This window comes from Lates calcarifer, linkage group LG16_LG22 (assembly GCF_001640805.2).
Source record: "Lates calcarifer isolate ASB-BC8 linkage group LG16_LG22, TLL_Latcal_v3, whole genome shotgun sequence".
Classification (NCBI taxonomy): domain Eukaryota; kingdom Metazoa; phylum Chordata; class Actinopteri; family Centropomidae; genus Lates; species Lates calcarifer.
The window spans coordinates 10450238-10559989 of NC_066848.1; the positions used below are offsets into that span (position 1 = coordinate 10450238).

At 40.4% G+C, this 109752-nt stretch overlaps 2 protein-coding genes and 1 long non-coding RNA gene across 6 annotated transcripts; 1 reads left to right on the forward strand and 2 right to left on the reverse strand.

Annotated features, from left to right (window-relative positions):
* Positions 1-14538: 14538 nt before the first annotated feature.
* On the reverse strand, positions 14539-16852 carry LOC108897345 (dickkopf-related protein 1). 2 transcript variants are annotated; one of them, XM_018696927.2, is made up of 4 exons: positions 16030-16852; positions 15760-15901; positions 15419-15553; positions 14539-15308 (listed from the first exon to the last, which is right to left on the reverse strand). In XM_018696927.2, the coding sequence occupies exons 1-4, from the start codon at positions 16243-16245 to the stop codon at positions 15043-15045; spliced, it is 759 nt and encodes a 252-aa protein (XP_018552443.1). In that variant the 5' UTR covers positions 16246-16852; the 3' UTR covers positions 14539-15042. The 2 variants fall into 2 exon arrangements, with proteins under 2 accessions (XP_018552443.1, XP_018552442.1); XM_018696926.2 differs by having other exon boundaries at positions 15760-15904; positions 16030-16843.
* Positions 16853-18496: 1644 nt separating this feature from the next.
* LOC108897326 (cGMP-dependent protein kinase 1) lies at positions 18497-94797 on the reverse strand. Of its 3 annotated transcripts, none has more exons than XM_018696897.2 (18): positions 93983-94797; positions 84834-85000; positions 68305-68418; positions 48873-48978; positions 45021-45084; positions 40174-40251; positions 38492-38586; positions 31412-31477; positions 28668-28742; positions 24549-24645; positions 24291-24430; positions 23418-23507; positions 22727-22868; positions 22054-22217; positions 21675-21797; positions 21512-21574; positions 21330-21396; positions 18497-21189 (listed from the first exon to the last, which is right to left on the reverse strand). In XM_018696897.2, exons 1-18 carry the CDS (start codon positions 94237-94239, stop codon positions 21091-21093), a joined length of 2007 nt encoding a protein of 668 aa, XP_018552413.1. In that variant the 5' UTR covers positions 94240-94797; the 3' UTR covers positions 18497-21090. The 3 variants fall into 3 exon arrangements, with proteins under 3 accessions (XP_018552413.1, XP_018552412.1, XP_018552414.1); XM_018696896.2 differs by lacking the exon at positions 93983-94797 and adding an exon at positions 90089-91233; XM_018696898.2 differs by lacking the exons at positions 38492-38586; positions 40174-40251; positions 45021-45084; ... (2 more) ...; positions 84834-85000; positions 93983-94797 and adding an exon at positions 31736-32848.
* Positions 74831-89659, forward strand: LOC108897328 (uncharacterized). Its single transcript, XR_001963268.2, has 4 exons — positions 74831-74950; positions 84906-85011; positions 85653-85772; positions 89351-89659. It is a non-coding gene; the product is annotated as an uncharacterized LOC108897328 (long non-coding RNA).
* Positions 94798-109752: the final 14955 nt, after the last annotated feature.

The window sequence follows — 109752 nt, forward strand, 5'->3', positions numbered from 1 at the left end:
AAATGATTCCCTGGCTTCACAGCAGTTCTGTGGTGGCTCCACTAATGGAGCTGTAATTTTGCATCTCTTTGAAGTTCTCCCCGACCGTTGTGTTACCTGAAGTCTGTGCTTCTCTGAGGTTTTGGGATGGGGCAGGCTAGCTACCCTCTGCAGCCTAATTAAATGTAATTGCTCCATTTTGTAGTGGTGCCCATGTGGAGAGGGGAAGCCTTGTAATAAGGGAGATTGCGTGAAGGGTCCGAGGATCACAGACGCCAAAGAGGAGCCACGAGGAGACGATCGGAGACGCTTCCCCCTCTGTCGCCTCCTCTGTCCTGAGCAGACCTAGTCATTACCCCCTCCACTCTTCTCGCTCTGGCTCTGTCTTTCCTTTCCACTGTTGCTCTCTCTTGCCTCTCTTGCTCCTTCATCCTCTCCGTCATCATCACTCTTTCCTCCATTCAGTCATGTGCAGGAGTGCAAGAGTGTTTTGAACAACAAAGACACGCTTCATATGCAGTTCATTTGTTTTTCACCCTGATCTTAAATTGAGTCATCTGGACATGAAACAGAGGAATCATGTCGCTGCTTGAAGTTGAATTCTAAGTGTGTACAGGAAGTGTCTGGTATGATCTCTATGGCATTCCCTCAGGTGGCGTCACAATTGTGGGTGCAAAAGCTGGAATTCTTGGAATCCTTCAGGCACCTCTGGGACTCCGTAACTGAGTCAGACACCGAAATGGGATGTTTAGCCCCCTGACACTGACTGGTGGAGCGACAGGAGACACATTCTTTCCGGCAAAGAGGAGAGGGAAAAAAAGGAAATTACAGAGCAGGAGAGAGACGACATGACACACAGAGAGAGGGAGCGCCGGCTTGACCGTGACCCTGTAGGATGACAGGCTGACAAGGGATGTGTGATGATGTGTGTGCTATGGGTACAAAGGTGACTTAGATCGAGGGATAAGCGTCATTCTCCCTCTCCCCTGTCTCTCTTTTGTTGGGGAGGTGCCAGAAAACTTTCCAGTGGGGATGAAGGCATTCCTTCCTGCTTCCTTAGCTCCACATACTTTTTCCTGCATCAGGGTGTCCAGCGATTTGCCTCCCTCGTCTTCCTCCTAGTCCTCCTCCTCCTCCTCCTCCTCCTCCTCCCGTCTTCTCTGCTCTGTGGTGCCAGTGCGTCTGCCACACAGCCCGTTAAGGCTAATGCGACACAGGCTCCAGCTCACATTTCAGCCTTCACATGAGCACCCCACCACCACCACCACCACTACCACCACTTCATCTCCCCCCATCGTCGTCCTCCCCCACCACCCCATTTCCTCTCTTTCAAGCTGACCAGGCCTGGCCCAGGAAGTATACATTTGATCGGAGGGTGCAGATCAATAAAAGTGCAGGATCCCAAAGCCATCATTTGGTGTTTTATGATCCAGGAAAGTGTCCGCTAAATGATTTCTCTGCTTGTTAAAATAGTTTTGTGAAGCTGGAAATGGGTGGCAGTAGCCAAGCTTCTGCTCATATGCAGAAGGAGCAGGGGGGAGTGTGTGTGTGTGTGTGTGTGTGTGTGTGTGTGTCTGTCTGCTTCCCTGACAGCGAGAGTAGGGGTCTCTGGAGGAGCAATGATAAAAGTTGAGGAGGGAAACATCAAAAGTGCGGTGCGGCGCTGAACGAGTGCGGTGGGATCGCACACAGCGCCGGGCCTGCTGTCTCTCTCATGACCTCCCTGTCATGTGGCTTCCATGAGAACCAAACATCCAGCCACAGTTGTTTCCATACAAAACCAAGCCGCTTTGGTGATCTGAATGCTTTTTTTCTCTCCCTCTTCTCTCTCTTTTACTACCACAAAGCTAATCGTTTGGCTGTTTCTGCACGGCTGCTTTTTTCATCTTATCATGTGTGAAAGTCTCAGTATCACACACAGTGGCAGATTATATCACTCTCATTTGCTGTGAAAAGCTAAACGTCACAACTCTCTATGTCATCTCCTCAATGCCGGGCAAATTCTTGGTGCTGCGCAGTCGATCCCTCTCACTCACACTTCTCTCATACCTATTCTGGAAAACATAGTCGAGAGATACCATAAAAGGAAACACACTTCTTCAAAACATCAGTGTTGTGTACGTGTGCTCCTGCTCCATAAATCTGCCAACCTGATCACGCTCCCGTTCCAAACAGGGGGCATACCCAATTAACGAGGCCCACACAGTAATTAGCTGTCTGTGTGTTGAATAACTCCTCGCTCCCAGTTCCCATTAGTGGCTTATAGCTGCAGAGGATCATAATTATACCATGAATTGTATATGCGCTTGATTCGTAATTATACCATCTATATAATTATAGATTCATGCTTCCTCTGAAACCTGTTTTGACACATATTTCCTGAACTCTTATGATCAGAGGTATTGGTGTGTAAATGTTATTGAGTCAGAGATTGCAGTAGATCTTTTGGCAAATGTTTTTGTTGTCTCCCAACACTGAGTAAAAATTGTTTTGGTGTTAAAAAGTGGAAATGCTTCAATCCCTTCTCTCTGAGGAAGATACTACCCATCCCTGTGATAAAGCAAAATGGTTCACACTTATGCAGAAGCTAATTTCATTCAGTGATTTTCTATACTTAGCAAACGTGTCATGTTTTTTTTGTTTTTTTTTCCCTGAGCTGATACAACCAGAGCTATGAAGTATTCGCAACATGAAACTGCATATTTTCTAACCACGTGTCTACTCTATGATTAGTGCCTTTTCACTTCACAGTCAAAGCATCGTAGGTGCCCTGGAATTAATGTAATTGTTTGAAGTGTAAAGTGTAAAATCAGCATCAGATGGCATTCATTTATAGGCTTATCAAATCCAGATGGAGCCATATTTTACTCAGCATGATTCAAATATCCATCTCTTTGAGTCTGCTTGCAATTAAACCATTCAGTGAATGTTCAACAGCCTGAGAAAAATCTGGTCTTTTGGAATCAGTGGAACACAAAGCAGGGTGAGCTGTTAACACCAGCAAAGACCACCCCTGACTTTGACTGTAGATAATATTATATGTCCGTCAGGGCTCAAAGTCCTACATCAAAAGCAAAGGAGACAATACAAATGTGACTTTTTTTCCCCCTGTGTGAGAAAATCAGAAGTGTTTTGAGTGCTGCAGAGTTAATCTCCTCTTTGGATACACAACAGTGATGGCATTCCTCTGGAGGAAGAAAACACAGCCAATCAGGTGAAAATGGAGAGCGAGCCAGAGGACCAATAAAAAGTGCATTATGGGAAACTCCAGATGTTTGGTAAGAAAGAGAAAAACAAGAAGAGTCCCTGTCAGAAATTGTCCTTGGGCAACATGGGGTTGTAATTTCAACTCCATTAAGATACATTAGTGTTAATTTGTTTAAAGACAAGGAGCTGTTGTGTTGTGAGAAGAAGGCCTATTGTGTTGAGAATGGGGTGTGGACAGCACCAATTAGATTTATCTGCAAATGCTGGCAAATAAAAACGTCAATCCTTAATAGATGGAAAATATTTGTGTGTACTTGATTAAAAAGGAAAACTCTGAACTCTGAAAGGTGAAGAAATGTGTAAACATTATGATATAAAGTGTTGGTAAATGACAGAATAGGGACTGCTTTTGATACAAACCATGTTTTAACCACATAATGAGATGGTATAAACGTGTTTCTTTGAGATGACATGGCTAATCCTACAGACAGCAAATCTGTTGTGTATCTTTCTCATGAAGTTCAAAAGGTAAAGCTGCTGATCTTGTAACTGGTAGTTCAAGGGGTTGAAACCTGCATTAAAGTCTATCTTTTAGTTCCTTTCACTTTCAAATATTTACTGTTGTTGTAATGAGGAAATAATGTAAGATTAACCAGAAAGGGGAAAGGCATGGAAATTGGGTGGTGAACTTGCAATGCAGTGTAATTTTCCTGTTTTTTGTTCATTTGATCGAAGAGAAAAAAAAAGTTCCAAAAAAGATGAAAAGGGGATCATTTCAGAGCAGTAAGTTGTCCAAAGGTGGACCACTGAACACTGGATAAGCTTCACAGGGGGTCAAAAGGGCAACATCTAAATGAAAAAAAATAAAATACGCATTGGCCTCTCTCATTAGAGTGCAGTGCACCGTGGGGACTTCCTGGGTTAATAACTGGGATGGGGTGCATTACTTTGTGTCTCAGCAGCAGGAGAGGAACACAACCCTTTAATACAGCAGCTTCAATTACACCACATCAGGAAAACGATGTCCCCTTAGATCCCATTAACAAAAATAATACTCAGAAACTGTGGTGTGTGTGTATGTGTGTAGGAAGAACTTTAGTGAGTCAAGTTTGGTTCCTTAACTCTGAAATGTGGCTACTCTATTCAAAGTGCTGCTCCAGAATTCTGACATTTTGTCAGAATTGTCCTTTAGTCAGCTCTGGCAAGACTGATGTGTTTAAAAGCTCTAACAGTGCTCCAACATCTGTTAAATTGCTGCCATTGATAATCATCACAACTACCGGCAAATTGCTGCATCTTATCGTGGGCAATTAACAAAATACGGAACTTCTAAAACACCCTCTGGCTGTCTTTCCTCTTCCTGAAATTCTCTCTCTCTTTCTCTCTTTCTCTCTCAGCTACTTAGACATATGTGGCCTCATGTCAGGGGATGCCTCGTGTAGTGAATACCCATTGAAGGAAGCTATTTTGCCAAATGCCAAAGCCATTGGAGTTGCTTCATATCCTGTCAGATAAGCAGCCACAAAGAGCTCTCTTTTTTTTTCTCCCCCCCACTCCGAAAACGTCCCCTAACATCTCAACATCCTCCTCTCTTCCTTCCCCACTCCCCTCCTACTCCTCTTGTTAGTTGATAAAGAGCGTTGTAATGTCAGGAAGGACACACATTCCTCCCGATGTACTCACAGATCTCTGAGGAGCAGGGGGTTAGCTTCCTTGCAATGTGTGTGACAGATCAGAGAGAGGCAGAAGTGGAAGAGGGGAAGAAAAAGAGAGACAGAGATGAGAGGAACTGCGATACACAACATGTGAGGGGACAAGAGCGACTGAACTGAGAAATGCGTGTGGTAAAATGACGGGGGAGAAACTTGAAACACAAGGAAAACGTGAGAAATGTCATAATTTAACTGGATTTACAACAATAATAATAACTCTAAACTTTATAGCACCTGTCATATAACTGTAGCTTAGTGTGCTCTAAATGAAAAAGAAAACACATTCACCTTAGGTTTAGCATAAATCAGCCACTAATTAGCTTTTTACAAATGAATCAGCTCTTCTCCTCTGTGGAAAAAAACTGCAGCTCTGAGGGCCAAACCTGGCACCCTGCTGAATGTCTCACAGCTCCTGCACAACATCCAAAGTGCACCAAGTTAAAAAAAATGTAAGTTTATGTGATTGCACCACAGGACTCAACAGTAGCAAGTTTGATTGTAAATTACATGCACAGCACAACAAAAAAGCCTCTGTGTCTCCAGCGAGCCAATGTTTCAAAACCTCCCTTGTGGCAACGTTTGGACGTCTCGCAAGTAGAGCGCTCAATAAAAAGCAGGCTTGGTACTCAGCCCCAAACCATTAGTAGTGAGCCGAGGCACCCGACGTGATACACAGGCGTTAATTGCCTCGTTGCCTGTAACTTTTTTTGCAAGCCTTTTTAACGCTGTTGTTTTTGTAAACAAGGTTGTTTGGAAAGGATTGTAAACACCTGTGTGCTGGGAAATATTGTACACGATCAGGACACTTGGATGCTGAAGCGTCTGTCTCGAGCTGATAAGTGTAATGCTGCCGGTGTGCTTGTTCACAGACGGATGATTTGTGTTATCTCCCAGAACCTTGTGGTTTCTGTTGTCCATTCGAGAATCTTTTATCAGTTTATTCTCTTTAATCTTTAAGTCACGCTTTGGTTTCTTACTCATCTTATATGCCAGAGCTGGAAACTGTCTCCAGATGGTCCAGTTGCTGTCACTGACTCCATTTGTCTAAGCATGAAAACAAGGAAACTGCCCTATAACAGTGTCAGATGGCAACATTATTACATAAAGTCACACAGCATTAGCATCACCATTGTCGAGATCCTTGACATAACATGTTTTTAATAGATTTTCAGTCCATGTGGATTAAAAATCACTGAGCTTTTTTTAAATTTACTTTCCATTCCTGCACAAGTAAACCTCAGCTCTTGCTCATTAGATTTACAATCCGTAACATTTTACAGTCCATAACTGCCTTGAGTTTATTTTCATTTTATTTGCACATTTTCAATTTGTCAACATGTACTATTTCAATTTAGTTGCCTCGCTGACTCTGCAGAAAAGGCTGCTATATGTAGGACTACGAAAAACAGTGTTACATATGAAGCCTTCCCAGTTTGGCTCCTATCAAAATGGCTGAGATGCTTGTGGCTTTGTGATTAAGCTGCTGCAAACCACACAGCCCAGGGAGAATAAACCCAACATTTAAACCAAAACCCAGATACAGGCAGCCTGGGCAACAACAGTGGCATATTAGTAATTACCCCAAGACAAAATGTCCGTCATTTGTGTGTAACCCACATTCAGGCAGTTCAGCTTCTCAGCACATGGAATTAAGTCTGGGAGGCTTGAGGGGGTTTTTGGGTAGTATTATGCAGCCATTTGACAGCACTGGATTGTCTGGGGGAATTAAGATGACTTGCTGTAAAAGTGGCTTTCATGATTAATGTTGAGATTTTCAGCTTCATTCAATGGTGTTAATTTTTTCTTGCGCATTCTCCATTGCCCTCGCTCTCTCACTAGTGGTCAAATACAGATCACCTGGTAGTTGGACTTCAAAGCTGACAACAATTGGATATCAACAGCACCATCACTTACCAAGTCCCCGTGAATCCCTTTTCTGACCAGTGGGACTTTGTCTAGAGGGGAAAATAACCCATCTGTCCGGCAAATGCTTCCATATGGACACAAAGAGAGGGGCACATTCTTGTGGAAATGAAAGCAGGTCCTTTAATCTAAGAGACATAATCAATAAATGATAAGGCCTGTAGCCACAGGGCAAAGCGGTAGTTTGAAGATAACTTAAGACAAGATTAGTGATGGGACAAACTGAGGTGGTGGGGGGTGATGTTGAATTAAAACATTATGCATGGAGGACTGGAGTTAGTTGCTTGGTAATCATGGGTTCCTATCAGCTCTTTAGATCACTTCCTGCAAGCTTAGCTCAGTCGTATTCAAGTGATCATTGTTTTATCTGGAAGGAATGCTAATTAGGGTTGTAGAGAAGCCAACCCTTGCCGACATCACCAAAATACACTATGTGGTCAGTTTAAATGAGACAATAGATGCTTTCACAACAACTATTATGCAAAGGAGTCACTGGAGTACCAATTCGGAATGCAATCTCTGTCTAGCAAATATTTACCAGCAGCCAAAGACAAGGAAAAAAGACAGCTAGCATGGTTAATGACTGAGTATAGAGAAGAGCTGAAATATACATTTCAGTAACAGGGGGTTGAGGCTGAGGCTTCTGAGCGCGATTCAAGCCCCTCGGGAATGTGCTGCGTTGGGCATTTGATGCGCAAGATAACCAAAGTAGTGGGCATTTTCAATCAACGTGTCAACCCAAATTTCACTAGAGATTCAAAAATAACACCAAGGATGGAGGGAGGTTTTAGACTTGGCTTTGATTTCACTATAGGCTTAAAGACCAGAATTATATTTGAGCGCCAGGAGAATTTGTTCATCTCTGGAGCTGTTTCTAATGATATGGAATGACCCAGACGGGTACTACTGGTCTCAAAGTCCCTAAAAATAGAGATGCTTATTTGCAATCCCACATTTGGGCCATGCACATAGAGAATGGCAAACTGTGACACCAGGCAAGGAGTCTAATTTTCCCTCTTTTATGGTTATTGCTGAGAATTCGCTCTAACAAGCCTGGCTGCCTTTGAAATAATAAATATGGAAATATATCCTTTGACTTGTGTATTACTAGTGAAGAGCAGCGACACAAGGTTGAGAGCTTATGGCATTCATATTATGTTTAAATCTCGTGTCATTCAACGGTAAAGAAATTTTTGAATTCTTCATTTTATTTCCAGGAACCTTTCGCTTTCTTTCAATCCAACAAATACCCACCTATTCTTCTCTCTTATGTGAGGGCTGTGGCTTCAAAGTGTTACATGCAACAGTGGATCTCTCCAACAGATGCGTGTACTTGGTTTGTATTGTGAACGATCCTTCAATGTCCAATTTGATCAATCTGGGCTGTGGCTGACAGTGGTGCTGGGTGTGGCCGTGCTGGAGTGTGTGTCTGTGATTTATACCTTTCTCTTAATGTCAGCTGTGAGAGTGACAGTAATATGATGTTTCCCACCCACAAAGTAAGAACACACACACAGTCAGCGACCTCAACATAGCTGTTTGCTGCAGCTATAGGGTGTTCCCAATCATTTCCTTACCCACAACATAGACAATGAGCATGCTGCGCCATTAATGCTTGGTCCTCTGAGTGGAAGAACCAGGCAATACATGAGGAAATAAAGCAGATTCGAGTCCAGCGGTAATTTGTGGAAATCTCGCTATTTGGAATTAACTTCGGGACTTTTTAACTTGCCCACTTGGGACAGGCCTAATAGTAAACGTTAGCAGTGAGGAGGAGAAGAGCTGTGCGCACGTCTGAGGAGAGAAATGAACTTGACCGCTTCGCTCATTTACATTCACTGGGTGTTTCCTTTTGTCAGCTCATTTAGGGCTCCTCAGATGTTGGTGTGAACAAATCAACATTTAGATAGCGTACTAATGTGCCACTGAGAAGACCCTCTGAAGATAACAACCTTTGATATGACCCCCCTGCGACTCACACTGTCCTGAGCTTAGCCCCACCAGCAGGGGCAGGACAATCCAATCCATTTGCCCCCTGGGGAGATCAAAGCCCCTGCCTCCTCCTTTTCATTCTATTACCAAAGACTCCACCTTTGCAAAGTCCCCACACAAATGAGATTGCGCATCAGCCATTTTCTTTGGTGGGGTTAAAGACAGTGTTTTTGAAAGGAGGGAATACAAGCAGGGACATTTAAGAGTTTGGTGATGAAGGAGAAGAGAAGAACTGGGGGGGGGGGGGGGGGGGGGTAGCATGAAAAAAGAGGTTGTGAGTGGCAAAAAAAGCTCTGATTAATGTCTGATGACTGTTAATGAAACAATGGTTGAACTGCTAGGGCCATTACTGTGCCATTGTCTGATGGGATGATTCCCTGTTGACTAAAGGTATGCCATTACGTAACATTTGGGGCTTTTGATGCTCTTGCTTAAGCACAGAGATATTTCTCTGTGCCCCTAGACAGACTCATCTCCTGTTGAGGATGTTTTATGAAATGAACCGAGGGCTCAGAGAGACCTATTTCCTGCTCCTCATAAAAAGTAGTCTGTCTGCTGTGAGCACACTGGATTAGGCATGGTCACCACCAATGCTTACTGATGGCGCGCACTCATATTGGGGTTTGCCAGTCATTGGTTAAATTGTCTCTCCTCAGTACTATAAGTTATTTTTCAAAGTATAAGGTTTCTGCGGTCATCTCTATTCAATCAGCTGTGCTAATTGACTGTGACTCCATAAGCCTGCCATCTTTCAATGTTATATAACTGGATATAACTTTATTTTTTACTGAATAGCGACTCAGTCCATGTTAGTTTTCCACCAACTCTCTCACTCTGCAATATATTTTTTTGACTTCTTCGAAAACTTTGTGAATAATGAGTAAATTATATGTGTGAAGCAGCTTTGCGCAATGTGGTTGTGGCTGAGGCAGACTTTACATAGCAGCCAGGAGCTGAGCCAGCTCTGGCCCTGGCCCTTGTCCTAGCCCCAGACCCAGGCCGCCAGCAGCAAGCTTCTGGACCAACCATAATGAAGAGTAGGCATTTTTATCCCCAGCTGTAACTCTGCCCCCACTCCTGGTGCATCTGTTCACTCCCTGCTCGGCTGGCAGAGTAGGCAGACATTGCATATTGGGATATTATTTGTATAAACAATGGGCAGATTGTTTGTTTGCTCTGAATTGGTCGCAGCTGTGTAAGCGCTGGAATACGTTGCACATGGTGGCACTGGAGAGAGTGAAGCAATCCACCTGAAGAATACAGGTGGTGGAGGATGAGCTGAAGTGCCTACATGGACCATGAACACTGCCACCACTGGCTTTGCTGTAAAAAGCCAGCAGCAAAGGGTAAATAAACATGTAAATGACACCAGAAGGCAACAGAGCATAGCAAAACACATGGTATTGTGGTCAGGTATTTCTTTCATTCAGTGTTACTGTAACAGGCAGCTTATTCAATACAACCACTTGTTTCTGTTTTAGCCCAACACACTTACCAACCTTGGGCCTTTACAGTTGGAGTCAGAGCAGAGCAGAGTTTCCTTCATGTGGTAAATGGGGACCCAAACATGGTATGACATCATCAGAAGGGGACCTGAGACCACAGAGGAGGTGTCAGCTGCAGATGGAAGGAACACCAGGACGGATCAAACCAGTCATCCATGAGCCTCCCCCTGGTGAGCGAACCCAGTGTCACGACACTGTCCCTGGGATAGCAGTGGGAGAGACTAGCTGGGCCTCATGGTTGCCACATGGAAAGACCCACACAGAGATTAAATGGAAATGTTTCACGAGGATGATGCTGATATTTTAAAAGAACAGTCCAACATTTTAAGAACTCAGTCTCAGAAAGAAGTATGTTTCCCAAGTTATGCTTCTTCTTGAGATTTAGATGTGGGTACAGCCAGCAGCTTATTAGCTTAGCTTAGCATAGCATAAAAAGTGGAAACGGGGGAAACAGCTAGCCTCACTCTGTCCAAAAGTAACAAATCCTCTACAAGATATAGTTTGTTAACTAGTGAACTTTAGATGTGATGGAGAATGGATTTTTAACCTTAGACAGGCTAGCGAGGCTTAGCAGTTTCCCAGTTTATAGTCGTACAGTCCTGCCAAAGTAGGCTAACTGACCGCTGACTTGTTTCATGTAACAGACAGATAAAGAGCTGGGAGAAAAGCTAGGCTCTCTCTAAAGTGAAGATAATGTGCTCTACCAGTACCCCTAACACTAAACACATTTTCTCTTGTTTGTTCACCCCATACAGAAAAAGTGCATATGTAAAAATTATGATTTGTGGTTTTAGACCTTGTTGAACAACTGCCAGGCACAGAAACTGGGTGCAGCATCCCAAAGTCTTGTTGTCACACTCAGATTTGGCACAATTGTGCTCTACACAAAACCTTTATTTGCTAACTGTATCTGGTAAACTACACTGTTGCTGGAGACACTGTACAGAAGTGCTGCGTAAAATATTCTTTGTTATGGAATACCTCCAACAAATTACTGTCCCTAAAATTAAATGTGTCAGTGTGTGTGTGTGTGTGTGTTACGTGCCAATGCCACGTTTGCTGTTTTCCCTTTCGTCCAGCCGTTATGCTAAGCTGAAGATGTCCTGACTCCAGCGCCACATCACTCAGACAAGTGTGAATGATCCTCTTATCTCACCCTCGGAAAGAAAGCTTATGCCTTTAAATTGGACTCAAGTTTATGCAAAAACTGAAAGATGGACAGAGAGAGAGGCAAAGAGAAAGGAAATACAATATACACATACACAGGAGGCGAGAGAGAACAATTGTCACCAGTGAATTACCTGGAACGTAACATGAAACCCAATTAAAGTACATTATGTCATCGTATCACTCTGAAAACCCTTGTTTCTTCTGTTGTGTTGACATCACAGAGAAAGTTAAATGAGCAGAGCAAACCTGTTCTTCACCTGCATTCATACACTCAACGCATTGTGCTCAGTGAGTTGTCCTTTGTTTAATTATTATTTCCCAAGGACAGGGAGATTTCCCGTTATTGCTCAATCAAGCAGATTGTCATCCCACAAAGATGAATAGTGAGCATTGTGCTTCTTTTCTATGAAGTGATCAGTGCCAGCACCCAGAAGTTTGACACCTCCCTGTGAAATTTTGTTTACATAAGAGCTTGGTTTTGATCCGAACGCTCATTCCAGAAGTATGCCATGTCTTTGATCTGCCAAAATAACATGCATTGCCTCTGTGTACACTGCCTCGATTCTTTACCCTTTCATCTCTGATGGTTCACTCATGAGTTTGTTAACTCAGGGATGTCTGTCAAGGGTGTTTGGCAGCGCTGTTAGAATAACAATGGCAGATACACCAGGTACTCAAGCAAAGAAAAGCTTTATTGTAACTCTTAGATTGTGAAGGGAGATATACAGAGCACAGCGGTACAAGCAAATAAGTTGTGGTTTTATTGCTCATTAGGTGTTATCATAACACACTTCACTTTATAAATACCAGATCAGAGTCTGTTTTTGTTTTAAGTTTAGGTTGTGTAAGAGTAATTACAACTGTTTGTCACTGTTGTCATGAACCGTATCATACATACACGTCGTTACACAAAATAAATGTTTGCTGTAGTTACATGTTTCCCGTTTTTGAAAGTGTACAGTAGCATGAAAATGCTCCTCGGTGGAAATGCTGATTCACTGTTGTGGTATGACAACACCAAATGTTGTTGGTTAGCATGCCATTGTGTGGGCAAGTGTGGTGTTACTCCAAACCTTCCACACCCCAAGATTCGCCCATATAAGGGCGTGTGAGTGTGTGGACATGTGTGGACATGTGTTAATGTGTTTGTATGTGTAATAGCTGTTGCGTGGCATGTCGGGACGTGTGTGTGTGTGTGTGTGCACGTGTGCATGTCAGTAGTTGTGGACACTGTTGTTTCTCTGGAGTTCACTAAATGCACTGTAGCTGCGTGTATGACACACACATAAACACACAGACACACACACACACATACCCTAGCCTTCCTTGAGGAGTTTAGGGCACATGCCTGTGGCCTGTGTTAGTCTGTGGTTGGTGTAATGATGACAGGCTCACACACACACCCACGTAGACACACACTCAGATTCCAGGACCCCCGCAAACATGACTTGGCTGAGCCTGCATGGTATATTGTACTGCTGACAATGCTCCCATTACTCTTAATTACTCTGAAGAATGGACACTAAATTGTTTAAATGGAGTGTGTCTCTCTGTATGTCTGCCTTCCTCCTTGTCAATGCATCTATCCCCAACAGCAGTGGATCAGATCCATTACTTATGTAAAAGTAACAATACCACAGTGGTAAAACACTCCATTACATATAAACGGCCAAAATGTAAGTAACTTCAGTGATAGTTTTAAGTATAATCAGCAAAATTGCGAAGTATTATATTGCTATTATAAGTACTATACTCATTTTACAGGCAGAATGGCTCCTGGCAGTGTTACATCTTCATATATTATTCTGTTATTATAACTGATGCATTTTCATGAAAAACAGCTAATTTGTTTGGTACTTTTATTTTGTAAGATCACAATAGCTTTAAAATATCTTTACAAAGTAACTGTTAACAACAGCTGTCAAATAACTAATGTTTTCCTTATAGTTTGTACTGTAGCTACAGTATGAAGTAGTAAGTACAAGTGCCTCAGATTTATATTGAAGCATGACACTTGATTTAATGTCCTTAGTTCCTTTTCATCACTGATCCTTGATGACAGTTAAAGTAAACCTCACCTTGTCTTCCGTAGACAAACTTCAAATTAATGTCTATGGATGTAAACAGATAAAGAGGTTATCTGACTGGGCCAGATATCAAGAGAGTCTTGTGCTCCTTTTGATCTGACACGAGAATCTAGTGAAAAGTACAGTAATTTCCTTGCTATCTTCTAATCTAAACAGGTCTAATTACAGACACCAAGGTGTATTTGGGTAGATTCATAACCTACACATTAGAGCATATCCATTGCACAACAGCCAGGAAATGTGCAACTGGAAAGATTGAGAACCAAGCTCCTTTTTTGTTTCTTCTTGAGTTGCATCACAAAAACTCAAAGTCCTGCGGTGCACCTCATTTCATGAATTCTAGTGTAGATTGAGTAAGATGAAGTAATTAGAGGCTTTAGCTTGGATAGCTAGCTATCCGCTGTGCTGCACATGAAGGCAGGGAAGTTATAATTAGAAACTAGCCAGCAACACCAAAGGGTTAGGTGGCAAACACTCACCAGGACTCGCATACTTTGTCATTACCTCTTTGCAGTTATCATTTGATACAGTAGCATCCTGTCCTGTTTTTAATGTTTGTCTGATGACATCGCCCCTGATGGACCATCCTCTGCTTCCACAGCAGGATGTGCCCCGTTGTGGCTCCAGTAATGACTCATTAAAGTAGCGTGTTTGTTGTAAGTATGCTTTCCGTGAGTGTGTGTGTCCACATATTTCAGCAATTGTGTGTAATGAGTTTGAGAAGCATATCTGGGCCAAACATTTAAACCATCCACTCAGCCTCAACCACTGATTTGGGGCTCTGAGTTAAACACCACTGAGTGATTGTTCAAATAACTCTTGCTTTCCAGAAGCGGATGGTTGTTATTTTGCCAGAAATGTTTTCCACCCGTACCAACCTTTAAGTGAGTATTTGGACTAAATTGTTTAAACCTTAACTTCTGCAGGAGAAATTATATTCAACACATCCTCAGTGAGACACAGTAGAGCAGAAAAAAACTGTTTAATAAAACAAATATATTCAAATTTTCTATATATATATATATATATATAACATTTTCTTATAAAACAATATATATATTTACCATGCAGCACCATGTCTTTATAATACTGGTGTTGACATAATTCAATAGCCCATTTAAGTGCCACCTCATGGATAATATTTACAATGCAGTAATTTACTGCAATAACTGAGGCTTGAAGTTCCATAAAGAGAAACAAAACAGCTCTGCCATTACCGACAACATGAATCGATGTTCCAAACACTTCTAAAATGTCACTTCCTAACTTTCAACTCCCCATCTGTTGATGGGGAATCGGATCAGTCCATCTTGCACAGTTGCATCCCTCTGGGTGTATCACTTTTCCAGAAATCTTGTCTATCCTTCCGGGTGCTGTGTTCGAGTCAGCAACTTTGGCAGGAAAGAATGTCTTAGGTGTTGGGTGTCTTTGGGTGTGTGTGTGTGTGTGCGTGTCCACACGTTTGTGTCAGCGTCTCTGACAGGTGTGTAGGTTCCGGGCTGCAGTCCTGCTGACACTGTGGTCTCGCTCCCCTTTCTCTGGTCGGCAGGCCAGGCCGTCGCCGCAGTCGCAGCGCTGGAACAGCTCCAAACCGTGGGAGCCTTTCCTGCGGTGGCGCGTGCACACCTGGCCCTCTGTCAGCACGGGCTTGCAGATGCGAGACCAGAAGTGCCTGGCGCAGCAAAGACCCTCGGAGCAGTCTGCAGATCTCAGGCAGTTATCCCCCTCCTGGCCTGGAGATAAGAGAGGAGAGGTTGATGAACATGTGTTATGTAAAAACAGACCTGTCTTGCATTGTTAGTTGAACCTAATAAAGACAGATGACTCTTAACTGGACACTCACCCTTTGCAGCATGAGGCTGGTGGCCGTGGGCACTGGGAGGCCTCTTGGCTTGATGCTCCATGGTGTTGTTGTGTTTGTGCCAGCCAGTGATGATGGATGCATCTGTACCATCTATGTCATTTGCCTGGCAAACACCTAGAAAGATCAAAGGGCAGAAGAGAAAAAATGTAGGGTCTGTATTCACCACAGTGGAAATCAAATCATCAACTTGTGCCTATTAGAAATAATGGGAATCAGTAAACATGCAGGTATAACACCAAGTAAACTATCTATAGCTAAGTGAATATCAACAACAACTTATTAATGTTATTATTTATTTCAGGTGGGATGCCTATGCTCACCATTGCTGCAGCGGTTTCCTGCACAACACATGGAGTCCCGTGCGCAACGCTTCCGGCTCTTACGGCAGGGCAGGCAAGCGCCTCGGACGTCGTTGCAGAATTCATCACCTCCGCAATCTTCATCATCCGTGCAAACACCCGACTGCTATAGCATGATAAGAACAAAAAGCAGCGTGTCATTCAAGTACTGAGATATTACCTGTAAAACGTACACAAACGCAGCTTTTTTGTCGCGGTGCACAGACTTTTACGCACGGGAAAGTTCATTACCTGCAAGGTGTCTGTTGGTAATTTGTGTCCCACGCTACCGGAGGGTGAGGTGCGCGGACTCGGACTGACAGTGTTGGTGCCTTTGCCAACAGCAGCTCCGGGCAAGTTTTTGATGGCGTTGGAGTTCGTCAGGACCGTCCCCGCGTAAACGTCCCCAAAGTATCCAAACAGCGTGAGATACACAGCCAAGAAGCGGTGCGCAGACGGCAACTGCATGATTCTCCCCTTAAATGCTGCTGTGCTGCAAAAACACACGGAGGAAAAAAATCCCTTCTGTTTTGACGAAAAGGAAAATGACCGAGTGGCAAAGTCCAAAGCGGGCCTTGGAATCCTGAATCCCAAAGTTTCCCCCAAAGCGTTTCGATACGATGCAGGATGCTTGGAAGTCTCCTGCCTCTCAGTCCTGGGATGATCTCTTTATACATGTGGACCTGTTTGTCTTCCCGCCCCTCGCTGTGCACAACAAAGGCGGAGGGTGGTATTTCAAAGAGAGCCCCACTGTACGGAAATGGCCTTCTATTCTCACTGCACAGGACCGCGTTTCACAATGTTTGTGTAATGATAATGACCTGTAAAGTCTGTCTGAATGCCCATCACCTGGTGACGCGTACTCGAGATAAAGCACGTTCACAGTCAGGATTTACACAATCTGCCTAGAAATAACATTTTCAATCCAATTAGAATGAAAAAAAAAATCTGTATTCCCCTTTAGATGTATTTTATCAGGGTCTACCAGTTATATACCCTGTTCTGCTTCATTCCAACACTGACTTAAGAACATTTGTGGAAAACAGATGTGATAGTCTCGCCACTTTGATGGAACGAATTTAGCTGATGATACGATTTTAATTATCTTGTTTTCATACATAAAACTGATTATGAGACCAAACTTGTTTAAAATTCATTTTCTTGTTTCACAGCCCACACCACTCTACAACTATTATTATTCTTATCCAAAAATACTGATGCCAACAGTTCTTTTATTATATTTCATTTTAATAACTTTCGGACTATTATTCATGTAATTAGTCTGTGTATGCTTCAAAATATTGCAGCACATTTTATTTGTGAAATGACTTTATAGCTTTATAGTTGTAGTAAAAACCCACCAGCATTTCTTACAATGTGGGTTTTTGAGTGTTTCTTTCTTCATAAACTCCGTTGCCTCTCTCTATAAAAGCTGTTTGGTTATTCCAGCTTCTTTGACATTCAAGCAGCCCCTAACTGCCCTTTGGCTGTGTGAAGGCGGTGATTGAAGTTACTCGCGTCGATTAACTACCTCATTTGATCCTTCTGATTGCAAAGGGGGCAATTATCCTCCAAAGTGTGCTTGATTACACCAGTGGCGGACATCAATGTGTAGGATATGCAGACCATTAAGGGGTGTGAAAAGTTTACCGAATTAATGGACTTCCGTGGCGAGGCCTTTCAGGGTTGACTGGCACTTTGAGATTAAAGGCAACTGTGATCTGTCCTCTCCCCTGACCCCTTTTTTGGGATCATCCACTGCAAGAAATGGCCAGGAGATGTTCAAACTAAATCGGAAAAGAGTGTGTTTGACTTAAATCTGCCAAAGAAATCAGACCATTTCACCCTCCCCATTCCCAGTAAACAGAATTGTCTTACGTTCGTGAAATGCGATGTGATCGATCTCAGCAAGATGCTCCTGGAAATGAAGTGAAGTGAAACTGTGTTTTCGTGGGTCAGGAGGCATTTTTGAATGAAAAACTTTAAGGATATCGAGGCTTACTAACTTGTCATCATTTTTGCAGCGTGTGACAAAGTCTCTTTACAGTGTGCTGAGAAAGACTCGCAGGTGTTGATGTGCGTGATGGAAACGAGCCCTTTAGTTCCTCTGTTAAGGTATCTTTGCACTTGGACGTCATCTGCTGGTCATCTGCAGCCCCTGTTTAACTGTGAGGATGTCTGTGTGTGTGTGTGTGTGAGAGAGAGAGAGAGAGAGAGAGAGAGAGTATGAATATGAGGGATGCGCCGTAGACACCTGACAAACACACTGTGGCACTTTACGCGTTTGAATTGCTGTATATCTTTTGAAGTAGAGCTTTTATCTCCACTTTACTAAATGTTAGTGCTGGTAAGGTGAGTCCCTTTGATGCACTTTGATCCCCTTTGATCTCACAGAAGTGTCACCCTGTTGTTACGGCTGAGGCCATTTCCCTGTCCCCCACCAAAACAGATTTGTTGTGCGAATAACACTGAGAGCAGAGGAGCTGAATCATCTGCACTTATCCTTAAGTGGATGACATTAACTCTGGGACTGATTATTAGATCTCAGGCAACCTTAACCAGTTCACATCAGGCTGAGGCAGATGAGTTGAGAGGTCTCTGTTACCTGCAGCTCCCCCGTGTGGCCATTACAGCAAACTGTAAAATCTCCACAGCACAAGCTTCCAGTCAGTCACTCTGAGCTGTTTAAAATAACTAAGAGACAAACACCACTCAAAAGTATTGTTTTTACTCTATAATTTTAAAAATCTTACAGGTGGCACTCTGCAAAATTAATTTACAGCAGAATAAACAACATAACACAAGGCAAATATCAAGTAACATTGCAGAAGGCGGTCAATATAAGACTCAAAACCAGTGGTTTGTAAAGTGATGACATACATAAGGCTTCGTGATAAACATAACCTGCCCTTAATACAGTAAAATACTTATGATATGCCTACAGAATCAAGATTTCTCCTCATTTGTAACTCTCCATCAACATTATTCATTGACTGATGCAATTTAAATGTAAGCGTATCTGTTTGGCCTCATGGGATGAAATATGAGCTGTGCTATTTAGCTTCATTTAAACCAAACAACTGAAAATGAAAATCAGAATGATGATGATGATTGTACATTATGATCAATGCTATCAAAGATTGTCAACAGTGGTAAACAAGAATATTGTTTTCACATTACTGAAATGCTCAAAACTGCAAATCATTCCTGCCATCTCTAAATGCTTGGATTTCATGGACTTTCATCTGCTGAGACGGATGATGGATGGTCCCTCTGAGCTATGTCTTACTGTTCACTTTATATCAGACCAGCTGTGGTTGATTTCATAAGATCACATTAGATTTATAGAGAAAAGCATGTCATTGCAGCCTGTTAATAAATATTTCTGTGAGATAAATCAAAGGGGTAGAGCAGGAAATTATTTCATACACACTTTTGTCTGCCATTAAATGACTTGAAATTCTCTCTCCAAGGTGATTAATGTATTTATTAGATTTAACAAAGGATGAGAAGCAGCCATCTAAGAGGACACATACGTTTTTTGAGGTGTATATGTGTTCATGCAGCATCAAAAAGGTCTTGTTGATGTTAATTTTGTATGCCATTGATTTAAGGCACTTACATTTCTTCTGATTTTATGCTCTGATTTTTGGGCGTGAGAGGTGATGAGCTGGGTAAAAGATTATGGTGCTAGTGGTCAAAGCTGTGAGTTTCACAAAATATAATCTCCATTTTTTTCTTTTGCTGTCTGTCTCAAGGAGACATTTCAAAATTTCTATAAGATGGTGTTCAATCAAGGTAGTTTCAAGATAATGTGAATGTGGTACATTTTGCCTCCAAAGAAGAGGATGGTTAATTTATATGGATGAATTTAACATGGTTAAACCTGTTAAAAAAACCTTTGAGAACACCACTTAGCACAATCTAACATGGTGTCAAGTGATATTAAACAAATCTTCACTCAAGTTTACAAATTGACACAATTCTCCAATTTTCTAAAGAAGGAAGTCAAGTACGTTACAAAGAAATCAAGCACAAAAAAATCACTATACAAAAACAATAACCAGTACTGTCATCTCACCATCGCTTATTATAATTTATCAATAACAGCACCAAAGACATTGAAACCATGTTCACAGTTATATCAGAACTATACAGGAACAAACAGAGGATGTCCTGTTTGGTTGAATGGAAAGAGGCATTTGGGTGATTTAAAAAACAAAATTAAGAAGTATGTAGGTAGAGAAGCATTCATATGCGTGATTCAAAGCGTATTTAAGAACCAAAAAAAAAAAAAGAAAAAAGTGTGACTTCATCTACCGAAGCTTAAAATTAGCTATAACTGCTGATTTTCTCAGTTAATGGTCTTAAGTGCATAATGACAGATTGCTTCATGGAAATACTAAGCTGACATTGCATGTGTGTCGGTGTGTGATTCATTAAAATTTAAGCAGGGCACTTGAAGAGTCACATGTCTTTCCACTGAACGCACAGTGTTTGTGCTTTTCAAGGTAGGTTTATTTTATATAAAGTGTACTATGTATTTGATTTTAGCCTGGTTGTGTTCATTTGTGAGAATGTAACTTGTAAATTCAAATACCATGTACCGTACATACTGTATGTCATATGGATGTTGAGAAGAAAATCAGTGACATTCAGGTTAGTCTTGAGCACTTGATGTCAGGTTCACTTGCAAACTGTAGTGTGTAGATCTCTGAAAAGTACCCAAACTTGCAGCAAGCAGCTGCATGTCAAAAACCAGCAAACAACTGCAGTAACATGTTACAACCTCCCAAAGTCCACCACCTATTTCACCAAGTATTGCGGAGAAACAAACACAGAAAAAAAAATCAATCATAAACCTCCTCTTTTTCTGAACTGTCATCATCACACTTTTCACATTCATATTTATCCTAGAACCAAAACTTGGACAGGCTATTGAACGTTCATTCACCCACTAAACATCTTTCCCTGTTAGATGGGAAAACCTGGCTCCATTATCAGCCTCTGTTGTATTGTGTGTATGTGTGTGTATCCCTGCACTTTCTTTGCCTTTGCCTTTAGAGCTGAGCGTAAGACAACACTGAGTGCTACAGCAGTCCCATTATAAATGCTTGATCCAGAGCCACAGTGAAATAAAGGCATATCGGTGACCCAGAGGGTTTGCCATCCGTCTGTTTATCTTCTTTTCCATATTCTCTCTTTCATTTTTAATGCAGTTTATTTTTTTTTTACAACACAGCCATGTCCTCAAGATGGCCTCCAAGCCAACAAAAGACAAGTTTCTTTTGGTTTTAAGGGAAGAGAAGGACTTCAAAAATCAACATCCCAGCCGGAGTTGTCATCAGGAGGCGGGTCCTCGTTGTCCTCTGGGAAGCTGTCAAAGTTACTTGTGTCGACTGCTGATGTGACCTGGTAGGAAGACAGAAAAATCACTCACATAAAGACTAAACAAGTGGACAACAAATTGATTGTGAGTAAGAGATGCATTACAAAAGAGCAACTAGAAAGAGGATGTATAATGAGCGAGGCTATCAGCAGCGTGGACTTACATTAGGGATAATAGGAGGCGTCAGTGTCCCCTTCTTCAAGCCCTCCCAATTAAAGCCCTCAAACCATCTAGATGGAAAAACAGCATTAATACATAAGTTCATAATTATGTTTTACTGCACAGTTATACTATGAAAAGAAATGACTTCATGAGAGGTCTGTATTCATTTATAAGCGTGTTTACTTGTGCTTTTGGATGTCTTTGACACCATTTTTCAAGTTTCCCAGTCTTTCAGAAGGATTATCCCTGCAGTAGAAAAACAACAAACGATTATGATGAGGATTCAGCATATAGACCACTTAAATGAATTACTCTGAGTTCAACTGCTGGAGGCACCAGCACTCACCTGCATAGCTTTTTGATTAGGTTGGCAGCATTTTTGGTAATTTTCTTTGGAAATTCGATCATGTCAATGCCTCTCAGGATGATGTTGTAGGTTTTCATAGGATCAGGGCCAGAGAATGGAGGGCTACATAATATAGGTAAACATATTAGTTTCTGTCAAAAATGCTCTAGTATGGATAATTCTCTTCAAACAAGATTTAAGTGCACTAAACTGTTACAGTAGAATTTGCCGCTTGTTTGAGGGAAATTCTAAGGAAAGTTTCCAATACACATTTATTGTTGTTTGTTTTGCTGTGCATGGTAACATAGTACACTGTATGCCAATGACAGGAAATACTTTCTAAATTAGCTTTCATGGACATGCCCAGGCTGGTGTGTACCTGCCAGTTAAGAGTTCAAACATGAGGATTCCTAGGGACCAGTAGTCAGCTGAGATGTCGTGGCCCTTGTTCAGAATGATCTCTGGTGCTACATACTCCGGCGTCCCACAGAAGGTCCATGTCTTCTTTCCAAATCCAATCTTCTTGGCAAAGCCAAAGTCCACCTGCAGAAAAAAAAAAGATTTTGTCAGGTTGAATATGAATTCAAATTCATTTCATATCACTCAAGCCCTTTTTTCCCAGGTTAAATTAATTTTAATGTATTATAATAGTGAATTAGGACATAGTGTCATTGTTTCAATATTAAACTTTTTCACTTGATGCTTTGGCATGAGTGATAGAAGGAGTTGAGCAGCTGGTTGCTGCTCTGCCAAAATCTACAAACTGGCTTCTCCATGAGGATAGAAGGGAATGGCAGTACCCCAAAAAACACAGAACCTGACTTACCCTCAACTATAACCTTCTTCATACTATAATTATGCTTTTATTTACAGCCAACATGAGGCAAGTGTTAAAATTTCATCTCATCTTTCATTATAGCACCATAGAAACATGGGTTTCTCTTCATGTTTGCATTATATTAGACTTCTAACAAAATAAATAAATAAAATAAAAAATACAGACAGTGAGATTCAGAGGTTTTTTGGGTGGTGGTTCCATATTGATCTCTTACCAGTTTGGCATACCCCCTGTGGTCCAATATAAGGTTCTCTGGTTTGAGGTCCCTGTAGATGATTCCTTTGGAATGCAGGTAGGCAAAGGCCTCTACCACACAAGCTGTGTAAAACCTGGTGGTTGAGTCCTCAAAGGAACCCCTGGAAACACACCAGGACAACAGATTTGAACTGTGAATAAGTAAAGATGCACACAAGTACTAGTTGCATTCTGGCAGACAAATGCAATAGTCCAACTATTATGTCTTTTCTTAGACCAACCAGAAGGTTCAGTCTCCGTGTGGTTCACACAACAGATTTCCAAAGAAAATTTAGTGTTAGGTGTTAAAAAAACAACAACAAAAAAAGGTATTTTGGGAAAATAATCAAATCACCACATTTAAACATATTTAAACCGCACATGCCATAAATATTACTGGAAAGCTATGGGACTGCTCTATAAGTCCATGTTGTGATTCATGTTGAGTAAAATGTGGAATATCTGTTGGGATAAATTAAAAACTGTGAAGAGAAAAGTATTGACAATCTTGCGAATGAGCAGGACTTAAATACTTGAGGTTTTAGTATTATTGCTGTAATTTCAACACTCCATATGTTGTAGTACACACTGTTTGTATCAGTAGCAGAAACAGAAATGTAACAAAAAATGTAACAGTTCAATTATATATGACCTGGTAAAATAGAGCTTACCGGTCTCGAAGAATGGTCCACAGCTCTCCTCCTAAACATGCCTCCATTAACATGTAGAGGTACTTGCTGTCCTTGAAGGTTCTATAGAGTCTGAACACACAAAGGTGGATGTTATCTCAAACAGCTGTCAAATGCAAAAACATCTGATGAATATCTGTGTGGAGAGGTGCAATTAATCTACGATGGGAGTCCAAAATTAATATGCCAAAATTAAAGGCAGAGTGATACCTACTCTTGCAAAATGACTGCTGGCACCAGTATATGCACAGTACATGTAACTGTGTGTTTATGCATGCTTTGGAACGTAGTTATTTAATTAACACAAATCAAACCACTACATGTGTAGTGAGTTATTTTAAATAACATATACAAAATGACCAATTTATCTATTTTTTTAACACCATATATGGTCACAAATGGGGCCAAGTGTTATTAACTTGATTTTTGCTGATACTTATAATAGTCACACGATGATGATGAATGGCTTAAGACAACAACTAGAGTATTTGAAAGAGTGTGTGAATTCTTTGTGCTTTCTTATTCCAGAGTCACAAGAAGCTGGAGCATTCAGCAAATACAGGAAAGAAACAAGAACATCTCAGCAACATCACAAGTACACAAAAAGCAGTCCTGCTCACATCTATTCTGCATTTACAATACAAAGCAAATGGTTTACAATACACCTGACCTACATGTGGGAGGAAACCTTTATTAACATGACAGAGAACCTGCAAGCTCCACAGAGAAATCTCTGGAAATTAAGCTCAGGTCCTTCTGGCTCTGAGATAATAAAGTACTGATCCTTTTGTTATGTGTAGTATATACAGTAGATTATTTATATTGCCTTTCAGTGAAGTTGTTCAGGGGGTGTACCTAACAATGAAGTCAGAGTGGGCCTCCTGCATGATGAGTTTCTCTGAACGAATGTGCTCCTGCTGTCTTGTGTCGACTATGTGCCGCTTCTTCAAGATCTTCATGGCAAAGGTTTTGTTCTCGTCACTCTTGAGCTGAACCTACAGTGTGAAGGAAAGGAAGAAATTCAATCACAAAGGTCAGCCCGAACAGCCTGTTTGGCAATTATAGAGATGTAAGAACTCATTTGCATTGCTGTCACAGTGCAGTGCCTCCTACCAGCTCAACACGTCCAAAGCCACCAACCCCCAGAGTGTCGATGATGTTGAAGTCAGCTAGGTTCAGATTGAAGAAAAACGCATTCTCTGCTTCATACCTGTGGTGCCGGGAAAAACAGGGAAAAGACAGAATGGGAACAGGATTAGAGACAAGATGAAGGATGAAAGAAGAGATAATCCACTTTCAAGAACCTGAGACAAAATATCCGTCCCTCTTTGAGCTCATATGTTTGCAAATCTTAGAGGATTTAACTCATGGTAATCTATCAAGGATGTTATTGAGGATGTGGAGTGTATAAATCTGTGAGCAGGATGTGTTTGAGTTCAGTCCTCTGTTTGAACAGACTAACTGTCCCCAGCCTGTCCCCATTCTCGATAGGAAAGAACAAAGACGCGCTGTCCGGCACATGAACTGCTCACTACTCAGCTGGCTCTGAAAACATGCCTTGCCTCTGCCACTGAACACCTCAACGTGCCATTGCTGACCTGCGCACGCTGGCAGTGCAGATTGTTTCCACGTGTCCATCCCTTATCCCCAGATGCTCCATGTCTTCTCTGGTTATTGTTTGATCCAGACAGAGTTTCATCAGCTCAGCCTCTGGATCAGTGGGCTTAGGACAGATCTGAGCCTGGACAGGCCTTTCTGGGTCACTCGAAACAGACTATCATCTCAATGTCAGGCCTTTTCTCCCACAAAAACAGTGGAGCTGTATGCCAATAACAGACATTTATCAAAAGTACCTTGGCAAGTTTAGATAAGACAGCATTCTTCCGTTGTGGAACAGCAGAGATTAAGTTTGTTTAAATGAAAGTAAATCTAACAATGACTCACTTTATACGCACTAATTCTAAGCTTACATGGTCATTTGAGATGTGGAAAGGGACTTTCACTCCATAAGATCCACAAGATACATTAGTTACGCTGCAAGCCAGAACAGTAAAACATTTTCCATACGCTGCATGCCAGTGGGCATTGTGGTGGCACGTGTTGGCGGGTTACAGAGCACGGTGTTTCTCAGAAACACATGAGGTTACCAGGACAGTCACTGTTTATTTGTGTGCCTATATAGGCACTATTACTATCTTGAGAAATTCTCAGGTGATCCCCTCATCTCTCTCTCCCCTCCCAGCATCTGGCAGATGGCCCAGAGAACACTCCGGATCACAAAATGCTTTCTGCTTAAGAAAAAGAGAGGTAACCGAAAGTACATGAATTACAGTGTGTGGGACAGGATTATTATTAAGGTCAAGGTGACCAACATGTGCACATAAATGGATTTATGAGGACACACATGCACACACACACACACAGAAAAGCAGGAGGAGGTGTAGATGTGTGTTTGGGTCCTGTTAATGAAGGAGGTCTCACAAATTCTGTCAAGATATAAAGGGATCAGAGGATCATTTTACATCATGAAGGTCTTAAAAGGTTTAATAGTAATAATATTATTTAACCAGCAGATGGCAGTGTTTCTCTGGGTAGGTAAACTTATGAATAAAACTCCATGCTAAACCACAAAATGTAGCTATTGTATTATGCAGACAATGGGAAAATCAACCGTTATATTCTATTCTGATCAAAAGATGAACCTTTCTTTAAGTGAATACAATAGGACAACCTTGAGACCAGGTTGTTAGTGAATTGTAATCAATAGTTTTGTTTCAGGAAAAATATGCTTGCCCATCACTCTGCATCTTAACCAAGGACGCATACAGTAAGCTCTCTGACAGTCAATGATTAGTGAACACATTTATTGCAACTGCAACACAAATACTCTTATAGATTCCTTTTTTTTTCAAAAAGGCAGAAAGCAGCAATTATGTATGTCCATGGCTGAAACACTAGATGTTGGAAGCAGGAATATGACACTGGTGAGCAGACCCAGTGGGCCTGGAGCCATACATCCACCTTGAATAGATGTCTAAACTATGACCATGAATGAAAACTAACACAGAGCTCAGTAATGTAACCCTCTTTAGTTATAAAGTACATGTATTCTGAGGTCATTTATATGAGGCTGAAATAACATGTTACTTTTTACTATTACGTGGCAAATCCATTACTTGCACTGCAATATAAAATGCTCCTCTGTGGGTCAAGTGGCACCCCAGTGGGTGATAATCTGTATCAGTAAACGGATGAGATCATATAAAATGATGCAATCCCCAAGTGTGCAAGTGTGTGTGTGAGTGCTATTATCCTCATTTCCTTTGCTCTGGTTCTTTTTTGTCTAGCCTGTCTCAAGGGAGAGGAGAGAGGAGAAGAAAGCATCTCTGACCTTGAAGCTGACTTTCATTAAATGCCACTTTTATTTACCAGTAATTCCTGCTTATTGAACTCTTACACTGGCCCAACAGACTGAAATGCTGAGTCATACTGGGTGATATTTTTGCATCAATCTTAAATCAGAGAGAGTTTTCTTGCTGAATAGGCTGAATGTTTAGTAGCAAATGGAAATGTATTTATACTCAATACAGGGCATCTGCAAGTTTCATAAACTTAGATTTGGGACATTTTAATGATGTTTTGAATGAAAAATGAGACCAATTTAGTCACAAAAATAAAGACAATGAAGGCAGCTGTTGGCCTATGAGAGGAGTAGTGAAGATTAAAGGATACAAACCAGGGATGTCAGATTTCTAGATTGGAGCTGTGACTTATAGGCCATGTTTTAAAAGTGAAACATTACAAGAGAGACAGATGTATTCACTCTATTTTGTGTAGTGTGAAGCTCCTCCTGCAGAAAGAGGCAGCAGCTTGATCAAAAACAATGTGCACATATAGCACATAGCAGTGAGGTAATCTTTGAAGAAAAGACATGTCAACCTCACAGAGAGTTTGCTGTATAGTTATGGCACTGCTGCATGGTGCTTATCCGCTGTGACCAATTAGAGATAGTTTCCATCACCATGGGACCCTGACTCAGGCTTTCCTCTCTGAGAAACGAATGTGCTCTGCTGGGTGGGGAGGCCCAGCAAGAGATGACACATACAGTGCATAGCAGGGAAAGCTACCTAAATCAGGGTGAAAATGGCTTTGATGTGACAGATTTCAGGGAGCAGAGGGAGAGACTGGCTTAATTTTAAGGTAAAGTTCTGTGGAGAGCAGGGTTAATGACAAAATTCTAAGTGATAGGCATGCGGACACATTATTTGTGGTTCATTTGCATAAAATCAATCTTAACCTAGCTTCCCTATAGACCTCTGCATGGGAAGAATGGGGCAGTGAATGCACACCACGGGTCCCTTTTCTACCACACACAACTGCTGGCAGAGCCCTCATCAGTGGTAGCGAGCCATAAGGGGCACCTGTCCAGGGCTGAATGCCACAGGCAAGCCAATGCCCCCCATTATATCCATCTTCTCTGTTTCCTCAGTGCCTCTGTCCAACACAGTAAGTGGTGTTATGTTCTGCTCTTTGCTGACTAAATGCCACTGACTTGCAAAGATGACAGACACTCTCAGCAGTCAGCTAGAAATCCAAAGCACTGGACAGAAGTCTATTCTATTCTGTCACCCATCTTGTTCTCTCCCTGTCTCTCTTCACTCCGTCCATCTATATCTACATTTATCTCTCTCGTTCCCTTTCTGTGGTGATAAGCTGTCCCTGCTGTCTCGCTCTCTGTAATCTGTCATTACTGGGTTCTTGTTTCTCCTCACCTTGACTCATAACATAGCACCAAGTAAGTGTGGTATCAGATTATGCCAGTGCGTGGCTGTCTGAACCCCAAGATGCCCACCTCATTGCCAAGGTGCCCTGTGCCTTCTATAGTGTATTCTCTTGTTTCCATAGCGACGATAAATAGAGTACATATTAATTCCTCCAGAAATAGAGGCGGAGGTCATAGCCGCCTCTGCTTTCTGGCCTGCCACCCAACTATTGTCTCGTTATGTAATATACCTGAAGGCACAATGCATTAAGGGCTGGCTTTTCTTCATAGAAAAAAATTATAGCTGGTATGGTACAAGGTTTAAGTTTACTGGAAATAAAAATTCATTTCTGAAATTAATTGATTAAAACAACAAACACAAAGCAAGAACTCGAGCCTCAAGCACAGCATTTGCATAGCAGGTGTTTTAATTAAGTTCATGCATCACAATAAATTTTAATTGTACTTACTTGGCTTTGGCATCAGCATCCTCATGACCCTTACTGGACACATCCTCCAAACCTCCAATCAGGTGCTTGAATGAACTGCAACACAGACATTAAATGTTAAAAGAGCACACAGTCAAACTGTTGCAAGACCATTTAGTTTGTTTAAGAATCTACAATCCATCCAGCCTTAAGTAATATACATATTCTCCACTTACAGTATGTAATAAATGAATAGCTTATGGTTGTTATAAAGCAATTTGTAAACTGCAGGCGATCTATCTATGAAGCTGGTGAAATGTATTGCCAGACTGTCATAAAAACCACTGCCAGTTACTATTAAATATTCATCAGTCTGCTTTTAGAGACAAGCCTCTAAAAATCACTGAGAACAGATGAGAAGGCAGAGCTACCCAGAGGTATAAAACAGTGTGATAGCAGACAGGGGCTGAGTGGGGATTTTAAGGACAAAAGTAGTAGCTGCACATTAATTTTTTAATGAATGAATTATTGAACAGAAAACATACTGTGATAAAAATAAAAAAAAATTCACTGGATATTATTAAAGTTATTGTTGGTAATATTTTCTATTCTTTTAGTACTTGGTGAAGTTGGTTAAGAACCATGTTCTCTTCAGGCCTTTATGAGTACAGTTACAATTATAAATTCAAATTACTCTGTTCATTTTCATTAGCATGACTACAGTGGATATGGAAGTTAAAGAAAGATTATGATGAGCTACATTATACGCTAACTTGCTGAAATAAAATCCTCCAGTGTTGCACTCATGGGGAGATCTGGTACATGAAAAACAACAGCTACGCTTTGGCTCATTTCTCTCTAAAGTATGGCTGCCTATTCAAAAGACTCTAAACATCCTGGAAGAACAACTAACTGAAGCAGTTTTCATGCAAGGCTCATCAAGCTGTCAGCCAGAAGATGCAATACATCTGGTGTTTTCTCCTTTTGAGACCATAATGCCTGTGAGCTGAGATTGTTTCTGAGCTGAGCTTGTCTTTAAATGTTTGGCTTCTTACAGTGTCTATTGCAGTGAGCCGGTGACTCCCTGCCGTTTGTTTTTATTCCCTGTCTCTTTCCCACTGTCTCTATCTCCTCCTTTTTCTCTAGCATGACTCATGCAATTATCCTCATCTTACCCCTTGAGCTGTAATGTTTCCTTTTCACGCATCACATGTGCATGTGCATTCAGAAAACGCAGAAATGCAAGCAGACAAACAAGGGTTTAAATACTGACAACCTGGCATCTGCACCATAACTGCCCTGGCTGAGTGGCGCACATACATACACAGGCATAAAGAGCTAGGTTCGTGGGCTGTGGCAGCATTAGATGATTGCTGCTATGACAGGCAGAGTGAATGGCAGTGGTAATCACCTGTGCTGGATGACTCACTCACTATCCCCTCTGCTAAGTCTGAGGATGGCCCATTTGTGCTTGCTGTGTTCCCAAAGGCAAGAGGGAGGCCCTGCGTAAGCTGATACCATCTCCTCCCCACGCCCAACCCATCTGTCTCTATTCTTACCACACAACGTAATGGTAGCGACAGAGATGCTCAAATACTAGCCTTCTCTTCGGATAGTGACCTAACATAAACCTTAAAGTATGATCTCACTATACAAACATTAGAAACATTGTGTTCAAATTAAAATCTAAGCTACTGCAGTTAAAGGAAACCAGCAAATGCTTGAGCTGAGATGTAAAGGGCAATGTGAATCTGAAAAATGTGGTTGTTATCTTTGCTAATCTCTCGACAAACATCGGTGGAGAAAAATAGCCTTAGTTAGTCATTCTTGCACAAATCTGGGATAAATCTAAATTCTTCACTGAAGTTTATTTAGGACACATTTTACACCTGCCTTCTTGACGTCACTTAACAAAGCAAGTCCAAATCTGATAAAAGTATTTTTTTGTGTGTGCGTGTGTGTGTCTGGAAAACATTTATATGAGAATTAGTTGAGCCCTGACCAGAGGAGTTGACCTCAGCAAACCTCAGGTGATGGCGTGAATGCTTGTTTTAACTACCAAACTTTATAAGCAGCTATTTAAAGCAAAATTATGTAATTTTTGCTGACAGATGACTGCTACTGCTGTTAGTGACCATTATGTGTTAATGATAAATGTAAAATTTTGCATAACAGCAAACAAGAAGGGAAGCATCATGAAGTAAATAAACTGACTCAGTAACAGCAATATCCATTTTAAGTTTGCTTACATTAACATAAACTACTGGTCATACCAGACCAAGTAAGGCTTTAGCAGAACTTGATGTAAAGAGAGTAAGGGTGTGTTTTAATACTTTTGAATTTAGCTTTTCATTTGTAAGTGGAGGGATATGTTATTTCAACTTTCAAAAGTTACATGGTTTTCTTTAAACTAGGCACTGCAGTTATAACATGAACCAATTTTTCACCTGAAAATTTAAATTGAATGTACTGTGAAGATTATTGATACATTTTGCATTCCCACAAGAGCTGTGATGTTTTTTTGGGTTTGACAATTGAAAGCGATGAAAACTAAATGTCTGTCGTGTTCATCCACTTAAGTGCAGAAGTGGATTCATGTTGATGTCACTTGTACAGCCTGTTCCAAGAAATCATCCATGTCTGACCGTAATGAGCAAAGCAGAATATGTTTAGTTTTGAACAGCTGCCATTGATTGAATTCTTGTACCTCTGGCCCAATGGTTTTCTTTTTAATGCTATAGGGCTTACAATGTAAAACAATCATTATGTTATGTGGAGATACTCACTCTCTATCGATTACTAAACAGGTGACGGCCTCTGCTGCAATGACGTTGGCTGTCCTGATGTCCTCCCTGAAGAAAAAGATCACATACACAATCAGGCACAATAGCAGAATTGGCACATATGATTCCTACGCTGTGCAGCAGTTAGTAACTCACATCACTATTCATCTGAAATTCTTTATCAGAGTTATGAAAGTGGAACCAATCAAAACTAAACAGACATCAGTTATGTCTTGTTCGACTCCATTCACTCCATAAGTGGCACTGACATGCAATAAAAACACCACTCTCAGCAGGCAACACACTTCACTGCATGATTGACATTACTCTTTATCATATTTGACATCAAGTTCATCCTCTTCTGATGATGATGCTTCTTCAGAGGAGTCACCCCAGTCGCATGAATCCTCTGAGTCTGTATCCCAAGAATTCATCCTTCACCGTGAAAAAAAAATCTGCACATAGAGTTCCACTGTGATAAGCTCTAACTCTGAACCAGCACGCTGCCCAGGGCAGCCCTCCAACAAAAGAAACGTCTGTGGCTCTTGTGCACAAATTTCCAATCCAAGTGCAGTGTTATCCACTCTAGACTAAAATATTACAAAAAGACAGGAGACTCTTCGGGTGTGCCCCATAAGCAGATTATTTCATTCCCCATTTTGTCAAGAAAGAAAAAAAAGAAATTCTCTGGATGAATTTAATATCCCGATGGGGAGCAAATGAAAAGCTAAAACAGGCTATGCTCTAGATTCAAAAAGTTGATTCAATTCTGCTAACAGTAACTGACAATCTCTCCCTGTGTCTGATCTGAACTCAGACATATGGCAACCTATTTCAATGAGCTGAGGTGACAATTCCTCCTCATGCTATGTCAACTCCCTCTGCCTTCCCTTCTTCCAAACACACACATGCGCATCCCCCCTCCTCGTGCACAAACTCATGCATGTACATATACACACACGCTCAGTCTTTCTGCTGACCCCTCTGAATAAAGGTCACAGCTGGTGGGGGAACAACAAATTTTGCAAGGTGAGGAGAAGAGAGCAGAAGAGAGGAGGGTCGTGTTTGTCAGGGGCATAGGATATATTAACAGATGACTATTGGGGGCCCCTGGTTGGGATAACACAGCACAGTACAGTACAATACTCTGGCAAAAGTTGCTCCACCTGTTGTTCTGTTTGCTCACAACAACAACAACATTCGATACCATTCGCATAAGCACACTTACAGTATTAATAACCGGGTTAATGGGCGAAAGAACAACAAATGCCCCAGTTTGAATGAAGACAATGTGTTACACCACGGCTGTTAGTACTGATTGTGGGATAATTAGTTCAGGGAGCAAGAGTGCTGGTGAGTGACACTCAGTGGGAATGAGTTCTCAATGGTTCACATCACACAAGTCTGTTACGTTGCATAACTTAGCTTGAGGCAAAAGTTCTTATAACAGGGGGACTGCTTTTAATTCATTGCAAGTTATGAGAAGAGAAGAGGAGAGGAGAAGTTTTATGCTTTTGTTTTATATGTAAGAAATAAATCTGTGGTTTATCGCAAGTGATAAAGGGAAGCATAAAAGCCCCTCATAATGTAGGTTTAAGCTGATGATTATTAAAATATTCAGAAGCTGAGTAGGGAGTCATCTTGCACAGTTAAGGGCTGTTGAGACACAAATGCTTGTAATGTGCCAGCTGTGAATTTGCCAGTGACAAATCAGCCAGCTGTAGAATCACTTTTCAAAAGCTATCACCCCCTACTTGTACACATCTACCTGCCTCTGTCGAGTAACTTGCAAAAGCTTATTTTTGAGTTATTTCACACATATGTGTAACCAAAGACACAACAAAAACCATTGAGTTGTCATTAGTTGATAAGGATGAAATGATTTAAACAACTTTAAGTGACTTTTATACTAACTGTAACACAGTGTTTTAACAGATTATTAGTCATATTCTAACATACACACACACACACACACACACACACACACACACACCCATCACCATTTTCTCATCAGTGATAATGAGCTATGGCTACAGTGACTCCAACAATCTGTTACATGAGTTAATTTGTCTCATAAAAGGAAGTGTACAGTGTTTGTGTCATTTACTAACCATGGTGATACAAAACAACACAACACTTTGGGCTACACTGAAATAGTGGTTACATAAGCATGAATCATCCTGAAGAGACCTCAAGGGTTTCATATTAGAAAGCAGCTTGTTACACCTGTCCCCTGCTGCTCGACTGTAGCTGAGGAAAACAACTTAGAGTGCCATTGCGTTGATACTAGTGATGTAGTATGTGAAACGCAATCACTAAACAATATCTGTCAGAATGATTCATAAGTCATCCACCGAGCCAAAGATGGCTCTGCACTTGTTAATTGCGGCGCAACAAGAAATGCATTGGAAAACAGACACACGCACAAACACATGCACAAGCACAGACGTGCTAAAAGCAGCTGCACGCTGTGTCTGGAATGTCCTTTGGACTTACACAGGAGGAACCCTGTGGTGTTGATTTCCAGTAGATGGTTGAAATGAACCTGGTAATTGGACAGTGATCTGGTGTCCTGGGAAGGGGGTTATGAAAATAACGCACAGGCTTGGACTCTGAGAGTGGGGCAGTAGCTACAGGCTGCAGTGATGGAAGTAAAACCAGAGGTCAGGGCTGGGGCAAGAACAAGAGGTGGCTATGGGACACAACGATTTGTGCTTTGGCATTAAAGTGCTTAGGGAAATAACTGCACCAGTGCAGCTTTTCTTCACTGGCTACAAATTGTGCATTTGCAACATAACTACAGAGTATTACCATTTTCCTAAGCATACCATACATTTTTTACATTAATGAATATATTTTTCTTTCTGTTCCAGGCAGCCACTGGCGTCAGTTCATGAAAACTAAGATTGCTTTAAAAGCACTTCTTTAGTGGTGCATTCATGTTCCTTTTTTCAAGCTAACATCCAAGCTTTAAGTGTTTGCTACTGAACAGTATTTTAGTCACAAGTTATGCTGTGTGAATACCCAAACATGCACAGTGTGAAAAACATAAAGTGGAAAGGTTACTGTCATGTCTCAGATATCTGAGCTTGCCACAAGAATATAAACACACTAACTGTGAAACAGTTTCTTGCGTATAGAATTTATTTTAATGGCCTGCCCCAAAATAAATCTCTGCTTGAACATGCAATTGACAGATTGGCCTGCCAGGATGGAACATATTTGTGGAATTGTTAGTTATTTTGTGTTTTCAGTGGCTTTCAGGCTACTTTTTTTCGGCTCCCCGATCCCTCCACCCCCCTCTTGGGTTCCAACACCTAAAATAAATTCTTTGGCCTGTGGGAAACTCTGAAGGAGCAGTCCCTGTTCATAACGGCACCACAACACAACAATTGTGCATGTTTTCAAAATAAGAAAGGCAACATGGGATTCACTTTTATGAAATACTTCTCAAGCAGCCTCGAAAAAGGTTCAAATCTTTTGTAAGTGATTTTCACACTGTAATGGTGAGAAATTAGAGCAGTGACTGTATAAAGTAAGGTTTTTTAACAGTCTAAACCCTTTGGTATGCTTTAGAGGAACATAAAAATAAACAGAGGATACAGACAGGAACATAGAAAAAATGTCAAGGAGTCACAAAAATCATAATCCCGTCACCTGGGGGCCATCAGTGGGAATACAAAATCTGAGCGCAATCCATCCAGTAATAATTGAGATAGTTTCAGTCAGGACCAAAGAGGTGTTAACATGGCTAAAAAAAAACCTTGTGGTGTGCCCCTGGCAGCAGTGTGGTGATTCTGCTGTTTGTAACACAAGTGTCACTGTTGGAACCAACATGGTCTCTGTCACAAGTTGTCACACATGACTACTTGGTCAGAACTCTGTGGTGTCACGTTTTTAGTGCACCCTTTTATTGTAATCTTTCAACATGATGTCTGTTTAACCTGGATTTCCTTTCATTTTCTTGTGGTGCCTGTGGCAACACGCCTAAGCTAACACAGCCGTTTACAGTGATTTATTAGAGAGCTATTGTTGGTCTGAAGTTGGTCTGACACCAATCAGTCGGTCAGAGACATCACACTTTTTTCTCTAACAATCTCTCAACTCCCTCTACTGGACACATGTAAACTCAAGAATGGAGGACAGGGCACACATTGTTTGTGTTGTTGATGGATTTACACCTCAACTGAAAGTTCACACTTCACCACGCCACGACAGAGCAAATGTGACATCAGATATGTTGTTGGTTACGTCCAAACATACTGTTTCAAACTTGAGGTCCATCTTTTCCTGGAACATCCACCTACTGGGGATCCACTCAGGGCCATACATACACAGAGCCTTTAGGGAAAACATGTAATCTGATATTTCTTCAGTTGCTTTAATGTACACACACACACATATCACAGACCAGCACTCACACAAGCTCTAACAAACCATTACAGCTGGCCGGAAAACAGACTTTGATTTGTAAATATGTTGTTCTCGCAGATCAAAGGCGATAGTCTTCAGATGGACAGAGCAGCCTTTGAGTAGGGGCTATTCAGTTTCATGAGCAAGAACACATACACAGCTAACTTCTAATTAGAAAGATGGCCCTGTAGAAGAGCACTCTGATCAAAAGCCTGGTTCGAAGATGGCCAGCATCTCAATCATTTAAATTTGCGAGACATGCTTGACCATCAAAGGTGAAGCTGAATAGGGCCTCTCTAGCTTAAGACACTCCAAGACAAAAGGCGTAACAGATAATAACAATACCAATCAGATGTTGAGGTGGGGAGAGCACTTTATTTTAGTGGGATCAACAAAAGCTGCAGTTTTCTTGATTAAACAAAGCACAAGATGCTTTAGAAGAGCTTTTCAAAACCGCACACTACTTGAAATCTAATTCAGGGAATCAGTACAAATGTACTGATGTACTATACATTTAAGTATATATATATATATATATATATATATATGACTCACACAGTGTGTGTGTGTGTATATATATATATATATATATATATATATATACACACACACACACACGCATACATGCACAAGTATCATTAGCATGATACTGCATGTATCATGATTTTTGCAGTTTTCCTTTTGAGTCATTTCAACAGCACTTACAGGAAACTGATAAATTCCTGGAAAAGTAGTCATAGCAGTTCAACACAAAAGTAGCACAGCTGCTCAATCCATTATAAATTAGTACTTTGTGTCACTCTCTCATTCATCAAACAGCTAGTTTTTACATGTCATTAGTATAAAAGAGATCAAATTTCTATTTGGAACAGAATAGAAATCAGAGATCAAGCTGCCTGTGCTTCTCATGTCCTGCATGCATTTTAATGGTCTGTCATCTTTTATATCCTATAGTCGTTAGCTTCAACATATGGGGAAAGCCCAACCATCTGTGCAACTCCAGCTGTCGACTGAACATCACATTTTGTGTTTGGAGGGTTCCTTTTGAGAATACAACCACTGATTTATAGTGTGTTTTGACTACACACAAGCTGCCATTTTTTTCCCACAGGATACTGCTTAGGTTTCTTTGTGTTTTCATGTGTTTATAATGTGCTCTCGAGGTGTGATTGTTAAGAGCTTGGGAGCAGGTTTGAGGTGGTTTTCACATTCAGCAACCACAAGATGGCGACGTCGCCATTTTTTCTCAAATTGTCACTAATGGTTATGCACATGCACACACTCAAATATACGTGCATGAGTGCATATGTTCTTTATTTCTACCTGACCCTCCACAGACATAACACACTTGAGACTATTTTCTTTCTCTATCCTCCCTCTGTTTAAAAATTACATTGTCCATGGAGGCGCACAGTCATGCCAAGACAGGATAATAAAAAGTGGGGTAAAAATATCATTTCAGGGCAATAGTCTTTGATGCCAGAAACCATAGAAAATGTTTTTTTCAGTGCAAGTATTTGATGGCACCGACTGTTATCAGTAGCAGCGAATCATTTGATCCCTGCAGTATATACAGCCTGGTTACTTCAAACTTGCCTCAGTACATCATCACATCCACAGCACATGTTCCTGGCACAGGCTTGCATAGTATAAATGCTTGTAATGCTAGGGACTTTGCTTGCTTGGCTTACATCTGCTTATTGCAGGTTTATCTGTATCACCATGAGCTGCTGTGTTAGTAACAGCAACTGTGCTCACGTGTCACACAAATGTGGGTGAAAATTCATTTGTACAGCCAAGGACAGCAAGGAGATGTCCTTGATGTCATTATACCCCTGCCAACCAAGACAAGAGACAAAAGAATTTAAGAATTGCATAGATAATATTGTATAAATGAAACGAGTCTGCAGCTGGGAGCACACAATATCACTGCCAATAAATGATTTTTCCTTCCTGTGGTTTCTTGTCTGTGTGACATAGCTGTGTGCAGAATATAGCACAGACGGGTTGTCACTCGGTGTGACTGTGAGGAATCTCCATTGTCACTTGAACATAAACACTTTTTTCCCCCTTTTGATTGGGCTGAAAATAGAGGTTGGGAAAGAAGATTGTAAATTGTGCTTTGCGAGTGTTGGAGGTAAAATATCTGCATGTTTGGATACTTGTGCTGTTTATATAGCATCAGCTAGGAATACTATTACATAACCAATCATTTAATATTTGTGCTTCTCAATGTTTTAGTTCCAGTAGGAAAAATCTAATCTGATTAATGAAAAAAGTGGATTTCAAGGACAGTTTAGACTTTACAAGCTTTCTTTGGTTCAGAGTTTTGTGTCAGATCTCAAAAAATGTGTGTGGAACAGCTACAGTAAATCAGGCCTGAAGCTACGTAACTTGTGCCCAGCTTTACGCATTTCCAACATTTAGCAAGTTATCATGCCTGTCAAGAGGAGTGAGTGGTGGAAAAAAAAAACAGGGACAGATAAGAGCTGAAGGCTGATGGATGGCAAATTAGAGAGAATAGATGCACGTTAAGTGTAAGAAGAAGGATGTTAAGACTGTTTGTGAGTGAAAATGAGCAAGAAAGCGGACAACAGTGAAGGAGACAGAAACAGCAGGGGAACAGAAGATTTAAATTGGATGAGGCAGTGTTATTAGGAACAATCTTACCCTTGCAGTGCTTTCTCTCCAAACCAGTCGCCTTTTCCAAGACTGCGCAGGTAGACAGGCTCTCCATTGGGCAAATCTTCCCTGGTCACATTAACCTGAAGAAAGAATAGGAATTGTTTAAAAGAGAAGAGTAGCGTGACAGGAAAGACGATGGAACAAAAGTGAAGAAAGAAGGGGTGCTGTGTAACAGTAAGACAGATTTGTGGTGAGTAAAGTAGAAGACAGTTTCGTTTGAGAGGGCTAACATTTCATTTACACATCATTCCAAAAAATTTGACGTGTAAATGGTCGCTCAACACGGCATGGTAATCATACTACTCTAAACAGGGAGGGAAGTGTTGGTGTGACAGATATCTCACGCATGGGTAAACTGTTACAACTGTGCAGGATCTGGGAGGCACCGCTGACCACTTCATTTGCCAGATGACACGTGAGTGATGGCGCTGTGCTGTGCCTGCTAGACTTTACAAATCAAAGTGACGGCGCTTGAGTAGATTTTAAAGGAAGTGAACGGAGACAGGCCGCTTCGTCTAATGAAGGATCTTGTCTCCAACCATTAGTCAGCCGTGTATCCAGCAACCAGCACACTGTAATACTGCCTACACCTGAGCAAAACCATAATTATTCATGATCTAATACAATCATGTGGGAGCAGAAGGAATAGCAAAGAGAGGAGGTATAGAGGAACTCTGAGGCAAGATCGTATGTGGGTTATGAGACGCCTGGATTTGGTGGAGTGTCCTCTAGACAAAGTGCACCGTCTGCCGTCTAGATGGAGACAAAGTGTGAGATGTGGAAATAGCCAAGCAGAAAGCACTGATAAGGTCAGGAGTGTATGTACATATGTGTGTCTGCGTGCATGTGTTGGAGTCTGGTGCCCATGAGCGTGTCCATGAGCGTATTTGTGTGTGATGTAGTTGTGCCGACCTTGTGAAGAGGGTTGCATCTGTTTGGGGTCAAAGGAGAGTAGAGAAAAACAGGAAACATAATATATCTTCATCCTTTACAATGACACTTATGTCCTGGACATGTGAATTGTTGGAAAATGCAGTGAATTTGTTTCACTCACTGGGATTTGAGTCATGTTTAAATCTTACCTTTTGTGGATTTAAGAGACCATTAATTATGAGAGTTACAGTATAATGATAACATTAATGTGATGATGAGGAAGAGGGTTAGTGGAGGGTGGAGGACATTAAGTGAAGGTGAGAGAAGAAGTGAAGGAACAAGTGTAAAATGGACCAGAGGGAAGTGCAACAGGAGGAACAGGAAACTTGATTAAGAAGATGAACATGACCGGCAGGGAGAAAATGAGGAGGAAGAGTGACACGTATCTGGGCATCACAACATGTTAAGACAAGCATATGAAAGCCTTCCAACAGCATGTCGTTCATGCTTGGTGTGAAAGCTAGTGTTGTTGACAAAAAGGTGACATGAAAGTGACTCCGTTCTCCTCTCTAGATACCCCCACCACTGCAGCAAGAGATGATGAAAGAGGTGGCGCTTTATGTCTCTCCTCCACCCTATCTCTAGATGATTGATGAAAGCCAACTTCTACCCAAAAATACTACCACTTTGCTGCAAAGATAGGTGTCTTTTTTTGCCATGTGTGTGGCATGATGCCCTGCGTTGTGATGTCAATGATGATTATTTTGGTGACAGGCTAGAAGCACTGTTCTCACCTTTCCCTTACTGATGATGAAGAAGGTGTCTCCTCTGGCCCCCTGTCTGATGATGTACTCTCCGTCTTCATAATGTGTCTGTCGGAAGAGGAGAGAAGAGAAGAGAGAAGAGAAGAGAAGAGAAGAGAAGAGAAGAGAAGAGAAGAGAAGAGAAGAGAAGAGAACCTTTATTCAGACATATCATTATTCTTTTGGTTCCTTTCTCACATTGGGAATGAAACACTTCTCACATGAAGTAAGGCTGAATTTGGTGCAGTGAGATAAATCAAAATTAATTTCTTCTCTTGTTAAAACCACAGACTGGCAAGCTGTCCAATGTGTTTCTTTTCCTTCCACCCACTGCTTGCTTAGATATGCCCTGCGACCTTGAATATGAATAAGCAGGTAAAGAAAATGAACAACTAAATGAATGCCACTGCTGTAGCTCCTTTTTCAAGAGTAAAATTAATGCAGGATATCCACCCATCAATCCATTTTCTTTTCTCAGTGATCCTGTTCTGGGTTGTAGGTGCTGGAACCTACAAGCAAGCAATGAATTAGTTGTGCTCTGGTCTGGTCACCAGTCTAGCACAAGGCTGACACACTCAAATAGAAAAACACTTTCACACTCGCATTCACATCTTGTGTTGAAAATAACGTTTAGTGATGGATGAATGCATCTGTTCCAAGGACGGTATCTTTTAGACTACAGTTAAGTAATACAAAAGACATAATCCGATGTGAACAACATTTTGTGTCTTGGAGAAAGGTGGATATGAAGTTGTGACAGGGTGTACAGAACCATAACACAAGAAGAACAAGAAGTAACTGACAAACCTTGATAAGGACCAGAGACTAATGTAAAGTTCTCATGGGATTTTCACTTTCTCAGCAAAACCACACAATATGCTGCACCTCAGACCCCAAGTCTAGACTTATTTCCTGTTGGATCATGAGTAAAACACCGTGGCTGAGATTTGACAGATTTTTATTCTCACACCATTTCATACTGAAAAGGTACCTTACATCTTACTTCACAGTGAGTGGCGGGTGTATGATTCATGTCTGCTGTGTGTCACTCAAAAGCAGAGCCGCTATTTAATAGCGGGTTGTAGTTATGATATTTAGTTTAGGTTTATTCATTTATATAATGCAGTCCTTTTTCTCATGCCTGTCTTTAAGGATAGAAGAAACTGGTTAAATCTAAGTGATCAAAAATCAATCACAGACCAGAATGATCTATTAAAGTAGAGGACAAGCTATTGATTAGCATGATGGATTTAACCATTATGTAACCTAACATCACAAAATGCACACACAAGGAAAAACTCAAACTTATTTTTAGGAGAAAACTTTGGACAGGCCAAGTCAAATACCACACAGTGACTGGTTGTTTATAGGGCCGACAGCAATGAGATAAATTAAGGTAATCGTTGAGAGGTTTTAATTATCTTAGCACTACTTTCAAGTTTTCCACCTCGTTTGTCTGTGAAGCTGATAAATGCAAATCCAATCAACTTCCCAACACTAATGTCTCCCTCCACCAACAAGCACATTACTGTAATCAGAGTACATTTACAGGCATGTCCGGGATGTCATGCAAAACATGTAATTTTCACAGGGTTAACATTACTATTAGCTGTGTGCCTTCTCTCAGCTCACTAACAGATGTCATCCCTCAACCTACCCATAATGATTATCTCTCATTAATTTAATCGCTGGCAAAATAGTTTGCAGCTTTCAAATGGCTGTGGTTAAAGAGGATTTGTGAAGGTTGTTTGATAAGACTGTGGTCACTACAGGTATATCATCTATTGTCACACAATCTCAGTTTTACGCCCTTGATAGAATATTTCAGATTAGTTAAACCTACTAAACTACTTGGTTACTTTTTGTTTACTTTCCTTTAATCTTGTTTCCCCCACCTTTTTCCACTTCAGCCTCTGACACTGTTTTGCTGGAGCTGCCAATGCACTTTCCCATAAACCTCTCTTCTCCTTGATAGAGTTGTCTTCCGCCATAAAGGTTTTGTGTACGTCTGCATAGGTTTCTTTTTCTTGGTTCTCCTGCCTTTCAATATCCCAGCAGATTCACCTTGTTGCACCGAACTACTTCTCTTGATTCATCTAGTCAGTTGACATAAAAGTTCCATAGTATGATGATATTTTTTTTCACCTACAAATTATGTTTCTTGTAAATGATACACAGTGATTCCCTACTTATATAAAAAACATGGTACAGTTGTGTAACATGAGTGTATGTTTATCAAGTACCAGGTAAATTATTTATGATAACACTGGGGGGGCTTTATTTGTATATCTTTATATCAGTCTGTTAGCTTTTGTTTTAAAGTTTGTACATATGGATTTTGGCCAAATGACTTATATCTCAAACTCAGTGGTTGCGAGTGCATTACTATGACAAGATGGGGGAAACAGGTCATATGGAAGCTGGTTATCACTAGAATTCCTTTCACCAACCATGATAGCTACTGTTATTCAGAAACACTGAATGACTGTCAAATCACACAGAACCAAAATATAAATATAAATAAAACACGACATGGTCGTGACCTCTGGCACTACTGTACAAGACCACATTCCTGCATTTATGCGCTTTTGGTAGTTAGTTGCGGAGAATCCGAGAAATCCGACTGGACTTGAACTTACCAATTACGGATAGTGACACACCTGTGCACGTTGAGCTAGGTAAAAAGTTTTTAGCTAACACCACCATTGAGCACTGTTGGCGATAGCTGGTGAGCTAATGCAACTTTGAAAACTCCCACGGACACAGTATAAGAAGTATTATCACCAAAAATATTTCGTGAGTATTATTAACAGGCGGTAGTAAAGATAACGTAACTTAAGACCGTCGTCTAACGTTTGTTAAAGGCTAACACCGTTGAAAATGCTACTTAACTTCAGCAGCTTTTTTTAAAATTTATTTTATTTTTTACGAGGATAAGCTGTTGGGAAAGAGCGCTCTAACTTTAGTAATCTTAATTTTAATGATAACAAGATTAAGCAAAGCTGCACAGGTGCATTACGGTTTGTTTACAAATACGTCTCAAGCAATGCAAGGCTAGGTTAAATGTTATAAACCTAAAGTTTGTTTGTTTGTTTGTTTGTTTTATTAAGGTGAAAACAGATTTGACTTCCCCTTTCTCAGACCAGAGGCTGGTAAAAATGACTACTCTGCTGGATGACAACCCCACATTAACTTCATTATGCCCATGGAGGACCTGCACTGCAAAGATGCTGTAGGTATGTAACTTTGATTGTGTGTGGTCACTGTTCCTCATCAGAGAAGGACCCTATAAGGTGTAGGATAGCTTTTCCACTTTATAACTTGTAAATCAAATGGTATGATGTGAACTTTCTGTGACTAATAGAGTGCAAAGGTGATACAACAACATAGTGGCTAAATCAGAACCATATGGTTTCCACTCAGTAACCAGGAGTAGAAACTCTTACGCAATGTAATGCAATCAACTGCAATACAAGTCTTCAATACGTTTTAACTCTGTGGTGATTTAGGAAATGTCAATGATGTGAGAAAAGTGGGGATTTAACTTTATGTTCTTTTCTAAGTCATAGTTTCATTTTATGAATGTGGTCCTTTTCATTATACATGGATGTTCATGTTACCTGGGTTGGGCCTGTTCTCCGATTCATGTTCATATTGAAGAAGTAATGTATACTGCAATTTTTGCAGGCTACACATTTAGAAACTCCTACCCAAAACCAGTGTAAACATTACAAGGACAATTAATTCCGTAGGTCTTCTCTGCAACAAGTTTGCATAATTAATGGCTTTATATGTCTTTGTTAAAAGCAAAAGGATCTGGACTGCTTCATAATAGATACATAAATGATTGCACATAAAAACACAGTTAGGCTGAATAACTTGAAAAAGTGGGCGAAGGCCATATTTGAAAGCAGTTCAACATATTGAAAGCCTCAATGTTAGGAGCAAACATCAAAAGTGTAAATGAGAATATGTTTGCATAACTAAATTATGCTGGAGAAAACATCAAACGAAGTGGTGTGCAGATGGGTTGAAAATGTGATGTTGAGACACATCTCAAAATGCACAGTGTCAGCCGCGTGGAAAAAAACATACTGCAAAACCGCAGCTAAAAGAACATACCAGTGAGTCTGCATGTCTTAGTCAATCACATAGCACAACTGCTGTCCATTTTGCAAAACAAGTTGTAGTGTCTCTGGTTTTTGAATATATTTTTCTGCTTCCTAGGCTGCCATTGGTTTCCATTTGTTTACATATGGAATGAAGATCAATTAGCAGACTCTTGAAGTTTGAGTTTTGTAATCCATCATAGTAAACATTGAGTCTGCACTAACTTTTATTGAAATTATATTATTCTTATGAGGTAATGCAGTGCAGACTTTTCAAATCAATCTGTACCTAAACATTACCACATTATAATAATAGAACTTCAAAATATCTTAATTTTGATGGATAACACAACTTAGGAGAAGAAGGATTTTCACATCTGCATAAATGAATGGAAAACTGGATGGATGCCACAAAAGAAAATGGTTGGAGAAATACATACAAAAATGAAAACTTGTAAAAAGAGGAAGTGCTGAAAGTTACTATGCTGGCATTTAAAATCAAAGTGGATGTCACCTTACAGCATTAAATAAAATGGATTATGATGTGCCTCAGCTAGCCTAGACTGTCTGACCCCCCTTTGGAAAGCTAAAATGGCTTTTGGAAGCAGTATACTGAGTTTCTGAACAGGTTTCATGAAATTAACTGCTCTTAGAAGGTAGACAATTTAGTTCAGCATCACCACTGCGCACATACTGAAGAGCAACAATTGCTCTGAACTCTGCCCTTACCTCCTCAAGGACATCGGCAAGCTTGCTCAGAATATCCTCCTGCAGACCGTGGAATGTGGGGACGCTGCAGGAGAAAGAAAAGAAAGAGCTCTTTGATAAAAGGATACATAGGTTCACACATAGTAAATATATTTCTGATTTAGTCTATTGTGTTTGTCAGATAAAAAAGATGCAGAAAGCAGCATAGCTGGCAGCTTAGTGTATGTATTGGCTTTAAGACAGTAGAACAGAATCTCAGCAGACCTGTGATCTGAAGTGAACAATGTGAATACAAGCAACAGGAGCATATAACATTAATATTATGCTGTGAGAGTTGGCCTGTACACTACTGGTCAAAAGTTTTAGAACATCGCAGTTATTATTGAAATTTAATTTAATAAACTTGATTGGAACAAGGAAAAAATATTATGTAAATTCCATACAAAACAGGCCTATTCAGAGATTAGAATTTGCTTAACTTACAGCTTTCCTGCATCATTGGAAGTAAATGAAGCCATTTAATGCAAACAACTCCCACAAATGTCCAAACTTTTGTTGATTTCTTACAAACCCCCTGTCTCTGCAAAGGCAGTGTTGCAACAAACTTTGTTACTACACCATCTGATGCATCATTAGGACAATGCTGTACTGCAGTAGTACTGTGTATTGCTATCAGAATGGTGAGAAAAAGCCAAGTAACAAAGAAGGACAGACTGTTTGGCCAGGGGTTCTTCTTCCAGCAAGATAATGACCCAAAACATTAGAGGAGACAGAACTGGATAGTGGCTCCAAATGATGGAGGACCAGCACAGTCTCCAGACTTAAATCCCATCGAGCTGGTTTGGGATGAACTGGACAGAAGGTGAAAACAAAGCAACCAGTAAGTGTCACACATTTGTGGGAACCTCTGAAACTGAACTTTGTAAACAATGTTTCTTTTCCATTGTAGAAAGTAAGACATTTTCAATTAAATTTAATTCAACATTAAGATACTATGATTCTTTGGTTTTCAAATCTCCAAAATTTATTCTATACTTCAATTTCAGAAACACTTAGACACTGAATTATGTAATTTTCAATACCAGCTGAAAAAATGGAGGTGTTCTAAAACTCTTGACTAGTAGTGTACACTGTATTACAGTATGTGTACATAAATCTTACAGCATAAACTGGCCACTGTGTCTAGTTGCAGAGCAGGGCATTAGATTCTAAGGTTGAATACACCAGTATGAGACTCTAATGTTTGTTCCGTTTGCTTCCTGGCAGCCTCGGTGAACGCTATCTGCCTGTTATCAAGCCTACTAAATAAAACTGGCCCAATGTTTATCAAGGAGGAGAGAAAATAACCCGTGTTGGTGAACAAAGGGCTTATCTCCCCATATCATCTGTCTCTGTTTCTCCATCTCCCTCTCCCCCCTCATTTTCCATGCTTTATTACAGTAATCTAAACCATCTTGTCTCAGCCCCCAACCCAGGCCTTAGCCACTGTGCTGATCCTTGTGTTGACAGAGGCACTAGCTAACCAGCTACGCAGTCAATGGACGACCCTATGCTAGATGAAACATACAGAGTTTCAACCCTCGAGAACACAAACAAAAAGCTGTTGTGTTGTAGTAAATTTCTGATACAACAGCTTGATTGTGTCACAGCAAATTCATTAATTATACAAGGACAACGGGGAAGTGTGGCTTTATTAATGTGGTCTTTTTGATTATTTTAATCACTCACGCATCATTGCAGCCGTGGCACTGTGTGACTGTGAGTAAAGCTTCGGACAGTTTCTATGGTGATCTTGTAAACACCCATACCCAACGACTACCTCTTTGATGAAGGGGTTTGAGTAACGCTTTCCCATGCTCACTTCCCATGCTTTTTCTAAAATTGTCAGGCAGATGGTTGTCTGCTTTTATTGTGTGTCTTATAGCTAGACTTTTATCTAAAGTGTAAGCGGGCAGAGAGCTGAGTGATAGCCCACCAACCAAAAAAATATCAATACACAGCAATACACACTTTGTCTGTTTGTCACTTCATTAGACACTGGCCTTGAGGTTACTCTTCTTGGAGTAATTTGAAATACATGCTAGGAAGAGATTAAAAAAAACAAAAAACTTCACAAGCATTCTCACTTCCCGTGTGTGATACGATGTGGGATCTCTCTGTCAGTTTTTCATCAGTGTTACTCCTCCACAACTTTTGAGAGAAATGTATAATTTCACAGCACAGTTAAAGAGTGGGTCGAAGACTCACAGGGACCAATATGTGTTTGTTCTTACACTCAAACTACAGCTCTTTTATTAGATCTGCTTCCAACAAAACAGCAGTGTAATTATCTGCATACTGTGGAATTAACTATAAATCTCTGACCTCCCCCTAGATACTCCTTTATAAACCAAACACACAGCGAGCCTAAACCAAGCAATACGCACATATATTAAATATTTACTTATCTGTAGCACTGTTATGCAAGAGCTGCTGAGAGGTAAGAGCTTCCATACAGTATAAGCTCATACACTCAGGAAGGAGAGAGCAGGTGTTTTGTGTCTTTTTTTAGTCAAAGCCATCACTAAAATAGCCTCAGTCTTAGACAGGCGAGTCAGATTAATAGTGTTTTTATCTGGTCTGAAATATATTTTTGTACTTTATGTCTTAGAGTCTGGTGAAAGAATACTGTAGATTCAGCAAGGAGTGAAGTAGCTTTATTGTGTCTGACCTGTAAATGTCAGATTGTCAGACTATCCAGGGTAACAAAAATATGTTTCATCAGAAAAACAACAGCATTTGTTGTTATGTTCAAATGCTTAAAACAACCTATGTGTACGTTCTCGCAGTATCTTATGACTGTGTGCATAATAACTGTCCTCTCTCAGTAGCAAAGGCAGATGTAGTATGATGATGTTATACGACTGCAAAAAGTTTTTAAATAGGAAACGCTGGTGATTTTTAACAAAACTTTACCAAGTAGTTTAATTTCCCAAATGCATCTGTAACTGTTGCACGTCAGGAAACACTTACAAGAGTCATTTTTTGAATATCCACGTGGGTCGTTTTGGAAGGTACTGATGTATGACTTATTTTGTATAAGTACTTGTAAAAGTCTAGTGAATAACTGGTTTCCTGTGTCCATCCACCTGCCTTAAACAGTGCTGTCAAATAGTGAAAGAGCCTGATCATGATCACAGTGATTCATGAAGTTTTGCTCTAGAGAAATGAACCTCGGCAGAGCGAGCGATTTTGTGATTTGGGAACTTTTAAACACACGCATAATTACAGAGGAGTGCATGTGTGAAGGAGCGATTTCTATTATATCTGCCACATGATCATGGAGTGGCATATGAAATACAGGGAAGATGTGATATAATTTTTATAATTGGCTTGATGAAGACCATAGTGGATGATAGAAAAACAGGAAAGTCGAACAGAGATTGGGAGTGAGAGAGATTTATACTGTAATTGCATCTCATGCATCTTGATAACCGCACACTGCTCTCCCTCTGTCTTTTGATGCGTCTTTCTTTTATCCTATACTCCATGCACGCCCCCAAAAAAAAGAGTCTGCAAGCCTTTTAAGTGATAATAGGCTTCTCTATAGAGAAGTGGCTAAGACGTAGGGCTCTCCAACGCAGACAGGGATTTTAAAGAAATATGTACATAGTATTTCTCTGCTAGGATGAGTTACACCTTCAGTGACGCACCAGAAATGAATGTTAAGTTATGTCATTTATTGGCAAAAATTAGGAGAAAGGAATCTTCTGAGAAACGACTCAGACACATTCTCCTGAATTCATTTTGTTAATTCATTCATTGCATTTCAGATTAAAGCTCTATTCAGAGCATTTGTCTGTCATTGTGGGACAATTTACTGTGGTTCCTCACCTTTTCAGGAACTCCATATACTCTGTGTGCTTGATGAGACCCGTCCTCATCATGATAGTCTGAAAACATTGTCGGTCGATGGCCCACAGCTTCACATTTGTTAGAGCTGGAAAGAAGAATACACATAAGCAATGTCATGAAAGGCAGTTTATACCCTCAGGCAGTCAGAATAATAAAAGAGCATATATATACGCATAATACATGACCTACAGCTTTATGCATGCACAATATGAATACAGTGAATATCACACTGTATGCACTTATGATATTGAACTTGAAATGTGAGAAAAACCATAATTATGTCATGGCACGTGGCATGTGTGGGTGAATTTTAAACTAAATACTGTACTAAAATTGCTGCTCAGAGAATGGGGTGGAGAAATCTGCAATCCTTAAGGTTTGATTACTCTTTTAGTGGCAATAACTGCCATCCAAATGTTTTCTCTTGCTGCTATCAGGCCTAGGAGGGGGGAGGTATTCTGGACAATTACGCTTTACTCAGCAGTTGGAGTTAATTGGTATTTTTGGAATACCTTGCATGGATGGCTTGTTTCAAGTCATGCTACAGCATTTTAATTGGTTTAAGGTCAGGAGTCTGACTTGGCTATGCCAGAGTTTTTTTGAGTTACTGATTGCTCTTTGTATGAGGGGCAATTATCAAACTGTGTGACGAAAGTTATGTTAAATTTCAAATCACAAACAGCTACCCTGATATTTTTCTGTACGATTTCCTGCAACTATTTGGAGTTAATTGTTCCTTCAATGATTGCAATCTGTGCTGGCCCCGAGGCACCAACTCCAAACCAAACACAAGTTTCTTTCATTTAAATATAGCATTTTTTCGTGTTTGTTTGCAGAGTATCATTCCACAAATTATCCAGGTGGTCTGAGACAGGCGTTATTCAGGCAATACTTTGTCTTTGGAAAACAACAGTTTCCTCTGTTGTATCTTTCTTTGGGAAAACTCATGTTTGGTGATTTTCTTACTGTGGACTGGTAACATAGAATTTAGTGTGTGGAGGAGAAATCCAGTATGCATTGCTGTTAACATGACGCTGTTGACACCTCCTTCAATAATGTATACTTGTCTTGCAGCAATTTGCAGAATACCCAGTACATCAAAGAGCAGAAACAGTGCAAAATCTCTCCCATTTTTATGCCTGGCTGTTGATTGGAGGCCTGGGTCTTTCAAAATTCCTTTTCCTGCCATTTTCAGTGTTTTGGGCCTCAGCACCACTTTCTCTGAGGTCCTCTGTAGTCACTTTTGATCAGAATATGTTTCAACTCGGCAGACCTCTGTTGTGAAGAGCAGACTCTTTTGGAAACCAGGCCATGTGGGTTTTCATCAGAGCAATGGACCTCCAACCTACACCTGTATGTCATTATTGTTCCCCATTCAAACCTGTTCCACAGAAGAAATTGGGTTGCTGGGGCAGAAACTTTATAACAAAACGCATCAAAATGGCATATTTCATCTAGCTGAGCCACATTGTACAGTGACTCTCGGATTTAAATGCTTCACTTTGATAACAGCAGTTTATGATAATTATTCCAAAATATCCCTGGTGTTTCTCACAATTATCTTCTGTGGGAGAGGCTCTTATTTCGACTTCAGTGCCTCAATTGTGGAATTGTACGGTAGACTGTGAAAAGTAATAAGAAAGAAGACAGAGAAAATCTATGTCTGACCCAAAGACAAATCCAGAGATCCCCAGGGAGCCCTGTGGCCACAGGGATATGCAGTAATTTTAGAAAAAAAAAAAAAATCATCATCTAAGTGTCTGCTTGGCATTTTGTGTGAGTGTGTTTCTCTCATCCTCCTAGTGTGACACTTGTTAATAAGGGTGTGGTATTGATGATAGAAAAATCATTTTTTGCTCACTGTCCTTAGGAGTACAGTTATAGAGTGAGTTTAGCTATAGAGCAGCACCCCTGCAGCTGATGGAGAACAAATGTGGCACCTCAGGAGGATGACTGCTGGGCCTGAGCCTGCAGTGTAATGGGCATTCCCCAGACAGTACAGAGGTTTACTTTTTAAAAGGGTGAGGATATTTTTCCACAGGGACGTGTTTCTGGGCCGTTGCCATTTTCTTCAAGAAAATATTTTATAGTTTTCAGAGTGAGATCTAGGTGAGGATAATGACTGGGGTATACGTCATGAGTTGATACTAGTAATTTAAATCTGGCTTCATGAGCACACATAAATTAACAGATGTACTCATATACTCTTAAGTATGTACATATACACGCATGAGTGAGTGAACACACTCCTACAGACACCACAAATCTTTCTTTCTGCAGTCCAAGGGTTTGGCAGCACTTTAAAATAGGGCCAAACCACAGGAGAAACGCCCTCATTACGCAGCCTGACACTCTTTTTACTTAGAAACACTTTCTTAGAGCAGGAACCCCAAAACACACAGCATGACATAAAAATATATACAGACACGGACATCTGTATATACACAGATAGGCAGACAGGCTGCACAAGCATGCACAGATATCAGATATACACAGAGATACACATACAGGTTGCACATACATATACATACACACAAGTATGTCTTCTTAAACATAAACACACACATGCTGCTCTGCAGACCTCCACAGATGAACATTAAGGAGTCATCTGACACATAAGTAAAGATGGTAAACTATGTGAACACTGTGAAATACTGTCAGCACAGTGGATTGTAACACAGATGACAGAGTCCTAACACACACATCTCCTCCAACCAACAAACCTTGTATATGGAGAAATTATTAGAGTAGTCTTCTAATTTCACCCTAAAGCAACAAGAGTGGGAGGTTATACGTCATTGCCCTCTGTGCAGTGTGCAGTGGAGTGTTGTGGCAGAAAGTGGGAGTATAGGGCACTGGGAAATAAGATATGTAGGTAGCCTGCAGCACACTGCAGTAGGTAAACGTATTATTTGAAGGCTTGACTAAATTGCGGTGAGACCCAGGGAGCTAGTTATCCTGTAGTGAGGGCGCAGATTAATGTTTTAATGCTCATGGGTTGCCAACCATGAGCTTCACAGCTTTATGGATGCACATAACACCTCAAACAGTGCTGGAGAGATGCAAAGATGAGGTCTGTGAGAGGTTTTGAGGAACTTGGCAGTGTGTTGTTCAAGCAAAATGATCACTGGGGCGTTAACAGTCACAAAGGTGAACTGTAAATGCATGCAACCTAAAACATTTATACTGTATATTCAGGGAGTTTGAAATATAACAGAAGCTCAACAATAAGCACTGCCTTTGGAGAAATTGCTATTGAGCACAGTGAAGGCCACTTGCTCCTGAATGCATCGTATTGTTGCATCGCATTTTAACAGCTGCTCTCTTGCCCCCTCCATGACAATTGCACTGGATTCATTACTCAGTGTAGCTTTTTTCTGTATGCACATGTAAAATGTGTTAAGTGACAAATTGTACTCAAAATTTTATTCTTTAAATTACAATTATGCTAACATCAGAATAAACCGTGCTGATTACTGTTAAATTCCTGTTCTCTCTTTGCCCCTGAAACCTCACCGAAATGGAATGTAATTCCCTTTCAGAATAAAGGATGGCTATTCATAGCCATGGTGCCCACAGCCGAGCACGTTATCATTATTACATGCGCCTTTCCCTCCCTCTCCTTGATGCGGTGATTGTAGGCCCTCATCCTTCAGTTTCTTCCAATAATTTACAACAATAGATCAATATTTTTGATCACGAATACTGCCAAAACTGGTCATCTAGTTTGGCATGCCCCAAAAGAAAGGACCCCTGTTTAAGCCTGAGGGAAACTGTGAGAGATAATGGGTGTCGCCAACGAGATGTAGGGCACAGTGCATATGCGGTGGAAGGAGTCACTCGTTCATTTGGCTCAGTCATAATTCACTGTAACTGAATTTCAGCCCAGGGCATTATGCAAATGCTCCATGTGTGTTTGTTCCTGTAATCTAATTTTTGCTCATTTAATTATATGAATATAGGATGAGATCAGCTACATTTTTTCTTTGTATCCTGGCCATGACAGTTTACATCCACTCTCTGGGGATTTGGAAGCATCAAAACTTTATACAATACTGTGACTGTAATCTTGATTTCTGTCATGAGTGCCATAGGTTTTAATGGGGCTTAAAATGTCTCAGAACAGTATACATGTCGCCCTTGATGATTCAGCGGAAGTATAAAGAATCTGTCATTTGCACTGCAGAAAATCCATGTTCCTTTCTAAAAGCACCACAAGGCTACATGAAAGTGGTACTTAAATAAAGATTAGACCAGTCCCAAACAGTGAAGTGTGCAGGGAAACTTGCACACTTCGGATGACAAGAAATAAATTTGTTAGCAACATAGTATTAATACATTAATAGTATAATGTACTGCTTAATGTACATCCCTGTGTATATAATATTTGACAGAAAATAGATTCTAAAATAAGCTGTCACTCTCTCTCACCACATTCATCTGTATAATAGATGCAAGGAAATCTGCATTTGTTATGTGCCTACTGCTGTGCCAGACTGTATATTCTCCAGAGGAAAAAAAGGTGCCGTAATAAGATCATGACAGATCATGATATGTATTTTGACACAATACAGTATATTATTCACAGCAAAGTCCCCCACTTTTTACGTCACCATGCCTATAATCAAATCATTGCCAGGCAGCAAAGAAAATGTGTCAGAAAACCTCTGGAAATATTAATCAACATGTGTCTTTAGTGCTGTGTTGGTCATTAGGATGTGCTCGACTGTGAATTATCATTTTAGCACTTGTAGATGATTAACCTGGTGTTATACAGCTCTGAGAGAAGGAGTGGTGTCTCCAGACTAATTAGTGAGTCCACCCCCCATAAAAATTTTCACTCTGGAATATTGTTTTAATGTTTGGGTTTGAGGGCATTTGAATTGGTTTTCACCGTCACAGCATCACAAGCACTTTTCCCACTGTCAAATTTTGTGCCTTGCCAACTCCTGCAACTTAATTTCTGTCATTAACATTTTCAACTCAACTCCCCCCGTCTTTTTTTCCCCCATAATGTCTTAAGAAAATGAGAAAATCAACCATTCTTTTCTCACTGACTCTGAGGCACACACAGTCATATACAACTTAAAATAACATAGTCACGTAAACTCTGCTCCTTCCCGGCTTCCTGCATGTCTTGTTTTGGAAAGCGTTAAGAGAGCAGTGATGTCAGGGCTGTGGGGTGGAAGAGTGTAATCTCTTTTCCCCCTAAGTCATTAATAACATCAGCCAAGTCTGATTACATCTGGATGAGCTCTTTAGAGCGTGAGAAAGCAGGACAGGTCATTTACGCCAGACTGTGTCACAGAGATCAAAGAAAAAGGAAAACATAAGAAGAATTCTCTTCATAATTAGGGATCTAAGTTTAATTATTATTATTGAGGCTTAGAGGAATATAACACAGTAGGAAAAACAGATGCGCTGGACCACATTTGGCAATAGTTGAAATGTGTGATATTTCTCTAAAATTCTTTTACCAAATAACAACAAGCTTTGATTTACATCATACATTTATTGTGAACTGGAGCATTGAATGTCTGTAGTTAGAGTGATAGTATGTGCTCTTCTGACGGTTTTCACATTTCAGTGAAACCCAGCACAGAACACTAGCTGGCTTCATCAGATGCAATCTCCAGCTGCCAGTTCTGCCAATAGTTGCCCCATGTGGGAGACAGGTGTCCATGGACTTGGAGCAGCAGCTGCTTGAGAAGTATTGAACTGAACGTCATCCCACTGCCATCCACCCACCGTGCTCAACGTACCCATCACTCATCTTCTGTTTTAGAGAATAACAGGAGTAATTGCTGTTATATTAGGTGATTCTATTTTGGTAGTAGTGATATAAAAATGGTTTAACTTCAGAATCATGTATGTCCAACATTTAAAATGTGTGGGAGTCATTTCAATGCATTTATCTACCACAGAGCACAGACAGGATACTCCTGTTACATTTTGGTTAGAAACTTCCTTTCAGAGGATGATTGACTAGGAATATTTCTAAAAGCATGCTTTTAGGATTCTGTGTCTCAAAGAGTTCCAAGATAAAAACACAATTTATCACTCATCTCTGTGTGTAACATTAACAAACCTCACTCCCAACCTTTATTCATCCGTTACAGCTGGTCTTGTCTAGAAGTTCATCGTAAACATGCATGCATTTAGAATACTGGAGTTTGATCAGTTTAGTTTAGTACTCCATTATCCTGAAAGGAGAGTGGTTCATCTAAAGTTAGCTCTGTGATTGCAGAGTTGTTTATGTTTTTCATTCCTCAAGTAAAGTAGACAAACAAATACAAATTGCCTATTTTCAGCTTCAAGACTTTGAAACATTGAGCAGGGACCCTGTCATTTTATGGATACTAAAGCATTATTATTTAAAAGTCAAATTCTGTGGACCTCATTATACTTTGTGATAGAATCTACTTCTTCCATCATTCAAGTAATGGGTCCTCTAGATGGGATGAGTTGTCTTTGTGGACAATCAATCATGAAGTGTAGCACTGTCACAACAAAGATCATTTGCATTTGCCATTACCCAAAGCTATTTTAAAAACTGTGTTGTCACTTGAAATTTACCATTTAGGTCTAAAATATTGACAGTAATAGTTGGTGATATTTCACTCTGAACCACAAATATCAACCTCACTGTCTCACTAGAAGAAGAATCGGGGGATCACCATAGCCAGTGGGATTCATCCCCAGGGAGTCTCGCCCAAAGTGGTGGACTAACCGATCATCTGACAAAATTGCCATCCCTAGAGCCATGCTGCTAGCATATGTAAAGATAAATAAATACATAGATAATAAATAAATAAAACAAGATCAGAAGAGGAGGGAATGTGTGTAAACAGGAAGTCCATGCTCAAGAGCTACAGTACCTTTGCAAAAAACAGTTTATTTTGTCTACTGAACTCCAAATTTTCAGGCCGACGAATATAGAAAAAAGGACCACGTGGTAGGCACTGTGGATTTGTAGTAAGGTATTTTACAGTACAATTGAAGCAAGCCAATCTTTAGAGTCACAGTTAATGGACTTGAATACTACTGATGCACATCACTGATGGAAGGTGTTAAGCATGGCATCATGATGGAAGTACTGCTACCTGAACTGATTACATCAGTGGTTAAGGATGGATGCCTCTGTGGAGGGAACCTCCAGTAGATGGGAAAACGCTATATATTTGTCAGAAAGTGTCTTAATTATGGCGATAAATTAATGAAATAGGAAACAAAATGGTTGTGGCTATGTGGTATTTTCTTATTTCATATATCTAAAAGTGATCCTAATGTATAATCATGCAGGTGAGAGAGTAGGCTGCCACTACAACAGTTCCAGTCTTATTCACAGGATGGATTGTAATAAAAACCTTGTTCTTTAATAACAGATGTGTCACCTTAAACAGTGAAGCGGGGGTGGAGGGGTCAGAGGCCAAGAAGAAAAGATAAATTTCCCTTTGAGGAGGAGTTAGTGAATGGTAGACATGAAAAAACAGAACAAAATAGCAGTGTGTTATATCAGAAGAGAAAAATGGAGCACACTCTGTTATTTTACTTATTGTTCTTTTTAAAAGCCTTTAATCAGTGCAGTCAGTTTTTTAACAGGCTCCTGTCATTTGTTCAGAACATTTTTCATTAAAAAGAATTCATCTCTTCTTTTCTACACAGACTTCATTTCACGGTGTCATGATGTCAGTGCTGCTACCTGAGCTGATGACGTCAATGGTAAGGATAACTGCTTCTATGGAGGGGAGAGTAAGAAAAACATCTTTGCTGTCCACTGCCTCCTGCATCTGAATGCCAATGAAAAATTACACCATCAGCATAAATTGCTTTGTCGTCGGTTTGTGAGATAAATTTTAATTGTTTGTCGTCCTCATTATTATGGACAATCAACCAGAAACTATTTGCCATAGAGGAAATCAGTTTGAATAACCTGATAAATTTCATTCTGCCTGGCTGCAGAAAATCAAATGGAGGAAAGGAAGTGTGTTTGCTGTTCATCAGCAAGCGGGTTATTTTTAGGCCTTGGTCCAGGTTGTATCAGGTAACACATTTCTCTATATAAATGGTTCTGTGGGCTACTCAAAAACCAGACCAGTATCTCTCAAATTATTGATTTGGCAGGTTGGCAGTTAAACATCATGACAACAGTGTAAAACCACAAATTGTTTGCCATTTTTTGTCATTCAATGTCTTAAGATAATCCCAGTGAATGAATTAACCATAGTAGGTGCAGTAAAACTACTGACTACAAAGATAAGAGGATTTTTTTGTTTTCAGCACTGACAAGAAGAATGAATGACTCGTTGTTTCTTTGTTGAATTTCATAAAGCTTTCTGTCAGTCAAGGCTGATATTTTGCAACCCTGCTGAGGCACAAACATCACATCTCTGCACCCAAAAATACAGAGCGAAGCCAGAGTGATAATCCCCCCCCCCACCAGAATGTGATGAATACATGTGTCTGTGTGTGAGTTAGTGACTGCATGCCAGCATGTGCGCACATAGGCATCATTGTATATGTGTGTGTGCCACTCTTATTCATTTTTTTAAGAAACAGCAATTGGTCTGTGAAGAGACCTCTTCACTCTGTGAGACCATGATTCAGCTCAGTTTTTGTGAAATTGATGGAGAAGCAGTTCATCATAAGATGAAACAATGTATATCCACAGAAACATTAATCAAACCAGTGAGTGGCCCTGCGATTATAAATGCCTCAATTCAAGGGTCTTATATTATAAATTCTTATCTATAAATGACAACTTCAGGAGTACATGACAGCCTGTGTACAGTAATATTTGTCTTAAACCTTTTCACAGTTCATTCTCTATTCTACCCCAGACCTGCTGCTCATCATTATTCTGCTACCAATAGTTTGCTTTAGTTTAACACGGGCTCTTACAAATATTGTGTGCTGTATAAGCTCTGAACATGGATGGACATATCTGCAAAGCCACATGAAAGTATGAGCAAAACATGGGCTGACAACATATTTCCTTTGTTTTCCCTGCAATAACAGCTATCCCAATACATTACTTGCTTGAAGCAATTAAAACTATGTGGATTTTTTAAAATTTATTATTAGGCATGGACAGCAAGTGTCTGTAAGCATGACATATTCATAATGTCAAACCATAACCATGACCCTCACCTAAACTTACCATTGCCACAGCCTGTGTTCTGCATTGTTTGTCTATACCAGCCACCCTGACCAACTTCTTGCAAGTTGCTTGTGATACAAAACTAGCAAGTCTCATAAATGTAACATGATCCAAGCAGCAATGAATACATTTCTTCCTGACATATTCTGGCAAAACAACTTAGTAGTATAAAAATGTCATTGCTAGCAGATAGGGTTGCTCTTGGCATGAGGGATGATGTAACTAATTAGACAGTTTATATTATATACTTTTATAATATATACTTTTGTCTAACTCTAGTTTATGATCTCTAATCTTAAAAACTTTCAAGACCATCCCTTCTTCACCTACAGTATACATATGAGGTCAGATGAATTATTGTGTATGACTGATAGTGAATAAACTATGATATTTTCTATCATCCACTTCTCATGGGGCATGAAATTAAGCTTGGTTTTGGTGGGGTGAAAGTCAGCAAATAGAAATTTAATATGAATTTCATTGCTTCTCAGTCAGTTGCTTTAATCATATGTCTGTGGTACCAAATATCAGGGTATCTTCACTGCCTCAGCAGCATTTAGCAGGGCAAATTTTAAGAAAGCAGGTAGGCCAGGAATATTATCGGCAAGACTGCAAGTGTGAGCTGCAAGCTGAAAATGATTCATACAAAGCAATGAATGTATTCTCCTCTTCTTTCCTTGCATTCATTGCCAGCCATACAGCATGTTCAGCACAAGATGTTTTTTTCACTATCCAGTTAAGAAACAACAATCAGTGATTGGATGAAAGGTCAGTCCCACCTTGTCTCTCAGATTGGCTGGACATCAGTGAATCTAGCAATTTAACTACAAAGGGCTACATGGCTGGACCCCACCTATCTGATGTTTTCACTTGGAAAATCAAACCAAATTCCAAATTTAAATCTGTAACAAGTGTTTTGTTCCACACTTATTAGCTCTGATTTCCAAGGCTACATTTTATGCACTTTGTGAGAAACCTCTCCCTTAAAGTTGTGCTTTTCCACAGATGGATCAACAAGTTCATAAGTCCATAAAATAGCTGATAGTATGAGTCATACATGCTCCAGTTTGTCCTGCTTTCATGTTCCTCTCAAGCAAGTGTCTCCTATCTAGATGAAATCCAAATGAAATCAAAGACACTTCAGTTTAGATTTAGTCACATATATGCGACTCAACATGCAACTCAACTCCAACTCTGGAGGGTTTTTTTTTTTTTTTTCATTTATTTTTTAAATTTTTTCTTGGATGCATTTGCATGAACTTTTTTCAAGATCAGATCATTATTCACTTCATGCGTCTTGGCCAGATTGAGTGTAAATAAGGTATAAGATTCCAGGCAAGTGATTCAAAGTACTCCTAAGAAAGGTAGCTTCATGAGGCTTGCTGAGCTATGTTCCCCCACTGATACTTGTAATATGTCCCAGAATTGTATCAAGCAATGCAGAGCTCCCCTTAATAATGCAAAACTGGTAGAAAGATACAAAATAATATTTCAGTGTAAATCTGTCCTCAGTTGTCTGACATATTTCCCCTGAGCAAAATTCATGTTCATGTTATTAGCCTGTCCATATTGTCACAAGAGACTATTAGCATAAAAAAAAGTCCACGAAAAGCAGTTGTTTAAAGCTGCACCTGGAGGGCTGTTTTGTCACTGACTGACTGTATGTTGCTGCTGTCTGAGACTGTCTCTCTCTGGGTGTTTTAACCTTTCAAGCCAGTTAGAGCCCCAGAAGAGCCCCTAGCTCCGGGCTCACACCTGCGCTCCAACTGAGAATCAGAACAACAATAGCAGCAGGGGCCCTCAGTCCAAACACACATGCACACACACACACACACACACACACACACTGGGACAACCATTAAGAAATGCACACACTCACACAAAAGCACATAATAATTCCAATGCCTTCATCCACGTAAAATAAGCCACACTGTCAAGTTATAGACAAAGGCATCAGACAAAAATACACACAGTGACCAGCACGTCAAGTCACCCCAAACGGCTGGGTGAGGGCTACCCTGCCACCATTACCATTTCACCACCACATTTCTTGATGCACTCTGGCAACCGTGTTACCATGGCAGCCATGGAAACAGAGAAGATTTTCCCCCGCTCGGTCCCCCTGGAATTCCGTATACCAAAGCCAATCTTTCTGTCTTCTTCTCTCTCACTCCCTGTGTCTGCATTTTCTTTGGTTATCCAATGAAATCCTTTATCCCGCAACAATGTAGTTCACCCCAAACTCTGCACACACCAGCACTGAGGTGTTGAAAGGAGATTGATGGTGACTTAATATTGACAACAAAATATCTGGACACCATTACAGATATGTCAGTCACAGCAAATGAGATGCCAATTTGTGAGCTTTGTTTGTTTTGTTTTTTCTTAACAGTCATTAGTAATCTTGTACCATTTCGTGCAAAGTGAAAAATTTCATATATTTGTGCTGTCGCCATTTCTCTGCTGTCTAATTGCCTGCATTCCAATGTGTCATGCCTGCATAAACTACTCAGCCCATTTACCATTTCTCTCATTTTTGCATTTGCATGTTTATCTTTTGATGCATTAGTACATCTGCCTCATCAGTATTTCACTTCTCTGCTCTTGGTTGCACCACTTGTGAGTACCTAAGATTGGTTAAAAAAAACAACACAGCAGTACATTAGATGATGTCTTAGTTCTCCTTGTTAAGAGTGCACTCACTGGCTTTCCTGAGTCTGAGAGCCTTCTTATCTCCAACTCTTCACAGCCCTGCCCTGCCTAATGATGGTGCGCATGTCCATGCACAACCACCCTGGGTTCACAACAATGAGCAGCTGTGTTTTTAAATCTCAATGATATACATTATATATGTCTCTCTGACATACTTCATATATTCGAGGCATACTTACATCTGCATCTCTGAGGTCATTTGTCTTCACTAAGTGTGTACCCTCTTCAGCAAATCTGGTTGAAATGTTACTTGCCACTAGATATTGAGACAGCTTGCCCATATTTCATAGTTACACATTTAATGTACTTTCATAGTGACACCACAGCAACACAGGTCTATTGTTGTATACATTTTTATTTAGCAACTGCTAAACAGCACTGCAGTGTAATCCAACTGGGCATTTGCCCCCATCAGAGTATGTCAAGTGCTTGTTATTTGCCACTGACAAGCTCAGTTTGTCTGACAGCGTGATGGATAGGGTTCCTACAGACATGGACTTTTTGTTTAAGAATCTTGTTCTTACTCAGTGGTAGCCCAATTGCAAAAATGTTTGTCCTTATCAATCATTTACACCCCAAAACATGAGAACATTGTCTCAAAAATCCCAAAGTTATTCTTCAGTTTTACCTTATCTTTGAGCTGGTACATACTTGTTGTACCTTCATATGTGGTTGTACAAGAATAGGAGAGGACATTAACTGCTGCTAGCTATATCATCAGCAATAGTATGCTGTTTGTACTCACTCCAACACATTTCATATCTGCCATATTTGAAGTGCAAATTGAAAGTACTCACCCTGGCTTTCAAAAAGCACAGTAATAATGTCTTTTGTTAGGGTGCTCTTACAGCCTGCATTCACTTGATTTTAATCACAGTGAAACCACATTGTATAAAATGTTGTTGTTTTTCTCTGCTCGCAGGGCAAATAGCTGATTCTTGGTATTCTGCACCAGATCCAATGTGAGAGCAGAACACAAGAGTGAGAAGAGGCCAAGACACATTGTGGAATCACACCCTTGGGTCAAAGAAAAGCTAGAGGTGAGCTCACAGCTTATTAACATAGAAGTCATGTGTGCAAAATTTTATAATGCAGCGAGAACGTTTTGTCAGTAGTCTGAATTTCTTCGTGATGCATAGATGAAGCAGATATGTCACAGACACAAGAATAACAGTCAAGGAAACAATTATGGAAGAGATCTAAGACATTTACTTGCTCAAAGGGAATGCAAGAGTAAGAGACTTAGAGGGCACACTGACAGTCCTTACAAGCAACGTGTTTTATTATTTAAACACGACCAAAGGCCACCATTCTCTGCCTTCCGCACCGGTCATAATGTTTAACTTGGTGCCTGGTTCTCAAACGAGGTGAACCTGTAACTTATCTTTTTCTGCCAAAACAAGATTCACTCACTGTGGACAGGGTGATTCCTGAGACTGAGCAGACATAGTGTACTACACACTCACTCACACATTTACACACAATCACATGCACATTTTCCTCTCTCAAACTGATTAGAGAGACAACCGTTTGCTCACTCCCAGCGGAAGGAAGAGTTTTTATACAGTTGAGCTATCACTGTTACAAGGGCCATTCTCAGAAGTCTCCAGAACATTCTTTAGATGATACTGTGACATGAAATGTTGTTTCAGTGACTGTTTGTGTTAGTGTTAGAGTGTGTGTGTGTGTGTGTGCACATGAACACTGATGCCTAAGTATTCCTAAACATTAGCTCGGAATCTGTACTTTTATCTTAAAGTTCCAGTACAGTCCAGGCTTGGATGGCTACCATCTGCAGGAAATGAAAACCTTTGATAATAGTAATTAAGACTTGTTTTCCTTTGTATCTCAAGTCCATGGTAGTTGGGAGACATAAAGTATAAATGTCAAATAATGGGAATCATTAGGAGAAAGTGTTGATGTTGTTGGCATCAACACTTCATATGTCCAATGTGTTCTATTGCTGATGCTATTTAAGAATTTTATATAAGAGTGGACTTGGTTATTAATTATTATTTCATTGCTGTCAATGTTTAGACTGGGTCTCTTTCAGTAGCTTTGCTCTAAAGTTTAAATTTGTACTACTATTACTTGGAGCAGCTGATTCTTGATGTTTCAACCTTGTATTTCTTGTATAGATGTTTATTTGCTCACTTGGTAACTAGTTTTCATGTATTCTCAGTTGTATCATGTGGTGTTAAGGTGTCGCAACTAGGACGGCCAATCATAGCTGGTGGTTAAACATAAGTCCAGATACAGTGTATTGATGAGCCCATCTTGTATTGTCCTTAATAATTCAAATGATGCTTTACTTAATACTTAAAACAACAAAACAATTTTGATGTATCATCTTCACCCACTTGTGCACTTATGGATTGACCTCCAGGATGACAACAATAAATTAAGCTTTTAGCTGTGCTGTCTGTGATCATCTAAAAGACAGAGAAAACCAATTCTTCTTTCAGGCAACAGCTCTTAGTTTTTAATTCTCAGTCATGTAGTTTCCAGTCAATTTAATATGACCATTTTCCTAGCCATGCTTGTTTTCCTCAATACCTGCACACCCACACTGCTTTAAACAGCTGAAATCTAATTCTCAAATGTGCATGGGAGCGTGAAAGGGAAGGAGTGCCAGTGTAAAAAATGGCCACCCTATGTTGGACACCGATCATCAAACCTGGCTGCATTATACAACATTTTTTCTGTATATATGCGTGTGTGAGAGAGTGGGTTTCAGAGACTTACTGAAAGAAATGTGTGTGAAATCTGTGTGTGTGTGTGTGTGTGTGTGGTGTGTGTGTGTGTGTGTGGTGTGTGTGTGTGTGTGTGTGTGCGTGTGCAAGTGCATGCCTGTCTGCTGGCCGGTACCCAAACAGTTTGTTTGATGGCTATAACTAAATAAGATTTCCTTTTAGATGCGCACTGCCCCCCTCCTCTTCTGGATCTTCCTTTAAATGTTCTGTGTGGCCTGGTGCGCCTCAAAATGAATTATGACATTATTATTATTCGAAAAGTATTATAATCTAGTCATATATGTCAAAGCGTTCATGCGCTGGGAGCACTGCTGAGTTATTGCAGTGATGTCTGAGACTGCTTTTTCCACCACTATCATTAAGATGGAGCACACAGATAATCAGTCTCACTGATTATGTTAGTACTGACTGGCAGTGACCTCACTCTCTAGTAGATGATTGGTCCAAAACAACGTCAGGATTCCTGACACCTGTTTAGAACCGCTACAACTAAACAATATGCTTTTTTGTGTGTGCATGGCACATTCTGGTATCATATTTGTTAGAGCTATAATTTTATTTTCAAATGTTTAAAAAAGGTCTATATTTACCCAGAAAAGTCTTAGCTCAAGGTCCCCTGTTTCTCTTTTTTCATATCTTGTGGTCTTTTGTTTTTTTTGTTTTTTTAAGAAAGACCATGACATCTGGTTAAAAGCTATGGAGAAGAGTAAATAAGAGGATCTTAAGTTAAGATTTTAACTGGATAGATCAATTTCAGAACAGTTAATTAAAGGACTGCAAACAGCATCTGCTTGTAACTGGTCAATAAAGTAAGTTTAGAACTGCTTATTGGTCAAACTCTGGAGCCTCCAGAGTGAAGAACATTGACCTTGTTTATCATGTAAATGATCATTTAATTTATTGTCAAATCCACTGACAGCAAATTAATCAGCAAATATTTCATAAGCAGTTAACCACTGAATTCATTTTTCAAGCAAAAAGACAGATGTTCCCTATCACTGCTCTTACTCTGTTTTATATTATTATTGTAAAGTTTGGGTTTTAGACTATTGGTTTGCTGTTTTCTGACATTTTAAATACGATTAATCAAGAAAATAAGTGACGGATTAATCAATCAAGAAAGTACTGTTAGTTGCAGGTCTGTTCTGGTCGTATTTAACCTCTTAGTATGATTCACAACTGTATACTTGGATTCCATCGCTTAAAGCCATAAAAACAGTATTGTATTAAATGATCTCTTTTCCTCTGTGGTGCAGTAATGCTCGCTACTATCAACTACTGCACAACTTTATGCCACACCATGCTGAATTGCATCCTGTCATGCTGTCAAGTCCAAGTCCTCATGAAACAGTGACAATTTGATGCCATAAAAGAACATTTTTCGGCAGAAGGCCACTGTCCCTCTCTCTTGTTTTTCAAAACAAAAAAATGACCAATTTTGTCCCACTTCCCCTGAGGTGGCTCCCTCATTTTGCTGTCACCACTGTCCTGTATTTATCACCTCTCCCTTTTGTCTCTCACTCCTACCCTTTTCTTCCTCTCTTCTCTTTGGCTGGCATCTTCCCGATTGTTGTCATGTGAAAATGATGTGATATGGATTTGATGGCAAAGGGACTTTTTTTGTAAACTGAGTCTCCAGCAACATTTTTCTCTAAGGCTGCATGTAAAATCCCACCTTATTTGTCAAGAGTGGCAGAGCCAATGTCCCAGTTGTAACCATAACTCTACACTTAAGTATCTGAAACTAATCATAACATATTGATTGGTGGAGCTTGCTGGGGCACTACACAGCCTAGGAGAAAGTGCTACGCAAAAAGCTCAAGTTAGGACAAACTTACTTTACAGGATCTTTTTCTGTTGGGAGAGTGCAAGCAAGTGCTCGCACATGCAACCACCTAAAGGATGAGAAGGAGGGGGGAATGATGGAAAACCAATATCCATGTCAGTCCCTCCAGGAATTTGCATTCATGCAAGAATCCATACAGATTCGACTAATCCTTGTGTTACTTGGGAGAGCTAGCAATTTTATCTAATCCCCGCAATACATCCACATAAAATTGTGTAATTGGACGAATGGTTGTACATTTTCCCAATCAAAACACTTTTCTGCATAAAATGGTCTGACATAGTCATGTTTTTTTATGTTGAGGAATGAAACCTGTATCATTGCATTAGTGTTTTATTCATTTGTTTTAATGAGCCTTCTGTTTTTGAATTATGTTAATTTATGAGTACAGCAATAATTTTGCATATTTCAGACATTTTACTATAAATCACAGAAACTGCTCATTCCATTACTGCCAACCATTTTCCAAATTGTGTTTTTCCTTCTTTCCAGATGGCAGCTGGTTTCCATTCATACCAGTGCAAGTTTGACAAACTACTTTTGTGCATGATAGATCATTTATCATAGCGAACATTACATCTGCTTTTATTCTTGTCAGGGTCATGTTATCTCTTTGTTGTAAGACAGATTTAGAAATTCCGCAGACAAAAAGCTCACTGTGATGAATTGCCAAAATCAAGCCAGTTTCAAGTCTGTGATTTTCATAATATTCTAGCATGAATAGAAACCAAATGATGCCTGGAAGATATGGAAGACAATGAAAAATCTAAATCTCTGTAGTGTGCTTTGGAAATGGTTGGCACTAATTTAAAGTAAATGTGATTTAAAGTCAATGTGGTTTAAAGTAAGTGGGCTAAAATATATTCACAAATATCACTTTTATGGTGCTTTAAGACTTAAAGCATCTAGACCTCAACATTTCAGGCTCATTTTACTCTCACTGGAACTAATTATATCAAATTGTTTGTGCTGACTTGAAAATTCAAGTCAAATTTTAAAAACTGTGCCTGTTTTATTGCAAATGCAAATCATTTCATGCTCCACTGCAGTTCTTGAACCAAAACAAACACTGGCATTGTTTGATCTGTTTGAACACAAAGCCTCGAGTTGTTCTTGATTGGTCTGACCGCATTCAAATCATAACTGCACACATTTTCTCTAAATTAGTTGTTGCACGTAATGGCTCTTAATTGTTTCTTTGAGTTTTCTTAGTAGGTGACAGACTCCAATAATCTCTTAATTATCACAGTTAGCAATAATGTCATTATATTGTGAGTTTGCTTTGCAGTCACAGGATGGAGGGATACTGTTCAGTTTTATGGATGAGCTCCTCTGAGTCCACATTAACAGGTTCATCATCTAAATTCTGCTGAGATGTAATTACTCATGCGTATGACTTAGGAGGCTGTGCAATGTAAATTGAAATTACACTGAGGATATATCCTCCTACAGGGTTAGACACACAGATCAAATTAAATTGGTTGATTGGAAACTGAACCCTTATGCACACTCATCAGGTAGTTTCATGATTTCCATTGAAGCCAATGTGGCAGCTAAATTTCCTGGTACATTCTTGTGTAGAGACATTAAAACAAAGACAGCCACCCTCAGAGACAGTGCACAGTGACCCTGATAGGCTGTAAACATACTTCTACCCATGTAGACAATTACATCATTTGTTCCATGCAGAGTTTTTATAGAGTTGACACCTTGCCAGCAAAGCCAAGCGCTGACGTACTCTTATAAAGACAGTGGCAGGGTATTGGTGGGCTGATGGCAGGGAGACGAATATACAAAAGAAAAAGACAGACACTCTGTCGCCGGTGGGAAGGGGAAGGGGAAGGGGAAAGGGGTAAAGAGGTGGCTCATCTCCCTGTGGGCACTTGTTGCCATAGCAATGCGAGCAGGGAGTTCCATTAGGTTGGCTGGTCAGCGGTAGGGCATCATGGGACATGAAAGGGGTCCGCAAGGGGCATGCAACCTTGCTGCCACAATCGTCAACCCTGTTTCCTCCACACCTCCAACTCACGCCTCCTCGCTCTGAAACCACAGGCCCAACGGACCCCCCCTGCCTTTCATGCATTCATTCATATCCTGGGTCACACATAGATTTTCACCAAGAGCAGCAAGAAAATCAAGAAGCTCACAGCATGTGGAATTATTTACCAGGTCAATATTGATTACACTGAATTATGATACAGTATGTTCTCTTGTGCCAGCAGGAGTACTCACTCAGACATTGACCTGCATTCATTTATTTTATTGCATTTATCATCACACCTTATCTCGTCTCATCTCACCTTTTGTCTTATTTATTATTCCACCAAAACACACATTTGTAGCTATTTCCGATTTCCTTCCTCACATAAACACAAATTTCTCATCCTGACACGCTCTTATAAAACACTAGTTCTCAAATGTGCATGGCCCACCATCTGTCCTGTCCTTTCTCAGTCTCCTCTCTTTACTCTATTAGGCTGGCTATTCAGATTACCAGTCTGATGGACCACCTACTCACCCACTGTGCATCCTTCATTGCTGGAGCTTTGACACATGAAAGAGTAGAGGCAGTAAACCTTGACATTCAGCTCGCTGGGGGTCTCGCAAAACACTTAACTGGAGTGTTGTGAAAATGCAGACTAGTGATGGGTAGTGTTTCATCGTGACCGCGTAACAATGCTATCGTTATGTTCCACACACCCATTCCTACAGTGATGGTGTGATCCCTCTCTGTGTCAATGTAGGACTGATAACTTAGAGACAGAAAGACCCCCAATCCTCTAAGCCTAGGCAAGAGATCTCAGTGGATGTGTGTGTGTGTGTGTGTGTGTTTATGTGTGAACAGGTGACATTATCTGTCACCTGGGGGAACATGTGAACATTCAACACAGACTCATGAAAGCACTTTGGATGTTTTTCCAGGTGTCTGTGGAAACTCACTCTTGACAGTGGCAGTCCTGGTGCAGTTGTAGAGAATAGCCAGCTCTCCAAACACCTTTCCTGGCCCCATGGTGCAGAGCTTCAGGCTCTCCTTCGTCACCTCCACCTTCCCGTCTGGAACATGCACAGAAATACAGGTACACTATTAGGCATAATGCTATTCAAATTACACATTTATTTCCCTGGCTGATTACCCAAGTGTGTGGGTCCTCTGCTACATTCAATATGTGCACTAAACAAAGTTTCAGTGATAAAATGGAGTGGGCGATAGATGTCTGAGGGCTTTTGCTTCATTTTTAGGGTTACCCAGCTGTACTGCTCTTGACTCACTGAGCTAGAAAAAAAATAAGATTATATTGCAATCTGGATTTTCCAAGGGCTACTGGCCTCTTACCAAGGCCTGTGCATGGCCCTGTTAAATAGCAATACAGCAGCACCAACATGAGAGAAATCTACTTTAAGCTCAACACTCCATAACCCACAGGCACAGTATAGTATTCCTTAAGGTAAGGAGTGTTAAATGGTACCAGGACTGAGGCATGCACAAATAATGTTCTAAAGTATTATTATTATTACAGGATGTATGGATTTACGCAGTCGCCACCCAGGTCTGTGTCCAAAATAAACATATTTAAGCTTTGAAAAAGGCATTACTTACCATTTCCCTGGCATATGAAGAGCAATAACTAGCCACTTTTAACCTTATTAATCTAATATAATCAAATAACAATCGCTTTTTGCCAACAAAATGTAAAAGGTTACATTGATGAATCCAAATTCTTTCACATTTGTTTTACAGCTGTAGTGATTTATTTTTACCATTACTGATATTTTTTCTGATTTCCTTTCCATTTTCCTCATATTGTGGTTTACTAAATGTGTCACTACTTCCTGGTGTGTATGTTACTTTTTGTTATACCGCCAAGGCATACAAGTATAAAAGAAACGCACATGTGAAAGAGTCTGAATGGCACCTGTGTGTGTTTTATTACGTGCAGCCCAGAGAAGCATAATACCAGTTTCCCAGCAAGGCAATACATGTTTTTCTTTTTTAACAGTTTACAAGACACTTTATCCCTATAATGGGGGGTGGTTTGAGGCTTGTCTGCTGCCACTGTGTTTAGACAATCCTCATCAAGAATATATGCTTTCCTGGAAACTCTGCATTCCAGCAGGAGCATAACTCTTATTCACAGAGAGCAAAACCCCAAAGAAAACAGTTAAAGTCAGCTGTAGGCAACTGATGAAATATGGCAAGCTGATAAGAGCGGGCGAGTCATCCACAGAGGAAACAGTTTGACACGTTATCTTGTTAGAGAGGGCTGTGAACCCCTTTGACAAAAAGCCCCCAAAGAACTTGCCATGTTTCAGGACTAATTCTTTTATCCACTTGTTTTTTTACACCTTTCAGGAACTATGGTGCACCTCCCTCTACCATGATACACAACATATTATCCATTTACACCTAGCACAAAGCTGTACGCAGAATGAAAATCCTCAGCACTTCAAGCATGTCACCATCTCATGATGTACTTCCCTGCTGTTTTCACTGCTCCTGTATAACAGTCTTTCTTTTATGTCACAGCCTTCCTACAACACTCTCCTCTCTGCTGTTTCTTCAGAGGCAGCTGGAGATCAAAAACTAACTGAAATGTCTTGCCACTAAGAGGGGCATTTAGATTTTTGACAATGCAGTGCTTGTGTATCTTTCATTATTATGATCTTAAGTATTCATAAGAGGTTTCTTCTGTTTAAACCAGTGTTTCCCAACCAGTGTGCCGCGGCACATAAGTGTACCCTGGAAGATTATTCAATTTAAACCGATTGGTACTTTAAACGAGCGGTGTGTAGTGACAGGCAGAACAATTACATGCTCTTCCACTAGAGGCAGTGTTGCGCTAAATACGAAAGTACATAGTCATGAGACAACACCACGGCTCTGCCGCAGCTCAAAAAGGTTGGGAAACACTAGTTTAAAACACTAAAAACTTAAGTACAATAAATCTCTCTTTCAGATGTGTCTGTCAAATCCATGAGTATGACACTTTATATAAATATAACTGTTTGATCAAATTATTTAAATTTAAAACCTAAGATTTGTTCAGATGGTATTCCTTTGAAAAGATATTACAGTGTTCAACTGAAAAATGCCTACAATTCTTATCTTTGATTGTGGCAGCACCTTCATAATTTTGGAAGTTTGGTACTGGTAAAAAAATATGAGCACACTCATTGTAGGTGGCAGTTTCTTATATTTTTTTCCTGTGTTTTCCTCTCCTTTTTAAATAAGCTAATTTCTGTTGCTTTCATGAGCATGAAATCTCTTGCTGTACACCTCTGTATTTATAAATAGGGAGCCCTTCATGCAGAGCAACTGTAACATGTTTCACAAACTGAGTATAGCTGAAATAATTTTTGTAGTGTCAATCTAGCCTTGCAAAGTCTATAAAGACTATAATTAGCAAGCTCAATTCACTTCAAGATTTAAGACTGGATAACAGCAATTGAGAATCGATTGAAGGCAACAACTATGTGCCAGACTAATCAGTGAACTGTGAGGGGTGCTGAGATGATGATCTGACTTGTCACCTCTCAAAATCCCTGTTAAACTCGGGTATCATACCTAGAGTGTAGATAATGAATAGTTTAGAAGAAAATTGGTTTGACAACAGCAGCTTTTTCCAGTTTGAAAATTGTAAGCAAAGACAAATTTTGGCTGTTGTCCTGAGGTTGTTTACCCATCAACAACATTGACTTTCAGTTTCAGAAGAAAGAAACTTGGTGCAAACAAAGACAGTCTCTGCAGTGATGTACAGACAGAAATAAATGCAATATATGTCTATGTCTAGAGATAGTTGCTGCCTTATTCTAAAGCATGCAAGACACAGAACGTCATTAAGTGCAATGTGGGGTGGCCTGTGATTTAATAACAGCAGTGTCTCATAGATGGGTTCATGTAAAGACAAAGACAACCTCACATCAGGTAGCAAAAACCTTACACTTGACTATGATGATGCTAATAATTTCCTATGGCGAACCATGTAATTAATTTTTTAAGTCTGAGAAAGGTGAGTAGTCACATATTTTCCTTCTCACTGACAGCAGACTGTGAGGGAATTACAAGGAAATTAAGTAATCCAATCATTCAATTATTGGAATTCCACAAAAGTCATTTTTGAGAAAGGTCCACATCCATTCATCCGTATAGACCAACACATAGTCCAACTCATTTCCCGTGTTTGTGTCTAATAAGACCTGCTTTGTCACACTGCTTTATTACAGCTGCTCCAATTTTACATGGAATTCACCTCTCATATGCAAGTGCTATTCAAATCCTATTCAAATAACAACAGCACAGGCAAAGACACACTCTGTCATTGACCAGTCGATCTGATATCCAAGTGCAGCACATTTACATCTCACTGAGCCATTTAACAACAGCTGTATACTGTGTTGTCTAAAGGCAAATTAAAAATGTGATAAGAGGAAGAACTGAAAACTTCAAAATGCCTAAAATAGATCGTGTATAATGTTAACTTCCATTAGGGCCTTAACTGTTGATGTATCACAGCATGTCTCCTTCCCCTGAGGTGGTGTAGCTGTCTTAATGGTTGATCATTTGAATGCACACAGTAGTGTGCTCCACATAGCAGGGCATCAGGACAGACCTCTGAGCAGCACCCCCCCACCCCCCGGCTCCAGATCAGATGTGATTCTGGCAGCGTTCCAAATAAAAAAGCTGCTGTCTTTTGGGTTGACTTTATCTCACACTGGTGGTGAAGTGAAGACTTCGACAGATAAAAAGCAATGAAAATGTTCTCCTATTAACCCTATAACTGGAGTTATTAAAACTGTCCTCTGTGATCTCAAAGGATATCTGACAAAATAATCACCATTGCTGTTAAGTCTTTTAGACAAAAGCAGATGGCTACTATTAGTCAGATTATGTTAAAGATAAATTGAGTTTTGTAACAGGTCTTGTTTGTGCAAACAGCATGTGACACCAGATTCTCTGTTACATCTGTTAACTTCCACGTGGAGTCTTTCACGCTGAAGCCATTAGCCTGTGTCTATAAATAAAGTTGAGTTTCAGGGGTCAGGCACAGGATACTGTTTAGTTCTTCCTCTTCTTCCCCCATTGATAGTTTTTATGTTTTTCAAGCAGCACAAAGTGGACATGAAGAAACAGGATGTGGGGGAGTTCTGACTCCATAGAGGATAACTTACAACCAACCATCCCATCCTTATGGGCCTTGTTCTTCCGCCACTGCCCAGGGGTCAGATTACCCAACGCTGTCCCTTTCCATTAGCTGTGATGGAGGAACGATGATACTAGATCAAACAGAACGTCCTTTCATTCTAGTCCACAGGCTCCTGTTTTGGGTGTTACAAGCTCAAGTTGACACTTTGGACTTCAGGTCAGGTTACACGTCTGTGAGAAAATTGTTACGTCACGTTCTGTGTGACAGTTTTGTGGAGGCAAAGCCACAGGGGAAAAAAAGACGAACACTGAAAACTCTTTTGGTCACATAAGAGATCTATTCAACAGGGAAATTGGTTCAGAAAATTCCAGGGTTCAAAAATCACCATCTGGTCTTTGGCAAGAAAAAATGTGGGTTGCAAGATATCATAAATTGCAGTTTATTCAAAAGTTTGACTGAAACAAACCTGAAATGGTAGCCTTTGATAATACATCAGTCCTGAGCAGTGTTTTCACCTTGTTTTTAAAGACCATAATATGGTTCTCAAAAAACCCAAACACTTACAGCAGAAAAAATATTCATGGCTGCCCAGTTATGAAAAATGAGACACAGGAATCAACACAGTGAGTAGACATCAGAAAATGAAAAATAAAATGAATAGATCTCAAGATAAATGCAGCGCTCTGCTTCACATTGAGCGAAAAAGAAATTCAAAGGGCTAGAGGTCAAAACATTTGTGTTTGGGTTTGAGGGTACTTAATAGTGGTGCTTATTAAATTAATCACAATGTAAAAGAAAAAAAAGGTAATTCCTCCTCTATTCCTCACAGAACTGATGACCATGTTCAATAATGGAAGACTGGATGTTCTGCGGCAGCTTTCAAGCACAAGTCATGCATTATTTTTCTCTCCATTTACAAAATAAACCCCTACAGTTTAAGAAAATACGGATGTGAGCTGAAGCCAACAGCAAGAACAAACACAAAGAGAGAGGCAAAGGCAGAGAGAATGGAGCACTGTTTTGTTATTAATCAGGGAGGATGGCTCAGAATGGGAAAGACTTCTGTTAAGTTCACCCTGGCACTGGAAATAACAAATGCAGTGTTGTTATTTCAGGGAATCCCTGTTTGTTTAACAGCTGGCTGAAAAGAATACAAGCAGCTGGATGATGCATGGCTGCTGACTGCCAAAACGGGGACACTGAGTGCCTGCAATGGAGTTTGACTGAACGTTGTTGTATCTGACTTGTGGGATACAAATGTTAATACATTTTCAGACAGTGAGTGGTTACTGCTGCGCCTGCCACCCAGCACTGTTGGTGTTCTGTATCCTGAACGGCAGTAGCAGGGTGCACCTCTGCTGTCACCGCTAACAGCTACATCCAATCCTGCTAACAACCTTTACCATCACATCATCACGTAGTGGAATAGAACGTGTTGTAGCTTGAAGTACAGAATGGTTAGCAGTATAACAAAAGTAAAATAGTCTTAATTGATATGTTTCTTCACTGCTTGTGGTTCAGGAAACTCAAATCTCTAAAATTAGCTTCTGCATTGTCATCTTAGGTGTGATTGTGAGCTGCAGAGGAAAGTTTAAAATGTTATTGTCAACTCAGAAGGAAGCAGCCAGCAAGACATATTCTCTCCTCGTCGCTGCTGCCAACAGTCTTGTTTAGCACAGGTTACTCCTGATCTCCTCCTTGAAGCAGAGATAGTATGGCAAACATAAACACAGTGTGATGTATGCCCTGAATTCTCTATCCTTGATCCACGTCTGCATCATCTCCCAAAAAATAAAAAAATAAAATAAAAAGTTTGTTGACTCTTATCAGCTTTCTGTCAACAAACTGGAGCAGACTGTGTAGTCCTTCTGCAGCTTTAGGAATCTTACCAGTTGAAGGTGGAGGAGGGAGACTGCAGTTCATGTATTGTGCAGCTGAAATCTACTAATCCTGATGTTGTAAGAAGTCAAACCAAAATATTTCAACATTCAAGCATGAAAATGATGGATGTCGGATTGTGATTTCTCTTAAAATGTCCTTCAGCTCTTGAACTTAATGCACAAGAGTACAGTCAAGATTCAGAAAGTTGAGTCAGAAATCTGCCGACCGACTAGTGTAATACAACTTTCAGCTGTTATGGCTGCGCTCAGTTCACCTTTCTTTTCTTGTGTCTTGTCAAGAAACGCTGCCACCACCATTCCTTTTTAAAGTGACAAGAACAGACAGTTTGTATATATGCATTGCTCTGGGGGTTGGATCTGAGTGCAAAGTTGCTGACGTCAAACAGTCTACTTAAACGTATGCCATTTTTATTACAGGAACAACAAAAGCAAAAGAAAGAAGTGGGTGACGGCAAAAGAAGTGGGGGAAGAGAGGATGAGAGAAAGCAGAGGGACAGCGGCGGAGAAAGACGCAGGAAGACGAGGAAGGACACCTGATGCTATGTAGGTAGAACTGCAGAACATCAAATGATTTGAGATGAGAGCACTTCACATCCTTTTCAGCTCAGCTGAGGCACCCTCATGCAGGGCTTCCTGCCATAGGCACGATGGAAAATTACATTGCAGTTATGCACAAGTGGTTTGTGAGACCCAAAGACAGTGAACAGTGTTGTAAATGGGATATGAAGGACAGCTGGTTTCATCCTTTTTACATCATTTTACCTTGGAGACAGTGGTTCAGCAAAAACTTACTGTAGTACCATATGTCTACTTCTAGAGCCTTTCAGCCACAATGGTGAAGGCTGCTTCAATTCAGTTGGAGCAAAAGGATGTGAGGTGAGACACGACAGTTAAATTACCTTGTCTGGAGGCCCTCTCCTATCTCTGTTTTCATTAAAACACTATAATAGGACTGGTTTCATCTCTGTTAGTCTCCAAGTCATCAAACTCCGATTATGGCTCCTGTGTTGACAAGCTGATTGATAGCCTGAGCAGGGGGCAGTGAAAATGATCATTTTGTATTCACAGACCAAATCACAGCGTCGTAATTAGCAGTTGGCGTCCATGCCATGTGCACATACTGTAGCTTTTATGCAGACCAGACTTAATTAAGACAGCTTCAACATCAGAATACAGATTAAAATGGTGTCTTAAGTACTACAATAATGGGCCCGTCTCATTTCCACAGCCTAGTCTCATTTCAGTAGCCCACTGTATTGCCACAGACATGAAAAGAAAGGTCTGTTAGGGACACAAATAATTAACAAATTATACATTGATGGATAAGTGAAAGACCTGCTTGTGGGACAAGTTGGGATCAAAGACACTAGGGTTCACTCTCTGGGCCCCATGGATATTACTACCATATTCCAGGGTAACACATCCCAATAGTTGTTGAGATATTTCAGTCTGTATCGACAGACCCACATTGCCATACATGGAGACAGTTTCTGTACTGTCATTGTGGGATTGAAAACCTTGTATTTTTAACTTCCTTTTTTTCTGAGAATACATTTAACATACCTTGTCTCATGAAGCCCTTTTAAAAATCCTTTAGATAATGTGAAAAAAAATGCTTTGTTATCAAGCTTAAAACAAGGCTGTTATTCTCGGAAGAGTTAAGATAATTTAGACACAACAGCGATATACTCCTACTGTATATGTATCTGTATGTGCGTATATCAAAACTACATACACTCACACACACACAATGTCAGCTTATAATAGTGATTTGTACTTTGCACAAAAAAATGAGAATTCCCATGCTGGGGTTGAAAGTATTTGGCGGAGGCAATCAAAAGTTCAAAAAGAGATCAAAGAGATGAATTTTAACTCAGGAGACTCAATAAAAAAGTCTGCAGTGAGAGAGGGGAAATTTAAAAGAAACCCATATCTCAAAGTCATGTAAACCTTGACTCCAGTGACACTGATTGATGAAACTGACCTTTCCAAGTTCAGTGTATTCAGGTTTCTTATGTAAGTTGACAATAAAGGCCAAGTACACTGATCAAACTTCAAGGGTTGACATCGTCACACTGTCCTTGGGTAACAATGTTGTTTAGAGCCAGTGTTTGTATATTTTCTGCAGCTATCTCACACATGAGTGTGTGTGTGCAATGCAGATGCTAGTCTTCGGATGAAGGGAGGGATTTGTCTGTTACTGTAGTTAGAGCAATTATATGAGCCCTGTCTTGTATCCTCAGTGTGAACCTCAGCAAACACAGAGCTTATCCAGTCACAGCAGACTCTCAGCATTGCTCCAAGTCTCCCCAACCCCCACCCCCCAACCACACACACATACACACACTCTCAGACAAATGTACAGCAGCAAACATACAACACAGCACAGTTTGCACCTAACTAAGTCAAAGTAAAGAATGGAGATTCAAACATTTGCATAATATTTGGCTCACATGATGCATATGAGCTCTTTTTGCCTTCGCTGCCTTTCTTTACTCCTCCACTCCCATTATGTCACACACACACACACTTCTTTCCAGATGAGGAGCTCTCCAAAGCAGGGTTAGCCACAAAGGGGATAAAGGCTCAGGGATCATTCACAAATTACTCATTAATTCTTTCTCAGAGGTGTATTCATGGGCCTCTGTGGAGCGAAAATGGGGATCAATGCTTACACTGGGTTTCAGAGGGAAAAAAAAACAAAAAAACAAAGGCCATCACACTCTAATCGGAGAAGAGGAAAAGACAGTGAAAGGAAAGAAAGGCAGAGAATATAAAGAGAAGAGCAGAATGGAAATGAGGTAAGATGGACAGATAGGTGAAGAGTAAGAAACAGGAATAAGACAGTAGGGGGAAAGAAGTAGGAAGGAGTGATGGGCAAGTGGAGAAAGATGGTGACAAGAGGACACATTGGGGTCAAAGTCAGTAAAATGTGAAGAAGAGTGATAGAGGGAAACGTGGTTGGTTCTGGTCTTGTATGTGGGCATTCTGAATTGATAACTTGTACCGGTGTGTGCATGTGTGAAAGTGAGAGAATGAAAGAGAGAGAAAGTGACAAAGGGAACAACTTGCAGCAAGGGCAAATGAGAAAAGACACTTGCCAGGGAGAGAGTATTTTCATTTGGTGTTCGGGGCAGATGGTGCACTGCTTAGTGTAGGTGAGATTATTAGTTTGCAACACACGCATACACACCATTTGCACATAAATGGCACATTAGCTGAAGTTATATTCCTCTTGATAGAGGTATTTCAGATCATCCGGCAATTGTATGTCAGCAAATGCAGGTGAATGTTTACCCACCTTCCTGAAAATCAATAGGCCACCTGATTTGGGTGCAGTGTATAGAAAACTACTGCTTTTGCTTCTTTACCCACATTTTCCCCTCTCTTTTCACTCTCTTTTTATAAAAAATCCATTCCCGATGAAGTGCTGATCTATACAGGCTTTGTATCTGTTTAATTCACTGTTACAATCTCGTCTCTAAATTAGAAATCAAATTGCAAGATGCTAGGAAGTAAAAACATTTTCTGCAGGCTCTTTCACAACAATTGATTTTCCATGCCTGAATATTGCATCAACAGTGTTGTCAGTCAAGTGAATGAAAAGAATTACACATCCACGTACTGTAGTTATATAGATTTTCAAAGGTGCAAGTAGATTAATATATATCTCTGTGACATTTCAGCAAAGTAGAATGTCATTACACAAGTATTTCATTTAATAACGTGCAACTTTTTCAGTCTGGTTTCTCCACACTTTCTTCTATTTCATTATAGGGGGCTGCGTTTGGTGGTGACCATATGTAAGTGGACAGATACAGAGCTACCACCCAATCCTCACAGATCCTTCTGACGTGTGTGAGATAACTAGGGAGAGTGTTTAAATGTCATTCCAATTACAGACCCCTCACCTTTTCCACAGATGATGTCTTAATAAACCTCCACTGAGAGCCTCATTAAAATTATCATGAGAGCCGATAGCCCTGAAGGGTGCCAGCTATATGAGGGTTAGTCTTGTGGTAATAATGGTATAGTATCCAATGTTACATAAGTGAGTACACATACACACACACACACACACACACTAGAGACAATCTTGCATTCGATTTTAGTCTCAAGTAGTTGAAATTGAGTTCTCAGAGATGCCTTTTGAGCAGATGAGGTGAGTCTGAGCCTCAGCAGTGAGTTAGGGTTCATTATTAACCTACAATTGGCTGCTGTACAGTGCTGTCAAGATATGATAAGCAGCAGTTGTTGTATCAAATGCTGGTTACATGCTGTATTCTCCAGGGCCGATCAAACCAAAATCTCTGAGTCTCAACATTTTACTTTGCTGAGCCTTTTTTCCCAAGATGCTACTTTGACAGCAACAGCAGCAACAATTTTAGTTCTGCATTAGTTAAGTTGCCAGGCAACAATGCAGTGCAGTGGGTTTGTGCACTCACGTTTCTGTAACCCAATGCATTCTCCGTTTTCATATCACCTTATTAATATGCGAATATATCACAATAATTACAAAGATCAGCCGATAGTTTATTAACAGCAGTAGCATCAGTAGTTGTGGTGATAACTAAGTAGGAGTAGTAATAGAAGTAGCAGTAATACAATAAATTTGCTTTACATATCGTGTCCTTTCACACCTATGACACAGAGTCACACTCAACTGCCCCTGTTGATTACATCTCTAAGCTCATGAAGCTGAGAGAGGAGCCCATGTCCCCTCACCCTGCCTCATTGGCTAGTGAGCACAGAAAGCATCTCCCTGAAGACTCCAGCCTATAGCACAGCGGGAGGATGAGTCCTTTAAACCGTAACAGCTGTCAGAATTTCAGACAGAGATATTAATTCATTTGGTCTCTTGGAGATTATTTAGGAAACTGGCCAGCGCAATACTTTGTCAGCTGGTGGCCTGGTGGCTGAGCTATTAAAACCTGACATGAAGCAGCCACTTGGCTGTTTGCTAATGAGTTAAGATGATTGGTAGGTTGACTAATACATTTTACACTACAGATGACAGTTCTATAATAAGTATAAAAATGAATAAAATAGTAAATGCTGAGGAGTTCTGAAGATTTCTGTTTGTGTCAGGTTTTAATAACTCAGCCTGTAAGGTAAAGTACAAGGTGACAGAGAGGTGATAAGGTGCTAGTAGAAGATGAAGGGGATTATCACAGGATAAAATATGCCATGAAATGAAATGTAAACAGATACCTGTGTTTCTCATTTCCCAGTGCTGTTTATATTTGATTAGAGATATATGCAAACAGATGAGTGTTTAATGCTTACACACACAATCATGTCTACCAAGCATCTCGAGTGTCATATCATAAGGAGTCAAAAACCATCAAGCTCTCCCCTTACAGAGAGACACTAGTGTTGAGCCTCAGTGGGTAAACATTGCTATTCATTGTTATGCAGAGGTATATCTCAGTAAAAGCTGCAAGAAAAGGGAAGAAATGACTGTCAGGAGTGGTACAGTGTAAGCCTCAAAACAGCACATTGTTCGTTTCTGTCATATTCAGACATTAAAGGATGCCATTTAAGCCTCACTTAACTCCAGGTCTTCTTGAAGACATCTGTCAGAATATTAGATTTGCCTTGCCTAACGGCAGGTCAAATAAAATAATTGGGACTCTATCCAATTTATGTTGAGAAGATGTCAAATCCTGGGTGTATTCTCAAATCCCCTGCACACCTCCACCTGCATAAAATGGTCTACAGTGCATCAATGGTTGCATTGAACATGGTAGCCTGTCAAAGAAACTGTCAATGCACTGTGAGCACTCGGGGCTTGGAGCTGACTCATACTATAACATTACCACTCTCTCTTTACTTTCCTCACCCCTCTGTATGTTCTGTCTGTACATATGTCTATGAGGATTGTCAGTCATCCCGGTTAGGATATTTCTAAGTGCTATAGGCAGGCAACTGGACCTCCTAGAACCTCAAGTGAGTTCCAGTTACCTTCCTATAACTCTAACAATTCCCCATGTACACTTAGTTAAACTAATAAAACATACAGTGAGGGCAGACAGCTAGATCTCCCCAAAATTTAAAAAAAAAAATGCATAATTCAGAATCACTATCCCCCTGGCTAGGCTTTTTTTTTTTCTTTGAATACATCTGTTTCTATACTAGGCAACGTAGGAATCTTAAGTGAATACTCAAATATAAATGAAAAGTTGAGAGCAGGAAACTTAGTCAGGAGAGACTTATATCTAAACATAACTAACGCTAAACAATTAGTCAATCAATACAATGGTAATAAAACTACCCTGTCTCTTGTCTCCTGTCTCTTGGTTGGAGGAAACTGTGATGGACATTTTCCACTATTTCTTGCATCTTGTAGACCAAATGATCAATTGATTCATTGAGAAAAGAAATGGCAGATTGATCAATAATGAAAATGTTACTTGCAGCCAGAAACAAACATTTTTAAAATGACATGTAAAGCTAACCTTCAGATTTGGCAGGTCACTCAGTTCCCATGGCTCATTTGCAAATATGAGTTTATTCTGGTTAATAACACAAAACCATTTACTGTGAGTAATTTTTTTTAATTCCCCAGCTGACCGGTGCAATGATCACGATTTTCATTGCAATTTACACTAAACCGATGTGCTCTTCACAGGCCCAGGCCCAGTATTCAGTATGTTTACGCCATCCAAACTAATCATCAAATCTCTATTCTCAAAGCAAAGGATTAGGCTCTGTTACATTTTTAACAAGCTTACTCTTCACATCATGAACACTCCTAATGCAACATGTTTGGGCAGGACAGGTAGAAGCAGAGCTACCTCTTTGTATTAGTTTACACGGTTTGATTAGATTAAGTTGAATGATGACTATGAAAAAAATAATGGGGTTTTTACAGTCAGTGAAATACTTGATGCTAATTGGATGTGATTATACTAGTTATTATCATCATTAGCCACCTGTACGGGTCTTCGGAGACGACGTGGCTAATCAAAAACCTATCTCATCTCCATGGAAACGTGAGCTTTTGTCTCAGTTGCAATCAGTATTTTAAAGAGACGCGATGTCAGTTACAGCCCAGCGGATGTGACAGAAACACAACAAACATTCATTACGGCAGCTACGGCCAAGCAGGCGGCCTCATCATAGCAGCAGGCCGGTGCCAGGGCCTATTCTGTTTTCCAGCTCCTGTTTTGTCTGATCTTTAATTATCAGGTGCATCAGCAACAAAAGCTAACTATTCTGAGGTTGTTTAAAAAGGGAGGCTGTGATATTCTAGAATATCCGTTTAGTCTCTCACGGGGGGAAAGTAAGTTATGCATATTCTCTCATTCTCTCAAAAAAAACGTTTGAAGTGAGAGCGATACTGCAACACTCCGTCATCATTATTATTGTTATTATTGGTGTAGTTTGCTTGTGTTTTATTTGGCTACATGATGCATGATTAACAATGTCAGCCCCATGGCAACATGTTAATGATTAGCCTGCAGAGTCTCAATAAGAAATGACTCTACTGCCTGAGCTGTGAACATGTCATTTGCTAGGAAAATGATGCGCAATGTTGAGCTGACGAAGCTGTGTGTTTGACATGGCATGGCACAGTCAGACATCCTGTCAGCGTGGCCTAAAAAGTCACAGACTGTGATGGGCTTCCACAGGCCTTGGTGCTAAGTCGTTGTGCCTTGGACTAATGCCTTTTAAAATTTGTTTTTTATGCAAAACAAGTCAGGGTCAGGGACAGTTAATGTGAAAACTGAAGGGAGGGATGCAGTGGAGCAACAAGAGGGAGAGGAACAGAGGGGTGGAATAGGAAAGAATTAGATGATGTTCATTGAAGATAAATATGTTAAGCCCTCCCTAAGGACTTGAAAATGGAAAATAATTACCCAAACATTTTATATTAGTGGCATATGACCACTGTTGAATTAATGCCCCATTTCCAGTTACACTGCACTTCTTTTCTCTATCACTGTCAGAAAGGAAATCACAAAGCCCCTCAGCAATTATTTCTCTTACAGATTTGTATCTTTCATTTCTCTTTTTCTGTTGCGCTTAGAGGAACCTATTCATCATGTCAGTGTGACGCTTGCTCATTTGTGACCTAGCATGACGAGTCACCTCTGGTACAATCATCCTCTCACAGCCTTCGTCATCGGGAGAGATAAAAATTTCCTCAGTACCTAAAGCTCGAGTGACCAGTTTTCAGTAAAAAAACAAAAAAAACAAAGATGTTTAGACCATTCGTTCCTTCTTTCATCCACAACTCTTGGATTCCAACAGGACATGGCGGTGCAATAATCAAGGATGTGGCATCTAATTTCTGTCAGTGGTTGTAGGTGAATTACACACACCCTGAAGTTGTCACAGGGGCCAGTATTTCCCTAAATCATAAGATTTCACCTCAGGTCACTGTTGTACTGTCCACAGCTGTGGTTTGCATTTCATTTGCATTATTCCAGTTACATGTTTTGCAACTTTACATATCTCTCTGCACTCTACAGATAAGGGCAAAAAGTGACATCCCTCTTGCAGTAGGGATGTGAACAGTGGTATAGTGGTGAAGATGTAGTCAGATTCTTTACTTAAGTAAAAGTACCAATACTACAACATAAAAATACTCCATTGTAGGTGAAAGTGCTGCATTTAAATCCTACTTGCATAAAAAACTACAGAGATATTATCAGCAAACTCTATCTACATCTGCAGGAAATAACTCTGACTGTTATACTATTATATTACATAAGTAGCATTTTACTGTGGCATCACAGGAATACATAAGTGTAGGTATTGGGACAGATGGTAGGAGGCTACAGCCATGAAACTGAAATGATAACTTTGCTGTTGTTTAGCAGATACAGTGCTTACCATGGTCACAAAGTAAGTTAGCATGCAAACATTTACTAATTAGTACAGCTGAGGCTGATGGGAATGGGAATTAGTTTAGTAGGTATTTGGGCACCATGAATGTCTGAACACAATTTTATGGAAATCCATTCTATTTGTTAAGATATTTCAATCTAACAACGCTTTTATTAAAATGTATCTATACTTTTGTCTATATTATACTTTATATAATTATTCTTGCTTGTTTGTCTGACACGGTGGTATTCATTATACTGGTGTACTGATCAATATAACTGAGTCATCTCTCTAATACAATAACTTTAACGTCACTGTTCTTAGACAAGCCACAGAAGGTTTTTGAATTTAGACCCAGTGACTCACTAAAGACCAGATGAAGACAGAAAAGGTCCAAAACATGCTGGCATCCAAACAGAGACACTGCCTGTCCCTGGAGTCCTGTCAGATATGACAAAACCTACCTGCCTCTGCCTGAATAAAGCCAAGTGCAGTATGTTTTTTAATAGAGTCATAGATTTGTGGTAGAATTCAAACTAAAAAAGTCTCTTGTGGTTTAGTAAAATTGCTGTCTCTTTATTTTAGTACTTTGTCACAGATCCATTCTTAACAATATTTGGCTGAATGGGGGCATCCAGGAAATGTCATCAACCCAATAATCAAAGTAGGTGGCCAACATAAAACAACAGGAGCAACGATCAATAACAGAATTCTTCCTAGTAACATATTAACCTTTAAATGCCACTGTTTCTATACCAACCAACAAATTTCAAGCTTATTACCTTTCAGTTCCTTCATTCTGTCTGTGTTGTTAAGGTTTTGAAACATTTTTAATCCTTATTAGAGTTCCACTTTCCCTGCAGTTGTATGTCAAAGTCAAGTTATAAAGCTTTTATAGAGGAACCAAACCATTATAATCCTTTATATGTTCCATATTTCTATATTTTCATTTGTATTATGTTGGTTAATGTCCACATTCACCTCTATATAATGATCAATTATACCGCACAAGAATTGACTGAAGCCATTTTCCCAGAGGTCAAACCTATTGTCGGGGACAATGGCCCACTGAACTTTTTTTTTTTCCAGTATCACTTGTCACAAATCACATAGCAAAAATGCTCTTTCACAAATCCCATCCACCAGAGTGGACGTTGTGATGTTATTACTATCATCAGAGCTACATATCACAAAAAAAAGAAAAGAAAAAAAGAGAAAAAACACATGCTGGAACAATACTACTAAAAACGATTTAAACATAAAGGACACAGCAGGCACACAGAGTCATACAAAATAAAATCAGTGTGACATGAGTGAATCATACAGTATCACAGTGTTGTAGTTTTGAGTTTTAGTTCATTGCTCTGCAGAAATCCATCAATAATGCCCTTTCATTTCTTTTTCATCATTGTCATGATGAGGTTTCAAAGGTCTCCAGACACAGCTCTGCAGATCCAGTTAAATCTTTTAAAACAAGCAATTATATACCTCTTATTAGACTTATACAACTCCTTCCACCCACGGTTTCATTTTTACTAGATTTGAGCTTCCACAGGATAAACGTTTTACCTCTGTGCATGTGTGCTTTTACCTTCCATGACGTAGACCAGTGAGCCCACATCGCCCTCCTTAATGATACAGCTGTCTTTCCCATACTCCACAGGGTACATGCAGTCCACAATCTCTTGGATCTGCGACAGCTCCAGGTTCTTCATGAAGTCATTGTCCAAGATGGCTTCCTTGATCAGATCCTTGGACCTGGAGACAAGGTGAGACAAAATTAGACCATTATTGTACAAGCACTGGCCTGTAGAAACAAAAACTCATATGCAATTAGTCCTCCTTCATTGTAGAAAAACATAACACGGGAGAATGTATCACACACACTGTAAAATCCTGTGAAGGTTGTTGACGCATTCAGCAAGCAGGGGTAATGCTTATTTCTAAAGCAATTAAAGTCTCGTTCAAACTGCACAGTAGCTTTTCAAAAAATATATCCTCATTTCAAGACATCAAGGTGAAACCTTTTTATTCCCTCTAAAATAAATGGCAAAATCCATGCCTAATGGAAGCAGATTGTTTCCATTCAGGGATGCACTTCTGAAAGCCAAATTGGCCTTCAGACTGCAGAGTCATTAGGGCATTCCACAGGTAAGTATTTCCAGCATTGACTATGTAGGCAAAGGAGTGAATGTAATTAACTGTAAAGCTAATGTGCTGTCGTCAAAGGGCAGCTACATGTGCAGGTGACCAAAGAGGAAAAGTAGGGCAAATAAAATTAGACAACGTTATGACAGTGGGCATTAAATTGAATTATCATGTAAATCAAGGAGTACACATTAGATGACATTGGTGCACCACATACAAAGGAGACATTTGTTTATAAAAAGTGTCCATGTGTTGACAACAGGTGAACAACGCAGGCCAGGTGCAGAGGAGTCAACCGTCAAGCGAGCGTCAGTCTGATCCTCTCTGATACGACATGTCAAGAGACTGGAGTGAAGTCTGAGGCGAGACCAGATCCTGAACAGTGAGTCAAAATCACTCATTCATTGAAGCAGGTCATCACCAAAGTCTGAGTTGCTCGGCTGAGTGCTGGTTTTGACAGAGTGTCAGCTTGGATGAATGAGGTTAATAATATGTATCAGGGTTAATCCAGCAAGGAGTCCCCTCCTACTGAGAAGGGAACACTTTTATACCCTAATTTAGAAAAAAAAAGAAAAAGACAGAGCACTCTGTGTCCCCTGCTAGTAGAATTCAAAGGTACTGGTGAATTGCCTCTTGCCTTTTTGTGCTCAGTGCCCTTTTCAGAAACTGATTTCTAGGTGCATTGTTGATGCTGATCACCTGAGGAGCTTATAGCTGAAAGGGCAAATAACCTGGAAGGCATTTTATGAAGCAGTGCTCCCACTACACACAGGCTTCTCTGCCCTGCTGCCAGCCCGCAGCAAAGTCCTACACAAACCACACAGCTACACAAACAAAACTTCAGTGTCTGCCATGATAGAATGTCAGCAGTCCCCAGGTTTTTTTTTGTTTTTTTTTTTGTGTTTAGGTTTTTTTTGTTTTTTTTTTCATTTATGTACTGAGCACTCTGCACATGTCTATGTTTTTAAAGCAAATACCACAAACCCTCTCTACACATTCATGTGTATGTGAGGTAATGTTTTATGGTCAATGTCTTAATTCTTTTCAAGGGCTTATTTTGATCTTTTAAGGTCACGTGAATGCCTCTCCAGTAAATCTTGCGACACTTTTATCACTTTAGCCTTTAAAAAAAAAGAAAAACTTTGTTGCTCCCTTAGATGAAAAAGTGGCAGAACTGTGAGAGATGCCAATCTCTGCTGAGAAGCAGCCATCCACGTCTGGCACATAAATACACATCTCAACCCTGGCCAGCATCTTCAGATTTCAAGTGTGTCATTTTTACGCCATCAGTTGAACGATTAGTTTTTGTTTCTCAAAGAAGCATGCTAAGATATCAGTATTGTGGTTCTTGTAAAGTGTGTTTTGCATTCAACAGTCTGATGAATTTTCAATTAGGGTTTCAAGGCCTGTGGATCCCCAGACAGCTCTGCTTTTACTCTCTGATAGCTGTGATACTGATGGATGAAAGTGAGGAGCTAAATTACTTAAGACCAACATTAGGCAGCTGTCACAATCTATTTGAAAACCCAGATTACTTACTTAGGTTATTTAAATAAAGTACAAAAACAAGTAGAGCAAAGTATTATCCCACTTGATGTTTCTTACATTGATATACTAGTCTCAGGTCAGAAGTCCTAGTATATTGCATTTTCTTTCTTGAGAGGTCATCCATAAGCCAACTCAAATTGTCTTCCCACGGTAGGGTCATTATTCTAGACCTCCCTGTCATTTGTGGATGTGCCCTTTTAGATATTACAGAGAACCTCTCCTTTGTTTGACAAATTGCAGATATAAGAACAAATGTCTCAGGATTTTAATTGATTTGAACCTGTGCAGTGGAGTTGCTGCTCCAACAGAGCAACCACAATGATCCAGAAGATATTAAATATATTTTTTACTCTGCCCTTGAGAGTCAGAGCAAGCAACTGCTGTGAAAGGGGAAGACTGAGGTGTTGCTACCTATTATTAAGTTCCTAGGTCTATGTTCAGATGTGCACTGTGCTTCCCAAACTCTCCTCCTCATTTGGATTTCATCTTGACAACTTTCATTAGGTTGTAAGGAGTAAACCTTAATGGAGGTGTGAAGTGCTGGGATTTTTGGGGACTGTGATGATCCTTGTGATCCTTGCTGAGTTAGTGATACTTCAAAATAGGTTAAATTTTATGCAAAGCTACCAGACTCTACATATAATTAAGCAACAGGAACAAATTGGAAATGCATTATTTTCCCATCTCTGACCTCCAGTTCGCTGGAAGAGAGCCTTGTTGACCCTGTTTCTGTTACATTTACACCCAGGAGATTTCTGGCCTTTTACAACCCTCACCAGGACCTCCCCGACTCAAGCCTCTGATGGCAACATTGAGCAAACGTCATCCAACCAGACCCTTATAAAAACATCTGCCTTCCTCTCCTTTGTGAGGATGATATATTTGCCTTCATCCACTACTGAAGTTTGGGGCTGAGCAAGTTCAGCCTTCCATAAAAGGAGAAAATATGCTCTTTTAGGAGGAAAAAAGAAAGGGGTGGCAGAAAAGTGGGAGAGGCTAATAGAAAAAAAGAGGCAGACAGGCAGAGAGAGCAAGAGGGATGGATAGAGTATGAGTAAGGAACGCCCTGTGGGCTTTGTAAAGAAGATAAAGTGGGTGAGAATGAAAGAAAAATATAAACATTTAGCCAAATCCAACAGGCATTATCACTACACTTCATTAATCAAAACAAAATGAAAATGTAATGGAGCTGTTTTTATCGCATGAGGGCACTCGCGTATTTTATAAAAAAAGAAAAATGAAAACCTCTCTATTCTCAATTGAGCAATAAAAAACAAAGTAACTTGGATTCTAATTAATTGCTCCATATCTAGAGAAAAACATGAACTTTTGCAGTTTGCTTTAACAAAGACGTCCAAACAAATTGAATAATGATAATAATGCTGAACTAATAAGAACATTGCCCAAACATGCTCAAGTCATTTGCATTCAAATGTCTGCTTTTCAGTGCTATTTTTATTGATGTACAAGCTCATTAATATAGAGATGCTGGACAAAATGTCACTCTCTCTCAGATAAGGTGTGAACAGGTAGTAGAGGCTTTGAAAGAAGTTCATTTTCAGCTCCATCATGAGATTTCCTTTCAGCTTCCCGGTGAGGATTATCATCAGAAATCACGCAATCATTCAAAACCACTGTCAAATCTCAAACTAACTTTTTCCCATCAGTCACTGACACATGACTGCGCTGAAGCTCTTTAGTAGCCGAGACAGCAGACTGTTCAAATGCAGGACAATCCACCACTTTTCTTTGAAAGAGTATATTTTCCTGTCAGGTATCACGAAAAACCTCCTTGGGAAATCTCTTAATGGAAATAGACGCATACAGTAAAAGGTTTAGAGAGAGGATGGTTATCATAATGAAATGGTCACTCTGATGTGTTTTCCTCATTTGCCATTCCAAGCCAGTGTTCAGGATCTAACATTTATTTATTTACAAACAAAAGAAACCCCAAAAAAAAGAGGTAATCTACAAAATAAAAGGGCACGCTTTCCGTGTTTTTTCCCAACACACAGAGCTGACAGGTATAACAAAGACTAATGGCCTGTTCCTGCTCGGATAAATAACCCCCTTCATTTTTGAATCTTCTTTGATGAAATCCTTGGAGCTTTGTTTGCTTGCGTGTCAACAGAATAATGACATTCATATCTGACACATCTGATCCATCAGCAAAGTCTGAAGGGTGTTTTTTTTTTCTTTCCTGGGCATCAAACACCAGCACGAGAAGAGAAAAGTTAATTTAATACTATAATGGATTTAAAGGTAGGCTAGATAAAATACCAGCCAATGAAAACATTCCAATCCTGCTTATGTTAAGTGACTTAACTGACCCGCTGTGCACTTCAAAGCTGGATATAGTTTTGAAAATGTGTAGATTTTTTTCAATATGTCCACTTTTCAATGTCTTTGCAGAATGAAAAGAAGATGTATTTTTCCTGTCCAACCAGTGGGGTAAGTGTATTGATTCATAATGACACAGCCTTTAAGTTCAAACCCAACAGACAGCTGGATTATTTCACAACAGAGGGCTATTTTAGTGCCGGTTTCATTTGGAGAAGTAGATCTGGTGTTGCAGACCAAGTTGAGCAGGGAGGGAGGTGTTTGTTTAAGAGTTTGAAAAGGAAGAGAGAGATAGAGAGAGAGAGGGAGAGAGTAGCTTCAGACAAATCATAAGGTAAACATGCACAGAGAGCCTGTTAAGACTGCCTGTCACAGAATCACAGCTTGTATAAAATAGGCACTGGTACATTACACAGAGCTGCCACCACCAGCTCTCTTAACCTGTAATTCCGCTTCACTTCTCTCTCGTGTCAACCTGTGGTTTGGGCTTATTGATATTCAGCTGCTGATACTGTTATTGATGACTGTCATCAGTGACTGACAGTTTACCTATTGCTCTACCCCATATTTCTTTACATGCAGTGTGTGTGTGTGTGTGTGTGTGTGTGTGTGTGTGTGTGTCTCAGAGAGCAACCACCTCATCCATATGTGCTACAGGTGCCGTACCTGCTGCGCTACACGTAACATTACGCACAGGAATTAGAAAGGTGACAAAAGGTGAATGGACTCATACTGGACATAACAACCGATGCAAATATATTCTGATTATCATTATTAAAAGTGAATGTGGTCATAATTTTGGACACCTACTGTGGGCTTTTGGGGTAGAAAGGTAGGGTGACATGGCTAAGATCCTGGATGTCGAAGGCAGTGGGTTCGGCCGAAATCGCCTGCCTCTTTGTCCGCTGCTGCTCGTTCAGCTCGTTCTGCTTGTGGACCTGCTGGGTTGCCGGTTTGATAACGGAGCGGTATTTGTCCAGCTCGTTCTGTAGCCTCTGTATGAGCTCGTCTTTCTGGTCGAGCTCCAGTTCCAGCTCGTCGATGAGCGCGTCCCTCTGGCGCAGCTCCTCAATCTTCTCCTGTAGCGCGTACTGGAGGTCGCGCAAGGTGCCCATTTCAGCTGGCGGCGACGAGCGACTTCCCAATAAGTTTATCGAAAGGTATGCAGCCGAGCCTGTAGCCACTCCTCTACCACGCTGCTCATAAACTTTATCCGGCATGAACAGCTTCAGAGGATGCAGCCCCAGTCTCTCCTGAGGGGGATTCCTCGTCGCTGTCTGTCGCAAGCGGATGTTGGAAATTTAAGCGAAGGTATGTTCAGTGGTTGCCGCGATTACCTAGGTGAGCCCATAAAGCGCCTCAGCCACAATCACGCAAAGTTTGCCCCTGTCTCTCTCTCTCTCCCTCTCTCTCCTCCCTCCCTCTCTCTCTATCGCTCTCGCTCCCTCCCTCGGCGGTGTGACAGCGGAGGACCGTCCTCCCCGAGTGCGTCAGGCTGCGACCCGGAGAGAACGCATGGCGAGAAGGGCGCCTACAGGAATCTGTGGCACAGTGCAGTCTGTCACTCCAGAGAGAGAGAGAGAGAGAGAGCTGCGATCGTCTCACATGAATAATGGACTCAGTGAGAAAGCCACTACTCGGAGAACCGTGCCATCATACCTCAGTAACTCGCCCTGAGGCTCCTAACTTACAAATAGATGAGCACTGGCGCCTTAATGGAAGTTGAAGGTGATGGAAACTTAATGAACCTCGACATAAAAAAAAAAAAACAACGCGCTTTTTTTATCTAGTGGGAAGGAGGCTCTGGTGCTTGTATTGTGTTGGACTACTTGTGTATTTTGTCAACATGAACAAACGTGCAAATATTAGAAGACATTTGAATCTATATGTGTGGATGCTATATTTGAACCAAAATAGTGCTTTTGTGGCCATATGTTGTTTGTTAAAGTGGTAGAGACTAAAGCCACTTTCCCAAATCCCTGCCCAGCAACTATTCATTTTGTGACAGATTTTAAAAGTGGAGCGAGTGAATGCGCTAAAGGCAACCAAGTGGTAGCTTTACAGATTGTCAAACAGAAGCAGTAGACGTGAAAATACCTAAGCTACTGAGGCTCACAGATCTTCACAGCAGCTCCACATTCCTCATCTAATCTTGTGCTGTGTGGACTCCAAGCGCCGCTGGTGTCTGTCCACATTATCCCAATGAGTCATCTGAAGCCCAGCAAACAGCATTTGGCCCCATGAGCTCTGGACAAATTCAGAAGAGGATAAACTGCCAAGGACAATCTGACAGGATGAGGACTTACTGAGGCTAAAACAATAATTACTGTGCTGAGAGGGTGGGGAATCACAGGCTGACAGTGAGGACAAAAAGCAGGATGAAGTAGAGATTTCTTTGGCTGTGAGAACAGGTGTTTTTTGTGTGGTGGTAAAAAGCATCTTTTTCCTGACAAACAGCATGTAAACAATCCCAGACTGAGGCAGTTGGCTTAATAAAAGATCACAGCTGCCCTCTTGTGGTGGATTATAGGATCAACTCAGGCAAACAACAACAAGGCAGCATGCCTCTGCAGGCAAAACATGATGAATAATATTGTATTAATGGATGATCTAAGCAATGTGTCTAAGAAATAAGCTGGTTATGCTTTGTGTAATGAACAATTATTATGTGATTATAAAGACTGACATTTACAGTAGGCCTATGTGCAATAGGTGAAAGCTAAATTTGAATAAGACAAATACACATCAGCAGCTTAGCATGGAGAGTGGTGAACCTGTTTTCAGTGAGACTGTGAGACTTTTAAATGAGATGCTGTTCAATAAACAGCAGTTTAATTGTTCATTTAGGCCATTAATAAGTTTTATGTATTTGTTTTCTAGTGGCCCTTTTCTGAATTGAAACACCAAAATTACCTAATGAAGCCAAAGCAGCCTCTCTCCTGTGAGCTAATTAAAAACTATCATATTTTCTTTTATCTCTGTCAAGGGGAGGGGACAGGCTACAATGCTTGGGCAGCAACAAAGTTTACTTGATATCAGGAAACTGCAGGTGCCTGGAGATTTCAGGCTCTCTCCAAGTCCAGTGTTGCATCCCCACATCCTCCCATCATCAAAAGGCCCTCCCACTGTCCTTCAAAGCACCTCTGCGCTTTAAATTTCACCTCTCTAACCATCCAGCTCAGCCCTTTTTCCTATGCAGATCAATAGAAATAGGATCCGCTGCTCCATGCTGCGGTAATCTGATGAGCGGGGCGGGCCGCCGGCTGGTGCCACGTCCTGACTCTAATGGGGCGGGGGCGGGTGAGGGGGTCACAGCGTCTATGACCCTGTGCCGGCCCAGTGGGCCCAGCGGCACAGCTGGACGCCCCCCTCCAGACACTGGTGGCACAGAGAACAGTCATGTCTCACCTGTGCTTTTCACAGATGCAAACAGATTTACTTCCGTTTCACTGTGCAGAGTGTATGGCAATTAGACTGTGTGTCCACTGAAGGCCCATTCAAACACTTATTGTGCCTCATCAGCTGAGTGTACACACAATTTGACCATTTTCAGAATGAACCCTGGTCCTTTAGAAAGGCTGGCAATAGATGATTTGAATACTTCTTGAATATAGCATGTTAATCATTAATTCTCAGTGAACCTGGGTCATACATGACCTCCATTCTCAAGTATTCTCCTTTCATTCTTTGTGCCTCACGACTGTCTGTGGAGTTGTGTTTGTTTGAGGGCACACTGAGCATCAGTTAATGAGTGCAAATAAGGACCTGTCCTGCCTGAAGTTTATTAATGCAAATGCAGATTGGAAATTGTCTAGCCATCTTAATAGAATTAACCCCCATTGTCTGTTGCATTAATTCAGGCAATAGAGTGATTTCTACTTGTGTGTGTGTGATATCAATATAACAAGTAATTTATGCTGATGGGATTCTGATAATAGAAATGGAGATGAAAAAAAAAATTAAGGGAAGAAAACAGAGTCAAACTTTTTGCGCACCGCTGAATCAAGCCGAGTAAACTGAAACTAAGTGAGAGGATGAGATACTAACTGATGACAATCCAAGTACAGGCCTCACATGAAACCTCCCAGAATCAGTACTGTGAGGCTAAAACGAGCACCTAAAGGTGATGAAGGAAGCATATGGTCAAACAAAGCGTTTTCTAATGGAGTATTAAATATCCTCAGACATGCACTTCGGGTCCTCGGCGTCCAGCTACTAAAAGCCAATAATGCATCGCACTTCCTCCTGTCTGTGTCCTCTGGGACTGCCATGATGGATCTGATCAATTAGGAGCTCTTTCTGAAGCTCGCCTTGGAGCTGCGTCATCGGCCCCAAGAATGAAAGTGCTCGTCCATTCATGGCAAACATCTCCATCTTTCATTTAGGAGAAAAAAAAGACAAGGTAGAAAACATCGAGAAAAAGCTGTGTGGAGATAGGACACAAAGTGCCACAAGAAGAGAGTTTGAAAGTAGAGATATGGAGTCCCAGCACTTGCATATTCATTTTCTGTCACATTTCTGTTAAAGAGAGAGTTGTGCTTCCTACAGTAATAACAATATGGATTCATATCTTTCATGGTAAACATTTTAATTCTGGTAGTGAAAGGAAAAACACTCAGAAAGAGATTTCAAGGTGGGACACAAAGCTACCACATGGACGTAATAGAGCAATAAAGCACCAGCGCCTGCTGAAAACAGTCTTACCAGTCGGACTTGGCATATTTCCGAAACGACTGCCTTGACAGGTCCTGGTGCGTCTGAGGCTCCGCGGAGATGCCCTGCGCCCTGCGGGTCCTCGGTCCAATAAGTTGAGCGCTGGGCAGAACAGACTGACATTTGTGCAATTTTCTCTTCAGTTCTTGAATCTCGTCTTCCCTGTCCGCCAGCCGCCTCTCCAAGTCCCGTATTCGTTCCTCCTTTAGCAGCAGGATCTTGGCAAAGTCGTCCTCCAGGTCACTCATGTCGAAATGTGTGTGTTAAACTTTTGACACGATTCTCCGATGTGGACCAAAAAAACAAAAACAAAAAACGATTAACTCCCAGCAGCAGTACTCGCACAGGTTGTGAAAACGGACACAAATCCCCCCTCTAAATACGCGCAGAATGATGATGCTCCGAGTATCCCCTTCACTGCCCACTTGTTTATTTCAGAAGAAAAGAGCAAAGCGGTGTTTAAAGCCAGGGAGCGGACGATTGATGGAGCTGCGCTACGCTACAGTCCACCAAGCCTCCGGGGAGCTGCTGATGATCCTTCATTGAGAAACCAATTACAGCAGCTCTTCCTCTCCGAGGGACGCAGGCAGGCCGTCAAACTGGGCACTAAGGAGCCGAGACAACTCCTGTAGTTCACCGCCTCTCACACTGCAAACACACCACAGAGGACACCCAGTGCTGCTGCTGTCAAATATTTGTTTACCGTCTATCTGCACAACCCCGAGCCCCCTTCGAGCGACAAAAGCGCAATGTTAAACACCCAGATCACCCCCCCGACCTAACCTATTGCAAAAATCAATTTCCCCGCACCCGTGTTGGCTTCATAGGACAGGGGCTGAGCTGTACGTGTGTTTGCATTGGTCACATTTTATATATGGAGTAAGCACACATCAGTGAAGAGAAAGTAATCTCCCTATAAGGCAAATAGCTCTCATATTGGCTTGAAGCTTGTGTGCTGGTGGTTTTCAGTATTGTTGAGGAGATTTATTTGATTTTATTTATTTTTTGGCCGTGTTTTTAGGATGATAGCAGTTTTTCCAGATGATAATAGGGTTGATCTAATCTTATCTGAACCCAAACATTTAAAAAACTTTATTTTAAAAAAGAAATAACAAAGTACATGGTTATGAGACATTGAAATCTGGGCACATATTTCATAACCAAAATTTGTGTATAAAATGAAATTAGAAATCTAGACGTTACTCAAAATGTCTAAAATGAACAAACTCAAAATGGATGAATCATAGTTGCAGAAGATATGTCTGTTATTATATGAACCCAACATAAATTAAAGTTAATTACACAACAGATTCAGAGTGTGTTATCTTACTGATTAGAGTAATCAGTAATTACATACTCTGGCAACAGCGCTCTTCACTTTCATCCTTGGTGCGCTGTGTGGACTGAGGAGAGTTCAGTAATAGATCATCACTTCTCTTGCTGTAATATTAATCTCCAAACCCAGCTAGTCATTTCTACGCACCATTTTTCATTCTGCTGCCTAAATCTGTTTCAACTCAAAGAATTCATTGAGAAAAAAAAACTGAGCTCATGGGTGCTAGGGGGATGTTTCATTAAGATTCTGGTTTAAAAATAGAGTGAACAGATCTTCCCTTTGCTGGTGTAGTTCAACATCTCTCACCCTTGTCTCATTGCTTGCCTTCTTATTATTCCAACTGCTGATGAATGCTGGAAAGTGTTGCCATACACGTCTGTTTGCAGAGTTTTATCACATATTATTTTACATTTCCGTTCCTTCTTAAACCTGCTGCTCTCCAAATGCATCTTGGAGGAGAATATTAGCATAATAACTGGTTTTAAACCTTCGTCCCCCATGCGAGACTTGTGATAACCCACTTAACTCTCCCCCCGGCTTGATAACTGCACTGAGAGTTATCAGGTGTAGATAGCAGTGGCTCTCATCATGAAACACGTATGATCTGCCTCTTTACTGCTGCTTGTGTCTGTTTAGCATGTCACATGTTTCCTGATAATTGTGAGCAGCAAAGTGAATTCAACTAGCATTCAAAAGAAAAGGTTAGAACCGGGGTTGTGCTGTTATCAATGTGGAAAACACTGATCGATTAATTATGTATGCAGCAGACGCTGAGCCCATTATGAAAGTGGTAAATTAAGTGTCACCTTCTGTGACCCCATCCATATCCACGCAGAATATGGCTGCACTGGAGAAGCACTACTGACATCCTATTCAAGAAAAGGGCATTCATGCAAAAAAGAAGCAGAATATCATCAATTGGGTGTCTTTGATCTTATGCTATTACCAGAATCAGTACCCACCATCAGTGCCTGCACCTATTCACACTCATTATATCACCACCATTACTATATTGGCATCATTGGTGTAAAACTTGTGTCTGTGTTTCCTCCACACTTGACTGTTTCCATGTTTACACAGAGTGAGTTATGCTGCAATACCAGTTTGTGCTTGTGTTGTCTGAGCGCTACATGGGTCATCTCCCTTGGATGTTGTGGGTTAGGTAATGGATGCCAAGTTAACCTTCCTGCACCCAGAGACAGATGCTCTAACTGCACACAAGAGTGGTCGTTGATAGGCGTCACTGAGTTCATGATTGCTGAGTCTGGCTGTGCTGTAATAAAGGGTTCATGTGCTGCCTTTGCAGTGTTTTTAAAGCGTCTCTGGGCAAAGAGAAGCCGGTGCCCTCTCACTCGCCTCAGGGACAGATCAGCTTACGGAAGAGAAGAGGGCAGACATTAGTCACTGTTTTCCTGTAATACACTCACACACGCACGCATACACACGCATACACACTCACACAAGAAATAGAGAGAGGTATCTTGGGTATACCCAGACATATGCTTGCACATCGTTATCACCCACGCACACGCTCGCATACAAAGATTTATGTAACTATTCACAAAGCTAAAATCCCTGCAGACACACAAACACAGTCATGCCAGCAGCCTGTATGGAAACCTTAGAGGGGATTACTGGAAGTGCAGTGGTAGGAAGGGATATGTTGCATTGTCTCTGGAGAATCGTCCCCCTTGAGCTCCAGATGTCTTTGATACTACATCTGACTGTGCTTTTGGTGTCCCTGTTGCCGTCCCAGTGAGACTCCACCAGCTGGCCGCCTGCCTGGGCCTGCGGTCCCAGGAGAGGTGAGACAAGCGCTGGGAGAAGGTGAAAGACGGAGAGAGACATCATGGGACAAGGACAGGAGAGAAGCTCTAGCCTGGAGCAATCTATTTCTGTGCCTCTCAGGTCCCATAAAACAACAGCAAATCTTGGACTTAAGCAGCAGTATCATACGCTGACTTCATATCTCATCGATGTAGTCTTACATTGTAACATGATACCACATCCAGAGCTGCAGATTGATCACTCGGCTCACACTGGAGATGGATAGAAGCAGAGCTCAGGAAATTGACTTAGCAAACACAATAATGATACCTCCTTCCTGTCTTCCTGCATTAGTTCCGTCAAAATCAGATAGGTGAGGTTGAGGTTTATTTCGCCTTTTTTGTAATACTTCTAGGGCTGTAGCTCACAATTATTTTCATTATTGATTCATATATCAATGAATATGTCCACCACCAGAGGCTAGCTAGACTTGTGGTAGATCATTTGATAAGAGAGTAATCATCTTCAAAGCAGCTATAATAAATATCTTTATAGACACCATAGATTCACATGACTACTTGTGTGTAAGTAGATGCTCATAATGAGAGAATAATCACTGACTCTGAGGCGACATTCAGCTCTTAGGAGCATTTTAGCTTTTAGCTCATTGTTTTGGTTTAACAGGCTGTAACTTTTGCTCAGTCTCTCAGTTCGTATCAGTGTTGTTTCCTGCAACGCTAGGTATTTTTTTTTAGCTCCAGTAAACCCCCTGGATGGTGAACATAGTGGGGCAGTAAAGAGCCAGATGAAACTGGTGGAGAACAAAAGCAAAGCTAAAAGTGAACACACTTTTAGCTTCGTCAGGTGGACACAAACATGACTATATGATAATATCTGTTGAATGTGTAATTAGGCAACCATTTGCTGAAAAGTTCACCATATCCACACTAAAAGAGATTTTGTGCCAGCTTTTGCACATTGCAATTGATTTGAAAATTATTTTTTGAATCAACTAAAGACTTTTCCAGAGCTCTTAAAGTTGCTTGATAAATAACTTAAACGACCAACTGATTAACAAAATCATTGTCAGTACATCAGTACGTCTAATATATTAATCGACTAATTTTCGTTTCAGCTCTAAACACTCCCTTAACAGTAAGGTCTGATTAAAAGAAAACACTGTAATTTGATCCAAAGATGACATGACAGTGGTTGTGAGAAGGTGCTGGGTCTGGTGTTACAGAAAAGAAATGTGTCTGTGAACAGAGGGTGAACAGAAGGTCAGGGGTCACTGGCTGAAAGTCTGCATTCCCATCATCTTCCAGGTGTGCTGGGTTAGTAATGTTGTTCATGACCACAGTGACATGTTCGGTGACCCTGGGAGCTCACAGCACTGCCAGAAACACAAGCAAATAAAGAAAATATCATCTGCAATTTGACAATACAATAAGCAGCATTTAGATAAAAGCACTGCAAATGAATAAAACTCAGGCAAACTGAGAAAAGACAAGCAAAATACAGAAACTCTTGTAGCTGCTGAAGTTGATGTGTGTTTGCTTGTAGTACCTTTGTTGTAATTTCATGTCTCTTTAGAGATGTTTTGTGTCTCTTTGTAGCTGCTCTGCATCTCCTTGAGGTTGTTTTGTGTCTGTTTTTTTTAGCAATTTTGCATCTTTTTGTAGTCCCATGCGTCTCTTTATTGTTTTGTGTCACTGTAGTCATTTGATTGACTTTCAACAGAGGTTGGGGACCCCTTGATGTCTGGCTCCTGTGCCTTGTAGGCCCGATCAGTGATCCATCTGAGTTTGAGCTAGCCTGTATCTTTTCTTCTCTATCCACTGGTGTTTTATCATTTCTGTATTCATTGCACGTTTCTGTATTGAGTTTTGTTTTCTCTGTTATATTTGCAGCGCATTTCATTATGCTGCATGTGTTGTCAAATTGAATAGGATGTGTTCTTTATTCGCTTGCATTTTGTCTATTTGCATGTGTTTTCTTTAGTTGCACACACTGAGCTTTCAGAGCCACTGACTGGATCCTCAACCTTGTGACAGAGGAGCTTTGTCTCTTTTATCAACAAAATGTCAGCTGGTAATAATAATTTAGGGAAATTATATATTAATTTATCGCACACAATAGGTATTTCATATCTATTTCAACAATCAAGTGACTCATAAATGCTCTTTGTTTAGGTGACATAAAATGAAGTGGCATTAGCAAATGATAAGCTGAAAGGAAAAAAACTTTGGTATTGTTCTCACAATCTTAGTCTGCTGATCTTTTATAGTCATGATGAGTAAATAGCTCTGGAAGTGTTTGCTTTGAAGATAAACAGAGTGAACACATGGAAAGTAGAAAAGGCATATAAACAGACAGACTGATATCTTCATGGGCCCTCTGCCTGTCATTCCACCAAATCCACTCCAGATCACTTCTGTATCAGCTCATTTTTCAGGAGAAAATGGAGGCTGTGCTGCTCTGTGCTCGCTCAGTGGAAACAGGATTTGTTTTTGCACCTCCCATAATACTCTGGTGTTAACAGAGGTGTCTCTTTTCAAGCCTGTCCCAAGCTGTCTGACACCGTGTCATCAGGGAACAACGACAAAACAGCAGTGATGTTGTCATTTCAGAAAAATGGACTGTTTACTTTTTTGTTTCCTGTGTGTGTTTATTTTAACCGCACTGTGGCATGTGATGGTTTAGGAAGCAGATGCGCAGGTTGTGTCCATGTGGGGAGTTAAACTGGACAATAAATAAAGCAGTATGGTGGTCTGGCCTTACTGTACTTACCCATTTCACAGGCTAATTTGTGCTGTATATATAGATATTTAATCATTTAGTCAGGTCATCTGGGTCATCAGAGCTTGTTTATATTCTTCTCATTTTGGATCAAATCAGGGGCCACATCTGTACCATAAAAACTCCTGCACTCATCACATTATTGATAGCCATCTAGAGTGATGGACAAAGCCCTGCCTGTATTGAATGAAAAAGACACGTTATATAAGCTGCAGAGAATCCCTCTCATCTCTCAGGCTGTAAAACAACAAATAGCCATTTTCCCTTCCCAGCTGGCCACGCAGCCGCTGCACTAAAGCAACAAACTAATATAATGGAAGAGTTGGGATATAATTGATGGTTCTGTGTGAAATGAGATGACCCTTTTGACGTCTTTAGCTCACCTCGAGCCTCTCAGCCTCACACATACATGATCACACTCTCCGTCTCTGCCCCTCTTCCTGTGTGTTTGTGTAAGTGTAAGCATGTGTTTGAAAAGGTCATCACCTGCGACACATTTGAGGTGAATAACCGCCCGAGAGGATGAGTTGCTATGACTTTTTCTTGGAGCTCCAAACGTGTTACTAAGCGTGGTAGTCTCCAGAGAAGCCTCGTCTGCTTGTGTAATAAGCTGTAAGCACACCTGAGTGATGAGTCACATAACTGGAGAGCTGGGACCTGCTAGTGTGCTGTTATCAGGCTGTTTGCAAGGAATGCGTTTAATGGAAGCTAGTTTGAGAGAGCACGTTCCTCCCCCATTGTAAACCATACCATATGGAGACTATATGTCAGGCTTAAGGCCAAAGTATTTAAGTCTTAGTCATTTTAGAAATCATTCACGTACAGTGAGTTCATTCCACTGATAAAAGCCTTAGAGTTAGGATGTTTTCTTAGCCGCTTAATGGTCTTCTCAACTGTTTGGTAAAGCACATTTTTAGAAGTGATATCTTGTTGAAAAATTTGTTATACTTCACACAGTTGTAAAAGTATGTTAGGCCAAAAGACACAGTGGTTTCCAAAAGGAGACATTTTCTTGCAGCTTCACACCAGGAAAAAAAAATCTTAGCTTCTTTGCTGATTGTGGTACTTAATTATATATTTTTCATGACCAATGATATATTTTTAAGGGCTTCCTGAATCCGGTAAATTCAGGTAATACCGATAATATAGGTTAATAATGGTTCAACAAAGCTTAATCTAAGCACAGTTGTGGCCACTGACAAACCTAACATTGATTGATGGTTGTAACTCTTATATATATAGTGTATGGCGTATAGGAAATATAGTTAAAGAAGGCAGGTCAGCGATTGCTTGTAGGAAATCACAGAAAAGAGGATCATCACCCAAACAAACTGTTGAGCTTTTTTACCACCACACAAATGCACAAGTCTGATCTGGCTCTACAGAAGAATAAGCTCTTTTTGTTTGTTTGTTTTTATATGACTATTATTATTTTATATTTTTTATTATTTATATGATAAATATTGTTCTTATCCTGAAGGGGGGTATAATTAAAAACTTAATGCTGAATCTTAAAAATGGGCTTTTGGCAGAAGCTCATAATTAAAGAAACTGTCATAAGTTGAAAGAAAATGTTTGGGTTTTTTTCCTATTTATTTGATAGTTACTAAGGAAATTGACGAAATCAAAACTAATTTTCCATTGGTTTTTTTTTCCGCATTAGAAGTTCCTCTTAAAAATTAGATCCTTGTAAAGTTTTTACAAGGCACCTTACTCCTCTTTCAGCTTCAGGTAAATAACTGTCATGAGAGAGGAAAGATGTTTTATGCACCATAGATAAAGTTTTATGGAACTGAGGTTTCCATAACACTTTCCTAAGTGGAGGAGAAAATAGCTGCAAGAAGTTGAAGCAGGAGAAATTTTCTCTCTTAATGTCAGGTTTATGGTTGCTCTAATTCAATTTCCCACTTGACCAAATTAATAATAGACATTGTAAACTTTATTAAAATTAAACATTTCAAACATGAAAGGGCTTCAGAGACTAGAAATATACACTAAAAGCACATTTAAATAAAAAAAAAAAAATTAATAAATAACTAAATAAGAAAAGTAAAAACAGATCTTACAACAACTGACTACCTTTGGAATTGCCAGTTGAATAAATGAGTTTTTAATATTTAAGTCTGAATTTCCTTTTTAAATTTCTTCTGGGTGGTTTTTAAAGAGTTTGTAAATCTTCAGACCCAAAGCTCCAAGGAAACTTCACCACAACATGTTTAACAGCCCTATTTATAAAGGACTGCCCAAGCTGGTAAACAATCATACAAAATGATCAAAGTCTAAAACCATTTCCACATTGATTGATAATAATATTACTGTATCAGACAGAGATAGTGACAAAGGCAAGATGTGTGAGCTGGAGAGGACTGCAGTGCAGGAGTATTAAAATAAAGCTTTCAAAACAGCTTTGAAACAGGGACTTACATTTTTAAATACTGTACATAAATCACACTTGAACACACACAGGTTAAATCATCCTCCATCACACCGTGTGTGTCATGAATGAATGGGAGGTGTACTGAGACTGTGGCCAATGGCAGCATCTGAGAAAGAGCATCATACCTCCTCAGTGAGATAAAAGGTTTTGTCTGCTTCTGTTGTTCCAACTTGTTCTGAAGATGTTCCTGAATCACTTCAAAGCTCTCTGAGCAGTCAGAGTGTGTTCTCAGAATATTTAGTAATACACCCCTGACCTGGCCTGACCTAAACTTAAAAGCAGGCATCTCCTCTTATTACAAGAGCATTAACTCCCTGCATTATGTTTAGATTAGCATGTGGAGAAGGTAAAGTCACAGGTAGCTACAGCGGTGGAAGGAGTATTAAGATAAAAGCAATATCACACTAATATCAAACTTCATTATGAGCAAAAGTGGTGAAAATGTTACTTGAGTAAATTTATGTATTTTTAGAAAAATGTACTCCAAGTAAAAGTAAAGTAAAAGTACTTAATGTATAACAGTGGCCCCTATATCATTAGATTAATCTTACTATTGTAGCCTGTTAAAGTGAAGCTGACTTTCAACTGTCTTGTCTTAGGCTGCAACTAATGAGTGATGTTGATGATTTTTTTTTTATTGATTAATCTACTGATTGTTCTCTTGATTACATTTTTGGGGGTTGGAATGTTAATGAATAATAGACTACCAAATTATTCTGTTTATTTTAATCAAAGACAAGGAAAAAATCAGTTGGAGAAAGTGGATTTTTTTTTTTTTTTACCATATTTGAATAGAAATTAAATAGTAAATCAGTTATCAAAACAGCTGCTGATTCATTTTTTGTCTATCAACTTATAATTTCAGCACTAATTTTATATACTCAATTGTTTCATAAATAATTCATAATATTTTTTGAGCTCCTCACTTGATTTGCATGTAAAATCTTAATCTGTAAAGCTATACAGCTACTACAGCTGTCAAATAAATGTAGAGGAGTTCCCTCTGATTTATAGCGGAGAGGAAGAATAAGGTGTTACTCGGCTAAAGTACAAGTGCCTGAAATTTGTACATACCTACAACAGTTGAGTAAATGTACTTAGTTACTCTCCATGTATGGGTAGCTACATAAAGGACAGTAGCACAGCTGCCGTTGTGAGCTGCAGAAGTCTAAAAAAAACAACTATTGCACCCCTGAATTCCTCTGGCACATGCCTATCTCTGCAGGGTTCCCAGCATACTAACCAAGGTTTGCACAACCTAGAGAAGGACATAATGTTAAGTCACGACAGAGGTTGGTCCAAAAGTCTGGAGCCAGCACTGACAACAGGGCCGCAGCACGCCTTCACTTCAACATACTCATAAAAGACAGCGCAGCTAAAGATAGACACAGGAGGTCAATAAATCAGTTTGAGACCCCCAGGGTCCGGTGAGAAAGGGTCCTCAAATGGTGGAGCTTAGCTTGCTGCCATTATGCTGATCCCCAGCCTGTGACTGAACTAAACCCCACTCAGCAGGACCTGGCTACATAGTGTTTTGCTTTGCAGCTGGATGTTCTGAAGCTTGTTATGGCGCTTTAACATCATAAACAATGACTTGAAGATTTGTCATATACTAACACACCTAGCATTAGCTCTTCAGGACAACCCTTTCCTGCCTGCACAGTTTATCCAGGCTGCTTTGCGCCCAAAGGGCCTCTGCATTCCTGGCTCAGCTGGACATTCAACAGGCCACCACCTGCAGCATGTCAATAAACTACACAGGGTTAACAATCCCCCTCTCACTGTGAAACCATTTACCGTCACCCTAACTGCAGGGTGCTGTAAAAATAGAGTCTGAAAGTACTAACAGGACTTGTTAGTTAACAATGTTGAGTTGTGACTGAAAAAAATCTAATGATAACTTGATGTACAGCAGCACACTAAGCAAAGAACAACCAATAGATTATACTGATGAAAAGACAAAAGGCTTGAGGGATGTTGAGGATATAGATGATACAAAGCTCAACACAAAAGGCTGATGTCTTTGACTGACATTTGCCCATGGCTGCATGTGCTCACAGTGGGGGAGGGAGAGACACAGTGTCTTGTCTCAGCTGTCACTGCTGAGCCCGTGGTGGGAGAACGTGAGAAAATTGCCCACACTCTGTCTCTCAGTCGCATCCACATGCTGAGATCCTCCACCACCGCCACCTTGATAAAACCGCACTGGAACATCTTTTGTTTTTCTCCAACGCTTTGTCTCATTCTCATTGTTGTCTCGCTCCAATTGGTATGAGTCAGTGTGTGGCCATTAAGAGTTTGAGTGTTTTCCCAAGTCATCCCGTTGAAAAGATTGAGTGACTGATAAAAGAAGCATCATTAATTTTCTTTGGCAGCTGAACGCACCAATCTGCTTTGATGTCTGATTCAAGAAACCATCCTTCAGCTAAAAGAAGCAGGCTCACCATTGATTATGTGCAAATGTAATTTCCATATTTGCATGACAAAGACAAGACTGATTGATATTAGGTGAGATTGAGATCTTATCTGCGGCTCCTTTTGGGTTGTTTCTGATTTGCGCTGCGTTGCAGTTGCCTAGTAGCCAACGACGCCCTCTTCATTTCCAATCGACATCACATGGCGCCAGAAGAGCTCACCCAGAATAACTGGACAGGCCTTCAGAGGCAACTGCTCACTAATGTAATATGTACAAGCTGAATGGCCATCTAGTTCGTGGGTCTCACGGCAGAGTGTTAGTATGAGAGATATTAACAGTTACAGAGACACATTCATCATAGACGCTTGGATGAATTTGTGCCGATGTTATGTAACAGCATACAGTATCTTCACCGCCTGCATTTAGTTATGAGAGACTCTTTTGACTTTGCAAATGCAGTAAAAATCTTACCATGTTTTCCACATGAGAGCATATCCCTATTCACCACTGCGAGAAAAAAACAAAAACTGGTGGATGACTCAGCCTGAAGGAGCGCTTGGAGAAATCTGGTCCAAAGTCAGGCATGGCTGCTGGGAAACACTCCAAGTCTTCATGTTCCAGGCGTGATCACTCTTCATTAGAGTGTGCTGCAGTAAATCAGCCATGCAGGTCTCCATTATAGCAACCCTTTGACCTTGTACATGCACATCAAGACAAACAGCATCAGTCGTTGGGCGCGCTCATCATCCCGTATAGATTTAGATTTCAGCTGCAGTCTCTCCAGTTTCTACCATCATTGCTTCATAAGCCAGGTCAAAGATATATATTTATTTTTATCTGAGCTCTGATTGATTTTTGCTCATGAACCCCTTTTCTACTTTTTTTTTAACAGTAGAGCAAAAGGTAACATTCCCACAGCCAAAAAAGCGTGATTACCTAACACAGTGGATTTGAGAGGATCAGGTACATAAATCAGCTGTTAAAAAATACAATAAAGATGAGACAGTGGCTGAACCAGATTTTACAGGCTCTGCTCTGAGTTTTTCAAATCCCTGAATCGTGCTCATGCTACAGAGCATCAGAACAGAGTGTCTCCTCTGAATATCAGAGATTACAGATTCAGGCAGAGACGTTGAAAATAACAGTTGTCTTGAAGATTGTTTCATGGGTTGAGATCTCTTCAGTCGTGTGCTCAGTAGGAACTACAGAGGAGCATCCCATGAAGCTGGAAGTGCTCCAGTATTTTGCTCTATAGTCATTATTTTGTCTGTGGTAATTTTGTAACTTAGTGAACTAATATGTCAGTCACATGCAGTGTTACATAAGACTTTGAAGAGTCTGTGCTTATCGCTGACATTTCCCTGTTCCTCCATCTGGTGAAAGAATGCTTTGTTCTTCTTTCACGGTGTCCAAATGTCATCCCAAAGCTAAAAAGTTGCAATGTCATCTTGGATTAAAGGCAGTTCTGTGTCTGTGGCCTTTTTTTAAGGCTTTTTGTGTCTGAAAAATGATCCACGTGTAGCAGTCAGACAGACAGCGGGGCTTGACACAAAGCATAAGAATACAGTGATTGCCGAGAATCATCATCAGTGCTACTCACCGGCCCACTGAGAATCATCAGAGGAGCAGAAAATAGGAGGAAGGAGGAGGGAGGGCCGCTTTCAGTCGACGTTGCAGTTGGCTGCTATGTATCAAAATCATTCCGTATTGATTAACTCCCTGCTGATGGGCCTTTCAAAGCCCGCTCAGGTCTAGATTCTGACTCAACATATATACCAATGGATGTTTTCTGAATTTAGACACGTTCACCTTTCACAGTGGGCTTTTAGGAAGATGTGAATTTGTCTAATGACCAGCCTTCAGAGCCATGTGTTATCGAGATATGGTCATACAGCAAATTATAATTTCCTGTGTGAGGTCAGGTAGGAGGACTTGACCCCACAGGACACACTGCTGCTGCGGTTGCCCTGAGCAGTAGGTGCTACCACCACCTGACATCTCTCCCAACCTGAAGACCAGGATGCTCTGCTTTGAAACATAAAGAGACATGGCCATCTGCCAATAGGCGGCAACACCAGCTTGGATCACAAGTATTTATTGAAGATCCTGGTGTATCCACTACATTAAAGCTGCTTTAATCAATATTTTTAGATCAACAGTGGATCAAATGACTGTGTGTAATGTGAAAGGGATCATTTGTAGTGATGAAACCAGGGGGAATTGCCACCAAAAACTAGTATTTTCCTTCAGTTGTAAAACAGTGTTGCATCCATCAGCTCATTGTTTTAATTTAAATGCCAGTGACTATTGTTTTGTTGCTGTCGCCGTTATTGTCAACAATTAGTGTGATGACTGAAATAGCAGGACAAACTACAGCATATCAACATTACTGTGTAGATATCAGTTCAGCAGCAGTGTGGTCTTTATCCACATGACACTTTGACAACCAGGATCTGACAGGAATCAGTCTGCCATCTGCTCACCCGAGCATGTCAGCAACATGGGCTTTTTCCAAAAATCCACCCACAAAAATAAACTACTCAGCAGCGGAAGATCAAAGTGTCATTCAAGGATGATGCATCAAACTCGGCCTTCCAGGTAGAGGAGAGAGATGACCGAGGATGTCCGTGTTTGTTCGCTACCACTGAGCCAACGCTGGTGGTGAACACTGTCGACAGATGGCACAGAAACGGCTTCCATCAGTCATGAGAGTGTCCCCTCAGTTGGCATAACTTGACTTTTGACTTACTTGTTACATCACACAGTATGTTGTTCTCTGAGACTCAGTCCAAGATCATAGTAGGTAGAGGAGGCAAAGTTGCATAGCCTCTCCCAGCCTGATAGCACAGCCTGAGCTGGAGTTTAGCTTCCAGTCTCAGATCATCTTAGAGCACAACATAGCCCGGGGGTGACCTCCACCACTGAGTATCACCACCTTGTCATATTCGCTGTTTTGACTGCCAGTTACTGAGTCACCTCTCCAGGGGTAGATGGACTGAAACTGCAACACAATTGCAAGTGGTCAGAGGCTGTAGGGGACTGTTGGCCCAACTGACAGAGCGTGGCGAGATGAGCAAGCTCTGGAGCGAGGATAAACTCTGTGGTTAACAGGGAGAGCATGACATAGCCGCCTCTTAAAGCTCTGGTCATTTCATGGCTTCTTTAGATGTGTGTGGAGCCCTGATGGTGGAGGGGGTGGCAGTGCATCTCACCGGCGCTGATAATGGTGTGCGTGATGAAAATAACTATCATTACAACCGTCACCATCTTCAGCAGCAGCAGCCACATTTGTTTTGGGCCTGAAGTACTTTGATAATATCTAGTCTCTTGAGAGGAAACTTGAAATGAAAATTCTCTCGGGGTGAGAGGCATCCAACCGTGTAGTGTTGTTTTTGTCCTGACCTCTCTGCACCTCAAAAGTAGTGAGCAGTAAAAAAGATATAAACATCTATCTTAATGTTTTTGAATACCACTGTTTTAGCCATTTTGCAGTCCTTCAAATCAGTGCTTACAGCAAAGTAACTTCTGATATTAATAGATATAATCATATTATAATAACAATATACCAAATGGCAGTCTGAAAACAGTGTGATTTATCACCTGAATCTCCTGCTCTGATTGGTTTTACAGAACTTTATTTACAGTTTTAGCTCATTGTTTAGCTGTCCGGCCAAAGCTTTACAGCTTTGCTGCTGTTTTAAGTGAAGATGCTCCAATAGCAACCCTCTAATACACTACTTGCTCAGCACCAAAAATGAGACAGGCACAGTTAACAACTAGCTATGGGACACAGTGGCACTTAAAAGCCATATTTACCCCAGGATGTATATATAAGCAACTGTTAGCTAACAAGTTTGCCTTATCAACTTTGAAGGTGATCATGCATCAATTTATGTACACAACTGTCAGGCAAGCAACATCACGTATTATAGATCATGAATCAGAGGAGGATACACATTCTCATTCACATGCACCACAAAAACACACCAGTGCAATACAATACAGCAATACAATATAACACAAATGATTGGAAACACAAAGATGTGTGGAGGAATTCATGTTCAAATTGATAAATGCATTTTATGCATGTAAATGTGTGTGTATCTTTCTGTCCATTAACTCTCACCAGTGTAAGCACAGGAGGGAATGAGAACTAGTCTAGAGCACAATTGTATACACCATGGCAGTTTTATTGCCTAAATCTTTCTTTCTCATACCACCCACTTCCCAAGCCATCCATTAATAGACAAAACTCTATTTGCACTCCAACAACATTATCTTCGCAGACTAAGTATGGTATTACGGTGAAAGACCACAGCACTGCTGAGAATAGGATAGAATTTGCTCATGAACCCATGAATCAGACTGTTGTTTCTCTTGGCTTCTTGGCCTTGAGGGAGGGTAGGTTACTCTATAGCAGCTGACAGTGCATTATGATGCAGTCATGGAGCTGTATAAATAAAGTCTGTATTTTCATATATTGAGGCACAGTCAGTAGAAACGTTCTTCTTTAGAGATATGATTGATGGACTGTCGAGTGTAGAGAATAGCCAGATTGCAAAACAGGCTGCTGTAGAGTGGACAGTGCCAGAGCAGAGGCTGTGTTTTCACATACTATCACACAATGCATGTTGTAAAATCATTTTCAGAATATGATTTGAATAATACGTAACTGCTCTATCTACCTGGAGTGGAAAGACATTGTGGTACACAAAGCATTTTACTACCCCAAATTCTCAAATCACATACAAGGTGACAGTAATTAAGTACAGCCTGTTTCCTGTACACAGTACAGACTGTACACCTGCATAATTAAAATATTTTCAGACATATTAAGCTCTGAACTATCTTAAGAGCGTCACTCTGGCCTATTTAATGAAGTCAGCTGAAACTAGAAGATGTTCAGACTCACTCCTCCCTCTTCCACTGTGTACAGTAGTAGTGTGTGGGAGTTCAGCTTGGCTGGCCAGCACTGTCTCTCCAGGGTGCCAGCAAATTCTCCAGCG

Coding starts and splice junctions, on each gene's coding strand:
- LOC108897345 (XM_018696926.2), bottom strand. CDS start 16,245: ATGCAGTTGCCGTCTGCGCACCGCTTCTTGGCTGTGTATCTCACGCTG. Junction 15,554..15,759: donor AGGAAACCGCTGCAGCAATG/GTGAGCATAGGC, acceptor TGATCTTTCTAG/GTGTTTGCCAGGCAAATGAC. Junction 15,309..15,418: donor CCAGCCTCATGCTGCAAAGG/GTGAGTGTCCAG, acceptor TCTTATCTCCAG/GCCAGGAGGGGGATAACTGC.
- LOC108897326 (XM_018696896.2), bottom strand. CDS start 90,498: ATGCCGGATAAAGTTTATGAGCAGCGTGGTAGAGGAGTGGCTACAGGC. Junction 40,252..45,020: donor TTGCCGATGTCCTTGAGGAG/GTAAGGGCAGAG, acceptor CTCTTCCGACAG/ACACATTATGAAGACGGAGA. Junction 21,575..21,674: donor CTAATCAAAAAGCTATGCAG/GTGAGTGCTGGT, acceptor TTTCTACTGCAG/GGATAATCCTTCTGAAAGAC.